Source organism: Lagenorhynchus albirostris, chromosome 3 (genome assembly GCF_949774975.1).
Source record: "Lagenorhynchus albirostris chromosome 3, mLagAlb1.1, whole genome shotgun sequence".
In the NCBI taxonomy this organism is placed as follows: domain Eukaryota; kingdom Metazoa; phylum Chordata; class Mammalia; order Artiodactyla; family Delphinidae; genus Lagenorhynchus; species Lagenorhynchus albirostris.
Window position 1 is genome coordinate 153,386,001 of NC_083097.1, and position 140,173 is coordinate 153,526,173.

General features: G+C 45.9%; 2 protein-coding genes across 7 annotated transcripts; one reads left to right on the top strand and one right to left on the bottom strand.

The window, feature by feature from the left end:
- Positions 1–25,618: 25,618 nt before the first annotated feature.
- Positions 25,619–26,835, bottom strand: LOC132518616 (nuclear envelope pore membrane protein POM 121-like). The gene is given in 2 exon segments (XM_060146587.1): positions 25,619–26,529; positions 26,532–26,835. Coding segments are annotated over 2 exon segments (1,215 nt in total).
- Positions 26,836–72,954: 46,119 nt separating this feature from the next.
- On the top strand, positions 72,955–111,415 carry FLT4 (fms related receptor tyrosine kinase 4). 6 transcript variants are annotated; one of them, XM_060144380.1, is made up of 30 exons: positions 72,955–73,073; positions 86,939–87,035; positions 87,733–87,977; positions 88,173–88,285; positions 88,410–88,572; positions 88,779–88,918; positions 89,214–89,382; positions 89,671–89,788; positions 92,547–92,701; positions 92,791–92,953; positions 94,416–94,542; positions 95,648–95,756; positions 96,771–97,133; positions 97,412–97,558; positions 97,659–97,790; positions 97,959–98,065; positions 98,353–98,488; positions 98,963–99,067; positions 99,416–99,529; positions 99,728–99,816; positions 99,958–100,108; positions 100,592–100,686; positions 101,079–101,201; positions 102,327–102,438; positions 103,713–103,812; positions 104,172–104,277; positions 104,934–105,085; positions 106,036–106,156; positions 107,230–107,315; positions 109,487–111,415. In XM_060144380.1, the coding sequence occupies exons 1-30, from the start codon at positions 73,007–73,009 to the stop codon at positions 109,683–109,685; spliced, it is 4,104 nt and encodes a 1,367-aa protein (XP_060000363.1). In that variant the 5' UTR covers positions 72,955–73,006; the 3' UTR covers positions 109,686–111,415. The 6 variants fall into 6 exon arrangements, with proteins under 6 accessions (XP_060000363.1, XP_060000364.1, XP_060000366.1 ...); XM_060144381.1 differs by having other exon boundaries at positions 109,490–111,415; XM_060144383.1 differs by having other exon boundaries at positions 107,235–107,315; positions 109,487–109,621.
- Positions 111,416–140,173: the final 28,758 nt, after the last annotated feature.

Here is a 140,173-nt window from a genome sequence, read left to right on the forward strand (position 1 = left end):
CAGCCCGGCTTAGGCTGCCTCGCTCCACAAGTGTGTGTGGTCCGCAGGAAGGCACTTTGAACGTTGAATGCATGGCCCCCGTTACTTTTAGGGGTCTGGGGTGTAAGAGAAATGAAGGAACCGCAGAGGCGTTTTCCACAGACTGCCCTCTCAAACTAAAATTCTCCCCGGTGGCGGTGAGACTCTCTGGAGATCACGGTAGTGACTTGGACTGTAACTAACGCCTCCTTCCAACAGGCCCTAGGCTCTGGAGGCTCCCTGTGCAGTCAAGACTGTTGTATCTGGCAACCAAGGCCATGTTTTGGCCCCAGTTGGCACGCCGGACGTGACGGGCGTACCGAATATAATCCCTTCATGAGCTCCTTGGGTGAGCAAGGGGAATGTTAAGGTGAGCTGGCCTCCACAAAACAGAACCAAGGAGACTGTTGGGGAAAGGCTTTGAGATGGCAACGGTCAGCACGAGCTTGACAACTGCAAGGCCAGAAATCATTTCTCACCCTAGGAAACGTCTCCTTCGCGGCGAATTCTTTCCTGCGCTGGAAGATACCATGACCTCTGCAGCTAGCCAAATGTTGGACTGAGACGTCGTTGCGCTCTTTTGGCTAGTCCTCTACAGCTGCACGCATTTCTCTGTGGCGTATGACAAGCAGGAAGCAGACCCCGTCCACCGCAGCAGAAGACCGTTCCCCCAGCTTAGAAAGCACAGACGAGGGTGAGGGACGAGAAAAAGAGGGGAGCACCAGAAAGGGCTCTCTGCAAACGTGACAGGAAACCCTGCGTTGGACTCTCTCGCTTAGGAGAGTGGTAGGAGCTCTGTCCACAAACCGTTTGCAGAGATGCAGCCCCAGCCAGGTGGCAGGCTGCGTCCAGAGGGGAAGTGGAAGCAGGACGCCTGTGAAGGCTTTGGAATACTGACGTGTGGACGTCGGGCTCAGAGCGCGCAATCGTGGTGAGGCGCTTTGCCCCGGGGACGAGGGCAGGTAAAGCCGTGAGTTGAGAGAAACAGAAGGCTGAACTTTGCAGAGGCTACGCTGAGTGTATCCTCAAAGCAGGCTTCTCCAAGAGCAGAGAAGCCGGCGGCCGTGTCGATCAGCGTGAGCTAGAGCGTTCACGTCAAGAGAGGAGCCCCTTCAAACAGGCTACCAATGCACAGCTTTCGAGGAAGGTACCTCCACGCCAAGAAAGTGATACCTTGAGGGTGATCCGGGCACCGATGTGTTCCCCCGGAAGGTAATTCTACCGCTTGTGACTCCTAAGGGAGCTGAGCCGCACAATGTATGCCCCACAATGGCGAGGCGAAAGCATTTCAGGAGACAGTGACCCACAAAGCTCACAGGCCCAGTAGTGCCACCGACGCCGCTCAGAGAACAAACGGTTCCCAGGCAGTGCGCTCCCTCCTCGAATGGAGAGTGCAGGTTAGTGTGTTCAAGGAACAGTCATGCTCGAGAGCGCTGCAGGAGGGCACTCTCCCAAGTTAATGAGAAGCTGCCCTCTCTCGAGTGGGTAGCGGCCGAATGGCCAGGAAATCGTTTCCCTGTGTGTAAGAGGAGGAAAGAGAAAGGGCATCTCTCCAAAAAGAAAAGGAACCTATTGAGCTCCAAAAGAACGACAGCAGTTTTCAAGGACGGCCCGCTCAGCGCATCGGACCTACCACCATGAATCGCTGTGCCTGGCAAACTTGTAGACGTCCTGCCAAATATTGGGGGGTGGGGGTGTGGGGGGTGGGGGTTCTCAGGAGACCTTCCGGGAGCCTTCGGTTCAGACGCCAAAGGAACGCGAACTCGCTGCCAGCAGCCTGCCTTAGGCTTCCTCGCTCCACGAGTATGCGTTGTCCCCAGGAGGGAGCTTGAACGTTGACAAGCCCCCGTTACTTTCAGGGGTCTGGAATGTAGGCGAAATGAAGGACGCACGAAGGCAATGGCACAATTCATGGCTTAGCCTAGGAAACAAGTCCTAAAGCAGCGCGTTCCTTCCTGGGCTGGAAGACGTCTGTGAACTCTGTGGCAAGGCCACTTTTGGACTGAGACGTCCCTGAGCTCTTTGGACTAGGCCTCTACAGCTGCGCTCATTTCTCCGTGGCGTATGCCAAGCAGTAAGCGAGCCTCGTCCGCCACAGCAGGAGCCTGTTGCCCCGGCTTTAGAAAGTATAGCTAACGGTGAGGGAAAACGAAAGAGATGGGCTACAAGACAGTGCTGTCTGCAAACGTGACAGGAAACCCTGCGTTGGGCTCCCTCGGTTAGGAGAGTGGCAGGAGCTCTGTCCACAAACCGTTTGCAGCGATGCAGCCCCAGCCGGGTAGCAGGCTGCGTTCAGAGGGGATGTGGCAGCAGGACGTCTGTGACGCCTGTGAAGGCTTTGGAATACTGACGTGTGGACACCGGGGTCAGAGCGTGCCCTTGCGGTGAGGCACTTTGCACCGGGGACGAGGGCAGGTAAAGTCGTTAGTTGAGAGAAGCAGGAGGCCGTACTAGTTGCACAGGCTACGCTGAGTGTATCCTCCAAGCAGCTTCTCAAAGAGCAGGGAGGCAGAGGGCATCTCGACCAGCATCACCAAGAGCGTCCTGTCGCGAAGTGTGCCACTTGCAAGCAGGCTACCGACGCGCAGCTTTCGCGGAAGGTACCTCCTCGCCAAGAGGGTGATACCTTGAGCGTGATCTGGGCAGCGATGTGTTCCCTCCCCCCCCCCCCCCCCCCGGAGAGTGATTCTAGCACATATAGGTGCTAAGTGAGCTTAGCGGCACGACGTATGCCCCACAATGGCGAGGCAGGAGCATTTCAAAAGGCAGTGAACAGGCGCCAGTGCTTCCTCTCAGAGAACAAACAGTTCCCATGCCGTGCGTTCCCTCCTCGAAATGAAAGTGCAGTGTAGTGTGTTCAAAGAACAGTCATGATCGAGAGCGCTGCAGGGGTACACTCTCAAAAGTTAATGGGAAGATGCCCTCCCACGAGTGGCTATAGGCCGAACGCCGTGGAGTCCTTTCTCCTGCGTGCCAAAGGAGAGAACAAAAAGGCCATCTTTTCGAAAAGGAAAGGGACCTACGGTGCTCCAAAACAACGACAGTAGTTTGCAAGTACGGCCCTTTCACAGTATGGGACTTAACACCATGACTCGCTGCACCTGGCGTACTTGTAGAGGTGCTGCCGAAGATTTGTGCGGTTTCCAGGAGGGCTACCGGATGCCTTCGTTTCAGAAGCCAAAGGAACATGAACTTGACGCAAGCAGCCCGGCTTAGGCTGCCTCGCTCCACAAGTGTGTGTGGTCCGCAGGAAGGCACTTTGAACGTTGAATGCATGGCCCCCGTTACTTTTAGGGGTCTGGGGTGTAAGAGAAATGAAGGAACCGCAGAGGCGTTTTCCACAGACTGCCCTCTCAAACTAAAATTCTCCCCGGTGGCGGTGAGACTCTCTGGAGATCACGGTAGTGACTTGGACTGTAACTAACGCCTCCTTCCAACAGGCCCTAGGCTCTGGAGGCTCCCTGTGCAGTCAAGACTGTTGTATCTGGCAACCAAGGCCATGTTTTGGCCCCAGTTGGCACGCCGGACGTGACGGGCGTACCGAATATAATCCCTTCATGAGCTCCTTGGGTGAGCAAGGGGAATGTTAAGGTGAGCTGGCCTCCACAAAACAGAACCAAGGAGACTGTTGGGGAAAGGCTTTGAGATGGCAACGGTCAGCACGAGCTTGACAACTGCAAGGCCAGAAATCATTTCTCACCCTAGGAAACGTCTCCTTCGCGGCGAATTCTTTCCTGCGCTGGAAGATACCATGACCTCTGCAGCTAGCCAAATGTTGGACTGAGACGTCGTTGCGCTCTTTTGGCTAGTCCTCTACAGCTGCACGCATTTCTCTGTGGCGTATGACAAGCAGGAAGCAGACCCCGTCCACCGCAGCAGAAGACCGTTCCCCCAGCTTAGAAAGCACAGACGAGGGTGAGGGACGAGAAAAAGAGGGGAGCACCAGAAAGGGCTCTCTGCAAACGTGACAGGAAACCCTGCGTTGGACTCTCTCGCTTAGGAGAGTGGTAGGAGCTCTGTCCACAAACCGTTTGCAGAGATGCAGCCCCAGCCAGGTGGCAGGCTGCGTCCAGAGGGGAAGTGGAAGCAGGACGCCTGTGAAGGCTTTGGAATACTGACGTGTGGACGTCGGGCTCAGAGCGCGCAATCGTGGTGAGGCGCTTTGCCCCGGGGACGAGGGCAGGTAAAGCCGTGAGTTGAGAGAAACAGAAGGCTGAACTTTGCAGAGGCTACGCTGAGTGTATCCTCAAAGCAGGCTTCTCCAAGAGCAGAGAAGCCGGCGGCCGTGTCGATCAGCGTGAGCTAGAGCGTTCACGTCAAGAGAGGAGCCCCTTCAAACAGGCTACCAATGCACAGCTTTCGAGGAAGGTACCTCCACGCCAAGAAAGTGATACCTTGAGGGTGATCCGGGCACCGATGTGTTCCCCCGGAAGGTAATTCTACCGCTTGTGACTCCTAAGGGAGCTGAGCCGCACAATGTATGCCCCACAATGGCGAGGCGAAAGCATTTCAGGAGACAGTGACCCACAAAGCTCACAGGCCCAGTAGTGCCACCGACGCCGCTCAGAGAACAAACGGTTCCCAGGCAGTGCGCTCCCTCCTCGAATGGAGAGTGCAGGTTAGTGTGTTCAAGGAACAGTCATGCTCGAGAGCGCTGCAGGAGGGCACTCTCCCAAGTTAATGAGAAGCTGCCCTCTCTCGAGTGGGTAGCGGCCGAATGGCCAGGAAATCGTTTCCCTGTGTGTAAGAGGAGGAAAGAGAAAGGGCATCTCTCCAAAAAGAAAAGGAACCTATTGAGCTCCAAAAGAACGACAGCAGTTTTCAAGGACGGCCCGCTCAGCGCATCGGACCTACCACCATGAATCGCTGTGCCTGGCAAACTTGTAGACGTCCTGCCAAATATTGGGGGGTGGGGGTGTGGGGGGTGGGGGTTCTCAGGAGACCTTCCGGGAGCCTTCGGTTCAGACGCCAAAGGAACGCGAACTCGCTGCCAGCAGCCTGCCTTAGGCTTCCTCGCTCCACGAGTATGCGTTGTCCCCAGGAGGGAGCTTGAACGTTGACAAGCCCCCGTTACTTTCAGGGGTCTGGAATGTAGGCGAAATGAAGGACGCACGAAGGCAATGGCACAATTCATGGCTTAGCCTAGGAAACAAGTCCTAAAGCAGCGCGTTCCTTCCTGGGCTGGAAGACGTCTGTGAACTCTGTGGCAAGGCCACTTTTGGACTGAGACGTCCCTGAGCTCTTTGGACTAGGCCTCTACAGCTGCGCTCATTTCTCCGTGGCGTATGCCAAGCAGTAAGCGAGCCTCGTCCGCCACAGCAGGAGCCTGTTGCCCCGGCTTTAGAAAGTATAGCTAACGGTGAGGGAAAACGAAAGAGATGGGCTACAAGACAGTGCTGTCTGCAAACGTGACAGGAAACCCTGCGTTGGGCTCCCTCGGTTAGGAGAGTGGCAGGAGCTCTGTCCACAAACCGTTTGCAGCGATGCAGCCCCAGCCGGGTAGCAGGCTGCGTTCAGAGGGGATGTGGCAGCAGGACGTCTGTGACGCCTGTGAAGGCTTTGGAATACTGACGTGTGGACACCGGGGTCAGAGCGTGCCCTTGCGGTGAGGCACTTTGCACCGGGGACGAGGGCAGGTAAAGTCGTTAGTTGAGAGAAGCAGGAGGCCGTACTAGTTGCACAGGCTACGCTGAGTGTATCCTCCAAGCAGCTTCTCAAAGAGCAGGGAGGCAGAGGGCATCTCGACCAGCATCACCAAGAGCGTCCTGTCGCGAAGTGTGCCACTTGCAAGCAGGCTACCGACGCGCAGCTTTCGCGGAAGGTACCTCCTCGCCAAGAGGGTGATACCTTGAGCGTGATCTGGGCAGCGATGTGTTCCCTCCCCCCCCCCCCCCCCGGAGAGTGATTCTAGCACATATAGGTGCTAAGTGAGCTTAGCGGCACGACGTATGCCCCACAATGGCGAGGCAGGAGCATTTCAAAAGGCAGTGAACAGGCGCCAGTGCTTCCTCTCAGAGAACAAACAGTTCCCATGCCGTGCGTTCCCTCCTCGAAATGAAAGTGCAGTGTAGTGTGTTCAAAGAACAGTCATGATCGAGAGCGCTGCAGGGGTACACTCTCAAAAGTTAATGGGAAGATGCCCTCCCACGAGTGGCTATAGGCCGAACGCCGTGGAGTCCTTTCTCCTGCGTGCCAAAGGAGAGAACAAAAAGGCCATCTTTTCGAAAAGGAAAGGGACCTACGGTGCTCCAAAACAACGACAGTAGTTTGCAAGTACGGCCCTTTCACAGTATGGGACTTAACACCATGACTCGCTGCACCTGGCGTACTTGTAGAGGTGCTGCCGAAGATTTGTGCGGTTTCCAGGAGGGCTACCGGATGCCTTCGTTTCAGAAGCCAAAGGAACATGAACTTGACGCAAGCAGCCCGGCTTAGGCTGCCTCGCTCCACAAGTGTGTGTGGTCCGCAGGAAGGCACTTTGAACGTTGAATGCATGGCCCCCGTTACTTTTAGGGGTCTGGGGTGTAAGAGAAATGAAGGAACCGCAGAGGCGTTTTCCACAGACTGCCCTCTCAAACTAAAATTCTCCCCGGTGGCGGTGAGACTCTCTGGAGATCACGGTAGTGACTTGGACTGTAACTAACGCCTCCTTCCAACAGGCCCTAGGCTCTGGAGGCTCCCTGTGCAGTCAAGACTGTTGTATCTGGCAACCAAGGCCATGTTTTGGCCCCAGTTGGCACGCCGGACGTGACGGGCGTACCGAATATAATCCCTTCATGAGCTCCTTGGGTGAGCAAGGGGAATGTTAAGGTGAGCTGGCCTCCACAAAACAGAACCAAGGAGACTGTTGGGGAAAGGCTTTGAGATGGCAACGGTCAGCACGAGCTTGACAACTGCAAGGCCAGAAATCATTTCTCACCCTAGGAAACGTCTCCTTCGCGGCGAATTCTTTCCTGCGCTGGAAGATACCATGACCTCTGCAGCTAGCCAAATGTTGGACTGAGACGTCGTTGCGCTCTTTTGGCTAGTCCTCTACAGCTGCACGCATTTCTCTGTGGCGTATGACAAGCAGGAAGCAGACCCCGTCCACCGCAGCAGAAGACCGTTCCCCCAGCTTAGAAAGCACAGACGAGGGTGAGGGACGAGAAAAAGAGGGGAGCACCAGAAAGGGCTCTCTGCAAACGTGACAGGAAACCCTGCGTTGGACTCTCTCGCTTAGGAGAGTGGTAGGAGCTCTGTCCACAAACCGTTTGCAGAGATGCAGCCCCAGCCAGGTGGCAGGCTGCGTCCAGAGGGGAAGTGGAAGCAGGACGCCTGTGAAGGCTTTGGAATACTGACGTGTGGACGTCGGGCTCAGAGCGCGCAATCGTGGTGAGGCGCTTTGCCCCGGGGACGAGGGCAGGTAAAGCCGTGAGTTGAGAGAAACAGAAGGCTGAACTTTGCAGAGGCTACGCTGAGTGTATCCTCAAAGCAGGCTTCTCCAAGAGCAGAGAAGCCGGCGGCCGTGTCGATCAGCGTGAGCTAGAGCGTTCACGTCAAGAGAGGAGCCCCTTCAAACAGGCTACCAATGCACAGCTTTCGAGGAAGGTACCTCCACGCCAAGAAAGTGATACCTTGAGGGTGATCCGGGCACCGATGTGTTCCCCCGGAAGGTAATTCTACCGCTTGTGACTCCTAAGGGAGCTGAGCCGCACAATGTATGCCCCACAATGGCGAGGCGAAAGCATTTCAGGAGACAGTGACCCACAAAGCTCACAGGCCCAGTAGTGCCACCGACGCCGCTCAGAGAACAAACGGTTCCCAGGCAGTGCGCTCCCTCCTCGAATGGAGAGTGCAGGTTAGTGTGTTCAAGGAACAGTCATGCTCGAGAGCGCTGCAGGAGGGCACTCTCCCAAGTTAATGAGAAGCTGCCCTCTCTCGAGTGGGTAGCGGCCGAATGGCCAGGAAATCGTTTCCCTGTGTGTAAGAGGAGGAAAGAGAAAGGGCATCTCTCCAAAAAGAAAAGGAACCTATTGAGCTCCAAAAGAACGACAGCAGTTTTCAAGGACGGCCCGCTCAGCGCATCGGACCTACCACCATGAATCGCTGTGCCTGGCAAACTTGTAGACGTCCTGCCAAATATTGGGGGGTGGGGGTGTGGGGGGTGGGGGTTCTCAGGAGACCTTCCGGGAGCCTTCGGTTCAGACGCCAAAGGAACGCGAACTCGCTGCCAGCAGCCTGCCTTAGGCTTCCTCGCTCCACGAGTATGCGTTGTCCCCAGGAGGGAGCTTGAACGTTGACAAGCCCCCGTTACTTTCAGGGGTCTGGAATGTAGGCGAAATGAAGGACGCACAAATGCGTTCTCAACAGAGTGCGCTCTGAAACCGAAGGTCTCCCTCGTGGTGGTGTGACTTTCTGCAAATCAAGGTAGTGACTTGGACTGTAAGTAAGGCCTCCTCCAACATCCCATAATTTTCGGGAGACTCCCAGTGCAGTCAAGACTCTTTTATCCAGAAACTAGGCCAGTGTTTTGGCTGCATTATGCTTGCTGCAGGTGATGATCATACTGAATATAAATAGTCCGTTATTGAGATCCTTGGGTAAGTAAGGGTAGTTCTTGAGTGGCCTCCACAAAATAGAACCAAGGAGATTGGTGCGAAAAGGCTTTGAGATGGCAACAGTCAGCACGAGTTGGACAGATGCAATGCCACAATTCATTGTTTATGCTAGGAATAACTCCTAAGCAGCACGTTCTTTCCTGGGATGGAAAACATCTATGAACTCTGTGGCAAGACAACTGTTGGACTCAGACGTCATTGAGCTCTTTTGACTAGTCCTCTACAGCTGCACTCATTTCTCTGTAGCTTATGCCAAGCAGTAAGCAGGCCTCATCCACCGCAGCAGAAGCCTGTTCCCCCAGTTGAGAAAGTAAAGACAATGTTGAGGGAAGAAGAAAGAAATGTGCCACAGATAATGCTCTCTGCAAATGTTACAGGAAACCCTGCGTTGGACTACCTATGATAGAAGAGTGGTAGGAGTTCTGCCCACAAAGCTTTTGGAGAGATGCAGCCTCAGCCACGTAGCACGCTGTGTTCCAAGGGGAAGTGGAAGCAGTACCCCTGTGAAGCCTGTGAATCCTTTGGAATATTGACGTGTGGACATCGGGGTCAGAGCGTGCACTTGTGGTTAGGCACTTTGCACTGGGGACGAGGGCAGGTAAGTCGTTAGTTGAGAGAAGCCGAAGGCTGAACTTTGAACAGACTATAGTGAGTGTATCCTGAAAGCAGCCTTCTCAAAGAGCAGAGAAGCAGAGGCCGTCTCGACCAGCATCACCGTGTCCAGTCACAAAAGGAAGGCCTTGGAAGTAGGCTACCAGTGCTCAGCTTTCGAGTAGGGTATGGCAAGGCAAAGAACGTGTGCCTTGAGGGTAAGCCAGGCAGCGATGTGTTCCGTAGGAAAGGAAATCTAACAAGTGTAATTCCTAAGTGATGTAGGCTGCACAACATATGCCCCACAATGGGGGGGGGGCAAAATCATTTCAGTCGGCCAGTGAACCATCAGATACACAAGCGCTGTATCACCAGCCCTTTCTCTCATAGAAGAAACAGTTCTGATTAATTGCTTTCCCTCCTGGAGTGGGAAATATATTTTAAGTGTGTTTACAGAAGAATTCTATTCAAGAGCGCTGCAATAGTACACTCTCAAAAGGTAATGGAAATCTGCACTCACTTGAGTGTGTAAAGGCCGAACGGGGTGAAGGCTTTTCCCACCGTGAAAAAGAAGAAAACAAAAAGGCCCCTTTCCCAAATAGAAAAGGTGCCTGTGGTACACAAAAGAAGGACAAAATTTTTCAACGATGGCTCTTTCAGTGTAGGGAGCTGAATACCATGACTCGCTGTGCCTGGCAAGGTTCTAGAGGTTCTGGCAAATATTTGTGAGGTTGCCACGAGAGCTGCCAGAAGCCTTGTGTTCAGAAGCAAAAGGACCATGAACTCCTAGCAAGCATCCTGCCTAGGCTTCTTCACTCCTCAAAGTATGCATTGTTCCCCAGGTAGGAGTGTGAACGTTGAAAGGCCCCCTTTACTTGCTCGGGTGTGGAATGTAGTAGAAATGAATGAAGCATATAAGGATTCTCTTTAAATAACGTATGCTCTGTGAAAGACACTGTTAAGAGAATGAAAAGACAAACCATTGACTAGGAAAAAAGTATCTGCAAAACACATAAAAGGCTTGTATCCAAAATACAGGGAGAACTCTTAAAACTCAACAAGAAAGAAAACAACCAATTTAAAAATAGGCTAATACTCTGAACAGACACGTCATCAAAAAAGATATAAAGATGAAAATAAGCATATTATAAGTTAATCCACAGTATATGTCATTAAAGAACTGGAAATGAAAGTAGAAATGAAGTATCACTACGCATTTACTAGAATCACTAAAATCTAAAATACTGGCAACATCAAATGCTGGTGAGTATATGGAGCAATAGGAACTCTTATCCATTGCTGTTAGAAATGCAAAGTGGTGTAGCCCCTTTGAAAGACAATTTGAGAAGTTATTTAACAGCAAAGCATAGTTTTACCATATAATCCAGTAATCAAGATCCTTGGTATTTGCCCAAATGAGTTGAAAACATGTCCACAAAAAACTTTGCATGGGAATGTTAATAGCAGCTTTATTCACAATTGCCAAAACTTGGAAGCAACCAAGATATCCCTCAGGAAGTGAGTGGATAAATAAACTGTGGGACATCCAGAGGATGGAATATTATTCAACACTAAAAAACAATGAGCTATGAAACCATAGAAACATGTAGAGTGGGGGAGTGTCCTTAGGAGTCTGTGCCCTTCTCTCCAGGATCCCCCTTCAGGGTGTTTTCATTCTGGGCAAGCAGAGCTGGGCAGGAGTCTCCTCAGTTACACCTCTTGGAGCTTCCATTGCTCTGCTTCCCATGCTCCCTTCTGCCCTCAGTGCTGACTCCAACCTCCCAGAACCCCCAGTACTGCTCCCTCTAGAGGCTGTGGGCACTGTCTACCTCTGCCCCAGACCCCAACTTGTCTCTTTTCTTGACTTTTCCTCTCCCTGCCACCCACTTCCCAGAGCATGACTCCAGCTACAAAAGGCTGGTCACTCAGACCATCGAAGCTTGCCCCTTCCAGCTGCAACTTCAAGGTGGCCTCTGAGTGGCCATGCCCATGGATGGGGGCAGGCAGCTCTGGCTTTATTTTTCCCCCTGTCCTTTTCACTCTTGCCCTCCTTTTTGTCCTGTTGTCTCCATTTTCTTCCCTAGAAATTTTCCATTTTTATCCATTTCAAGATGTTTTAAAAATGTGTTTATGGAAAGGGGGGATTGAGGTCCCAGAATGGACCTCTTCCCTCCTCATGTCCTTCTAGGAAAGCACTTCCACCTGGGAACTGGGCTTTTGCCCTAGCAGGAAATTCTGCACCTCCTTTGTAAGAGTGAGAGTGGAAGGAGGGGCTCTGAGGGGGCGGGGTGTATGCAAATGAACAGGGAGCCACTTTGCGGGATTTTTTATATTTTATTTTTAATTTTTATTTATCATTTATTTTATTTTGAAATATAGTTGATTAACAATGTTGTGTTAGATTCAGTTATACATATACATGCATCTATTCTTTTTCAAATTCTTTTCCTTTTGTTACAGAATATTGAGCAGAGTTCCCTGTGTTATACAGTATGTCCTTGTTGGTTATCTATTTTAAATATAGTAGTGTGTATATGTCAATCCCAAACTCCCAATTTATCCCTCCCCCTTTGGTAACCATGTTTGTTTTCTAAGTCTGTGAGTCGGGTTCTATTTTGTAAATAAGTTCATATGTATCAATTTTTTTTTTTAGATTCTGCATATGAGCAATATCCTATGATATTTGTCATTCTCTGTCTGACTTACTTCACTTACTATGATGATCTCCTGTTCCATCCAAGTTGTTGCAAATAGCATTATTTCATTTTTTTAATGGCTGAGTAATATTCCATTGTATATATGTACCACATCTTCTTTACCCATTTATCTGTCAAGGGACATTTAGGTTGCTTCCATGTCTTGGCTATTGTAAACAGCATTGCAATGAACATTGGGGTGCATGTATTCTTTTGAACCATGATTTTCTCTGGATATATGCCCAGGAGTGGGATTGTTGGATCATATGGTAGCTCTACTTTTAGTTTTAAGGAACCTTCTGCATAGTGGCTGTACCAATTTATATTCCCACCAACAGCATAAGGAGGGTTCCCTTTTCTCCACACCCTCTCCAGCATATATTGTTTGTAGACTTTTTGATGATGCCCATTTTGATTGGTTTGTGGTGATGTCTCATTACAGTTTTGATTTACATTTCTCTAATAATTAGAAATGTTGAACATCTTTTCATGTGCCTCTTGGCCATCTATGTGTCTTCTTTGGAGAAATGTCTATTTAGGTCTTCTGCCCATTTTTTGATTGGGTTGTTTGGTTTTTTTTCTTTTTTTCTTTTTTTTTACATCTTTATTGGAGTATAATTGCTTTACAATGGTGTGCTAGTTTCTGCTTTATATCAAAGTGAGGGTTGTTTGTTTTTTGATATGAGCTGCATGAGCTGTTTGATCAATGGAACAAGATAGGCAGCCCAGAAATAAAATCAAGAACCTGTGGTCAATTAATCTACAACAAAGGAAGCAAGACTATACAATGGAGAAAATACAGTCTCTTCAATGAATGGTGCTGGGAAAACTGGACAGATATATGTAAAATAATGAAATTAGAACATTATTTAACACCATATACAAAAATGAACTCCAAATCGATTAAAGACCTAAATGTAAGACCTGATACTATAAAACTCTTAGAGGAAAACAGGCAGAACACTTTTTGACATAAATCACAGCAATATCTTTTTTGATCCATCTCCCAGAGTAATGGGAATAAAAGCAAAACTAAACAAATGGGACCTAATTAAACTCAAAATCTTTTGTACAGCAAAGGAAACCATAAAAAAAATGAAAAGACAGCCCACAGAATGGGAGAAAATATTTGCAAACGATGTGACCAACAAAAGATTAATCTCCAAAATTTACAAATGGTTTGCGGGATTGATGCCTCTCCCAGTCCTGCCTAGTCATGCACCAGGGGAACCCAGTGGTCTCCCAGATCAGGGAGGAGGGAGATAGAAGGGACCCCAAGCCCCCAGCCTCCACCCCCTCCTCCTGTTCAGACCCAGGCTTGCGGTGGGGGGATGACTCTGGACTGTAGGGCACCCTGTCAGCTCCTTCAGTTCCTTCTGTCTCCCAGTTCCTCTGTTTTGCACCCCCTTCCATGCCCCTGTTGGGGCCTAAGGCAGACCATCCCAAAATATGCCACAAAGGCATATTGATTATTTTGAATTAAAGTTACTTGAGAAACTGCCTGTGGGTGGTTAAAAAACCACTCCGACACCCCCTTTCCTCCTGAAAGCAGGAGATAAGTCCCTCATGTGAAGGTATCTACCCTGTACCAGGAGGATTAAAAGCATCCTTATTACCACAGTTAAGGAATTCTAGACTATGAAAGATGTATAAACAAAATTTGTTACTTATTCAATAGTCTGCTACCCCAAACACAAGCCCCTTTGTTTTGTTAAAACAAAATTTTTTCACGAATTTTTTGTCTAAAATGATCTGTAAACAAACAGCCTATTTTGGTCCCTTTTGTCCACTCAGAGTGGAGTCCCATTTCTTTGAGACCTCTGTGCTTATGAATTAAAGTGTTTTTTTCTCCTGTTAATCCATCTTGTGGCAATTTAATTGTTATAACTAATCAAAAGAACCCAAAAGGGGTAGGAGGAAAATTTCCCCATCCTGATACTCCCTTTGACTTATTTCTGGCTCATTTTGGCCCCCTTCTTTCTTGAAAAATTCACCCCTTTCTCTCTTGGCTTTCCCATCCCCAGAGAAACAGGTATGCTCCAGTTTTAATGACTAACTCATAGAAGCAGCTCCTGTCCACAGCATCCCCTGACCTGATCCCTCGAGTCAGGTTCATTTTGGACTCCAGAAGGTTGGACCTTGGACTTATGCCTCAGGGCATAAGTCAATAAGAGCTCAGAGTCAGAGACTTTGCTCCAGGGTCACACCAGGAGACTGTTCTTCTCCCTCATCCTGTGATGACTCAACAGCCTCTCTCTGTCTGAAAACCTGTAGGTCCTCACTTCTGGGGGTGGGACCACAAGGACCCTCTGGAGAGGCTAGCATGGGAGGTGGAGCCACCTATTCCCAAGTCCCCTTCCGTATATATGCTGTCTACCAAAGACCTGCTTCAGATCTAGGGACACATAAAAACTGAATGTGAGGGGATAGAAAACGGTATTCCATGCAAACGAAAATCAAAAGAAAACTGGATAGCAATACTCATATCAGACAAAATAGACTTTAAAATAAAGACTGTTACAAGAGATAAGGAAGGGCACTACATAATGATCAAGAGATCAATCCAAGAAGAAGATATAACAATTGTAAATATACATGCACCCAACATAGGAGTCCCTCAATATATAACACAGATTCTAACAGACTTAAAAGGGGAAATCAACAGTAACACTATTTTAACACCCCACTTTAACACCCCACTTACAACAATGGACAAATCATTCAGGCAGAAAATCAATGAGGAAACACAGGCCTTAAATGATACATTACACCAGATGAATTTAACTAATATTTATAGAACATTCCACCCAAAAGCAGCAGAATACATTTTCTTCTTAAGTGCAAATGGAGCGTTCCCCCAGATAGATCACATCTTGGACCACAAATCAAGCCTTGGTAAATTAAAGAAAATTGAAATCATATCTAGCATCTTTTCCAACTACAAAACTATGAGATTAGAAATCAACTACAAGAAAAAAACTGTGAAAAACACAAACACGTGGAGGCTAAATAGTATGTTACTAAACAAACACAGGATCAGTGAAGAAATCAAAGAGGAAATTTAAAAATACCTAGAGACAAATGAAAATGAAAACATGATGATCCAAAACCTATGGAACAAAGCAGTTCTAAGAGGGAAGTTTATAGCAATACAATCTTATGTCAGGAAACAAGAAAAATCTCAAACAACCTAAAGTCACACCTAAAGCAACTAGAGAAAGAGGAACAAACAAAACCCAAAGTTAGTAGGAAGAAAGAAATCATAAAGATCAGAGCAGAAATAAATGAAATACAGATGAAGAAAACAATAGAAAAGATCAATGAAACTAAAAGCTAGTCCTTTGAAAAGATAAAAAATTGATAAACCTTTCACCAAACTCATCAAGAAGAAAAGGAAGAGGGCTCAAATCAATAAAATTAGAAATGAAAAAGGAGGAGTTACAATGGACACCACAGAAATACAAAGGATTACAGGAGACTACTACAAGCAACTATTTGCCAATGAATAGGCAACCTAGAAGAAATGGACAAATTCTCAGAAAGGTACAATCAACAGTGAACCAGGAAGAAACAGAAAATATGAACAGTAAAATCACACATACTAAAGTCAAAACTGTGATTTTAAAACTTCCAACAAAAAAAAGTCCAGGACTAGATGGCTTCACAGGCGAATTCTATCAAATACTTAGAGAAGAGCTAACACCTATATTTCCGAAACTCTTGCAAAAAATTTCAGAGGAAGGAATACTCCTAAGTTCGTTCTATGAGGCCATCATCACCCTGATTCCAAAACCAGAAAAAGATACCACAGAAAAAGAAAATTACAAGCCAATATCACTGACCAACATAGTTGCAAAACCCCTCAAAACATACTAGCAAACTGAATACAACAATACATTAAAAGGTTCATACACCCTGCAAGTGAGATGTATCCCAGGGGATACAAGGATTTTTCAATATCCACAAATCAATCAGTGTGATACACCACTTTAACAAACTGAAGATTAAAAAACCATATGATCATCTCAATAGATGTAGAAAAAAGCTTTTCAAAAATACATCATCCATTTATGATAAAAACTCTCCAGGAAGTGGGCATAGAGGGAACCTATCTCAACATAATAAAGCTTATATATGACAAACACACAGGTAACATCATTCTCAACAGTGAAAAACTGAAAGCATTTCCTCTAGGATCAGGAAAAGACAAAGATGTCCACTCTCGCCACTTTTATTCAACATAGTTTTGGAAGTTCTAGCCATGGCAATCAGAGAAGAAAAAGAAATAAAAGGAATCCAAATTGTAAAAGAAGAATTGAAACTATCACTGTTTGAAGATGACATGACACTATACATAGAAAATCCTAAAGATGCTACCAGTAAACAACTAGAGCTCATCAATGAATTTGGTAAAGTCGCAGGATACAAAACTAATTCACAGAAATGACTTGCATTCCTATACACTAACAACGAAAAGTCTGAAAGGGAAATTAGGGTAACAATCCCATTTTCCATCACATCAAAAAGAATAAAATACCTAGAAGTAAACCTACCTAATGAGGCAAAAGACCTGTACTCTGAAAACTATAAGATGCTGATGAAAGCAATCAAAGATGACACAAACAGATGGAAAGATATACCATGTTCTTGGATTGGAAGAATCAATACAGTGAAAATGACTATACTACCCAAAGCAACCTACAGATTCAATGCAATTCCTATCAAATTACCAATGGCATTTTTCACAGAACTGGAGCAAAAATTTTCACAATTTTTATGGAAACACAAAAGACCCCAAATAGCAAAAGCCATCTTGAGAAAGAAAAACGGAATTGGAGGAATCAGGCTCCCTGACTTCAGACTATACTACAAAACTACAGTAATCAAAACAGTATAGTGCTGACACAAAAACAGAGATATAGATAAATGGAACAAGATAGAAAGTCCAGAGATAAACCCATGCACTTATGGTCACCTAATCTATGACAAAGGAGGAAAGAATATACAATGGAGAAAAGACAATGGAGAAAAGACAGTCTCTTCAATAAGCTGTGCTGGGAAAACTGGACAGCTACATTAGAACACTCTCTAACACCATACACAAAAATAAACTCAAAATGGATTAAAGACCTAAATGTTAAGACCAGATACTCTAAAACTCTTAGAAAAGGCATAAAATAGGCAGAACACTCTCTGACATAAATTACAGCAATATATTTTAAAATCTACCTCCTAGAGTAATGTAAATAAAAACAGAAATAAAACATGGGACCTAATTATACTTAAAAGCTTTTGCACAGCAAAGGAAAACATAAACAAAACAAAAACACAACCCTCAGAATGGTAGAATATATTTGCAAATGAAGCAAATGACAAGAGTTTAATCTCCAAAATATACAAACTGCTCATGTAGCTCAATATCAAAAAAACAAACCCAATCAAAAAAATGGGCAGAAGATCTAAATAGACATTTCTCCAAAGAAGACATACAGATGACCAACAAACACATGAAAAGATGCTCAACATCACTAATTATTAGAGAAATGCAAGTCAAAACTACAATGAGGTATCACCTTACACTGGTCAGAATGGCCATTCATCAAAAATTCTACAAACAATAAATGCTGAAGAGGATGTGGAGAAAAGGGATCCCTCTTGCACTGTTGGTGGGAATGTAAATTGGAACAAGCATTATGAAGAACAGTATGGAGGCTCTTCAAATAACTAAATATAGAACTACCATATGATCCAGCAATCCTACTCCTGGGCGTATATCTGGAGAAAACCATAATTCAAAAAGATACATGCACTCCAATGTTCATTGCAGCACTAGTTACAATAGCCAGGACATGGAAGCAACATAAATATCCATCAACCAAGGAGTGGATAAAGAAGATGTGGTACATATATACAATGGAATTATTAGCCATAAATCGAATGAAATTAATGCCATTTGCAGTAAACTTGGATGGACCCAGAGATTATCATACTAAATGAAGTAAGTCAGACAGAAAAAGACAAATATATGTGTAATCTAATAACAAATGATACAAGTGAACTTATTTACAAAATAGAAACAGACTCACAGATCTCGAAATCAAACTTATGGTTACCAAAGGGGGAGAATGATAAATTAGGAGATTGGGATTAACATATACAGACTACTATATATAAAATAGATAACAAATAAGGACCTACAGTGTAGCACAGGGAACTATATTCAATACTCTGTAATAATCTATATGGGAAAATAATCTGAAAAAGAAGGGATATGTGTATTTGTATAACTGATTCACTTTGCTATACACCTGAAACCAACACATCATTGTAAAGCAACTATACTCCAATAAAAATTTCAAAAAATAGTGAGTACATTGCAGCTTAATTCCATATGGATTAGGGCCTCAGAGTCAGCATTAGAGTTTATAGGGTCTGGGGAATAGGATTCTGGTGAGGACCCTAATGTTAGGGCTGGAGTTAAGGTTGGAGTAATGCCTCAAGGTTAGGACATTTTAGATTTAAGAATTAGGGTTAGTGTTTGGGTTGGTACCTTAGGGTTAGGTGACTATCAGGATTAGGATCTTAAAAGGAATGATCCCTATCAGCTCTAAGAGCAGAGCTCTTAGACATGTTGTTAAGGAAGAAAAGAAATGCACAAAAGTGCATATTTTATAATCCCATTTTTGTAAAACGAATGGTACCAAATTTTTCTGTGTGCCATTTATGTTTATACATGTACATTCATAGGAGAATATCATTAACATTGGATAAAGGCAGGGAGTGGAGGGAAAAAGACTTTTAACTTTTAACTGCATTTTCAAAGAAGGGGTACCCACCTCTTTTGACCCCACTGATTTAATAGGGAAAGAATCATGGGTCCCCAAGCTTCCATCTTCTGCCTGGCTCCTGTCCACCTTTCCATATCCAGTCACTTGTCCAGTCACTTCATTTACAAGATGATGAATACAAATGATATCCACATCCTTAGGAGAGAGGCAGACCCTGCCTTTTATGGCCACAAGAGGCAAAATAGAATACAAAACACAAAATTCAAATATCTCTGATAATAAACCTAAGGCCTCTGAGAGAAGAGTCTCACATACAGAAGTCAGGGTATCATCTTTGCAGCAGACCATGCTGAAGTGGAAGCAGTGGATGTCCCTACCCCAGGTCAGCACTTGTCTCATCCAGGAGGCTGCCACTCCATAAGCCCATGGTCTCTTAAGTTATGCTAGACACTTCCCTTGCACTTAAGCCTGTGAAATTTGGCACGTGTCCCCTGAATCACCTATCATATCTTGAGGCTCTGAGCCAGCCTGCTGTGTATCTGTCTGACCACTTCTAGGGGAAGGAAAAGGAGTCTTGACCATAGCCAACCTTCTTAGTACCCTGGTGCTGCCATACCCTGATGCTCAGCATCGGCTGTAGGAAACAAATGCTAGGCTTCAACCCTAAGCAGCAAGGGTCATATTTTGACTGTCCAGTGTCTATAATTCCACAATCAGTGACTCTCTCCCAGGACAGTCTGCTGTGGGAATTCCTCCTCCTCCATATCCATGAAGGGGCCTATAGGAAATGGTTAGGGTGGGATCACTTTTCTCTCCACCTAACACTAGGTTCTCTTTCCCTGTCCCAATCTAGAACAGTGTAGTCTGCCTCTGGCATGGGCCTCACAGAGCCCTCTGCTCCAGTGTTGGTGTCACATCTTGTCTCAGCCTTCTCGTCCTCATTTAGGACTTATCTCTGATTCAGGTCTCAGGCCCCTATCCTCTTAAACAGTTGAAGCTCTGCCCCAGCTCTCACTATTCTAGAATAGGAAACTAAATTGGATTTTATAAAGCTGGTGATGGAGAAGATGAGTGGCTGGAAGTGGGATGGGAAGACAGGTGAAATCTGAGGGGAAAAGAAGCAAGAGAGAAGGAGGAGTGTGTGTGCGAGACAGTGGATTGGCATTTGTCCTTGACCTGGTCTCACGTATCTGACTTGAGCACTTATGTAGAGAGGGAGGTCAGAGGTTGAAGTTGATGGTGCCACCGACAAGGGGTTTTATGATGCTCTGGACACAAAAACGCTTCAGTGGCATGACACAGAGAGTGTTCCAGAAGGAGGAAGGGGTGCTTCCCCCAAGCTTGCATGGAAACTGGAACTGCTTGTGGCTCCTTGGGAAATGAAGGGTTGAGGAGCGTCGTGAGCCAGCACCTTAGCTGAAACATGAGCATTCTCATGACAGTCAAGTGAAGCAGGAGGATTCTCTAAGGGGGGACAGATGTAGTCAACAGAGGGGGGAACTAGTCATAATAAGAGATAAAATGTACCAAACACTTAAGTATATGTCACACATGACAGTTCACACTTTTTAGACGATTATCTTATTTATGTATAAAAATAAACCTACATGGAATGTGATATTGCACTACAAGAACAGAGTACAGCCTAGGTGCTCGTGTTTGAGGGTCAGCTCCTATGCAGATGAGTCATGATGTCACCATTCTCAAGTTATTTGATTGCTCAGGGTCTTAGCTCCATCATCTGTAAAAGAAAAAAATAGTTGTGATTACATGAAGAAGAATAAAAGGGACCATAAATGCAAAGCACTTGACATCATAGAGGACTTATATAAACACAGTTTAACTCTCACTTATGATTATCTCCATTTTATCTGTAAGTAAACAGAGGATCAATACCTCACCCAAGACACATACTGGAGTGTACAAGTCCACATTTGAATGACTGACCCTGAAACAAGAACAGAAAATCTTATCCTTGAAAATGCATTTCCCAACAGACGCAAAACTTACAGTGCTTAATATCAAAGTGGTGAGGTGATTTATGTATCAGTCCAAAAACTTTGTACCTATCCATATTATCTTTCAAAAGTAAGTGCCAGAGACCTTCAAGATGGTGGAGGAGTAAGACAGGGAGATCACCTTCCTCCCCACAAATACATCAGAAATACATCTACACGTGGAACTCCTACAGAACACTTATTGAACGCTGGCAGAAGACCTCAGACTTCCCAAAAGGGAACAGATGCCCTCAGGCGACCTACACTCAGAGGCAGGGCCAAATCCAAAGCTGAACCCCAGGAGCTGTGCAAACAAAGAAGAGAAAGGGAAATTTCTCCCAGCAGCCTTGTGGATTAAATCTCCACAATCATCTTGATATACCCTGCATCTGTGGAATACCTGAATAGACAATGAATCATCCCAAAATTGAGGCGGTGGACTTTTGGAGCAATTGTAGACTTGGCGTTTGCTGTATGCGACTGACTAGTTTCTGGTTTTATGTTTACCTTTGTTTAGTATTTAGAGTTTATTATCACTGGTAGATTTATTGATTTGGTTGCTCTCTTCCTTTTTTTAATATGTTTATGTGTATATTTTTTCCTTTTTCTCTTTTTGTGAGTGTGTATCTGTATGCTTCTTTGTGTGATTTTGTCTGTATAGCTTTGTTGTAACATTTGTCCTAGGGTTCTGTCTGTCCGTTTTTTGGGTTTTTTTCTAGTATAGTTTTTAGCACTTGTTATCATTGTTGAATTTATTTTCTGGTTTGGTTGCTCTCTTCTTTCTATTTTTTAATTACTTTTTTATTTTTAGTTTTAAACAATTTTTAAAACTTTATTTCTTTTCAATTAATTAATTAATTATTCTCTCCCTTTTCTTCTGAGCCGTGTGGTTGACAGGGTCTTGGTGCTCCAGCTGGGTGTCAGGTCTGTGCCTCTGAGGTGGGAGCACCAAGTTCAGGATATTGGTCCACCAGAGACCTCCTAGCCCCACATAATATCAAATGGTGAAAGCAATTAGGAATTGAGGAAAGTATATCACCTCCTACCTTAACGATATCAGAACTATAAGAAAATACCACAAACAATTTCATGCCAACAAATTATATGACTTAGATGAAGTAGGCAAAGTCCCCAGAAAGCCACAAATTATTGAAACTAACTCAAGTAGAATTAGAAAACCTTACACCTATAACAAGAGACCTATAACAAGAGACTGAATTAGTAAATGAAAATTTTCCCATAAATAAAAACCCAGAGCCAAATGGCTTCACTGGTGAATCCTCCCAAATATTTTAAGAATAAATTGTACCAATCCTTCTACAAATTCTTCCATAAGTAGAGGAGGGAAGGAAGCTTTCCCAACTCATTCTGCATGGGCAGTATTAACCTGATACCAAAACCAGACAAAGGCATCACAAGAAAACAAAATTTCAGACCAGCATCGCTCATGAATACAGACACAAAAATACTCAAAAAATGTAAGCAAACTTTATTCCACAAAGAGTGTTTTACTTTGCAAATCAAAATCAACCAGGTTGTTGGAGGAACCCAAAATGGAATGCAGACTATGACAAATGAATCTAAGTGTGGTACAAATTGATTACATAACCTTGCTGCAGGGTTGCTGAAAGGAGTTAAACCAAGTAATTTTTAAAAGCAGTGTTTTCGTGGATGCTGCAAGGCTAAATACAGAAAGAATTGTACACAAACACTTCAGTAAATTGCTCACAGGGTTGGAAATTGTGAAACTACGTGCATTTTTAATTGGACAAATAAGTAAATATACTGTAGATAATTAAACCAGGTTTCTCTGGAGAAACTGTTGAAGAAGTTACACATAAGCCAAGGGGAACATTTCTAAAATGAACCCTGGTTCTACACTATATTAGAGTCTGAGGTATCAGTATGAACTCATTTACACACACACACACAGATGCATACACACCCACAGAAGCATAGAGAAATACAGAAATATATGTAAGTGTGTGTAAATGGGAACATATATTTCCAGTTCTGTCCGCTGAGAGGACCTAGAAAAAAAAATACTCCCTAGTAGCCATGAGCACACCAAAATGCCCAGATTTTGTTTTCTAAATTTCTTCTCCAATAAAAGGAACCAAAGCTCCTTGGAAAAGTGGTAGACTCCAGAACTGGGGCAGGTAAAATACAAGATAACCCTGGAGCATCTTGTGGGCTAGACAGTAAATAAATCCTTGGGAAAAGCGGGGAGGAAGATGCAGCCATGTTAAAAAGACTCAGTATCTGATCTGAAAGAACTTATAATGGTCAAATCTGGAACAATTTGAGCAACAAAATTAACAGTGATAATAATAGATACAGCCCAAATAAAAAAATAAATATTGATGAGTCCATACAGATATAAATGACTGAATAAATAAATAAATGCAGAGAATTCTTCCTTAGAGAAGAATTCTAATTAAATGTAGAAGAACAAGAGAGGCAGAAAATCACCATTAGAACACCACAATGATAATTGCTGCAGGCAAGATCCACTGGTGATGGCAAAATTAGTGGTGAAAGTTTAAGGATAAACAGGAGTTTTGTGTAGCATCGAAGTATGACTCACTTAACTATGTATTAAATAGGGAGAAATAGTAATTACTCAGTGGAGAATGCTGGCGGATTCCACCTTAATCAGGTGATCAAGATTAATATTTCCCATATGCTGAGAAGGATACATCACCTATGTGGGATTTTTTTCTTAAAAATCCATAAGCTCAATGTACTCATGAGAAAACAGCAGACAAATCCAAATTGAAGAAAGTTCTACAAAATACCTAACTGGTACTCTTCAAATGTATATAGGTCACAAAAGATATTAAGATAGAAAAATGGTCACACTTTGGAGTAGACTAAGGAGACATGACAACTAAATGAAATGTGGGATTCTGGACTGATACAGACACAGGGAGAAAATTTTACTGGAAAAATGGGGAAATCCAATTAAAGTCTGAAGTTTAGCTAATAACATTGTAACAGTGTTAATTACCTGGTTTCAATAACTGTTCTTTAAGATGTTAACTTTAGGAGAAGCTAGATGAAGACTAGTTGGGGATCTCTGTACTATCCTGCAAGTCTAAAATTATATCATATTTAAAATTTTTTAAAAGACTAAAGTTGTCACATCATTCCCTAACATACACTAGGCATGATCCAGCCCATAGTGAGGTCAGGTAGGCAGGTGACAAGCAGAGAGAGAAAAGGCAAGTGCCTTTCCAAAACACAGAAATCAGGACTCAGCATCTAGAGGTGTAAAGTGGTTCCAGATTTCCCAGCTGGGCCACAGAAAACCTGAAAAGTTAAAAGTCTGGCCACTCATACAAGCCATTTCTTCCTCCACTGTGAATTCAAAAAGCAAAGATAGGAATATTTGACAAATTAGCAAAAAGTCACATATGTATTCAACATATATTATTATATGTAATGTAATGTAATATTATATATGAATGGATAAAGAAGATGTACATATATACAATGGAATATTACTCAGCCATAAAAAGGAATGAAATTGCATCATTTGTAGAGATGTAGATAGACCTAGAGACTGTCATGCAGAGTGAAGTAAGTCAGAAAGAGAAAAACAAATATCATATATTAAAGCATACATGTGGAATCTAGAAAAATGGTACCGATGAAGCTGCTTGCAAGGCAGAAACAGAGACACAGATGTAGAGAACAAAGGTATGGACACCAAGGGGGAGGGTGAGTGGGATGAATTGGGAGACTGGGATTGACACATACACTAATATGTATAAAATAGATAAAAACAGATAACTAATGAAAAAATAGACAACTAATGTATAGCACAGGGAACTCTACTTAATGCTCTTTGGTGACCTAAATGTGAAGGAAATCCAAAAAAGAGGGGATATATGTATACATATAGCTGATTCACTTCCCTGTACAGCAGAAACTAACACAACATTGTAAAGCAACTATACTCCAATAAATAAATAAATAAAAATAAAAAGCAATAAATATGTGAGAAAAATAATAAATGTTATATTATAATTCTAATAAAATAAAATATGCAAAATCAAAAATATATATATTCTATACATAACGTATTAAACATGTATATGTGTTATAAAATGTAATATGCACTGTTATACGTATTATATATGAATATGTAATATATACATGCAATATTACAAATATTATATATTGATATTATACATTATAATCACATACTAATTATACACATATATACATATATGTTATACATATATACATAGTATATTATACATATGTAATATACGTATATATACTGTGTATTCTTATGTTACATTATATAATATATAGTATACACATAATATATATTACATTATATATAACTATATATAAATATATATGACATATAAATATGTGACTATATGTATGTGACATATATGACTTTGTTCATCAACTGAGTGTTCATGTGGTACCAAATGTTCAGAGAGAGAGAGAGAATATATAGATTCTAAGAAAGATGGACCAGGGCCCAATTAAGAAAATGGAGAAGGTGGGAAGAGGCAACTATAGCAGCAGTGGTATAGTTGGTATACTATATTATAGCAGTGGTATATTGCTCCTGCCTGGAGGAACACTGGTCCAAAGTGTCCCTCTTTTGTTGCAAGGATCCTGACCACCGGGGAACCACTGAGGGGCCAAGCAGCAAAGTACTGGGGAACAGACCCTGGTGGGCCAGGGAAAAGGAACAAAATTTTTTTAAGCCAGGTGGAGCAAGACAAACAGGGAAAACCAGGACAAACAGCCCATAGAAGTGGTTGCTCCAGCCAGCTACGGGAAGACCACTGGGCCTGGGGAGCTCTACATCTTCCAGAAGCTCCTCAGTTGTGAATTAGTTCTGGGGGCTGGCAGAGTGGAAACAAGAAGGCTGAGGGGCTCTGCAGTCTGAGATAGCTTCTGTCTTACCCTTCCAAGACCTTGTTGATCCACTGGATAGCAGCTCTCTTCTCCATGTCAAAGTCTTCAGCAATGACTCGATAACCTAGCTGGGGTGGTGGGGGCAAAATCAGTGGGCCATTTCGTCTCGAGGGCATCAGCAGAGGAATCTTGCGTTTCTGTTTCCGGTGTCTGGAGCTATCAGATGGCTGTGAGCAATATAAGTTTTGTTTCTGCTCTAAGGGGCCATCCACAACCTTTTCACGCTTGGTCTTCTTCTGTGGTTCCACTGAGGCTGAAGGGCTAGACTGACAGCCTTCCTCACTGGCTTTCTTTGAAAGCACACGAGGATGCAATGAGGCTGGGCCCAGGAGCCCCGCTGCACCTGGACCACTCTTCTGCAGCTGTGGGAAACCTCTAGTGGAGCTGTATGAACTGGAGATGGCATTTCGTTTGCTGCATGAGCTCAGAAAGTAGGTCTGGGATTTCCCAATCAGGATATCTTCAAAGCTCTTGGAACAGAAGTCTCTCTTCAGAGGCCCAGGCCCGGGCACAAAGGAAGAGAGGACCCCATTGGCCATCGGCCCTCTAAACACAGACTGCGCATTCCCACCGGGGTTCGAGCCACTTCTCTGTTCGTCCTGACTCTCGGGAGCTGAGTGTCCTTTCTTTTGCTTCATTAGCCCTTTCCTGCTCTCAGCCAGGGCTGTCAGGTCCTTCTCTTCCTTGGCTCTCAGTTGACTGCTTTCTTCGAGGGCCCTCACCAGGATCTCCTTTCCACAAAAGTTTGGGAGGTGAACAGACAGTGAAGACCACATACAGATGATTATCTGCTTCAGAGCCAAAAGGAGTGTCAGTTTGCCCTTAGCAGGTGCCATCTTCAGGATCACTGAGGTACAGAACATCTTGGAGCTGTAAGCAGACAGCAGTGGCTTCTACTCCAGGGCACCGAGGAAAAGACCCCCAGAAATAAACACCAGGCTTGCTGGATTAGATATTGCCACTGATGGGCTATGATAAACAGCCGACGGTGCCAACGACGACAGGGTGAAGCCACAGGATCCTCGTATGACAGCCTGCGAGCCAGGTCCAGGGTTGGGACCGCCGAGTGAAACCGGAAAGGGAGGGGAAAACGGCGGGCGGATTGCGCAGGCCCGAGGAGCTCGGTTCTCTCCGGCTGGTCCCTGCTTCGCAGAGCAGGCGACTGCTGGCGTCGGCAAGGCCGGCTCAGGTAACCGCCCATGAAGCACAATACTGAACGGTCGGGTCCTTCAAATGGAGTCAGTGGCTCAGAGAGGTTTCCATTAGCTACTGACTGTCGGGCGTGCCGCCTGTGACGCGTTGTTGGAACGAGTGAGTGAATAAAGGGGGCGCGAGACCTGCGAGAGGCCTCGCCTGCTTCCGGACCGCTGCTGCGGGCCTCCGGTGTTGGCAAGTGGAGGACCGGCTGCCTGGGGTGCAGCCGCCCTTCCCTCGGCCAGTCCCCAGCTTCTTCGCGGGAAAGTGACTGGCAGTGTTCCCCCAACCCGAACAGCTCCGGGCTTAGCAGCGCTCACTCTATGCTGGAGCTCTGGGGTCAGCACCGGATGCCCCAGGTGAAAGCCGTTCAGAACCTGTGATGCCGAGATCCTGCGGGATGGCATAGCCACCCAGGCGTCTAGGGGGAAGGAGGACCACAGGAGGGAACCCACGGGATGCGGGAAGCCAGAGTGGATGTGCTGTCCCCCATCTTCCTCTCCTTCCCAGAGAACCTTACTTTCCAGGTGCCCCTTCTTGGCTCCCCGTCCCCTTCCCTGGGAAGTAAGGTTTCCAAGACAGTTTATAATGACCAGAAGTCAAAACTTACAGGTAGAGAACTGGTATCTTTTTAGGCAGCTCTATGTCCAGGAGCTATGTTATCTGGGACCTAAAACTTGAATTCCTGTTTTGAAGGTCGTGCTTTACCTTCATCCTAATCTCTGTTTTCTGCCTCTTAGCAGATCCTGTAGGCCTTTGTGTCATTCCTTTTCAGTAAGTTTGTGTCTATGGGATGGGAGAAGTGACCTGGCAATTTAAATTTGAACTCAGAATTTGGCTCCCTATAAGTATTCTGACTGAAGTTAATATTTTTAGTTGAATGGTGAATACATTAGAATATTCAGACTATATAAAAATCTTTGAGGTTTTAGTAATTACCCCCACTTCTTCGGTTTTGTTTTTTTTGTTTGTTTGTTTTGAAATCTTTTTGCCTTATTTTGAATTGTTATCACTTAGTGAATGACCCGTGACCTTTTACCAGGCCAGGTCATTTTTCAAAGGAGTTATTCCAGTCATTGCTGCTCTCAGCAGGCAGAGGAGGGAAGTATGATTTTGTGTAACCAACATCTAAAGGGCTATACTTAAATATTCTAGTGGGTTCTAAAATTCAGGAGTTTGACTTTCATTTTTATGCAAAAAATTTTAACAAGACTGACTTAATCTCCCAGTGTTTTATCTGCCTGCTGTGCTTCAAAGCCCTTTTTAAAATGAAATAAAAGAAAAATTTATGATGGGTGGATATTCTACCACAATATGAATGGAATTGTTCCAGGTATTTGAAGGTTCTCAGTTAAAGAATAAATCCTAATTATAGACACATTAAAATTTGTTATCTGAGTATCGTCTTAAGGAATTTTTTCAACCATTAATTTTTAAAACAACTTTATTGAGATATAATTTATGTACTATAAAATTCACCTGTATTAATATTACACTTCAAGAATCTTTAGTAACTTTAGTAATCTTTAGTAATCTTTAGTAACTTTGTTACCAATATCTAATTTTATAACATTTCTATTAACCCAAAAAGAAAACTCATGCCTATTTGCAGTCACTTCCCATTCTTACTCACAGGCCTGGGCAACCACTAATGTACTTTTTGTCTCTATAAATTTGCCTCTTCTGGACACCTTTCATATAAACAGACTCTTACAATATATGGTCTCTTGTGCCTCGTTTCACTTAGCATGTTTTTGAGGTTCATCTGTATAGCAGCTTGTATTAGTAGTTCTTTGTTGTTGTTGTTGTTAAACAACAGAAATATATTTTCTCACAATTCTGAGATCAAGTTGTCAGCAGAGTTGATTTCTCCTGAAGCCTCTCTCCTTGGTTTGTAGATGGCCTGTGTCTTTTCTCCCTGTATCTTCATATGGTCTTTCTTTTCTCTGTGTGTGCATGTCCTGATCTCTTCTTTTAAGGACACAAGTCGAATTGGGTTTGGGTCCACTCCCAATAACCTCATTCAACCTTAATTGCCTCTTTAAAAACTCTGTATCCAAATACAGTCACATTCTGAGGTACTAGGGCTTAGGACTTCAACATATGTATTTTGCAAGGATACAATTTAACCTATAACACTCCACCCTCTCAGCCTCCAAATTTCAAGTCCTCAGATGTGAAATATATGTCCCATTCCAACAGCCACAAAAGTCAACAGCCATTCCAACAACAACTCTAAGTCTTAAATTTCATCTAAATAGCATCTAAATCAGATATGAGTGAGACTAGTGGTATGATTCATCCTGAGGCAAAATTCCTCTACAATAGTGAACCTATGAAACAAAACAAGTTATGGGCTTCCAAAATACAATGGTGGAACAGGTATTGGATAGATATTCCCATTCCAAAAGGAAGAATTGGAAAGAAGAAGGCTGACAAGTCCTAAGCAAGCCCAAAACCTAGCAGGGCAAATTCCGTTACATTTTTAATTTATTCAAAGATTTAGTTTATTATATCAACATCAGTACTAGAACTCACAACTTTTACTCTCCAGTCTGCAATATTTCTACAGCACACATTTGCGTGCTGACATTTTTTGTGTGACATTAACATATGTGGCTAATTTTAAGAAACTTCTGTGGAAAGTTCCATCAGATTTTAAGGAAATCCACGTTGGCTGAATTTTCTGTCCAACAAGGGTGGTGGCTCTGCCCTCTTCTCCCAGAATTTTATCCCCAAACCCTCTGGAACCAATGAGGAAATAGTCCTGCTGCCTGGGCCTGTGCGTTCGGGACCCATGGTGGTAGTAGCAGCTCTGCTGACCCCTGACCCACCCTTAGAGTCATTCCTCCCTGTACTCGAAGGATGATGCATGTTTGCATCCAGATATCTCTATCATCTAATTTTCTGCTTGTAGAACCCCAGAAGTCTGACAGCCTTCCTTCATTTCATCCCACCTCTGTCCTCTTCAGTCCAAGCTGACTGTGCTTCTGCTGTGATTGGATCCATGTCACACACCCATAATCTCTTTAGTAAAGACTGTCCAGCCACATCTTTGGTGTTCTTTCCTGAACACACTTTCTCATTTTTTTGCAATATGAATAGGCTGAGAATTTTTGGCCTTCAAGTTCTGGTTCCTTTTTGCATAATAATTTCTTTTTCAGTTGTCTCCCTCTCACCTTAGTATAAGCAGCAAGGAGAAACCCAGTCACAGCTTCAACATTTTGCTTAGAAGTATCCTCCGTTAAATATCCAAGTTCGTTACTGACAACTTTTACTTTCTACAAAACACTAGAACACAATTTGGTCAAGTTCTCTGCCACTTTGTAACAAGGACTGCTTTTCCTCCAGTTTCCAATAACATTCCTCATATCCATCTGAGACTTCCCCAGAAGCACCTTTAACATTCATATTTGTGTCAATATTCTGTTCATGATGAAATATATATAAACAGATATATATAGCATATATATATATATATATATAAGCAGATATAGTGATAGGCGCTTTCTGTACAGTTCTCTCTTTCTGAGCTCTCAGAAGAATCACCTTGAATGACCATATTTAGTCTCTTCAAGACAATCTAGGCTTTTCTAACATGCATCTCAAAACTCTTCTCATTACCTAGTTCCAAAGCCACTTCCACATTCTTAGGTATTTGTTACAGCAATACCCAACTTCCTGGTACCAAAATCTGTTGGAGCTGCCATAACAAAGTACCTCAGAATGGGTGGCTTAAACAACAGAAATTTATTTTCTTACAATTCTGGAAGCTAGATGTCTGAGATCAAGGTGTCAGACAGGGTTGATTTCTTCTGAGGTCTCTTTCTTTGGCTTCTCCCTGTGTCTTCATGTGGTCCTTTGTCTTTATTACTTGTTTTGGCTGAAAAATATTCCATTGTATGTGTATATCACACTTGTTAATCCATTCATCAGTTGATGGACATCTGAGTTGTTTCCATTTTTGGGCTATTGTAAACAATGCTGCTGTGAACATTTGCATACAAGTCTTTGTGGGGACACATTTTTTTTGGAGAGGATTGTCAGATGATGTAGTAAATCTATGTTTAACATTTGAAGAAACTTCCAAACTGTTTTTTCAAAGTGGCTGCTGCATTTTAAATTCCCACCAGCAAGGCATCAAAGTTTCCATTTTGCTGCTTTCTCACCAGCAGTTGTTACCGTCTGTCTCCATCTGTAGCCATTTCAGTGGGAGAGAAGTGGTATTTTATTGTAGTTTTAATATCCATTTCCCTAATAACTAATGATATTAAGCATCTTTTCATAATATTGGCCATTCATATTTCTTCTTTGGCAAAATGTCTATTCAAATATTTTGCACATCTTTAATTGGATCATTTTCCAAGTTTCAGTTCTCTATGAATTCTGGATACAAGTCCCTGATCAGATAAATAAGTTGCAAATATTTTCTACCAATCTGTGGCTTATCTTTTCACTTTATTGATGGTCTCTTTTTGAAACACAGAATTTTTAAATTTTGATGAAGTCCAATTTATCATTTTATCACCTGTGCTTTTGGTGTTATATCTAAGAAATCTTTGCCCAACTCAAGATGTGATATTGTGATTTATAGTAAGAAATATATATTTGGTTTTTGTCTCTATTTCTGACACAGAGTTCTTGATAAGAGCATCTTTTTTTCCAATGAGGTGACTGGGTGGACTCATGGATGGTTCCTGGATGGGGACTAGTCACCAGAAAGACCAAACCATAATTAGAAGTTTGGGATTTCCAGCCCCACCGCCAGTTCTCCAGAGAGGAGAAAGGGGCTAGAAATGGACTTAATAGTTGATCATGCCTATGTGAGGCAGCCTCCGTAAAATCCCAATAGCCTGGGGTTCAGATAGGTTCCAGGTTGGTGAATACATCCATGTACCAGGAGGGTGATGTACCACGACTCCACAGGGACAGAAGCTCCTGAGTTTGGGACACTTCCATACCTCACCTGATATATCTCTTCAGCTGGCAGATCATCTGTATCCTTTATCATATCCTTTATTGTATAATAACCAGTAAACATAAATACAGTTGACCTTTGGAAAACACAGGTTTGAACTGTGTGGGTCCACTTATATGAAGATTTTTTTAAAGTAAACACTACTACAGTACTACAAGATCTGCAGTTGGTGTATGTGAAACCATAGATACAAAGGGCCAATTGTAAAGTTATACTCAGATTTTCAACTGTGCAGGGGTCACCACCCCCAGCTCCCACATTGCTCACTGTTTAACTGTGTTTCCCTGACTTCTGTGAGATGTTCTAGCAAATTAGTGAATCCAAGAGGTAGGAGGTCATGGTAACCTCTGATCTGCAGCCAAGTGGGATAGTTGTGGGGAAACTTGGGACCTATTACTTGTGATTGGCACCTGAATGGGGGGCAGTCTTGTGGGACTGAGCCCATAATCTATGGGATCTGAGATGATATCTTCAGGTACACAGTGTCAGAACTGAGTTAAATTGTAGGACACTCAGCTGGTGTCACAGAATTTCTTAGTGTGGGGAAAACCCTCACACACCTGGTGTCAGAAGTGCTGTGAGTGTAATAGTAGTGTGACAGTAAAGAAGAAACACACAAGAGGCCGGGTGAGGTTTTTCTTACACACAGGTCTCAAAGATTTATTCCTATATTTTTCTTCTAGGAACTTTATAGTTTTAGCTCTTACATGTAGGAATATGATCTACTTTGAGTTAATTTTTGTGTATTGTGTGAAGTAATGGTCCAAATTCATTCTTTTGTGTGTGGCTATCCCGTGGTACTAGCATCATTTATTGAAAAGACTGTCTTTTCCCCCATTGAATTGTGTTGGCACATTTGTCCAAAACTAATTAACCATAAATGTAAGGGTTTATTTCTGGAATCTCAATTCTGTTCCATTGGACTATGTGTCTTATGCCACTATCACTCTGCCTTAATTACCATGGCTTTGTAGTAAGTTTAAAAATTGGGAAATATATGTTCTTCAACTTTATTATTTTTTTAAGATTGTTTTAGCCATTCTTGGTTCCTTGCATTACCATGTGAATTTTAACATTAGTTTGTCAATTTGAAAAAAAAAAAAAAAAAGACCAGCTGGGATTTTGATAGGGATTGCATGGATTTGTAGAATCAACTTGGGAAATACTGCCATCTTAACAATATTAAGTCTTCCATCCATAGACATAAGATATCTTTCAATTTATTTGGGTCTTCCTTGGCTTTCGGTACCAATGTTTTGTGGTCTTCCGTGTACAAGTCTTGCACATCTTTCATTAAATGTGTTCCTATGTGTTTTATTCTTTTTGTGGATAAGTGAATGAAATTGTTTTTCTTACTTTCATTTTCAGACTGTTCATTGCTGTTTTATAGAAATGCAATTAATTTTGGTATATACATCTATCCTGCAACATTCTTGAACTCCTTTTTAAGTTGTAGAAGCACACACACGTGTGTGCGTGCATGCATGTGTCTCTTAGGGTTTTTCTATATATAGGAACTTGTTCTATGTGAATAAAGACTGTTTTACTTATTTTCCAATCTGGATTTTTTTTTCCTTCTCTAGTCTCACTGGATAAAACCTCCAGCGCAATGTTGAATAGAAGCAATGAGAGTAGACTTCCTTCTCGTGTTCCTGATTTTAGGTCGAAAGTGTCTAGTATTTCACCACTAAGACCACCACGTATAATGTCACCTGTGGGTATTTTGTAAATACTCCTTATCAGGTTCAGGAAATTCCCTTCTATTCCTAGTTTATGAAGGGTTTTATTATGAGAGGGTGGTGGATTTTGTGAAACATTTTTATGCATCTGTTGTGATGATCATTTGCCCTTTATTCTATTATTATTGTGAATTATGTTCACTGAGTTTCAGATATTAAACCAACTTTGCATTCCTGGGGTAAATCCTACTTGGTCATGGCATATAATTATATATTTTGCCAGATTTGTTTTGCTTTTATTTTGTTTTTTTGTTTGTCTGTTTTTGTTTTTGTTTGCGGTACACAGGCCTCTCACTGTTGTGGCCTCTCCCGCTGGGGAGCACAGGCTCTGGACGCGCAGGCTCAGCGGCCATGGCTCATGGGCCCAGCCACTCTGTGGCATGTGGGATCTTCCCAGACTGGGGCACGAACCCGTGTCCCCTGCATCGGCAGGTGGACTCTCAACCACTGCGCCATGAGGGAAGCCCTGCTTTTATTTTGTTGTTTTGGGTGATATGAAGAATATTGGTCTGTAGTTTTCCTTTCTTGTGATTTGTTTATCTGAGTGGTATCAGGATAATCCTGGCCTCATAGAATGAGTTGAAAAGTGTTCCCTCCTGCTCTATTTTCTGGAATAATTTTTTTAACTTTTTCTTTTCAAATAATTATACATTCACAGCAAAAATATATATACATACAGGAATATTCCATGTACCAGTTTCCCCAAATGGTGATGTGCACATGTGTGTGTGTGTATCTCTATGAGATTTTATCACACGTGTAGATTCACGTAACCAACACAACCAAGATTCAGAACTCTACCATCACCACAAGGCCTTCTAATGCTACTCTTTTTTTTTTTTTTTTGTGGTACTCGGGCCTCTCACTGTTGTGGCCTCTCCCACTGCGGAGCACAAGCTCCGGATGCACAGGCTCTGTGGCCATGGCTCATGGGCCCAGCCGCTCCGTGGCATGTAGGATCTTCCCAGACCAGGGCACGACCCCGTGTCCCCTGCATCGGCAGGCGGACTCTCAACCACTGCGCCACCAGGGAAGCCCTAATGCTACTCTTAATAACCACATCTACACTCACTGCTTTGAGAAGATTTTTAGTTATTATCAGTATTTCTTACAAGAAGATTTAGGTTTTCTGTTTCTTCTGGATTCAGTTCTGGTAACTTGTGTCTTTTATTCTAAGAATTTTCCATTTCATCTTAGTAGTCTAATCTGTTGGCATGAAGTTGTTTATACCACTCCCTTAAAATCCTTTTGATTTCTGTAAGGGTGGTGGTGATAGTCCCTCTTTCATTTCTGACTTTATCAATTTGTGTCTTCTCTCATTTTTCTTGATTAACATGGCTAAAGGTTTGTCCGTTTTTTAAAATGTTATCAAACTTTTGGTTTTATTAATTTTCCCTATGTTTTTCTGTTTCCTATTTAACTTACTCCCACTACCATCCTTATTAGTTCCTTCTTTCTGCTTACTTTGGTTTAGTTTCCTCTTCTTTTTCTAGTTTCTTAAGGTGGAAAGTTAGGTTATTGATTTGAGATTTCTAATATATGTGTTTTAAGCGGTACATTTTCCTCTAAATATGACTTTATCTGCATTTCATAAATTTGGTTTCTTGTGTTTTTTATTTAATTCAGCTCAATTTCTTATTTGTCAATTTCCTTTGTGATTTATTCTACTCATTGGTCATTTGAAAGTGTGTTAATTTCCACATATATGTGGATTTCTCAAATTTCCTTATGCTGTTGACATCTATACATTAATTAATTTATTAAATTTATGAGAATTGTTTTATTGTATGGCATATGGTTTATCCTGGAGATTATCCCATGTATACTTGAGAAGAATTTGCATTCTGGTGTTGTTGGATGGAATATTTAATAGATGTCAGTTAGGTGTAGTTAACAGATAGTGTTGTTCAAATCTTCTACATTCTTGCTTATTTTCTAAGCAAATTTTCTAGTTGTCTTATTGATTATTGGGATTGGTATTGGAGTTCCAACTATTATTGTTGAATTGCTTGCCTCCCTTCAGTTTGGTCAGTTTTGCTTCATGTATTTCAGGGTTCTGTTGTGTTCATATATGTTTATAATTGTTATATTTCTTGATTGTGACTTTAATTGTAATAAATTTTCACGGTCTCTAGAAACATTTTTTGTCTTAACATTGATTTAACCTGATATTAATATAGGCTTTCCTGATTTCTTTTTGTTACTGTTTGCATGATATATCTTTTTCTATAATCTTACTGCTAATCTATTTGTATATTTGAATCAAAAGTGTCTCCTTTAGAACCCTCTAGCATGGTTATTGGGAATGTAAATTGATATAGCCACTATGGAAAACAGTATGGAGGTTCCTTAAAAAACTAAAAATAGAACTACCACAGGACCCAGCAATCCCACTACTGGGCATATACCCTGAGAAAAACATAATTCAAAAAGAGTCACGTACCACAGTGTTCATTGCAGCTCTATTTACAATAGCCAGGATATCGGAGCAACCTAAGTGTCCATCGACAGATGAACGAATAAAGATGTGGCACAGATATACAACAGAATATTACTCAGCCATAAAAAGAAATGAAATTGAGTTATTTGTAGTGAGGTGGATGGACCTAGAGTCTGTCATACAGAGTGCAGTAAGTCAGAAAGAGAAAAACAAATACCATATGTTAACACATATATATGGAATCTAAAAAAAAAAAAAACGGTTCTGAAGAACCTAGGGGCAGGATAGGAATAAAGATGCAGATGTAGAGAATGGACTTGAGGATACGGGGAGGGGGAACGGTAAGCTGGGATGAAGTGAGAGAGTGGCGTGGACATACATACACTACCAAATATAAAACAGATAGCTAGTGGAAAGCAGCCACGTAGCACAGGAAGATTAGTTCGGTGCTTTGTGACCACCTAGAGGCGTGGGATAGGGAGGGTAGGAGGGAGACGCAAGAGGGAGGGGATATGGGGATATATGTATACATACAGCTGATCCACTTTGTTATACAGCAGAAACTAACACAACATTGTAAAGCAATTATACTCCAATAAAGGTGTTTTAAAAAAAGTAACAAACTGACAAAACTTTAATTACAATGACTAAGAAAAAAGAGAGAAGACTCAAATTATTACAATCACAAATGAAAGTGGAGACATTAAATGACCTTACACATATAAATAAAAAGGATTCCAACAAATTCTGTGAACAATTATATGCCAACAACTTAGATACATGGATGAGCTGGAAACATTCTTAGAAACAGAAAAACTACTTAAATTGACTCAAGAAGAAATAGAAAACCTGAACAGACTTTTAAAAAAGCAGAGTTTGAGTCAGTAATCAAAAACTTCCCAATAAAAAAGCCCAGGACCAGATGTTTTCAATGATGAAAACTACCAAACATTTAAGGAAGAATTAACACTAATTATTTTCAAACTCTTCCAAAAAATAGACAAGGAAAGGCTTCCTAACTCATTCTATGAGGCCTGCATAACCCTGATAGCACAACAAGATAAAACCACTGAAAGACAAACCGCAGAACAGTATGCCTTATTAATATAGATACAAAATTCTCTACAAACTTTTAAGAACCATATCCAGAAGCTTATAAAATAATTACACATCATGACCAACTGGGAATTATCCTAGGAATGCAAGGGTGATTCAACATCCAAAAATCAATGTAATACAACACATTAATAAAGTGAAGGAAAAAATACTTGATCATTTCAATGGATAAAGGAAAAGCATTAGACAAAATCTAAGAAACTTTCATGACAAAAATATGCAACAAACTAGGAATAAAAGGGAACTTCCTCAATATGATAAAGGTCATCTATAAAACCTCAGCTAAAATCATACTTAATGATGAAAGACTGGAGGGAGATCAAGATGGCAGAGTTAAGAGGACAGAGAGCTCACCTCTCCACTGCCCCAGCCCCAAACACATCAAAAATACATCTACATGTGGAAGAGTCCTCACTGAAAACTGGCAGAAGGACATCTGTACAACCAAGCTGTAAGAGAGATACACATGTAATCGGGTTGGAAGGAAAACATAGCAATTGGATTGGGACCTGTGCCCCTGGGATGGGACTCAGAGGAAAAGGGAAATTGCATGAGCAGACATGTGCCCTGGGGAGTGAGCAGGTCAAGCCACAGACTGGGTGTCCCATTCCTGGCATCCTAGATGGAGGAGACAAGTCCCCTTCACTGGTTGGAAGACCACTGCAATAAATAAAAGGGTGGAATAAGCCTGGACTCTGCTCATGAGGAGTGCAGGCATGCTGGCTGGCCCCCAAGGCAAGGCAAAGAGATATTCACAACAGAACGGCTTCACAACAGAACAGGGGTAGCAGAGGCAGGGTGCAGTGTTTAGCTATGAGAGACAAAGGGGGTTTGCACCTGAGACTGTGTCTGAATAGAGCCATAGATACCTACAAAGGCAGTGCATCAAACCTGTCTGTGCCCAGACCCAACTTGCTTTAGCACTCCCCTCCTCTGGGGCAAAAGTTCCAGTGCAAGGAGAGGGAAAAAAACACACACTTAAAGGGAACAGAGCCAGCTCAAGACTGACCCTTAGGGCTTCTGCTCCAGCAACTTGGGCTCAGACCCCTGACAGGGTGCTGGTGGCCACCGAGCAGAGAGGAAGTCCCACATCACACCGGGCTCCAGCTCTAGCAACTCCATCTCCAGCCTCACCCCCTACCATGGTGATAGTTGCCCACACACCCTGAGGAAAGATGTGACAGCCATCCACGTCAAAGCCAACCCTCCCACTAAAGGTATTAGGGACACACAGTTTGCATAGGGATGCTCCCACATAAGAATATCGCTTCAAGACTGAAACTGGTAACTGATTCATGCAATTCAGAAAATAAAAAGGCAGAGGAAATACTCTCAATTAAAAGATCAAGAGAAACCCTGAAAAAAATGATGAAATAAACAATTTACCAGATAAAGAATTCAAAACATTGGCAATAAAGATGTTAACAGAATTAGGGGAAAGAATTGATCTAAACACAAAACATTTTTTTTTTTTGTGGTACATGGGCCTCTCACTGTTGTGGCATCTCACTGTTGTGGCCTCTCCCGTTGCGGAGCACAGGCTCCGGATGTGCAGGCTCAGCGGCCATGGCTCAGGGGCCCAGCCTCTCTGCGGCATGTGGGACCTTCCCGGACCGGGGCACGAACCCGTGTCCCCTGCATCGGCAGGCGGACTCTCAACCACTGCACCACCAAGGAAGCCCTAAACACAAAACATTTTAACAAGGAACTAGAAAATATTAAAAAAAAACCCAATTAGAAATTAATAATCCAATAGCTAAAATAAAAACACACTAGAAGTAATGAATAGCAGATTATGTGATACAGAAGAATGCATAAGTGATCTGGAAGAAAGAATAATGGAAATCACACAATCAGAACAGCAGACAGAAAAACAAATTTTTTTAAATGAAAGTAAGAGATTACTGTAATAACATTAAGCATTCCAACATTTGTATTATAGGGGTTCAAGAAGGAAAAGTGAGAGAGAAGGGGTCAAAAATCGATTTGAAGAAATTTTGGCTAAAAACTTCCCAAAACTAATGAAGGAAATAGATATCTAGGTACAGGAAGGACAGAGGGTCCCAAATAAGGTGACCCCAAACAGATCCACAACAAGACATGCCGTAATTAAAATGGAAAAGGTTAAAGAGAGAATTCTAAAGGCAACAAGAGAAAAAGAGTCATATACAAGGGAACACCCATAAGGCAATCAGCTGATTTCTCTGCAGAAACTTTGCAGCTAGAAGGGAATAGCATGACATATTCAAAGTGCTGAAAGGGAAAAATCTGTAACCTAGGATGCTCTACCCAGCAAGATTATCGTTTAGAATAGAAGGAGAGATAAAGAACCTCTCAGACAAGCAAACACTAAAAGAGTTCATCAATACTAAACCTACCCTTAAAGAAATGCTGAAGAATATAATCTAAATATAGAAGAAGAAAGAATCTACACGAAAAGGAAAATCACACTAATAAAGGCAAATATACAGTAAAGATTGAAGGTCAACAACTTAAATAAGCCAGTACATTGAATAAAAGACAAAGAAGTGTAAAAGCAACTATAACTACAATAAACAGTTAAGGGATAAGCATTAAGATGTAAACCATGACATTGAAACCACAAAATGTGTGTGAGGGGAGTAAAAAAATGTAGATATTTTAGAATGTGTTTGAAAGTAAATGACTACCAGTTTAAGGCAAGTAGATACAGCTACTAAGTAAATATATGTCAATATATATGAACCCCATGGTAACCAGAAATCAAAAACCTATAACAGGGACACAAAAACCAAAAAGAAAGAAACACAAGCACACTATTAAAGAAAGTAATCAAACCACAAGGGAAGAAACAAAAAAAGAAGAAATGAAAGGAGAAGAACTACAAAAACAACTGGGAAAAAAGTAATAAAATGGCAATAAGTACATACTTATCAATAATTACTTTAAATGTCAGTGGACTAAATGCTTCAATCAAAAGACCTAGGGAGGTTGATTGGATTAAAAAAAAAAACTAGATGCTTCAATATGCTGTCCATAAGAGACTCACTTAAAGGCTAAAGACACACACAGACTGAAAGTGGGGGGGATGGGAAAAGATATTTCATACAAAGGTAAATGACAAGAAAATGGGATGGCAATACTCCTATCAGATAAAATAGGCTTTTAAACAAAGTCTATAAAGAAAAACAAAGGCATTATATAATGATAAAGGGATCAGTATAAAAAGAGGACATTACAATGTTGAACCAATACAGGAGCACCTAAATATATAAAGCAAATATTAACAGACATAAAGGGAAAAATGGACAATAATATAATACTAGTAGGGGACTTTAAAACCCCACTTATGGTGGTGCAGTTGTTAAGAATCCGCCTGCCAATGCAGGGAACATGGGTTCTATCTCTGGTCCAGGAAGATCCCACATGCCATGGGGCAACTAAGCCTGTGTGCCACAACTACTGAGCCTGTGCTCTAAAGTCCGTGAGCCACAACTACTGAGCCCATGTGCCACAACCACTGAAGCCCATGGCGCCTAGAGTCCATGCTCCGCAACAAGAGAAACCATCACAAGGAGAAGCCTGTGCACTACAACAAAGAGTAGCTCCCACTTGCCACAACTAGAGAAAGCCCATGCACAGCAACAAAGACCCAACACAGCCAAAAAACCAACCAACCAAACAAACAAAAACACCACTTACATCAATGGACAGATCATCCAGACAGACAATCAATGAGACAACAGTGGTTTTAAATGACACAATAGACAAGTTGGGCTTAACAGATATCTATAGGACATTGCATACAAAACCAGCAGAATACAAATACTTTTCAACTGTACGTGGAACTTTCTCCAGGATAGAGCACATGCTAGGACATAAAACAAGCCTCAACACATTTAAGAAGACAGAAATTATATCAAACATTTTTTTGACCACAATTGTATGAAACTGGAAGTCAGTTACAAAAAGAAAAATGGAAAGAGAACAAACACATGGAAGCTAAACCATATGGTACTAAAAAAAAAGTGGGTCAACAAAAATATTGAAGAGAAAATGAGAAAATACCTCAATACAAATGAAAACAGAAACACAACACTCCAAAATCTATGGGATGCAACAAAAACAGTTCTAAAATGGAAGTTTATAAGCAATATGGGCCATCCTCAGGAAATAAGAAAAATCTCAAATAAACAACCTAACCTACCACCTAAAAGAATCAGAAAAAGAAGAACAAAGTCAGCAGAAGGAAGGAAATAATCAAGATCAGAGAGGAAATAAATAAAATCAAGATTTAAAAACAATAGAAAAGGTCACTGAAATCAAGAGGTGGTTTTCTGAAGATAAACAAAATTGATAAACTCTTAGCCAGTCTCACCAAGAAAAAAAGAGAGAGGACCCAAATAAAATAAGAAACGAAAGAGAAGAAACAACAACTAATACCACAGAGATACAAAAAATCATAAGAGAATACTATGAACAGCTATATGCCAACAAACTGGACAACCTAGAAGAAAAGGACAAGTTTCTAGAAACATACAACCTGCCAAGACTGAATCAAGAAGATACAGACAATTTGAACAGACTGATCACTAGCAGTGAAATTGAATTTGTAATTTAAAAAAAACAGCTATCAGAATCAAAAGTCCAGGACCAGATGGCTTCACAGAAGAATTCTATCAAACATATAAAGAAGAATTAATACCTCTCTTACTCAACGTATTTCCAAACATTGAAGAGGATTCAACACTCCCAACTCATTCTATGAGGCCACAGTTACTCTAATACCAAAACCAGACAAAGACACTACAAAAAAAGAGAAAATTACAGGCCTATATCTTTGATGAATATAGATGCAAAAATCCTCAACAAAATATTAGCCAGCAGAAATCAACAACATATAAAAATCATCAAATATCTTGATCAATTTGGATTTATCTCTGGGTCACAAAGATGGTTCAACATTGGCAAATCAAAATGTGATAAAACATATCAACAAAAGGAAAGATAAAAATCACATCATCTCAATAGATGCAGAAAAAGCATTTGACAGAATTCAACACCAATTTATGATAAAAAAGAAAACTCATCAAAGTGGGTATAGAGGGAACATATCTCAAAATAATAAAGATAATTTATGACAAAACTACAACTAATTTAAAACTCAAAGGAAAGCTTTTCCTCTAAATCCAGGAACAAGACAAGGGTGCCCACTCTAGCCACTTCTTTTCAACATAATATTGGAAGTCCTAGCTGCAGCAATAAGAGAAGAAAAGGAAATAAAAGGCATCCAAATTGGAAGGGAAGAAGTAAAACTGTCACTATTTGCAGATGACACAATAGTATATATAGAAAACCCTAAAGCTGCCACCAAAAAAACTATCAGAATTAAATAATAAATTCAGAGGGCTTCCCTGGTGGCACAGTGGTTGGGAGTCCGCCTGCCGATGCAGGGGACGTGGGTTCGTGCCCCGCTCTGGGAGGATCCCACATGCCACGGAGCGGCTGGGCCCGTGGGCCATGGCCGCTGGGCCTGCGTGTCCAGAGCCTGTGCTCCGCAACGGGAGAGGCCGCAGCAGTGAGAGGCCTGCGTACCACAAAGAAAAAAAAACAAAAAACAGAAAAGTTGCAGGATAGGAGATTAATATACAGAAATTTGTTGCTTTTCTATACACTAAATGAACTATCAGAAAGAGAAAGCAAGAAAAAATCCCATTTACAATTGCATCAAAAAGAATAAAATACACAGGACTAAACTTAAACCAGGAGACAAAAGTCTTATACTCTGAAAACTATAAAACACTGATGAAGAAAACTGAAGATGATACAAAGAAATGGAAAGATAGCTCATGCTCCTGGATTGGAAGAATTAATATTGTTAAAATGACCATACTACTCCAAGCAATTTACAGATTTAATGCAATCCCTATCAAAATACAATTTTGATAAATCCAAGCAATTTACAGATTTAATGCAATCCCTATCAAAATACCCATGACATGTTTCACAGAACTAGAACAAATAACCCTAAAATTCATATGGAACCACAAAAGACTCCAAATTGCCAAATCAATCTTGAGAAAAATGAAAAAAATTGGAGGTATCACCCTCCCAGACTTCAGACTAGACTACTAGACTAGATTACTGTAAATCAAAACAGCATGGTATGGCACAAAAACAGACACATAGATCAATGGAACAGAATAGAGAGCCTATAAATAAACCCACACACCTATGGTCAATTAATCTATGACAAAGGAGACAAGAATATACAATGGAGAAAAGACAGTCTTTTTGACAAGGGGTGCTGGGAAAACTGGACAGCTCCATGTAAAACAATGAAATTAGAACATTTCCTCACACCATACACAAAAATAATCTCCAAATGGATTAAAGACCTAAATATAAGACCTGAAACTATAAGACTTCTAGAAGAGAACATAGGCAAAACACTCTGATATTTTGATATGGAAGCAACCCTAGTGCCCATTAGCAGACAAATGGATAAAGAAGATGTGGTATGGAATGGAATATTCCTCAGCCATAAAAATTAATGAAATTCTGTCATTTGCAGCAACACGGATGGAGCTAGAGAATATTATGCTTAGTGAAATAAGTCAGAGAAAGGCAAATACTGTATGATATCACTTATATGTGGAATCTAAAAATAAAACAAACAAATGTATACGCAAAACAGAAACAGACTCACAGGTATAGAAAACAAACTAACGGTTTCCAAAAAGGAGAGGGAAGTGGGGGAGGAGAGGAAGTTAGGGGTATGAGATTAAGAGAAATGACAATGTGTAAAATAGATAAGTAACAAGGATATATTGTATATCACAGGGAATTATAGCCATTATCTTGTAATAACTTTTAATGAAGTATAAATCTGTAAAAATTCTGAATTACTATGTTGTATGCCTGAAACTAATGTTGTAAATCAACTATATTTCAATTAAAAATGATGATGAAAGACTGAAAGTTTCCCCCTAGTGTCAAGAACATGATAAGACTGCCACTCTCACCACTGCTATCCAACATAGTACTGGAAGTTCTAGCCAGAGCAGTTCGGTCAAAAAGACAAATAAAATGCATTCAAGTTAACAAGGAAGAACTGAAATTATTTCTATTCAAAGGTGACAGGGTCCTATTTATACAAAATCTTAGAGAATCAACACAAACACACGAAGATATTGATGCGAATAAGTGAGTTTAGCACAGCTGCAGGGTACAAGATCAAGACACAAAAATCAGCTGTATTTCTATACACTAATAATGAACAACCCAAAAATGAAATTTAGAAAACAATTCAATTTACAATAGCATCAAAAAGAATACATAGGAAAAATTTTAGCTAAGGAGGTGTAAGTTTTGTACAATTAAAACTGAAAAAAAAATGCTAAAGAAGCTAAAGACCTAAGTAAATAAAAAGATGCCTGCTGTTCATGATATGGAAGACTTAATATTGTTAATATGCCAGTACTCTTCAAAGCAATCCTCATAGTCTGTGAAATCACTACCAAAATCCCATGGCAGCTTTTTAAAAAAGTAATGGAAGAGGGCTTCCTTGGTGGCGCAGTGGTTGAGAGTCCGCCTGCCGATGCAGGAGACGCGGGTTCGTGCCCCGGTCCGGGAAGGTCCCACATGCCCCGGAGCGGCTGGGCCCGTGAGCCATGGCCGCTGAGCCTGCGCGTCCGGAGCCTGTGCTCCGCAGCGGGAGAGGCCACAACAGTGAGAGCCCCGCGTACCGCAAAAAAAAAAAAAATTAATGGAAGAGCCAATCCTAAATTCATACTGAACTGCAAGGGCACTTAAATAGCCAAATAATCTTGAAAAAGAAAAACAAAGTTGGAAGACTTGTACCTCCTGATTTCAAAACTTACTACAAGGACTGCAGCGTCCTCCCGGTGGCCCTCGCGCCCGCCGCCGTCCGCGCATGCCCGGCCCCCGCCGGCTCGGAGGCCGCGGCGCTCGGGCTTCCCCAACCAGCGTCCGGGCCCCGCCCCTCCCGCCGGCGGCGGCGGGCGGCGGCGGCGGCGGGCGGCGGCGGCGGCGGGCGGCGGCGGCCGCCGCCGTGTTGTTTTGGCGGCGGTGGCGGCTGCTGCGGAGCCCGCCGAGTCCCAGCGCCTCACCTGCGCCCGCTGCGGCGGGCCCACCGACCGCCTCGCCACAGCTTTTACTTAGTGTCTGTCTGTAGATAAAGTGACCATCATGGACTTCAGAAAGATGCCATTTTATAGAACTACCATACGACCCAGCAATTCCATTACCGGTCATATACCCTGAGAAAACCATAATTCAAAGAGTTACGTACCACGATGTTCATTGCAGCTCTATTTACAATAGCCAGGACATGGAAGCAACCTAAGTGTCCATCAACAGGTGAATGGATAAAGAAGATGTGGCACATATATACAATGGAATATTACTCAGCCATAAAAAGAAACGAAATTGAGTTATTTGTAGTGAGGTGGATGGACCTAGAGTCTGTCATACGGAGTGAAGTAAGTCAGAAAGAGAAAAACAGATACCGTATGCTAACACATAATATATATATGGAATCTAAGGAAGAGAAAAAAAAAAGGTCATGAAGAACCTAGGGGCAAGACGGGAATAAAGACACAGACCTACTAGAAAATGGACTTGAGGATATGGGGAGGGGGAAGGGTAAGCTGTGACAAAGTGAGAGAGTGGCATGGACATATATACACTACCAAACGTAAAATAGATAGTGGGAAGCAGCTGCATAGCACAGGGAGATCAGCTCGGTGCTTTGTGACCATCTGGAGGGGTGGGATAGGGAGGGTAGGAGGGAGACGCAAGAGGGAGGGGATATGGGGATATATGTATAGTATAGCTGATTCACTTTGTTATACAGCAGCAACTAACACACCATTGTAGAGCAATTATACTCCAATAAAGGTGTTAAAAACAAACAAACAAACAAAAAACTTACTACAAAACAACAGTAATCAACACAGTGTGGTACTGGCATAATAATAGATACAGAGATATGTGAAATAGAATTGAGAGTCCAGAAATAAACTCATATGTTTGTAGTCAATTGATTTTCAACCTGGGTGCCCAAAAGAATTCAATGGGGAAAAATAGTCTCTTAAATTAATGGTACCAAGACAACTAGATATTCAACATGTGAAAGAATTAAATTGGATTCCTGTCTCACATGATAAATAAAAATTAACTCAAGGTGGATCAAAGATCTAAATGTGAGAGCTAAGACTCTAAAATTCATAGAATAAAAGGGGTCATTCTTTGTGACTTTGGATTTAACTATGGTTTCTTAGAAATGACATCTAAAGCATAAGCAACAAAGAAAATACAAACTGAACTTCATCAAAATTAAAAATTTTGTGCTTCAAAGTACATTATCAAGAGAGTGAAAAGACAATCCTCAGAATGAGAAGAAATATTTGCAAATCATATATCTGATAAGGTTCTTGTATCCAAAATATATAAAGAACTCCTACAAGTCAATAACAAAAAGACAAACTACTCAATTAATAAATGGGCAAGGGATTTGAATAGGCATTTTTCCAAAGAAGATATACAAATGACCAACAAGCACATGAAAAGATGTTCAATGTGATTAATCATTTGGGAAATGCGGATCAAAATCACGAGACACTATGCACTAGGATGACTATAATCAACAAAACAAAAAATAACATACGTTGGCCAAGACCTGGAGAAATTAGAGCCCTCGTGCATTGCTGGTGGGAATGTAAAACAGTGCAGCTGCTGTGGAAAATAGTTTGATGTACCTAAACAAATTAAGCTAGAATTACTAGGTGACCCAGCAATTCCACTCTTAAGTATGTACACAGGGGAATTGAAAACAAGTAATGAAACACATACAAGTGCACACTTGTTCAGAGCAGCACTATTCTCAATAGCCAAAGGCGAACACAAATCCATCAATGGATGAATAGGTAAACAATATGTGCTCTATCTATACAATAAAATATTACTTAGTCACAAAAAGGAATAAAGTACTGATACATGCTACAACATGGATGAACCTCAAAACAATATGTTAAGTGAAAGAAGCCAGACCAAAAGGTCACAAATTGCATGGTTTTTATCTGTATGAATATCTAAAGTAAGCAAATTACAGAGATTAAAAGCAGATTTGTAATTGCCAAGGGATGAGGAGAGGGCGGAAGGAGATGACTGCTTCATAAGCAGAGCATCTCCTTTTGGGGAGATGAAAATGTTATGGAACTAGATAGTGGTGATGACTGCACAACATTATATGGTACTAAATCCCACTGAATAGTACACTTTAAAATGGTTAGAACAGTCAATTTTGTTGAGTGAATTCTACCTCATTAAAAAAGAAACTAATTACTGATATACACAATAAGTTAGATGAAACTCAAGAGCATTATTCTAAGTAAAAGAAGCCACTCCAAGTATTACCTACCTACTGTGTGATTGCATTTATACGATATTCTGAAAAAGGCAAATTAGATTGGTGGTTGCCAGGGGTTGGGGCTAGGGAACAGAATGAAAGATTTGGGGAACTGATGGAATTGTTGTGTGTCATGATTCTGGTAATTGATACACCCATGTATGCATTTGAAAAACTTATAAAACTATATATCACAGAATTTATTACAGGTAAATTTTAAAATAATTTAAAATGGATATGGTATTACTCATGTCTTTTATTTTCTGGATTCTGATGCTTTGATATCTGAGGTCTTGTTAACCCTGGAGGGACTGTCCCTCCCAGGGTTAGCCAATTCCTAGAGATAATAAACACCACACCTGAGAGCATTTCTTTCATATTCAAATGACCCAATCCACCTCCTTTATAGGCTCTCACACTCTGGTCCACTTGCCCTAATCACCCAGAGCTGGTACTGTACAACTAGGGGAACCCCTATGCTCCAGAGCTCACTGAAATTATTCAAACTAGCCAATCCTAAATCTGCTTATCCTGCTTTACCGATTTCTTTCTGCAAAAACTACAATAAAGGCTCGTGTCCACAGTTTCTCCCCCTCTTTCTGCCTCATCCCTGATGCCCGTGCTTCCCTTTGTAGCCCCCATGGTGTGGCAGTGTGTTCCCTCTTCCTGGGATCTTTTCAATAGCAGTCATCTCATCATAGGTAAATAATAATAAAACCTATATTAACACAGACACACAAAATTTATTTGAAATCGCCAAGAGACTTCACAAAGAGAAAAATAAAGAGGTGCAATTTGCTCTGTCAGATATCAGGATATATTCTGAAGCCATAATAATTAGGATAGTTTGGTACTGGCACAGGGATAGATGAATAGACCAGTGGAATAGAACAGAGGGCCCGGAAATAGACCTAGCTCATATGCAACAATTCCATCAGTTCCCCAATATATAGTAGATGATAGATCTTGACAGTTCTGAGGGTCTGAAGGGACTACTCAATCTATATGTTTTAAGTATTTGGCATTTTAGGCAAAGAAATATCTAAGTCTTAATTTCACGAGTGGATAAAATACTAATTGAAATTGAAGATTCACTTCTTTATAGGACTTCTATGTTTTTCTTCAAATATAAAGGGAAGCTTGGCTTGTTTCATCCACTGCTTTACAAGGGCTGAGTCCTCTAAAACTGAACATACACAAGCCAAAGCAGAAGCCCCCCTGCAGTGGATGCTGTGCTAGGTTGGAGGGAGAACTGAATCACCTCTTAAGGCCCTTCCAACTTAAGGTTCCCACTAAGTAGCCCTAATTGATTGTTCATGTGTGTCTTCAAGAGCTCCTTATACAGAAGCTAATGAGTGAGTGAGTGGAAAATCCACAGAAGATGGAGACATGGAGATCTCCTGGCGTGCCACGCAGTGCTCCTCCCATGTGTGGCCCTTCCATCCCCCAGGAGATGGCCTCTGCTGGAGACCATGGATGACAGAGGCATCTCCCAACCACTGATTCAAGTCACTGCTCCATGACACAGTTTCCCAATACAAAAAGCAAAGATTAACATAGTACTTACCTCACAGGGTTGTGGTGAAGCCAGTAGATTATATAGTGTATATTATATACACGAGGAACTCCTGTTGATTCTTCCCTGTATCATGAGTGCCTGTCACCTGGTAGGAATGCAAGAAATAACAGTTGAATGAATAAGTAAATTATTAAATAAATGCATGGAGTGCTTAGCATTGAGGCTGGCCACAGTCAGTACCTGATAAATGTAATGACCATTACTGGATCTGTCACATGCTCTAATGAGGGGTTTTCTTCTTTGGACACCCCAGCACAGGTGGAAAGAGGAAAAACAGATCCTCTTGACACACTGTCTACACAGCTCTTCTCAAAGTTTAAGTCTCCTCGTGCACTCTTCTTTTCTAAAGGTATAAAGTATGTAAATTTGATATTTCATACTAAAAATCATTCATAAATCCTCACCTTGTGAACAATTTTTGAGGGTAATGTGAATCCCTCTAAGTTAAAAAAATTAATTGGGGTTATGATCTTCAAAGATCACCAGTATTCAGCACATTGTCCCAGAGCACAATATGGCCACACGGTGGCACCATTTAGGCAGTAACCAAATTGTTGCCATAGTTGTTTAGAATCTTGTAAGCCAGACTGTTGGTTGTATCCCTGCATCTCACGATCTGTAAGTGGTTTCTGTGACTATGCAGTTGTAAAATTCTTATCACAGTGTAAGCTTGGTATCCATTAGTGGCAGCGCTCGTGCCAGAGGTGAGAAACACAATCAGCGCTTGAAATTACATGTGGTAAAATGTTATGAAGCAGACAAAACTTCTACCACAGTAAGCCATGCTATAATCCAAGAAAGAGAGTCTGTAAGGTATAAGAGACAATGTGGAGAAGAGGAAAGACAGTACTAAAGTAGAAATGCATGACAATAGCCTCAGATAAGTGAGCACCAAGAGCACACACATACCCAAGTCTAAGGGAAAAATTAGTCTTGAAAAATGTATATTTTTGTTATGCAGGGTCTTCAAAAGCACATTACTTCAAACAAAATGGAACCACTTGAAAACCTGATTGTATTCCAATTGGTCACCCAAAGCCAGGTAGAAAGAATCAAATCTAGTTTCCCACAACAGACCATTAGCTATCTGAAGATGGGGTACTGTGGGCCAATCTTGGGGGAAATGAAGTCACAGGCATGCCCTCTGCAGTGGGAGGGCATGGGGACCAACAGGCAGGGTGGCCTGTGAGGGTGGGGTCAGGGTTGCTGGTATGTGCGGGGGCTCTACTACGGGGGTCTTCCTCTTCCTCCACTCAGATGGGCCCAAGGCCTGGAGCAGCAGCACCCTGACTATGTGGCAGTGGTAGGTCCTTATCATTCATCCTCCCCACCTGTCTCCCTCCCTCCCTTCCTTCCTTTTTCTTACTTAAAGGGGATCACACTATACATTTTTCTCTGCCATTTGCTTTTTATCACCAAACAATATCTCATGGGCTTCTCAGCGCATATAAAGCAATCTCCTCCATTTAATGGCTGCCTGGTATTCCATGCCATGCAGCTATATTAATTTATTTAACAAAAATCTCTTCTTGGGGCTCCTATCTTGAAAATGTGGAGGTTTTGCCATACACAGATTGTAACTCAGAGGCACAGAAATATGTTTTTTTACCCATAATTGGATGAAATTATTCTCAAGCACCAATCCTCATTTCCACAGACGTTGTAAACAAACCTGTGCCTACGCGTTTGTTAAACCATTTCTAGACTGACTCTCAGATCCTCCCCCAAGCTAACTCAATCTCCTTTTAGTAAATGCTTGGTCTGTCAAGGTTTCCCTCACTCTCCATCGTCTCCCCTCCTCCCTGAAGGTGATCTAAGTTTGAATGTCATAGAGGCTCCCTGAAGTTCATGCTTCAGCAGCAGGCTTAAAATCTCCTGTCTTGGACCACTGGTATGTGGCTGGCCAGTCCAGTTCTCCGCTGTGGCTTCCAACTGTGACCACAGCTCCTCCAGGCCATACCTGCTGGGTATGTGCTATGGTAACCAGTTCCGGGACCTCTGTTTTGCCCTCCTGGCATGCACCGTACAAAGCTATCTCTGGGAGGCTACCTTGGGCCTGTTATTGCAGGCATCTCCCTTGGGCCTCGCTTGTCTACTCTGCACAGGCTGGGGTGTCCAGCACTGTGCTGGACATGGGCATCTCTGTGGTGTCCACATTATTCCTGGGCCAGCCCCAAGCAAACAAGGCACTGCCTCTGTGCCCTGAGATATCCCCCCAATAATCATCTCGTGACCCCTTCCTGGGGTATGGCCCAAGTATTGGGGACATCAAGTCCCTCTGAGGACCCAGGACTCAGGAGACTCCTACTCCAGTCCCTCCTCTTCCTCCTGTCTACCTATGACACACAGACCTTCCCAGGACAGTGAAACTACCCTGTAATGGTGGATACATGTCATTATATATTTGTCTAAGCCCATAGAATGTACACCACCACAAGTGAACCCTAAAGTAAGCTATGGACTTTGTGTGATAATAATGTGTCAATGTATGTTCATCCATTGTAAGAAATGTGCCACTCTGGTGGGTAATACTGATTATAGGGAAGGCTATGCAGTGCAGGAGCTGGAGGTATAAGGGAAATCTCTGTACCTTCCACTCAATTTTGCTGTGATCCTAAAATTCCTCTTCAAAAGTCGATTTTTTAAAAAATTAATCCATAAAAAGAAAGAAGAAATAAATCAACAGTAAAAAGATTAAACAAATAGAAAACAAATAGCAAGATGGTGGACATAAACCTAAATATATTAGTTATTATATTAAATGTAAATGAACTAAAGTCAAGGATTGTCAGTCTAGTTTTTTGTTTTTTGTTTTTTGTTTTTGTTTTTGTTTTTTTTGGTACGCGGGCCCTCACTGTTGTGGCCTCTACCATTGCGGAGAACAGGCTCCGGACGCGCAAGCTCAGCGGCCATGGCTCATGGGCCCAGCCACTCCGCGGCATGTGGGATCTTCCCGGACTGGGGCACGAATCCGTGTCCCCTGCATCGGCAGGCGGACTCTCAACCACAGTGCCACCAGTCTAGTTTTTTTTAAGCTAACTATATGATTACCAAAGACATTTTATCTTTTACTTTTTTCACATCTTTATTGGAGTATAAATGCTTTACAATATTGTGTAAGTTTCTGCTGTACAACAAGATGAATCAGCTATATGTATATATATATCCCCATATCCTCTCCCTCTTGAGCCTCCCTCCCACCCTCCCTATCCCACCCCTCTAGGTCGTCACAAAGCATCAAGCTGATTTCCCTGTGCTATGCAGCAGCTTCCCACTAGCCATCCATTTTACATTTGGTAGTGTATATACGTCAATACTATTCTCTCACTTCATCCCAGCTTCCCCTTCCCCCCAAGCCCTCAAGTCTGTTCTCTACGTCTGCATCTTTATTCCTGCCCTGCCACTAGGTTCATCAGTACTGCTTTTTAAAATTCCATATATACGTGTTAACATACGGTATTTGGTTTTCTCTTTCTGACTTAACTTCACTCTGTATGACAGATTCTAGGTCCATCCACCTCACTACAAATAACTCAATTTCGTTCCTTTTTATGGCTAATATTCCGTTGTATATATGTGCCATATCTTCTTTATCCAATCATCTGTTGATGGATATTTAGGTTGTGTCCATGTCCTGGCTATTGTAAATAGTGCTGCAATGAACATTGTGATACATGCCTCTTTTTGAATTATGGTTTTCTCAGGGTATATGCCGAGTAGTGGAATTGCTGGGTCATATGATAGTTCAATTTTTAGTTTTTTAAGGAACCTCCATATAGTGGCTATATCAATTTACATTTCCACCAACAGTGCAGGAAAGTTCCCTTTTCTCCACACTCTCTCCAACATTTATTGTTTGTAGATTTTTTGATGACGGCCATTCTGACTGGTGCAGGTGATACCTCATTGTGGTTTTGATTTGCATTTCTCTAATGATTAGTGATGATGCGCATCTTTTCCTGCATTTGTTGGCCATCTGTATGTCTTCTTTGGAGAAATGTCTATTTAGGTCTTCTGCCCATTTTTGGACTGTGTTGTTTGTGATATTGAGCTGCATGAGCTGCTTGTATATTTTGGAGATTAATCCTTTGTCAGTTGCTTCATTTGCAAATATTTTCTCCCATTCTGAGGGTTATCTTTTCATCTTGTTTATGGTTTCCCTTGCTGTACAAAAGCTTTTAAGTTTCATTAGGCTCCATTTGTTTATTTTGTTTTTATTTCCCTTACTCTAGGAGGTGGGTCAAAAAGAATCTTGCTGTGATTTATGTCATAGAGTGTTCTACCTATGTTTTCCTCTAAGAGTTTTATAGTGTCTGGTCTTACATTTAGGTCTTTAATCCATTTTGAGTTTATTTACCAAAGACATTTTAAATATAAGGGAATAGCTACAGTCAATTGTGTTATAATGCTTGCTGTAAATATTTGACTTTGATCCAACACAATTGATATATTAGGGAAAAATTTGAGTATAACATGAATTTTGCATTTGCCCATGTATGATTTCATCTGCAAGAAACAAAAGTGAATGCAGAAAAGTATACCCAGTTTCAGCTGATTCAATCATGTAGAAGTGCACAAAAAGCACAAATGCACATACCTCCATTGCCCACCAGCTGTGTTATGTGTATGTGTTATGAACTACAGCCATCCACATTTGGTATAACAACTCTCCATCCCATCTTATTTCAGATAAACTTCCTTCAACCACTTCCAGAAGCAACCTTAAAATTTTGTTCATGGTAAAATGCCATATTTATTATACTGTTACTTAACCATTTATTTCTTAACCATTCAATGTGTGTAAAACTGTGCTATTAATTCACATATCATACAGTTCATCCATTTAAAGTATATAATTCAATGGCATTTGTATATTCAGACAATTATACAACCATCACTACAGCCAATTTTAGAATATTTTCATCACTTTGAAAAGAAACCATGTAGTCTTTAGCTATCACTCTCCTACGCTCCCAACCCCCAGCCGTAAGCAACCTCTACTGTACTTTCTGCTGTTATATATTTGTCTACTCTGGACATTTTGTATACAAAGAGTTATATAATATGTGGTCTTTTGTGATTAGCTTTTTTCATAGAATAATGTTTCAAGGTTCATCCATGTTGCAGCATGTATCAGTACTTCATTCCATTTTAGAGCAGAATAACATTCCATTGTATGGATATACCACATTTCACTTATCCATTCATCAGTTGAATATTTGAGTTGTTTCCATCTTTGGGCTTTTCTGAATAATACTGCTCTGAACATTTGTTTACACAGTTTTGTGTGGACATATATTTTCATTTCTTTTGGATATACATCTAAGAGTAAAATTGTTGGGTCATATGGTAACTCTATGTTTAACTTTTTGAGGCACTGCCCAACTGTTTCCAAAGTGGCTGCACCATTTAATGTTCCCACTAGCAGGGTATAAGGATTCCAACTTGTCCACTTTCTCACCAAAACTTATTTTCCATTGTTTTGATTATGGCCATCTTAATAGGCATGACTTTGATTTGCATTACCTTGATGGCTAGTTATGTTCAGCACCTTTTCATGTTCTTAATGGCCTTTTGTAGCTCTTTTTTGGAATAGTGTCTATTCAGATCCTTTGCCATGTTTAATTAAATTATATGTCTTTTTATTATTGAGTTATGAGGTCTTTATAGATTCTAGATACAAGTCCCTTATCAGATAGATATATGATTTGCAAATATTTCCTCCCATTCAGTGGTTTGTCTTTTCACTTTCTTGGTAGTGTCTTTTGATGCACAAAATTTCTTAATTTTAATGAAGCCCAATTTGTCCATGTTTTTCTTCTATTGCTTATGCTTTTGGTGTTATAACTAAGAATCCATTGCCAAATCTAAGATTTATCCCTATGTTTTCTTCTAAGAGTTTTATAGTTTTGGTTGTTATATTTTAGTCTTGGTACGTTTTGAGTTAATTTTTGTATATGATGTGAGGTAAAGGTTCATTCTTTTGCATGTGGCTATCCAGTTATCTGAGCACCATTTGCTGAAGGGATTACTCCTCCCTGCATTGAATGTCTTGACTACCTTATCAAAAATCCACTGACCATGGATAAATGTTTATTTCTGACTCTCAATTCTATACCATTGATCCTTATATCTACCTTATGCCAGTGCCACACTGTCTGGATTACTGTTGCTTTGTAGTAAGTTTTGAAAACAAAGTTGTGAGTAGTCCAACTTTGTTCTCTTTCAAAATTGTTTGGCAATTTTGGGTACCCTGGGTTTTCATGTAAACTTTAATGTCAGCCTGTCCATATATTCAAAAGGGCCATTTGAATTTTGACAAGGATTACATTACAGTTTGCGGAGTACTGTCATTTTAACAATTTAAGCCTTCCAATCCCAGAACATGAAATATCTTTCTTTCCACTTATCTAGATCTTCTTTAAAGTTTCAACAATGTCTTGTAGTTTTCAGAGTATAAGTTTTCCACTTCTTTTGTTAAATTTATCCCTAAGTATTTTGTTTATTTTAATGCTATTGTAAATATAATTGTTTTCTTAATTTCATTTTCAATTGGTTATTGGTAGTTGATTTTTGTAGAGTGAACTTATAATCCCTTGTACCTTATAACCTTGCTGAACTTGCTTTTGGTTCTAATACTTTTTTTTTAGAAGAGTACTTAGGCTTTTCTATGTACAAGGTCATATCATCTGTGAATAAAGAAAATTTACATCTTCCTTTACAATCTGGATGCCTGTTATTTCATTTTTGCCTAATTTCCCTGGCTAGAACCTCCAGTACAATGTTGAATAAAAGTGGCAAGAGCAGACATCTTTCTCTTATTTCTGATTTAAGGGAGAAATTATCCAGCATTTCACCATTAAGAACAATGTTAGTTGAGGGATTTTCATAGATGCTGTTTATTAGGTTGTGGAAGTTCACATCTATTCCTATTTTTTTAGTGTTTTTATTATGAAAAGGTGTTGTATTTTGTCAAATGTGCATTCTGCATCTATTAAGGTGATATTGTGGATTTTGATTTTTAGTCTCTTTATATGTATACTACAACAATTGATTTTCAGATGTTACACTTTGCATTGCTAGAATTAATATCTCTTGTCATGGTATATAGTTATTTTAATACATTGATGGAGATGATTTGCTAGTATTTTGTTGAGTATTTTTGCATCTATATTTGTAAAAGACATTGGGGTATAGTTTTCTTTCTTTGTGATGTTTTTGTTGTTTGGGTACCAGGATAATAATGGCCCAATAAAATGAGTTGGTAAGTGTTCCTTCCTCTTCTATATTCAGAAGAGTTTCTGAACTATTGGTATTAATTCTTCTTTAAATGTTTAATTGAACTTACTAGTGAAGCCATCTGGGCTTGAGTTTTTTCTTTGTGGGTAGTTTTTTATTCCTCATTCAATCTCTTTACTTATTATAGGTTCTGAAGTCAGTTTTGATAGTTTGTGTCTTTCTGAGAAATTTTCCATTTCATCTCAATTATCTAATGGCATACAATTATTCATAATATTCCTTCATAATCCTTTTTCTTGTAAGTTCAGTGGTTATGGCCCATCTTTCATTTCTGATTCTACTAATTTGCATTATCTCCTTTTTTCTTAGTCTAGCTAAAAGTTTGTCAATATTGCTGATCTTTTCAAAGAATCAACTTTGGTTTCATTAATTTTCTGTTGTTTTTCTAGTCTTAATTTTATTAATTTCCACCATAATCTTTATTATTTCTTTTCATCTTCTTGCTTTAGGCTTAGTGTATTCTTATTCTAGTGTCTTAGGGTAGAAGGTTAGGTTACAGGTGAGATCTTTCTTCTTTTCTAATATGGGCATTAACAGCTATAAATTTCTTTCTAAGCATTCCCTTAGCTGCACCCCATAAGGTTTGGTGTGTTGTGTCTTCACTTTCAATCATTTCAAATTAGTTTCTAATTTCCCTTTTGATTTCTTCTCTGACCCATTGGGTATTTAGGAATGTGTTGTTTAATTTCCACGTTTGTGAGCTTCCCAAATTTCTCTCTGTGATTGATTTTTAATTTCATTTTATTGTGGTTAGAGAACATACTTTGTATAATTTAAATCATTAAAAATTTTATTAGCATATCATCTCTTCTAAAGACTCTTACATCTGATCTTGAGAAGAATGCATGATTCTGCTGTTGTTGGGTAGAGTGTTCTATATGTTTTATGGGTCTAGTAGGTTTATAGTGTTGTTCAGGTCTTTTATTTCCTTGTCGATCTTGTGCTTACTGGTTCTACTCATTATTGAAAGTAAGTTATTAAAATCGTTAACTTTGCCATTAATAGTCCCTTTATTGCTGCCAGTTTTTTATTTATATATTTTGATGTTCTGATGTTAAGGGCATCTATGTCTGTGATTGCTATATCTTCCTGATGGATTGATTCTTTTTTTAAAAATTAATTAATTAATTAATTAGGCTGTGTTGGGTCTTCATTGCTGTGGCTTTCTCTAGTTGTGGCGAGTGGGGGTTACTCTTCATTGTGGTGTGCAGGCTTCACATTGCAGCGGCTTCTCTTGTTGCAGAGCATGGGCTTTAGGTACGCGGGCTCAGTAGTTGTGGTGCCCAGGCTTAGTTGCTCGGCAGCATGTGGGATCCTCCCAGACCAGGGCTCGAACCTGTGTCCTCTGCATTGGCAGGAGGACTCTGAACCACTACACCACCAGGGAAGTGCCTGGATTGATTCTTTAATCATTTTACAATGTTCCTCTTTATCTCTGGAGACATTATTTATTGATATTTTAAAGTCTGTTTTGTCTATTAGCATAGCCAGTTCAGCTTTCTTATGGCTGCTATTTACATGATATATCTTTTTCTATCCTTTACTTTTAATCTATTTGTATCTTTGAATTTAAAGCATGTCTCCTATAGATAGCATACAAGTGAATCTTATCTTTTTATATAGCCTGACAATCTCTGCTTTTGGCTGGATCATTTAATCCATTCACAATTAACATTATTATTTATACAATTGGATCATGTCTGCCATCTATTTTTTTCTATATGTCTCATGTCTTTTTTGTTCTTTTATTCGTCCTCTACTTTCTCTTACATTACGTGACTATGTTACATTATGTAATATTTAAGTTACATGCTTATATATGTTACATAATTATGTAACATTTTAAGTTCTTTAATGATTTTTTACACTATATTTTTATTTCCTTAGTGATTGCTCTTGGGCTTACATATACATCTTAGTCAATCAGAATCTATTCAGATATATAGCAACTTAATTCCAATGAGATATAGAAATGTTACTATTATATAGCTCTATTCCTTTTCCCCTTTTTTATGGTATTATTTTTATACACAATTTCATCTATAAATATTAAAAATCTAACAATATATTGTATAATTATTACCTTATATAATTTTATGTCTTTTAAACAAGCTGAGAAAAGAAAGGAGATCAAAGATATAGTTAATAGGGCTTCCCTGGTGGCACAGTGGTTGAGAATCTGCCTGCTAATGCAGGGGACACAGGTTCGAGCCCTGGTCTGGGAGGATCCCACATGCCGCAGAGCAACTAGGCCCATGAGCCACAACTACTGAGCCTGCGCGTCTGGAGCCCATGCTGCGCAACAAGGGAGGCCGCGATAGCGAGAGACCCGTGCACCACGATGAAGAGTGGCCCCCGCTTGCCACAACTAGAGAAAGCCCTCGCACAGAAACGAAGACCCAACACAGCAAAAATAAATAATAAAATTAATTAATAAACTCCTATCCCAACATCTTCTAAAAATAATAATAATAAAAAGATACAGTTAATAGCTTTTGTCATATTAGCCTTCTAATTTACCACTTCTGGTTCTCTTATTTGTTCCTGTGGCTTCAAGTTAACATCTGCAGTCATTTCCTTAGCCCAACACAGATTTGTTCCCATACTCCTCCTGTGAGCTATTGTTTCTATATGCTAAAGGAACAAAACACAAATATATACACATTATTTTATACAAGTTTTTTAGTTCTGCTAGGAGTAGAAAGAAAAGGAAATATGCATTTATACTATCTTCAATATAATTACCTTTACCGGTGTTCTTTGTTTTTTCATGTGGGATTAAATTACTGTCTGAGATTACTTGCTTCCAGCCTGAGGAAATTCCTTTGGTATTTCTTGTAAGATGGGTTTTCAGGAAACAAATTCTCTCAGTTTTGTTTATATGAGAATGTCTTTGTTATGTCTTCATTTTTGAAACATAACATTCTTGGGTATATGATTCTTGGTTGACAATTTTTTTTTTAATTGAACACTTTGACTATGTTATCCAAATGTCTTCTGGCATCCATTGTTTCTGCTGAGAAGTAAAGAAATCTTACTGAGGTTACCTTGTAAGTGATGATTTATTTTTCTCTTCTTGATTTAAAGATTTTCTCTTTGTCTTTGGCTTTCAGCATTTTTCCTATGATGTGTCTGCTTGTGAATCTCTTTGTGTTTATCCTACTAACAATTCATTGAGCTTCTCAAATGTATAAAGTTTTTCCTCAAATCTGGGAAATTTTCAGCCATTTTTTCTTCAAATATTTTTTCTGCTTTCACTATCTCCTATCCTTCCAGCACTCTCATTACACATATGTTGATGAACTTAATGTGGTCCCACATTTCTATGGGCTCTATTCATTTTTATTCTTTTTTATCTCTATTCTTCAGCTGATATAATTTCTGTTGATCTATCTTCAAGCTCACTAATTTTTCTTCTGATAGTTCAGATCTGCTGTTGAGCCTACTATGGTGAATTTTTCATTTCAGTTATTATACTTTGCTCTAGAATTTCCATTGATTCTTTTTAATCATTTCTACCTCTTATTGATATTTTCTATTTGATGAGATATTGTCAACATACCTCCTTTACTTTAAGCATGGTTTTCTTTAGTTCTCTGAAGATATTTATAATGGCTACTATGAAGTATATGTCTGTTAAATCAGACATCTGTCCTTTCTCCAAGCAGTTTCTGTTGCCTGCATTTTTCTCCATGTAATGGTCAGATTTTCCTGGGTTTTTTTTTCCATTTCATGAAATATTTTTTGTTGGAAACCAGACATTTTAGGTAATATATTATAGCAATTCTGGGTACTGATCTCTGTCCTCCGTGTCCCCAGGACTTGTTGTCATTACTTGCTGTTTATTTGTTTAGTGACTCACAATTATTTTAGTGAAAATTTCTCCCCTTCAGTGTGAAGACTTGGAGGGTGCAGCCTTAGGCATGTGCAGACTCACCCTGGGAAGATAATGATTTTAGCCTCTTTGTCTCTCTCCCTGCCCATACCCAGATGTTGAGCTACACTAATTGCTGACTGATTGCTCTGTTGTTTTTAATAATGCCCTGGGGTTTAAATTGCTGCACAGTCTGATCAAATTAAATTTGGGCTCCTGAACAGGGATAGATTTTGAAGTCGGTGTTTGAGATTTGTTCTGACAACAAAGAACCTAAGGAGAGCTATTCTTAGTGGTCTCATTTCCTGGTTGTCTCTGTTAAACTAGGCACCCTATGGCTTAGCTTATCGTTCTAATAAATCTAGCAGTGTCCCCTTTTATTGTTTTTCACCACAAGCTCTATTATTTTTTAGCATAATGCTAAACAGTCTTTAGGCTTGAATAATCCTACTTTCTGTTGCAAATAAGCTCAGTTCCTTTTGGACAAGCTTCAAAGTATTCTGTTTGACACCTACCTCTCCCTCTGAGAAAAATCTTTGAGCCTCAGCTCTAGAGCTGGGAGTGGGGACAGTGGCATGCTTTTCTCTGAGAAAAACATCTGCTTTAAGAAGAGGGTACTCCGTGGAAGAGGAGGGCAAGCTGCAGCCTCTGGTCTTGGTTTGCTTCTCCTGGTATGGAATCTGCACTTCACATGCTAGCTGGGGTGAGGGCCATTAGGGCCATTGTAATCTCAGTGGACCACACTCAAGGTAGAGCCCCTCTTGTACAAGTAGAGACTAAACAGAATATGGGAGCCCCCACCTCTTGACCACATTCACCAGGAACTTAGCTTCTACAATGGACAGCCAAGGGCAAGAAGAGAAATGTTGATGCCCTGCCCCTCCCGGGCCTCCAACTGGGGGATGAGGAAGAGGATGCCATGTGTTCTTGGCTGCACTGTCTGGAGTGGAGTTTCCACTGGGGGAAGGGAGCTGGGGGAAGGGAGGGAGGGAGCAGGTTGTGCTTCAGTTGCCATAGACTCTCACTGTTTTTACCAAATTTTAGCAGGTTTTCTTGAATAAATATTTCTTCCTTTTCTGTATGCTTCAGGCCATTTCTAAAGAATTTAAATGTTTGTTTTAAAATAATTTTCAATAGTGTCCATAGAGCTCCTCATACTGCCATAACAGTGGAATCTGTGCTACCATTTTTACTAGGTTCCTATCTTTTGTATGTATCCCTGATGAAGTTTTTGAGTGTTATGCCCCTGTCCCATTTCCCCCATACACTCTATGGTTTCAATTGTGGAATTTTTGTATGGAATGATGAATTTTAAGAACCCATATGTTGAATTAAAACAGAGTTGATTGTGGGTTGGAAGTAAAAGATAAACCACACAAATTAAAACCAACAGAAAGCAGGTGTGGCTATAACAATGTCAGACAAATTATACTTAGTTAAGATGTATTTCAAGAGTTAAAAGTTACAAATATTATACACAGCTAAAAGGGTAAATTCAATAAGAAGATATAAACAATCTTAAATTTGTATGTCTCTAATAATATTCTTTCAAAATACGTAAAATTGACGATAGGTGCTACCAAGTCACATTGTAAAGGGCATGGATAGAGAAGTAGAGGATGGTGACCACCCTTGCCATCTATCACATTAATAGAAGAGAAAAAAAATAATAAAAAATACTTGATTAATCCATTAAAAAGCAAAAAAACTTCATTAACTCATAGAAAACAAATACATAAACATGTAATAATATAAATTGAAATTATGTAAAGCAAAAATTAACAAAACTAAAAGGAAAATTGACAAATCCTAATTATACTTAGAATTTTAGCATACCTCTTTCAGTAATTGAAAAGAACAAGAAAACAAATAGAAAGTTAAGGAGATAGAAGATTTGGACAGCATGATTAAACAACTTGATCTAGGAACGTGTATAGTGTCATGCTACACAAACAACCTTTTCAAGGTTGGTAAGTTTACCAAGATACACCACATACTGAGCCTAAAGGCAAGTTTCAACAAATTTCATAGTATTGAACTCAGTGAGAATATATTCTCTGATCACATAAAATTAAACTAGAAATAAAAAGTCCCCAAGTATTTGTAAATTAAACAACATACTTCTACATAACCCATAGTTCAATGAAGAAATAACACTGGAAATTAGAAAATTGTATGATCTGATTTACAATAAAATAAAGGAAAACTACAAGACATTATAGATATAAATAAAAGAAAAACTAGATAAATGCATGGGCATACCATATTCATAAGTGAAAACTGTTAAGATGACAATTCCTCAAAATTCCTCAATGTAATTCCAATCAAAGTTCTAGCATATTTTTCATTTTTTAAAATTGACAAGGTGATTCTATAGTTAATACAGAAATGCAAAAAGCCAATAAAAAGTAAGACACTCTGGGAAAAAAAGCATGTATTTCAAGGACCAACACTACTACATATTAAAAGTTATTATAAAACCACAGTAATTACAACTGTGTGGTACTGGGCAAGACAGGTAAGCAGACAAATGAAACATAACAGTCCAGAAACAGATTAATCCATATAAGGTGACATGGTTTATAATAAATGTGCATCTGCAATGCAGTGAGAAAAGGCTGGTTATTTCCAAAAAATAATCTAAATCAACTAAATAGCAATACAAAAAACTCTTGATACCAATCTTACACCATACACAAATCAATTCTAGATGAGTTGTCAATATAAATGTAAAAAAAGAAAACTAACACATTGAGGAAAAAAGTTGAAGAAAATACCTTTATGAGTTTGGAGTAAGCAGAAAATTTTTAGAATAGAACACACAAAAGTGCACAACAGAAAAAATTTTAAAATGTACTACATTAAAAATAACTTCCATATGCCAATAAAAATTAATTTAATAATAACTTCCATTTACCAAAGGTAATGTTAAAGTAATGCAAAGGCAAATCACTGAGTAGATGATATTTGCAATGTAAATGCTTAACAAAGCATTTGTATCCAGAATACATAAAGAAGTTCTACAGATTAAAAACAAAAAGACAACTACATAAGAAAATATTCCAAAGAACTGAACAGAAACTTCAAAACAGAGAGTATCCAAATAACCAATATACACATAAATGCAAATTCAGCTAAAATGAGAAGACTTCCAATTCCACCATGACAAATTATCCCTCTGACTATAAACAATTAGAAAACCATACAAAATGTATCAAACAATGCTTTTCAAATATTGGACAACAAACCAGGTGAGTTCTACAAATAGTCCAACTGTCTGACTGGATGAGTCATGCAAAATTTTCAACTTTCTAGATCATGGCACAAGGAGAAGAAACCCAAATAAAGCACAGTAGACCTGCTGAGTTAAGACAACATACCTTAGAATTAGGGAGGCCAAGGCAGCTTGAATTTGTGGTACAGGGTTCAGGACAAGATTAAGTTATGCATAAGAAGTACTCCTTAAATCTGTAAATGAGTCACCTCAAGTTTTTTGCTGAGTGTTAAGCTGCCTTTGCCTTTGCATAGGCAAAAATCCAAGAGGCTGGGAAGAGGGCTATGGGCCAAGCATTTCCAAGAACACACAAAGGGCTGGAAGCAACAGCCAGAAGAGACCTTTTTGAACACTTGAGACATTCAGTAGAAACCAGAAAATAATAAAGCCTTAGTAAGAGAATACTACATCTCCATAACAAAGCTTAAAAATAAGTGTCAAAAGAAACAAGATGATCTACAAATAACTTGACTGTCTACCAGAACAAATATTAATACCCTCAGAAGGAACATAACAAGCCCAGACATTCATAAGTATAATATATAAAATGTAAAACATCCAATAAAAATTACTAGACATGCAAAGAAGCAGAAAAATATGACACAAAACCAAGAGAAAAACAGTCAACAGAATACAAACTCTTAAATGAGAGCAATGATGGAATTAGCAGACAGTGGCTTTAAAAGTTATAAATAGAGAGGAAACAAGATGGCAGAGTAGAAAGATGTGCTCTCACTCCCTCTTGCGAGAACACCTGAATCACAACTAGCTGCTGGACAATCATCGACAGGAAGACACTGGAACTCACCAAAAAAGATACCCCAGGGCTTCCCTGGTGGTGCAGTGGTTGAGAGTCTGCCTGCTGGTGCAGGGGACACAGGTTCCTGCCCCGGTCCGGGAAGATCCCACGTGCCGCGGAGCGGCTGGGCCCGTGGGCCATGGATGCTGAGCCTGCGCGTCTGGAGCCTGTGCTCTGCAACAGGAGAGGCCACAACAGTGAGAGGCCCGCATACCACAAACAACAACAAAAAAAAACCGATACCCGACATCCAAAGACAAAGAAGCCACAATGAGATGGTAGGAGGGGTGCAATCACAGTAAAATCAAATCCCATAACTGCTGGGTGGGTGACTCAAAAACTGGAGAACAATTATACCGCAGAAGTCCACCCACTAAAGTGAAGGTTCTGAGCCCCACGTCAGGCTTCCCAACCTGGGGGACTGGCAATGGGAGGAGGAATTCCTAGAGAATCAGACTTTGAAGCCTAGTGGGAATTGATTTCCCCCAGGACTTTGACAGGACTGGGGGAAACAGAGACTCCACGCTTGGAGGGCACACACAAAGTAGTGTGCACATCGGGACCCAGGGGAAGAAGCAGTGACCCCAGGGGAGACTGAACCAGACCTACCTGCTAGTGTTGGAGGGTCTCCTGCGGAGGCGGGGGGCGGGGGGGCTGTGGCTCACCGTGGGGACAAGGACACTGGCAGCAGAAGTTCTGGGAAGTACTCCTTGGCGTGAGCCCTCCCAGAGTCTGTCATTAGCCCCACCAAAGAGCCCAGGCAGGCTCCAGTGTTGGGTTGCCTCAGGCAAAACAACCAACAGGGAGGGAACCCAGCCCCACCCATCAACAGTCAAGTGGATTAAAGTTTTACTGAGCTCTGTCCACCAGAGCAACAGTCAGCTCTACCCACCACCAGTCCCTCCCATCAGGAAACTTACACAAGCCTCTTAGATAGCCTCATCCACCAGAGGGCACATACACAGCAGAAGCAAGAAGAACTACAATCCTGCAGCCTGGGGAACAAAAACCACATTCACAGAAAGACAGACAAGATGAAAAGGCAGAGGGCTATGTACCAGATGAAGGAACAAGATAAAACCCCAGAAAAACTACTAAATGAAGTGGAGATAGACAACCTTCCAGAAAAAGAATTCAGAAGAATGATAGTGAAGATGATCCAGGACCTCGGAAAAAGAATGGAGACAAAGATCGAGAAGATGTTAGAAATGATTAACAAAGACCTAGAAGAATTAAAGAACAAACAAACAGAGATGAACAATACAATAACTGAAATGAAAACTATACTAGAAGGAATCAATAGCATAATAACTGAGGCAGAAGGACGGATAAGTGACCTAGAAGACAGAATGGTGAAATTCACTGCTGCGGAGAAGAATAAAGAAAAAAGAATGAAAAGAAATGAAGACAGCGTAAGAGACCTCTGGGACAATATTAAACTCAATAACATTTGCATTATAGGGGTCCCAGAGGAGAAGAGAGAGAGAAAGGACCAGAGAAAATATTTGAAGAGATTATGGTCGAAAACTTCCCTAACATGGGAAAGGAAATAGCCACCCGACTCCAGGAAGCGCAGCGAGTCACATACAGAATAAACCAAGGAGAAACACGCCGAGACACATAGTAATCCAACTGGCAAAAATTAATGACAAAGAAAAATTATTGAAAGCAACAAGGGAAAAACGAAAAATAACATACAAGGGAACTCCCATAAGGTTAACAGCTGATTTCTCAGCAGAAACTCTACAAGCCAGAAGGGAGTGGCATGATATACTTAAAGTGATGAAAAGGAAGAACTTACAACCAAGATTACTCTACCCAGCAAGGATCTCATTCAGATTTGATGGGGAAATCAAAAGTTTTACAGACAAGCAAAAGCTAAGAGAATTCAGCACCACCAAACCAGCTCTACAACAAATGCTAAAGGAACTAGAACAAATCATCTCAAAATTTGTATGGAGACACAAAAGACCCCGAATAGCCAATGTAGTCTTGAGGGGAAAAAACGGAGCTGGAGGAATCAGACTCCCTGACTTCAGACTATACTATAAAGCTACAGTAATCAAGAAAATATGGTACTGGCGCAAAAACAGAAACATAGATCAATGGAACAAGATAGAAAGCTCAGAGATTAACTCATGCACCTATGGTCGACTAATCTATGACAAAGGAGGCAAAGATATACAATGGAGAAAAGACAGTCTCTTCAATGTGGTGCTGGGAAAACTGGACAGCTACATGTAAAAGAATGAAATTAGAACACTCCCTAACACCATACACAAAAATAAATTCAAAATTGATTCTAGACCTAATGTAAGACTATAAAACTGTTAGAGGAAAACATAGGAAGAACACTCTTTGTCATAAATCACAGCAAGATCTTTTAGACCCACCTCTAGAGTAATGGAAATAAAAATAAAAATAAACAAACGGGACCTAATGAAACTTCAAAGCTTTTCCACAGCAAAGGAAACCATAAACAAGATGAAAAGACAACCCTCAGAATGGGAGAAAATCTATCTATCTATATATATATATTTTTTTGCGGTACCTGGGCCTCTCACTGTTGTGGCCGGAGCACAGGCTCCGGACGTGCAGGCCCAGCGTCCATGGCCCACGGGCCCAGCCGCTCTGCAGCATGTGGGATCCTCCCGGATGAGGGCACGAACCTGTGTCCCCTGCACTGGCGGGCGGACTCTCAACCACTGCGCCACCAGGGAAGCCCGAGAAAATATTTTTAAATGAATCAACAGATAAAGGATTAATCTCCAAAATATATAAACAGCTCATGCAGCTCAATATTAAAGAAACAAACAAACAAATCCAAAAATGGGCAGAAGACCTAAATAGACATTTCTCTAAGGAAGACATACAGATGGCCAAGAAGCAAATGAAAAGCTGCTCAACATCACTAATCATTAGAGAAATGCAAATCAAAACTACAATGAGGTATCACCTCACACCAGTTAGAATGGGCATCATCAGAAAATCTACAAACAACAAATGCTGGAGAGGGTGTGTAGAAAAGGGAACCCTCTTGCACTGTTGGTGGGAATGTCAATTGATACAGCCACTATGGAGAACAATATGGAGGTTCCTTAAAAAACTAAAAATAGAATTACCATATGATCCAGCAATCCCACTACTGGGCATATACCCAGAGAAAACCATAATTCAAAAAGACACATACACCCCAATGTTCATTGCAGCACAATTTACAATAGCCAGGTTATGGAAGCAACCTAAATGCCCATCGACAGACAAATGGATAAAGAAGGTGTGGTACATATATACAATGGAATATTTCTCAGCCATAAAAAGGAACGAAATTGAGTCATTTGTTGAGACGTGGTTGGACCTAGAGTCTGTCATACATAGTGAAGTAAGTCAGAAAGAGAAAAACAAATATCGTATATTAATGCATGTATGTGGAACCCAGAAAAATGGTACAGATGAACCAGTTTGCAGGGCAGAAGTTGAGACACAGATGTAGAGAACAAACGTATGGACACCAAGGGGGGGAAAACTGTGGTGGGGTGGAGATGGTGGTGTGCTGAATTGGGCGATTGGGATTGACATGTATACCCTGATGTGTATAAAATTGATGACTAATAAGAACCTGCAGTATGAAAAAACAAACAAACAAACAAACAACTAATACTAAAGTATCTTTGGGTTATTTGTATGGAAATATGTTAATATAAATGTTTCAGACATTACATGAAATTTCTAAAAATCTTACTTGTTCTGATATAATGTTATAAGTCTTAATTCTAGTTATTATGTTAAAATGCATATCTCAGAAATAACTAAATTTCCTTGACAAGGAAAGATATATTGACCATTACATTATTATGAACTTTCATGAATTCTTTAACCATGGTCATTTTTAAGTCTTTTGGCATTTACAGACAGTTCTGGGTGTATTCTGATGCTTTTGCAAAAATGTTCCTATAAAAGGGACAAGGAATTCATGGAAAAGACTCTTGACAAGTACAGGTGTCTGTTAACTGACTATACTGCTGAACTGCATGAATAAGCATTTTCAGAACTCTAATGGAAAACTGATGAATTCATAAAAGTGCTAACAAAAGATCAAGATGAAAAAGAAATTAATTACATGGGACTGAGTGAACTGATGAGGATGATTACAATTTCTGTGACTTTCTGGGTTTTTTTGTTTTTGTTTTTGCGGTACGTGGGCCTCTCACTTTTGTGGCCTCTCCCGTTGCGGAGCACAGGCTCTGGACGCGCAGGCTCAGCGACCATGGCTCACAGGCCTAGCCGCTCTGCGGCATATGGGATCTTCCTGGACCGGGGCACGAACCTGTGTCCCCTGCATCAGCAGGCAGACACTCAACCACTGCGCCACCAGGGAAGCCCTGTGACTTTCTGTTTGAAAAAAAAAAAAATCCCACAAGGACTCATGAGGCAAAAAATATACAAATCAATTTTCACTGCAAAGTAAAGGAGCTGTTACAGTGGAGGATTACTGGACTGAATGTCAATATTATGACATAGTGTGAGCGTGTTTCATGATTGGTAATTGCAATCATTGTTGCTTTTGTTGTGGTCATCCATTTACAATGCTTGGTGTCAGTTTATTTATCTCTTGTAAAAATAAAACACAGTGTGTGTGTGTGAAAAAATAAATATACAAAATAAATTAATTTAAAAAAAGTTATAAATATGTTGAAGAATTTTAAAAGAAAAACAAACAAACACAATGAGCATGGAATTCGAAGATATATAAAAATATCAATTGGAATTCTGGAGCTAATAATTATAATATCAGAAATGAAAAATTTGTTGGAAGGGTTAAATAGAAAATTAGCAGAAGGAAAAAACAGGGATCTTGAAAAACAACAATAGAAACTATCCAACTGAAACACTCTAGAAAAAAAAGGCTAAAGGAAAAACACACAACCCCAATTTTTAAGGTGGGCAAAAGACTTGAATAGACATTTCTCCAAAGATGTACAAATGGCCAGTAAGTACAAGAAAAGATGCTCAGCATCACTAACCATGAGGGAACTGCAAATCACAATGACAAGAAGATAACTATCTCACACCCGTTAAGGATGGATACTATCAGGGGAAAAAAAAAGAAATAATAAGTATAGACGAGGATGCAGAGAAATTGGAAGCCTTGTACACTGTTGGTAGGTGTGTAAAATGGTGCAGCTGCTATGGAAACAGTATGAGGGTTCCTTTAAAAATTAAAAATAGAATTATCATAGGATCTAGCAATTCCTTTAGGAATTTAAAACAGGGACTCAAAGATATATATATATATATATATATATATATATAAAATATATATCTTTGATATATATGTTCCAGTGATCCCACTCCTGGGCATATATCTGGACAAAACTATAATCCAAAAAGATACATGCACCCCAATGTTCGTAACAGCACTATTTACAACAGCCAAGACATGGAAGCAACCTAAGTATGCATCAGCAGGTGAATGGTAGCAACAGGTAAAGAAGATGTGGTATATATATACAGTGAAATATTACTCAGCCATAAAAAAGAACAAACTAATTCCATTTTCAGCAACATGGATGAACCTAGAGATTATCATACTAAGTGAAGTAAGTCAGGCCGAGAAAGACAAATATCATATGATATTGCTTATAAAGGGAATCTAAAAAAATGACGCAAATGAACTTATTTACAAAACAGAAATAGACTCACAGACATAGAAAACAATATTAAGGTTACCAAGGGGAAAGGGGGGAGGGATAAATTAGGAGTTTAGGATTAAAATATACACACTACTATATATAAAATAAATAGCCAACAAGGACCTACTGTACAACACAGGGAACTATACTCAATATCTTGTAGTAACCTATAATGGAAAAGAATCTAAAAAAGAAAAAAAAAATATAGATCACTTTGCTGTACACCTGAAACTAACACAACATGGTAAATCAACTGTATTTCAATAAAAAAATTTTTAAATAAAAATTGAAAAAAATTCTAAATTTTCTGTTTAGTGTATTTTACCACAATTAAAAAAAATAAAATGGTTAGAAAATAATGAAGAGACTCTCAGGAAACTATGGGATAATATCAAGTTATTAACATTCATAATATTCATATCATCAAAGTCCCAGAATATAGAAGAAGAAATACTTTTCAGACATACCAAAGCTGAAAGAATTCATCACTAGCAAACCCAGAGTAAAAGAAATGTTAAAAGAAGTCCTCCAGGCAGAAGGAAATTGATACCTGATGATACCTGATGAAAATATGAGATCATAAATAATAAATATATAATACTTTTCTTTTTATTTAAATGTCTTTAAAAGATAAGTGACTAGCTTATACAAAAGTAATGACACTATATTGTGGGGTTTATGATACGTACAAATAAAATGAATGACAACAATAGCATAAGGGCTGAGAGGGAAGAATGGAGGTAAACTGTTGTAAGGTTTTTATATTATACATGAAGTGGTATATCTATCAGTTTAAGGTAGACCACTATGAGTTAAAGATGTATACCATAAACCCTAAAGTCAGAAAACAAAGAGATGCACAGCAATGATAACCAGAACAATAATAATGAGAAGTGGCAAAAGACTCATATCCAGAATATATAAAGAACTACAAATAAATAAGAAAAAGGTAGTACTAAGAAGCAAAAGACTTGAAATCCAAATGGACCATTATAAAAATGTGCTCAAACTCAACATTAATTAAGGAAAAGCTAGCGAAAATCATAAAGAGATGCCACTACAAACCAACTAGAATGGCTAAATTTAAAAATTAAAACTGACAGTAAGTGTCAGCAAAGATGTGGAGCACAGGGAGCTAGTTATACTGCTGTGGAGTGCAAAATGATACAAATAATGAAAAAGATAGTTGGTACCATCTACAAAGTTGAAGATACATATACTACGACCTAATAGTGTCACTCCTAGACACATAACTTAGAGAAGAGGGCACATGTACACCAAAAAACATATAAAAGCATGTTTGTAGCAGCAAAAGTTGGAAACTGGTAACAACTCAAACTTCCATCAACAGTAGATGGACAAGTGAACTATGCTGTATCACGCAGAAGACTATGCAGCAATGAAAATGAGTGAAGTATAGGTTTTCATAGCAGTACACATTAATCTCACAAAAGATGCTGAGCAAAAGAATATATGTGTGATGAATCCATTTAAGTAAGGTTAAAAAACAAGTAAAACATATTTGGGCAATAAAATGATAAAGAAAAGCAGGGAAAAGATAAAGCCAGGATTTGGGGGTTAGGGAGGGCTTCTGGAAAGCTAGTGCCATTCTATATACCTTGATCTGGAGGGTTGAAACATAGGTGTTTGCTTTAAAATTTACATTTATAATACATTGATATATACTTTCGGTATATTAAAACTAGACAAAAATTGAAAGAAAATCAATATATGGTTGAGAAAAAAAATCTAACTTCGTTTATTTGGTTGCCTACTTTCCCCAACATTACTTATTAAACCATCTATATGTGATTACAACTTAATATATTCCATTCTTACTTGCACTTGAGATTTGGTAACTGTTGTTATCAACAATAGTTTTTGGCAAGGATGAATGGACTTTTGCGAGGGGTGGGTAAAGGGGAGGGATAGTAAAAGTGTAAATAAAAAAGCAGGAGTGGGAGATAGTCATCCTCATGGGATTTGTTTTTAAATAGGAAAATTCTAGAGACAGAACCGAAAAGAGAGAGGAAGTCTGTGAGAGGTTTGCCAAGTCAGAGAGCAAAGTGTCACCTGATAAAAGGACTTATGAATGAGCTCAGAGCAAAACTATTTGGAGGAAATCTAAAGAGGACATGCCTGCAGGATGGAGGTTGGTTATACTGGGTGCCTGGCTCAAGGGTACAGCCTCCATCTACACCACGTAGACGGTAACATAAAGTTTGCTGAATGTTCTCAAATATTTGATATATTGCTATTTTAAAATATGTTTATTGCTCATTTTTCTTACTTTAAACATAGTATTTATTTTTTAACATCTTTATTGGAGTATAATTGCCCTACAGTGGTGTGTTAGTTTCTGCTTTATAACAAAGTGAATCAGCTATACATATACATATGTCCCCATATCTCTTCCCTCTTGCGTCTCCCTCCGTCCCACCCTCCCCATCCCACCCCTCCAGGTGGTCACAAAGCACGGCGCTGATCTCCCTGTGCTATGCGGCTGCGAGTGGCATGGACATATATACACTACCAAACGTAAAATAGATAGCTAGTGGTAAACATAGCATTTATTGATGGAAGAAAATCACAGAAAAATACGTAGTGCCACATCTTGTCCAACCTTGACAGCGGGATTCATTCCCTTTTTAGCGCACAATTTAGGACTGGTCGGAGCAGCCCCAGGGCCGGCATGAAGGGCTGCGGTTGATTTGGAAGTGGGGCACGGACCAGCCTTCCCTCCACAGTGCAAAGCCAGCAACCCTCCTGTCTAGGCGGGATTCTCCCTAGGCTGCAGGGCGGGACTGAGAGGTGCGAGGGCTGCTTTAGATGCCAGGCCCTTTCCCGGGAGCCCCGCCCAGGCCCCGCCCAGGCCCGGCCGCAGCCCCGCCCCGGCCCCGCCCGCGCCTTGCCCCGCGCCCACACTCAGAGCCCGAGCCGCGGTCGCTCATCTGACCCGAGCCACAGCGGCCGGAGATGCAGCGGGGTGCCGCGCTGTGCCTGCGCCTGTGGCTCTGCCTCGGACTGCTCGACAGCGAGCGTGGTGAGCCCTCCGCCTGCCCCAGTGTACAGCTGGCCACGAGGGGGGACATTTTCCCTGGGCAAATGGTGGGACCTCACCGATGGGAGACGGGCGGGGGACAGGGCCCGCGGGACCCTCCGGCACGAGACAGGGTCGGGAGCCGGGGATTCAGACACCGGAAGGAGCACGGCGAGTCGGGCCGGGCTTGCCGGGATGAGGAAAGGGCGGGGACGGGGCGCGGGGCTGCACCGCAGCTTAGAGGTGGTGCTCAGTCCCCGACTGCGCTCCACAGTCTGTGGCTCAGCTCCCTTGGACCTGGGCCCCTTCGCGCTGCACCCTCAGCCTGGATCCTTCGCTTGCTTACACGCTTTCCCGCGAAGTCCAGGCACCGTACTGTTCTGTCCTCGAACCCGAGAGCACTGGGGATTGTACCCCCGCGCAGAGGCTGCAATCCCCGCCGAGTCGTAGACCTGGGTGCGCACTTCCCGACACCTCTAGTCTGCGCTCGAGATTGGTCCTCCAGAGGGAACTCTGGTTGGTGTCTACCTTCCCCAGGCCAAGGACTGCGGGGGCAGGGGCTCGGGATCGTGGGAGATAGGCGCTGTGTGGCGGATTGGGCGCAGGTGCCTCTTGGAACTTGAGGAGAATCTTGAGTCGGCAACTCGTAAGTGATCAGCATGGCAGAAGAGGCAGAAGGCCGGCCCTCGCCGTGTTTGAGGGGTAGGACCCCGGAAGGCCAATCTAAGGATCTTGGATCATAAGGCAGGGGCCGACAAGGACGGGTCTTAAACACAGGAGAGGCAAGGTCTGGTTTGTGATGGGAACATGACTGGAGGTTGCTGCTGAGGGATTGGAGGGAAGAGAGTGTGGGGGATGACGGAGGGAGCAGAGGGGTATGGTTGTTCGGAGATGTCAGGATAAAGCAGCAGGAATAAGGGGAGGATGAGCTGGAAGCCCATGCAAGATCTGGTGACCGTGGAAATCAGAGGGTGGAGGAGGGGTAATGGGTCCCCAGTGGTTGAGGGAGGAGTCCTGGGAGGTCTGAAGGGAAAGATGGGGACCTCGCTATTTTTAAACACCATGGGCATTGAATAGTGGCTTTACATGCTTCATTTCTTTTAATCCTCACAAGGGAGTTTTAGACCCGTTTTACAGATGGGAACACTTAGACGAAGGACACTTATAACTTCCCCCAAAGTCCCCGGGAAGCCAGTAGTAAGGGAAATTGTCAACCCAGGTCTTTGGAATAACAGAGCTCTGTTCTCTGTGCCTATATGGGCTGAAGAGCTGAGGATAGTGGAGGTGAAGAAGGCGTGGGTGAACCTAGGGGGAGGAGGAGGGAGGAAGACATCTATCTGGCCTCCAAGTCAGGGCAGGTCTGAGCAGAGGGGCTGCCACTTGGCCCTTCCTCGCTTCCCTGCACCCTGCCCAGGACCAGGCTCTCACAGGTGCTCAGCACGTGTTAAGTGACTGAATGAGTGTGGGGAAAGAGTTGAATGGCGCCATGGCTGGGCTTTGGGGCAGAGGAGTGGGAGATCCCACCTTGAGGTGACATCCAGCAAGCACTGGGTGTAGTGTCCAAGGCTCAGGAGAGAGGCTGGGCTGGAGAGCTGGAGAGGAAGCAGACCAAAGGGTCTAGGATGGGAACCTCTCCCCCAAGGAGGGGACCAGAGAGGGAGAGGCTTCCAGGGAGACGGGAAACATTCGGCATGCAGGGTTTGAGGAAAACCAGGAGAGGCTTGTGTCTTGGTGCTCCTGAGTGGAGCAGAGTGGAAGGTGGAGGAGGGAGCGGGGATGAGGTCAGTCTTGCAGTGAGTGCAGGTGATTCTTACCAAAGTTGGGCAATGAAGGGGAAGAGAGAGAATGAAGCTAAGGGGCCCTTGGAAGGGGGGTGGACTAGGTCATGGCTCGTGGGGAGATGTCCCATGGAAAACAGACCATTGCCGCTGTCCCTGAGCCTTGCATTTGCACCACCCATTTCTGGGCTGAGGAGGGCCCTAAGAGCTGCCAGCCTGATGGGGGATACTGGAGCAGAAGCATAAACACTCCAGTGCAGCCAAGTGTCAGTGCAGCCAGAGTAGGAGGCCAAGTGCTGGCAGGTGAGCAGCCTGGCCGTGAAGCTGACTTCAAAGGTGTGATGTTGGTCCCAGAACGAGACTCTTGTCCTAACTCTACCCCTAAATTCCTTGCTATATCACCTGGGCTCCTCTCTTCCTTTCCTTGTGCGTCAGTTTCCCCATGCATAGGAGTGCAAGAAGCTGGCAAGCACTGAGGGGCTGTGCTTGGGGTTGGGCTTTTTGCCCCAGTAGTGTCCCTGTAGAGAAGGTAGGTGGCAGAGGTCACCTCCAACAGACTTTGTCTCTTGGAGCTTAGTCTAGAGTGAGGCTATTTGTGCCTCTGAACAGTGGGCAGTCAGCTCAGGGACATGGTGGGGAAGGAGGCAACTGCTGGGAAGCTTGGTTGGCCCAGCCTGAGGCTGCTGGCTCCTGCCATGGGCTGAGGCACACATGACCATCCCAGCTCTTCGCTGTCCCTGCTCCTCAGCCCTGAGCCAGACCCAGGTGTGGGGGTGGGGGTTGTGGATGCAAGTCAGTGCAGGCAGAATGTGGGGGCTGGGCCCATCTTACTTGGTGCCTGTGGATCAGTGGCTCAGTGCTCTGGGGACTCAAGTGTAGGTGCTGCTCACATCCCCAGCATGCCGGAGGCACCAGGTCAGTGTGGCTGAAGGCTCTCTGCCTCCCCAGAGCCCAGTGCCCACATGGCCAGGCACCAGACTGGGCATGAGGTATAACAAGGGGACTGTCTGGCCAGCTCCTTGCTGTGCCATCCCCACCCTGACCCCCAGGCAGTGGCACCCCAACCTGGGGAAGGGGACTGCAGTTCTGTGCAAGTTGAAAGGTATAGTGTCTGCTCTAGGCAGTCTAGGGAGGATTGGACCAAGCACATCCTGCAGGGGTTTCCTGAGCGCCAGACTAGCAGGAACACAAACATGGTATCGTAGCCCAGGGGCGAAAGTGCTCAGTGACCCAGTGGGGCCCAGCTGGTGGCTGTGGGCTGCTTCTAGCTTGGGGCTTCCTGGAGGGGTCTGCAGACTCCAGGGAAAGGGATTCCAGGTAGGGCAAAGACCCCCTCAAAGGCCCAGAGGCAGAAGAGTCAGATGGTGATCAGATGAAGCTAGACTCCTAGGGGCGGAGAGATGAGATGGAGGAGACAGGCAAGTGGAGGTGGCAGGAGCCAGCAGCACACCTGGAAAGGGGAGGTCTGAGCAGGGAGTCACCTGGTCAGATTCCCCTGAAGGCATCACCGGAGGGGTAAAACCAGATGCAAGCCCGCAGCAAGGAGGCTGTGGGTGAACCCAGGAGATAAGCCAGGGAAGGAGGTAGCAGGGGATGGTGGAGAGAAAGGGACAAGTGCCAGTCTCTGGCTTAAGCAACAGAACAGGTCATGAAATTGTTTACCAGATGGGGACCCTGAGAAGAGGAGGAAATGTGGGGAAAGATGAGACACTCCACTAGGGAGGCAGGGCCTCAAGTCGAAGGCAGGGAGGAGGAAAGTTGGGAGCACTTGAGTGTGATGAGGCAGAGGGGAGTCGGGGAACCCAGGGAAATTAAGTGGGGTCTCAGCCATTAGGGGAAGTTCTTCTCCATGTCTAGCTTACACCCCTCCTGCTGCCGCTTGGGTGTCCCCCCACCGCCCCGCCATTGTAGATTTCTCTCCACTAGGGCCTAGCCTGTGCCCCACAGCCCTGAGATACCCTCAGAGAGGGGGGATGCATAGGGAGAGGGGTCCGGAGAGCCTCTCACACTCCTTGCACCGACCTCTGAGCAAGACACAGCCGACGTGTCCAGCTGGAGCCAGGGATTCCTGAGTTTCGATCCTTTTCAGACACTGGCTTCCTCTGGGATCTCGGTTTTCCGGTCACGCCAAAGGGAGAAGCCTGGGAGCAGGAAGATGCGGGCTTTGGCGCTGGCTGCCGCTGAGGCTGGGTGTGGCTGACAGCAGGCACGCTGCTGCCTGGCTCTGGTGCCCCAGGCCACCCCCATCCCCGAGGCCTGGCTGGGGTGTGGGTGGCCCAGTGAGCAGGCACAGGTTTCAGGGTGGCAAGTGGGGGAGCCCCGCCACGTGGCCAGCGAGGTCAGCATGGGTTCATGGGAAAGGACTTGTCAGCCACAGGAGAGGACATCCTGCCTGCATTTCCCTCTTCCTGCAGCAGGAGCCCATGGCCCAGATTTAGCAGCGCTGGGGGGCCACCTCTGAGCCAGCTGGGCTGTCTGATAACACCACCCGTCCCGCTGCCACAGAGCAGAGCACTGATCCCAGAAAGGCCAGGGCAACTGCCTGGCACAGTTGGCTGCACCCACAGCTGTGCTGCACTGGGAGCTCCACATCTACCAGGGTGCCCTTCCTCCCCATCTCACCCCCAGAGGGTACTCAGGCAGCCCACGGTCCCACTCAGCCTCTCCAACACTCCCTGCTTCCCAAAATTGCCTCTAGGCTGCTTCAGCAGGACCACTCTAAAACAAAGATCTGAGCCTTCCTCGGGCCACCCGCCCCCGCCGGCCCCTCTTGGGCTGATAGTACAGGCCCTCCTGCTAGGGTCCCAAGGGCAGCCGTATGTAGCCTGACATCCACCTAGCCTGCACCCATCACATACCCCAGCCTCAGCACATGACCTTTCTCCTGCTCCAGATACATGCAGAAGGCTACTGAGAATTCCAGGCAGAAGGTGATGCCGCTCCAAGTGGGAGGGGTCTACTAGGGCGGGAGGGGGGCTTCATTCCCACTCCCTGTGTGCCCCAGGAGCACAGAATCTAGGCTTTCAGGTAGGTTCAGGGGAAGCTCTTATCCTTATCCAACCTAAAGCACCATCCTCAAAGCTATTCTGAATTCTACCAAATGGAGTTTCGTTTGTATGAAGCAGCACTTATGTGCACACATACACGCACACACACTTGGAGTGTCTACCAGTGAAATGGTTAATCAAATTTCTTCGCACTAGCGTGTGTGAAGATTTTAACCTTGTGACATAGGCTATTGTGCCCATTTTAAAGATTAGAAAATTAAGGCCAGAGGAATGAAATGGCTCATTAGATGCTAGAGCAGCTTTGAGGGAAGTGACAAGTGTCTGGTGCCTGGTGCCAGATGGCATAGCGGCTGAGGGGCAAGAAGGGGCAGGCATGGCAGGTGTTGTCCACATTCTCCAGGGAAAGCACTAGAGAGGTGGGCATGTGGGGTCCTAAATTTCTGACCACCTCATGGACATTTTCACCTTGATGTCCTGTACAGCTTTCAAAAGCAGCATGCCACTAGACACATTGCTTTCCCCCAGGCCTACCCCTGGCAGATGTGCCTACTTCAGGGCAGGACATCTGCACCTCCATCCCTCGCCTCCACACCTGCCCACACACTGTGTGCTGTTGCTTTGTTCCCTGGATCCTCAAAGCCAGTCAAGAACAATCCAGGGTCAAGTCCATGCTGGGGATGCCACCCTGGAAAGGCTCTCATCCTTGCACTGAGGAACTGTCAAGTGCAGTGAGTCAAGCCGCTGCATGAAGCTGTGGAAACATGCAGAGAAGCCCCCAGGAGGGGACCTAAAATTGCGACCCTGGGGCTAGAGCAGGCACCAGGCAGGTGACGAGAGTGACTGGTGAGTCCCTTGAGAAGATCAGATTCCATCCCTAAGTAGCGGAGAGGCAGGAAATTGTTTTAGGCAGAAGAGTGATTTGTGTTCTAGAAGACTCCTTTGACCACTGGGAAAGGCCTGGACCAGTGGGGAGACACTGGTGTGGTGAGCCAGAAGAGGGATTTTGAGGCTGGCCAGGCAGTGGGGTGCCAAAGAAGGGGACTGGAAAAGGCAGCCCCAGAATGTCTAGGGGTGGCACTCGGGCTGGAAGGCATCTACTGCTAAGCGTCTGAGCTCTGCGAGTGCAAAGCACTTTGCCAAGTGGCAGGGAGAGGAGAGGGGCAGGCCTGGTGCTTCCAGCCACGCTGCTGTTGGTGCTGGTTCTGAGGAAGTATAGAGTAAATAGCAGCTTCCCATAATCCTGTCCCCCAAAGATAACCTCTGACTAGCAAGTTAACCTCTGTGCCTTCGTTTTCTCATCCGCAAAATGGTAAGAATAGTACCCAGGGGGGCAATAGAGGGGTGTGGTATGCACAAGTGCATAGGCTGTGCTGGCATACAGAAAATGTTTGCTCTTGTTGTCTGTTGTTGTAACAGGGTATATTGAGGTAAGCAGAATTTGGGGGTCAAAGTATATGAGCATTTTTTTTTTATTACTGTGAGTGCCTGTTTGTCCACATCCTTGCCAACACTGGGAATCCTCTATACTTTTAACACTTGCTCATCTGGGTCGGGGATACTTCTGTGCCCTTTGGCTCATTGTTCTCCTCAGTGGGTGGTGTGGTATGAGGGCTGGGGGCGCCTGGCAGGAGACATCTGGGAAGCAGAGTCCTCTGGGGCTGGAGCTCAGGAGAGCTGCCAGGGAGGGTGGGGGGCTCAGAGGTAGGCTTGAAGCCCTGGGGTTGTGCCACCTCCAGGAGGAAGGAGCGCACCTTGAGCAGCTCCAGTTAAATGAGCCACCAAGAGCCTAAGGCTGGGCCTGTAACCCGGGGCCTTTCTCTGGGGCCTCATTCCTCCACACCATGCTCCATCTGTTCCACCTACCTGACAGTCCAAGGTTACCTGCACTCTGGTCTTTGCACATGTCCCTCTGCCCTCTGTGCCCTCCTCTTGGGCCAGCAAGCTCCTGTTCAGTCTACAAAGCCTATTTCAACTCACAGGAGCACTCCCTCCCACTGGCAAGGCTTTCTCTGACCGTCCCCCACCTTGGCACTTTGACCAAAGCACAGAGTCACAGTGAGATGCAACTGCTGTGACATACAAAACAGTGGACAGACAGTGACAGTGAAGGTCTCAGTGTGCCTGAGCCAGCAACAGTTTATCCTTACAATGGTTCTTAGTGTGGTATTATGGTGGTCTGTGGCCCCCAATAATCTTGGGGACAATTCTCATTTCATAAGTTTGGAGCAGGGGAAGTGACTTGCCTGAGGTCATAGTCAGAATGACATTGTAGGGTGTGCAGCTGGGCTCACGGGGCTTCGGGCACTCTCTCTCCGTACAGCCCCTCCCATCTCAGCCCTGCAGGGTGGGAGGTAGGAGGACTGATGGACTATTGACCTCACCCTTGACCTCTGGAGGCACAGAGGCTGCCATCCAGGTGGTGGTGGGGGGACTCCAAGACAGAACACCCCTGAGCCTTCTTCCAAGGTCTATGCACAAGCCTGGCCCCAAGAATGAAGGGAGAGGGCCTTAGAGCCGGCTCTCCAACTCGGCCCACCCCTGGGACTGATGCATGGAGACCCCAACCTGGCCTCACCTGCCCCCAGTGCTTTCCCCTCAGCTTGCCTTCAATCTGCAGCCATGGGCCTGGCCCTGGCTGCCTCTGTCCTCCAGGGCACAGATGCTAAGGAGAGTGTGGACCAGACTAGCAGGACTGCAGTACAGCACCTGTCACCCACCAGGTGACCATGACATTTCCTTGAAATAAGGAATTGCAAATGCAAAAACCACTACTGCTACACTCTGCCAGAGTATGTAGGGGCACCCCTGAGCTTACACACCATCCTGACATCATCCCTGGGTTGGTTGTGCTGAACCTGATGACAGAGCCATGGGCCAATGACATCCTGGCCCCCAGGAGCCACACAAAGGTACAAACCTTCCCCATGTGGTGGGTGAGGGCCTGGTGTGCTCAGCAGGTGGATACTGGGTGTGGCTGGTGTCTTGACTGTGTGGCAGAAGAATTGGGAGGTGAAGCTGGTTAGAAGGGGGGGCCTGTTGGGCAGGGCATCACCCTGGAGGCTGGGCCAAGGGCATTCACAGCTCCAGAGGGCCACAAGGAGCCAGTGAAGGTGTCCGCTGGGCTGAGCAACAAATTGGAGGCCAGGAAGGAGACTGCTAGGGAGCAGAGAGGTAGGGAGACTGGCACTCGGGGTGGCAGTGGGAGAGAAGGAGATGGAGAGATGTGAGGGCTGAGTCCCAGGCAGGGATGGGCCTGGACTTGGTCAGACTTGGGCTCCTGCACAGCTGCTGGTTATCACTGATGTGGAGCCTGGAGCCTCAGTTTCCTCATTGCTGACTGGACTCGTGATCCCTCCCTCCCTCCCAGGCTACGTGAGGATCAAATGAGGCAGTGACTGCTGGGCTGTGGTTCAGTGCCTAACCCACAGGACTTCCCACCCCTCCTGCCTGCCCCTCACCCAGGATCCTGGTGTGCTGCTTCCACAGCCAGCGCCTGTGGCTGACCCCAGGGTCCCACTGCCCAAGGCTGCTGACAGCACAGAGAAGAGGAGGTATGCTCTCTGGCCTCCCTGACCTCGGCCTGGCGCCTGCCCGGATTGCTCTGCTCAGGCTAGGGGGCCAGGGCTGCTGGCCAGGGGAAGGAAGAAGCCAGTTCCTGGGTCAGGAACAGGAAGGCAGGGGGAGTGCGGCAGAAGCCAGGATGACAGTGCTTCCTGCTTCGGGAAGGGAAGGACAGCGGGGACAGACAACAGCCAGGCAGGAAGGATGCGCCTTCTTTGGGGTTTCAGGTGGGGGCTGGGCAGCACGGAGCCTCTGGGCATGGCAAACTAGGCCTGAATCTGCCCCAGCTGCTGAGCAGCCTGTACAGATGGCCACCAGGGAGCCTGGCCTTTAAAACCAGAAACATCTTTTCCAAAGGAACAACAAGGTTTGACAAAGCTCCAACCCAAAGAAAGACCTCAGAGGTTTGTTAGGCCAACCAGTCAGCCATTCATCCCTCCTTCCATCCACCCATTCTTCCATCCATCCATCCATTCATCCATCTATCCATCTGCCTGTCCATCCATCTATCTGTCCATCTGTCCTTCCATCTAGCCATTCTTTCTTTTTTCCACCTTTCCATCCTTCCATCCATCCATCCGTCTGTCCATTCAGCTAACCATCTTTCCTTCCATATTTCCACCCATCCATCCATCCACTCAACCTTCCATTCACCCACTCATCCATCCATCCATCCATTCGTCCATCTGTCCATTCGTTTATTCATTCAACAAGGATCTATGGAGCCTTGACTCTCTGTCAGTGCTAGGCATGGAGTGGGGTAGAAAAGAGGACTGTTTGGGTCCCCACAGCCTGGAGGCCATGGTGGCTGGAGGACAAGAATAGGACGTGAGAGTGGACCAAGAGGGTGTGGAGGGGGGGCGGGGGCCAGGCCACGGTCAGAAGTTTGGATTTTCTTTAAAGTGTAGTGGAAAGTCACTGACGAAATTTAAGCAGGAACATGATTTGTCTCCTTTGCGTTAACTATCACTGTCAACTGTGTGAAGGATTGGAGGAGGGCAAGAGTGGGCCAGGGGCTACTGTGGGGGTGAGTGCAGTTGGTTAGGCTCCAGCAGGAGAGTGGGGGCTGGCTCTGGGATGCTTTGGTGGTGGGTGAATGGGCCAGGGTGGGAGAGGTGGGCATCCACAGGAGCTCCCATCTGGGGAGATGGGAGCTATCAAGGAGATAGCTTTGGCAGGGGTGGAGAGGATGTGAGTCTGCAGTTCAGCAACAGAAATGTGGAACTCAAGGTGTCTGTGGGATGGCCAAGTGAAGTGGCAGCTGGATACTTAAGGCTGGAGTTGAGCAAAGGGGTCTGGGCTAGAGGTAGAGATTTCGCAAGTATATGGACGCTTAGGAGAGAGACTGGTACAGAAGAGAAAGTGAGGAGCTGCAGCACTTGGTGTTGGACAGAGGGGACAGAGGACGAGGGGAGAGTGAGCTCACAGAAGCTAGCAGAAGAGGGAACAGCTCTGCTCTCTGCCCTGGAGGGCCTCCCACAGCAGCATGGAAGTCACAGGATACCTTGACCAGTGGCTCCATGAAGCAGGGGAGGGGGCTGCACCCTGTGGGAAGATGAGCAAATGTGAGAGCAAAGAGTCAGCGAGCAGAGTTTTTGCTAGGAATGGGAATAGAAAAGAGGAAGGAAATATAGGATCAAGGAATTGAGTTTTTGTTTGTTTATAAGATGCAGGATGATTCCACAGAGAAAAATTGGTAATCAGGAAAGAAAGAAATTATCTACAGTGGTCAGATCTGGGGGGTTGGGATCCCTAGCTCAATGGAGGGCTTTGCCTTGGGAGCAGGAATGTCAGAGAGTTTCCAGGGCCTAGGGCAAGGGTGTGGGATTTAGATGTGGGAAGATGAGGTGTCTCCATCTGATGGCTCTACTTCATTAGTGCTGAGAGTGAGAGAGAAGGGAACACCCTGAACTGCAGCCCAGGGGTCATTTAGGGTCTGCCAAAAGGAAAAGAAAGGGGAGGCAGCAGCATGGGGCTCTGGCTTTGTGCTGCAAGCCGAGCCACTGAGGGACATGGGTGCCGCAGGGTTGCGGTGGAGAGCAGGGGCAAGGGAGCATTCAGAATGATGGGCCATGGGACATGCAGTGCCAAAAGAGAGGTGAGGCCAGGAGGAGGTAGCAATGCAGAGGGGTCCTTGGCCTCAGAGTTTTGATGAGGTTGAAGAACTTAGCAGTGGTGGGACAGTGGCACCTGGCAGGAGGCAGAGGAGGCAAGGAGAGAAGTGCAAGAAGATAGGCACTCAGTGATGGCACAGCTTCTGGTGGGGACCAAGTCCAGGGTATGCCCAGGAAGTGAGGGGCTGAAGGGAGGAGGGAGGACAATGGAGATGAGGACTGCAAAGGCCAGGGTGCTGGTGACTCACCCGTGTGGATGTCGAAGTTATGAGGAATGGCCTGAGTTGGGGCGGAGGGGCCTGAAGAGCTCGGAGCAGAGAATGAGGGGAAGTGACCAGGACAGCAGCTGATGACAGCTTTAGTGGGGAGTGGCTGGTGCTGCTGGAAAAGGGGAAGTGACTGCAAGGAGTTCTCTGATGTGTGCAATGGGAGCAATAATCACCCCAGGGGCAGTGGTGTCCTCAGAAAGCCAGGTTTCAGTTAAGGCAGGAAGGATGGAGGAGGACAGTGATGTCTGCAGTGAAGACTACTGATCACACAGGGTCCAGTGGAAGTGACTGAAGAAAGAGAAGCACTGGGGAAATTCAGGGCACGTGGCAACAAAGGAAAGGCTCTCTCAGATGGGTGAAATGGTTGGCAAACACTATGGATCTTCCCGTTTAGCACACTGATGGAGATGCTTCCTTTGGTGGTATGGTGGCCTCTAGGGAGGAAACTCCTATAGGCTCCATCCCCCATCCATCCACTCAACCCACCCACCGTCCCACATATCCATCCATTTATTCACCTGATCATCCATCTTCCATCCTACCATCCTTCTATCCATACCCTCAATCTTTGGTGTGCACCTCTTTTGTATTAAGGTTAGAAAGATGAATAACATACAGCCTCTGTTCGGATGTGACAAGAAAACCACAGTTCAGTCCAATAAGTGTTCTAACACCATGAGCCTAGGAGGCCAACACTGCCTGAGTAACAGTGACTGCCCCATAGAGAAGGGACTCATGAACTAGACCCTAAAGAGGGAGCTCCACAGGAGGGAAGGAAGTACAAATGTCCAGGGCAAAAAAAATTAGCAGACAGAGACTTCAAGATATGAAAAACCTGGCACTTTGGGACAATGGTGAGAGGTCTGTTCCTCTCAGATGTGTCAGGAGTTGAAGCTGGAGAGAAGGGGAGTAGGCAGAAGGGAGAGGGCTGGGGTCCCCCACTTTATCTTAGAAGCAAAGAGGAGTTGCACGAGGAAGCTGGGCTGACAAATGCCATAGCTCTGTTGCCAGGGTGCCAGGTGTGTGCCCTGGAGGAGCACCCCAGAGAAGGGGACCCTTGCTTGGCCTCCCCAGGGGCCCCAGGGCAATGCTGCAGGCCTCACCATGCAGGCATACATAACCCAGGGCAGGTGGGTCCTGGCCGCTGCACCTCTCCTCTGGTGCCCACATGCCAGCCTCAGGCCTGACTCCTGACTGGTCCACAGGGACAGCCAGTTCTTTCATCCCCTCACAAGTCCAAACCCAAGTCCATCATTCCCCTCTCCCCCCACTTATGTAGCTCAGAGGCCAGTTTGCCTGGCATGGCTTTATTCACTTTCCACTGCCTGGAAAATCCTACTTCTCTTTCAAAGCCCATCTTAGTGGTGTCCGCCTCGGATTCCTTCCTGGCCCCTCAACACCAGAGCAGAGCCTACCCACTGTGGGGCTCCTACACCCCAGCAGCCCTGGGGGTACATGGTGGGGAGATGTGATGCGGGGGCTGGTACCACCCTGGGGAGGAGTGGACCTGGTGGCAGAGCCCAGGGCTACTTTCCCATCTCGGGGCCCCAGGGTGGGGCCACTGTCCTGAGTGCCAGGAGTGGGTGCACTGGATTCGAGTTAAGGAGAGACTTCAGTGTTCACAGCATCCGGCTTGATGAAGGGCTGCCTTCTTAGGGCTGTGGTGTAGTCCAGCTGGAGGGTATCAGTTTCCCTGGCTGTACTAGATACTAGTGGGATTAGATGCTGGATGAGGGCCTTCTGCCTCTGACCTACGGTGGTGGGGTACCTAGAAAAGTTTGGCCAGCAGGAGGCACAGAGGGAGAGGCCAGCCAGGCCCTGGCAGCCAACTTGTCCAGGTGATGCTGAAATGAGACCTTGGGGTACAGAGTGTGCCGTCCTGGTGCCTCTTCCTAGGGCAGCTTGGGGTCAGGGTGGTGTAGAACCAAGTATGGTGGGGATTCCCCCAGCCTCTGCCTCCCACAATTAGCTGCCAGGGCAAGACCCCAAGCCTCAGGGAGCTGGGCTGGAAAGGGCAGAGGAGCTGAACCTGTAGGACTGGGGGCTGGGGCAGGATAGTGGGCTGTGCCCCCCAGGAGGACAGGGACTTGGGGGAGGGACAGGACGCAGCCCTGGGCCTCCGGCCACACAGTCCTCTCTTCCTGTTGTCTCAGGATGGTCCTGGCAGGATGCATCTGCTAGAGTTCCAGGTCCAGACCTCCCCTGGGGCCTGCTCCCACCCTCCCCCAGGATCACACACACACACACAAATTCACATGCGTGCACACGCAGACATGTCAATGACACACACACAAAGTCACACACACAAAGTCACACACAACACTCACATATCAGTCCTATAAACACAGATCTATGCACACACAGAGACAACACATACGCGTGCATGTGCACACACACATGCAAACACTACACACACTATCCTGCTGGGAGGAGGATGGGGAGTAAGGAGCTGCGTGGGCAGCAGGGCCAAGGTCCTGGAGGGCCACAGGACGGTGTTTAACCAGGCGAGGCAGTTACCTGTTTGGGGATTAGCCCTTTTGGAGGAATGGGGGGCTGAGGCAGGGAGAGCAGGGAGAGGAGAGCTGGGGCAGCCAGAGGGCGCCTTGGGGGTGAAGAGAAACTGATGGAACCAAGGACATGTGAGCTGGACTCCATGGGACATGGGAGAGGGCGAGGTCACAGGCAGAATTCCAGGGAGAAACCGAGGCCTGAGTTCTGTGCATGTTTGGCAGTCTGCACTGTGCAGGTCTCCCTCACAAACAGTAGCTGTGCATCTGGGGGGAGGAGCCTTCAGGCAGAAATGTGGGGGTCACAATGCCGAGGAGATGTGCTCCAGGCCTCACCCAATGTAGGATGAGGCCTGTGGTCTCCCCTATTGACTTCATGTTGACAGCTCTGCTCATGCGGGGCTAGAGGTTCAGTCCAGGGCTCAATCAGGGCTCACTTGGGGCTGGGCCCAGTCTGCAGCCAGGGGGCAACCTGAGGTGGAGGTTACCAGTTGTCTTGGGGCCTTATAGGTACTGCTCAGGGCTGAGAGCCTAGGCAGCCCCTGCCCGGGGAGGGGCCCATCAGCACCGGATGGATGTCATCATGTGAACTCATGACCCAGTCCCATGCTAACCCTATCTCCCACCCCAGGCCTGGCGAGTGGCTACTCCATGACCCCCCCAACCCTGAACATCACGGAGGAGACACACGTCATCGACTCCAGTGACAGCCTGTCCATCTCCTGCAGGTATTCAGCCCTCAGCCAGGAGGGCAGGGGACTGGGTCCCTCCTACCTGGCAGGCCAAGGAGACTACAGAAGGCCAAGCAGATGGTGGCGGAGCACCCAGAAGGCAGCCTCTCCCCAGGGCAGAGGCCTCGAGGCTTAGGGTTGCTTCCAAGTAGCTTGAGTTGTAGGTGCCTGGAGGCATAGACCATCCCCTGCTCTGCAGACACAGGCACCCTGCACCCACCCCCATTTCACCCATACCCACCCCTCTTAATTTCATATGGACCACAGATCAGTCACCCTGCATCCACCCTTGGGTCACCCCACACTGACCCCAGGCCACCCCATGCCCATGCTCAGGTCATCCTGCATGGACCCCAGGTTGCCTGCACCCACCCTCAGCCACCCTTCACTGGCCCCAGGCCCACCCACACAGACCCCAGACCTGTTATCTTCCCTGCAGCCCCAGCTATAATCTGAGGCTCAGGCTTCTCTGCAGGACAGCCTGCCACATGCAGGCCCAGGAGCCAGGCAGAGGCCCCAAGGGTCTCAGGGAGCACCCTGCCCCAGGTTCATGGTATGTGCCCAAACGCTGGTCTGCCCTGACCTCTGGGTGAGATAAGCTATGGGCCAGGCTTGGCTCCTGAGGAGGTTCCACAGGGACTGTCCCCCAGGGCTGCAGCCTGGGCCCCTCTTGATGTCCTGCATCCTCTGCCAGGGGGCAGCACCCCCTGGAGTGGGCCTGGCCAGGGGCTCAGGATGCACCAGTCACAGGGGAGAAGGACGGCGAGGACATGGGGATCGTGCGAGACTGTGAGGGCACAGATGCCCGGCCCTACTGCAAGGTTCTGCTGCTGCAGCAGGCCCACGCCAATGACACGGGCAGCTACCGCTGCTACTACAAGTATATCAAGGCTCGCATTGAGGGCACCACTGCAGCCAGCACCTACGTATTTGTGAGAGGTGAGAGGGGTCCAGCACTCACCCATGCGGCCACTCAGGAGCCACAGGCAGGGTCCTGGGTCCTGGAGGGGTGGCTGGCACCTGCACCCCCACCCCCAGCCTTTGAACCCCATGGGGCTGCCCTGCAGCCTCAGACCTGGGCAGAGACCCCCTGAGCCCCGCCTTCCCCTCCCACAACATGCCCCCTCTCCTCAGACTTGGAGCAGCCATTCATCAACAAGCCGGACACACTGCTGGTCAACAGGAAGGACTCCATGTGGGTGCCCTGCCTGGTGTCCATCCCCGGCCTCAACGTCACGCTGCGCTCGGTACAACCCCACGCCAACACCCACCCTGGATCTGGCCCTCCAGTCCTGTCCCTGGGAAAACTGCTGCTTCTCTGGCCAAGAGGAAGGGGGCAGCTGGGCGCTGACAGCCACCATGTCTCTACAGCAAAGCTCAGCACTGTGGCCTGATGGGCAGGAAGTGGTGTGGGACGACCGCCGGGGCATGCGTGTGCCCACTCCCCTGCTGCGCGATGCCCTGTACCTGCAGTGTGAGACCACTTGGGGTGGCCAGGCCTTCCTATCCAACCCCTTCCTCGTGCATATCACAGGTAGGGGCTGCCTAGGGCTGTAGGGCCCTCACCCAGCAACCACTCCCCATGTCTTGGGAGGAGAACTGCAGGAAGAGGACAGGGACCCCCCATTTCACAGTAATGAAGCTGTAGGTGCCATGGTTTGGCTGGTCTCAGTGGGTGCCCTGTACTCTGTGCACGTTGTCCTATGAGGGACATGGGGGTTACTGTGTGTGTGTCACCAGGAAATGAGCTCTATGACATCCAGCTGTTCCCCAAGAAATCACTGGAGCTGCTGGTTGGGGAAAAGCTGGTCCTGAACTGCACTGTGTGGGCTGAGTTCAATTCGGGTGTCACCTTCGACTGGGACTATCCAGGGAAGCAGGTGAGGTCAGCAGCCCTGCCAGGGGCTGTGACTGAATCATCCCCAGGAATCCCCATCACTACCCACACTCACCCTGGTCAGGCACACACTTACCTCTGTGTAGAAGAGGTGCAGGCTCAGTCCTGCCCCAGGAGCCCCTGTCTGATACAGAAGTTTTCCTATCCTGAGGAAAACTCTGGGTCTGGGTCCAAGGCTTCTGGAGCTATTGCTGGCTGGGCTGGGGTATGTGCCTATGGGGGTTAGTTCTCTCAGAGCCAGCCTGCTCTGACCCTATGCTTCCCCTGGTCCTGGGCAGGCAGAGCGGGGTAAGTGGGTGCCGGAGCGGCGATCCCAGCAGACTCACACAGAGCTCTCCAGCATCCTCACCATCCACAACGTCAGCCAGCACGACTTGGGCCCATATGTGTGTCTGGCCAACAATGGCATCCAGCAATTCCAGGAGAGCACTGAGGTCATTGTGCATGGTACGGCCTGTCAGGTCATTGTGCCCAGCATGGCCTGGGCTAGGTCAGTTGTCAAGCCTGGGGAACAAGGGTTCTTGTGCAGTGTGGGCCCAGGGTCATAGGTCATGGTGCACCTGAGCAGTGTGGCGTCCAGCCAGAGGGAAGGGAGGGCCGTGAGTGGACGGACTGCCTGGTTCCCACACCACAGAAAGCAGGGCATCTGGCCACTGGGGGTGGCTGTGAATCCCTGGGTGGTGGTGGGTCAGCGATGCTGGACCCAGCTTTACCCTGATGCCTCCCGTCTGGCAGAAAAGCCCTTCATCAGCGTCGAGTGGCTCAAGGGTCCCATCCTGGAGGCCACGGCAGGAGACGAGCTGGTGAAACTGCCCGTGAAGCTGGCAGCATACCCCCCGCCGGAGTTCCAATGGTACCTCCCTCGCTCCTGCCCCTCACTACCCACCAGGTCCAATGCAGAAAAGAACCACAGGGAGGGAAGGGCAGCATTCTCCCCACCACGGCCTACTCCTTGAGACTTGGATGGGGAACTGTCCCCACTATCAGAGCCTGCACCCTGGGCAGGGAACCCTTATGAAGATTCTAAGGAATATGCACATAATGCGATATTTTGGCTAGAGGAAAGGTTGGCCTGAATTGCCGCTAAACTGTGAAAGAGTGTAAATACCGGTCTCCTGTTATGTGTGGGTGTGTGTGGGCACAGCATAGGGCTTTATCTAACTGTTTCCTGCACCCGCTCAGCCTCTCTGAGGGCCCCTGCTGGAGGGTGTCATAGAGGGATGACTTCAGGTTTCCTAGGCCCCTCTCCAAACAGGTTGCCACACCCAGGATCCTTCTAACCAGAATTTTGGAGATGTCACAGGGGTTTCACAAATTATTATGGTGCTGGGCCCTGGGCTGATGTGTGTGGCAGTGGGCTAGAACTTCCGGAAGGCCTTCAGGCTCCAGATCCCCAGTTCTGGTGTGTGACCTGAGAGTATGGTCTCCCTTGCAGGGTATGCCAAGTGTCAGTGAGGGGTCCCTCACTGGTGGCTTCACCCTCACCGGGCACTCCCAGAGAGCTCCCAGAGAGCTCAGGAAGGCATAGCACCCCACCATGCACCCTTCGGCCATCTGAGCAGTCCACTTGGCCTGACCCTGGGAGGTCACACTCTAGCCTGACCCTTATCGTACACATGAGGAAAACAGGCCAGGAAAGGGGAATGGCATTCCTGCCCAAGCCCTGAGCCTCCTGGGAGGAGTCTGCTCCATTCTTTCACAGTTGGCCAGAGGAGCCTTGCCTTCCCAGCCAGGAGCACCTCCCACCAGGCAGGATGACATTTGCTGAAAGCCTGGAGCTGGGCAAGCAGAAGCCCAGACATTCTCAGCCAGCATCCCACTTCATTGGCCATAGGCTGGAAACAGGCTTCTCCTGGGAGAGCCCCCAGATGCCCTGGGCCTGCGCCTTCTGTGGCACTACCTCTGAGGCCACAGGCTTTGGGGTCCATCAGGGGCATCTGGTGCAGGACCGGGACCCTTGAGACAGGGTCCAGAAGGGCGCTGATGCAGTCTGGAGCCTCCCTCACAGGTGCAGTCTCTTGGAGACGCCTAGGGCACAGTACCCTGCCCTTCAAGGCCAGTAGTACTGACCCTGTCTAGGAGGGTGGCCAGCTCTGTTGCATCAGAGATCTGGCCCAGGCCTGATCCTCTGGCAGCTGACTGCCTCTCACCATTCCCACCACATCTGGCCTTTCTTTTCTCACTTGGCCAATACCTTCCTCCAAGAAGTGCTCAGCTGGGCCCACTGTTCACAGAGACACCTGCCCCAGGGCACTAACGGTGACCATAGCTCCACAGGGGCCAACTCTTCCAGGTAATCGTGTGATGATTATGAGTAAGTGAATGGATGGATATCTAGTGGACAGAGTGACAGGCTGGTCCTGGTTCCCAAAGCAGCCTCTGTGTGGCCGGCATCGGGCTGACCCTAAAGGCCATATCTTGGGTAGGCCTGACGACACCTGCAAGAAGGTTCATTTGGTTTCCCTGGTTTTCAGATGAGGACACAGGGGCTTGGGTCAGTGAAGCAGTTCACCTAGGATCACAAATGGGGCAGGTGGCAACCAGGATTCTGCACCAGAGACCAGCAGGCCTCACAGCCTTGGTCCTGCTCTGCCCTGTTGTGTGACTCTTGGCAAGTCACGTCTCTTCTGACTGGACTGTGGTGTTGCAGCTGAGGGTCAGACCCCCGCATCCCCCTCACTGTTACTCTCTGCCCTGAGGGCTGTGCTTCTCCTAGTGATTCTCTGGCTTAGTAAACCAGGGTAAGGCACCTGCCTAAGGGAGGGCAGCTTCCAGGCAGAGTCCAGAGCTTGGGTTGCAGGAGCACTGCCTACAGTACTGGGGAGGAGTCTCCTTTGGGATGTGAGTTTATTTATTCATTCACATGTGCGTCGAGCACCTACTTGTGCTGGGCGCTGCTCTACGTGTAGGGGATATGGCAGTGAGGGGACAGTCCCTGTACAGCTCAGTAGGGGAGACGGACAGTTAACAGACATACGTGTGAACACTAGCATGCAGATGGGCAGGCACAGGCCCGAGGGCCAGCTCCCGGTTCACACAGCTTCTCTGACGAGTGGGTGATATGAATATAGGAGAGAGGGAGACTTGCAGGTGTCTAGCATCCAAGCAAGGCAGGACAGTGAGTTGCATAGCCCTGGGGAGGGGGCAGGGCAACAAGAAGTCCCCATATCTGGAGAGCTCCAAAAAGGGCAGAGCCAGGGTCAGGGCTCCTGGACCCCCATGTGGTAAGGAGCTGTGCCCCTTGGGGACTGCACCTCCACCCCTTCACAGCACACACTGGTGAAGCCTATGAGAGACAGACAAGGCCCCCTGGGGACTGCAGTTGTCCCTGAGCCTATAGGTGTTGTGAGACCCGGTAGGTTGAGCCTGGAGACCATCCCCATAGCCTTTAGGCCATCTGTTCCCCAGTCCAGAGTCAGCTGCCGCAGCCCACACCCCTACTACTCTTCCCAGCAGCCTGGTCTGGTGCAGGAGGGGCCTCTTGCTCCTGGCCACTCCTGCCTCCTGACAGTATATCTCAGTTGTAGGGGCTGGGGTGCTTCATGGAAGGAGTGCCAGGACAGGGCCAGGGTGGGGTCCGCAAAGCCCCCTGAACTCCCTTCCTGGTCCAGGTACAAGGACAGAAAGGCAGTGTCGGGGCGCCATAGTCCACACGTTCTGGTGCTCAAGGAGGTGACGGAAGCCAGTGCGGGCATCTACACCCTCGCCCTGTGGAACTCCGCGGCCGGCCTGAGGCGCAACATCAGCCTGGAGCTGGTGGTAAATGGTATGTGTGGGCAGGACAGGAGAGGAGATGGTGGATAGGCGGGTGTGGTGGGGGAGGCTGACTGATTGGCTGTCTGCCTGTGTCCCCAGTGCCTCCCCACATCCACGAGAAGGAAGCCTCCTCCCCCAGCATCTACTCCCGCCATAGTCGCCAGGCCCTCACCTGTACTGCCTATGGAGTGCCCCCTCCTCTCAGCATCCAGTGGCACTGGCGGCCGTGGACGCCCTGCAAGACCTTCACTCAGCGCAGCCTGTGAGTGTGGCTCCACCCTGTCTCCCCTTACTTCCCAGCCCAATCTCCAACCTCAGTCATAACCCCCACTTACTGTCCACAGCCCTCCCCAGACCCCTGCTCTAAACCCGAACCCTATCGCGATTCAGGGATTGTAGCTAATCCCTGACCTCACCTCGCCTGAGCAAGGCTCACTTATATCAGTCAGGCCGGGCTGGACACTGGGGATGGTCCAGCCCACCCACCTCCCTTGAAAGCAAAGCCCTCCTGACACACAATTACATATCTGGAGAGGACCTCTGGGCACCAGGGAGGACACCTCTCACGAAACAGGCAGACCTAGGCTAGTTTTGTGAGACTTGTACCAAGCCCCAAGGCACACTAAGTATGTCCAATGCTCATCAGCTCATCTGTGCAGCGCTCACCATGACCCCTTAGAGAGGAGAAAAGTAAGGTCAGAGAAGGGATGTACCTTTCCTAAGGTCATGGCAAAATAAGCAGCAGATCTTGCCCCACTGCTGGGCCACACTGCCCTACCTGACTGGGCGCCAACAGGACAGTCTGGGAGAACAGAGAAAACTTGGACAAACAAGGACCTGGAATGGAGGGGCCAAGGTGGTCAGTGGTCTGGAAGGCACTAGAGAACCAGTGAATGGTGTTGAGCAGGGGAGTAACTAGTCACATTTGCCTTTTAGCAAGAGATCCTAATGGGCAGGGTGCAGGGTCACGGGCTGGGAGCTGGGAACCCAAGGGAGACAGGGTGGCTTATACCGGCAAAGGGGCTGTGGCCCTGGCATGATCAGTTAGGAAGGTTCAGTCAGGGTGGCCAGTCCACAACATTCAAGGCTCATAAGAGATTCTTCTAGACCACGAGGTTGCAGGTCCCTGGCACCTCCAAATGTGCTTCCCTCTTAAGCTCTACCGTTATGCTCTGCATGATTACAGAACCCTGGGGCCAACTCTGCTCCATTAGGGACAGACAAGAGCCTCCCTTGGGCCACCCCTTCCCCCCAGACTCCCATCCCAGCAGGAGACCAAAGGTGCTGGGATGCACAGCCAGCCCAGGGAGGGGCTGCAGCTCTAGAAGGGGTAGGGAGGGAGAGGGCTTCCTGTAACAGGATTGGTGACTTTGCTGCCCTAGGAGATCTGGGTGGACTTTGCAGGAAGGGACACATGCAGGTAGAAGCAGGAGGCACAGCAGACTAGAGGATAACCGCAGAGCCACGGGCTTGTGGTGCTCTGCAGGCGCAGGTCCTGGCTTACTGGGGAAGGCTGTGTCTGGCAGCTCATGCAGGATGGGTCGCCAGGCCCTGAACAGTGTCCCAGAAACAAAGCCTCCCCACCTCACTTCAGCCCAAGGGCCAGCCTTACCCACCATGATGTGAGATGAATCCGAGTAGGAGAAAAGCTTGACCCTACCCCCAGTGTGGGCCCTCTCTGCCTGTATCCCTGACCTGCCCTTGCCCCTTCTTGTCTTTTGCAGCCAGCGGCGGCAGCAGCGAGACCAAATGCCACAGTGCCAGGACTGGAGGGAGGTGACCATGCAGGATGCTGTGAACCCCATTGAGAGCTTGGACACCTGGACTGAGTTTGTGGAGGGCAAAAATAAGGTATGGGCCAACCAGGCCACTGAGTGGCTGGGGGAGAAGAAGAAAGGAGGCGGGGTGGGGCCCTCTCCTGGCCTTCTAGGTTTCCACTGGGCTTGCAGAACTCTTGCGATAGTAGCTGAGAGTCAGTAACCTTTCTGCAGTGTCTCTGGGCATCAGTTTCCCTGCCTGCATGTAGACTGTGGGGGCCAAACCTCCAACTGCTTCCCAGACAGGGAAGCTGAGATTCAAGGCCATGGGCCCAAGCCACCCAGGGCTAGGAGGGTTGGGGCTGGGGGCCGGCTCCATCCTTACCAAAGGCTGCTGAGCTGCTGGCTCAGGCTGGGGGCAATGCCTAGAAAAGGCCAGGCAGGGGAAGGACTGAACAAAGGCACCCACTTCCTACAGTCACTTCCTGTTTTCCTACACACCTCCAGAGCCTCTTCCTGTTCCAGGCTGGCCAGGAAGTGCCCGGCTTGGGGTTGGGGGGTGGGGTCTTTGGATGGTAGGCAGGGCCTATGGCCCTCTCTCCTCCTCTGCTTCCAAGCTTCCTACTCCTCCAGGCCAGAGTCCTTCTGGAGCCCTGGAACCCAGCCCCTCCCCTTGCCACTACCCAGGGCACTTGTGGGCACATCACAAAAGCCCTGGGGCATTCATGGGCACATCACAAGGATCTCACACAGTGACCAGCTTCTCCCCTTGGACCACAGGCTGACCCTTGATGTGACCAGAGCATGAATCCTAACTCTGGCTTGGACCATCCCAGTGCTACCAGGCCCCTGTCCCCTCCTCGATATGGCCATAGCCTGAGCCCATCCACAGCCAGAGGTCTCTCTGGTCCTGCCTAATGCTGCCCTCTGACCTCAGCCACAGTTGAGGCCAACTGTCCATAGTGCTGTTCATTGGGTTTTCTGGGGAGCCACCTCTTGCTGCTGCCCAAGGGTCTCACCACCTTTTCCCTGCCTCACCATTCCTGGTACTGTCTCTGAGCTTTGGTCATCTCCAGCTCAGAGCCTCAGTTTTCCCCATTACTCTGGTGGGCACAGCAACCTCCATGCAGAAAAGGAGGTTGGGGTAGGGGAACTCATGCAGAAAAGGGATCCTTATGCCTGACACATGTCCTGTCCAGACGGTGAGCAAGCTGGTGATCCAGGACGCCAATGTGTCTGCCATGTACAAGTGCGTGGTCTTCAACAAAGTGGGCCAGGATGAGCGGCTCATCTACTTCTACGTGACCAGTGAGTGACTTGGGCAGGCCTGGATGGAGGTCAGGAGCCAGGTGGGCACAGGAGGAGAACAGGCCTGGGAGAAGATGATATGCCTAGATTGGGGCCCATTGAGTTCTGGTGACCTTGAGGCACCCAGGAGAGATATCCAGTGTCCACTGGGCCCCTGGGTCTGGGCAGGAGGGATAGAGTTGGAGGTCATAGGCATATGGACTGGGGTGGTAATCCACTAGGATGGATTGGCACCGTCTGCCCCCAGACCTGGAGTGCCTCCCCTACGGGTGCCCTCTTGTTCCCCACAGCTCCGCCTAACTCCACTTCCCTCCCACCCTCTTCCTAAGCCCTGGATCCTGCACAGCAGCTGGTTCCTATGTGCATTTTGCCCTGGGGGGAAGGTCCATAGTTTCCTCAGATTTTCAAACTTGTTAGTGACCTCAGAAAAGCTAAAAAGATCATGGAAGGACAGTCACTGGGCCCAGAGGTGTAGACGAGGGCATGTGGAAGAAAGATGGATCCAAAGAGAACACTTTGAGGGGAGAGGAGCCCGTAGGAGCTTGACAATGAATGGCCAGAGGGACAAAAGGAAATTGGGAGGCATTGCCAAAAGCTAATGAAACCAGATTGTTTCAAGGAGAGGACAGTGGTGGGGAGTGTGGTCAGCAGTGAGGGAGAATGGGGACTTAGGCCCCTGCTGAGCCTGGTAGCAAGGAACTCAATGATGATCTGGGATCCTGGGAGAGGTAGGGGCAGCAGCCAGTTGGGGCTTGTCTAGGAAAAAGCTAGAAGGAGGCAAGGCCAGAGGAGACCCTGGTGGAAATGACTTCAGAGAGCTGGTCTCTTGCAAGTGAGAGGGAAAAGAGGGCTCCAGGGTGGTGTCCCTGCCCCAGATACATGTGATGTACACCCTTAGTTGAGAGCTGAGTGAGTCCAAAGGCCAATGAAAAAGGAAGAGAGAGCCCCTGGGCAGGGGGGTAAGTGAGCCAACACTGTGACACAGCTTCATAGTAGTTCCTCCTCCCTCCCCAGCCATCCCCGATGGCTTCAGCATAGAATCGGAGCCATCAGAAGATCCTCTAGAGGGACAGGCCGTGCGCCTGAGCTGCCGGGCTGACAATTACACTTATCAGCATTTGCGCTGGTACCGCCTCAACCTGTCCACGTTGCATGACGCTCACGGGAACCCACTGCTGCTCGACTGCAAGAACGTGCACCTATTCGCCACGCCGCTGGCCGCCAGTCTGGAGGAGGCGGCGCCCGGGGTGCGCCACGCCACGCTCAGCCTGGCCATCCCCAGCGTGGCACCAGAACATGAAGGCGACTACGTGTGCGAGGTGCAGGACCGGCGCAGCCACGACAAGCACTGCCACAAGAAGTACCTGTCAGTGCAGGGTGAGGCAGGCAGGGCCTGAGGGCAGGGCAGGGCGGCGCTTCCCAAGGAGCCTTCACCCCCAGCCCAGCATGCGCCTTGGGGGTCCATTCCCGAGCCCGAGCCTGCAAGAGCGTCACCCTCCCCAGCCCTTCTGCGGAGGTGCGCAGCCCGGCCCACCCCCGAACTCAAATCCTGACCCTTCAGCTTCGAGAGTTCCCAGCCCTGGAGGGCCCTTTCCTGGAGGGCCCTCCCGCTTTCTGAAGCTCCAATTAGCTCCGTCTCCACCCCCCCCCCCCAGCCCTGGAAGTACCGCGGCTCACGCAGAACTTGACTGACCTCCTGGTGAATGTGAGCGATTCCTTGGAGATGAGGTGCCCGGTGGCCGGGGCGCACATGCCCAGCATCGTGTGGTACAAAGATGAGAGGCTGCTGGAGGAAGAGTCCGGTAGGGGGATGGACGTGGGTAAAGGAGGGAGGGGGTCCGGAAGCTGGTGAGGCCAGGCCCCAGACCTACCTGAACTCGAACCTGCACCAACTCGCTGCAGGAATCGACCTGGCGGACTCGAACCAGAGGCTGAGCATCCAGCGCGTACGCGAGGAGGATGCTGGGCGCTATCTGTGCAGTGTGTGCAACGCCAAGGGCTGCGTCAACTCCTCTGCCAGCGTGGCCGTGGAAGGTCCGGCCTCCCCTTCACGCCCCTCCACCCACCCTCCGCCTGCCCTTGGCGCCATCTTCTCGTGGCCACCTCACTGCTAGTTGTGCCCACCAGAAGGGGCACTTCCCGCAAGGTGCACCCTCTCCCTCCTCACAACACGCACACACTAGCCTCTTTCTGCCCACTCAGGCTCCGAGGATAAAGGCAACATGGAGATCGTGATCCTTATTGGCACCGGGGTCATCGCCGTCTTCTTCTGGGTCCTCCTCCTCCTCATCTTCTGTAACATGAGGAGGGTGAGCACTCCTCCCCCAGCTGAGTCTCTCCCCAGCTCCTCATGTGGTCTCTCTCCACCCTGGCTAGCCCTTAAGTTAAGGAATATTGTTCCACGTGGAAGCCTTGTATCCTGGGAGGCCTCCCTGTCCCCTCCATGCTGGGCTCTTACAGGACCAGAGGTTGTCTGTCCATCTGTCCCCTCCTATATTGAAAGTCCCTAAGGAGCTCCCATCTGTCCCAGACAAAGTTTTACCCAAGCCAGGGTGGTATGGCCAAGTCAATGAGCTGTCCCCATCCGCACCCCCAGCCAACCCATGCAGACATCAAGACCGGCTACTTGTCCATCATCATGGACCCTGGGGAAGTGCCTTTGGAGGAGCAGTGTGAATACGTGTCCTATGATGCCAGTCAGTGGGAGTTCCCCAGGGAACGGCTGCACCTCGGTGAGACCCCGCACCCAGCCTACTTCACCCACCCTGTACTGCTGGGCAGAGACAGCTTCAGCTGCTATGGGGCTGGGCAGGCTAGAGCCTTGAAATCCCTCCATTCTCAGAACTCATGCCAGAAAGTCCCACCTAGCCCCCACCTGGCCCGACCTGTCCATCTAGGCATGCATCCCCAGAACAATGATTGGGGCTCTCAATTCCCAGGCCCCCAAGGTCACTTCCTGCTGCTCTAAGCAGGGTGGGCCCATCACACCTGCTGGGAGAGGATGCAGGCCTTCCTGTCTGCCTCTCCTCTCCCTCTCTTCCCACTCCCACTCCCCATGCACTTCCTGTTTGGCAGAGGGGAGCCCAACTTTCCTCTGCCTCCTGGGCCTTCCTTCCTGGCCCTCCACAGGGGTTGTCCCTTCTGCCCAATCCTCTCCACCCTCACCCCCATACAGCTCACCTGGAACCGGCTCCCTGCCCCCACAGGGAGAGTCCTCGGCCATGGGGCCTTTGGGAAGGTGGTGGAAGCCTCGGCCTTTGGCATCAACAAGGGCAGCAGCTGTGACACTGTGGCCGTGAAAATGCTGAAAGGTGTGGGGTCAGCTGGTAGAAGGGGTGGCTGAGCTGGTGAGGATCAGCAGCTCTGGGTGGGCTGGTGGGTCTGTGGTACAGGAGGGGAAACTGAGGTTCAGAACAGATTCTTACCCTAGGTTCTACAGGGAGTCCATGGGAATTAGAGCTGAGCCTGGGGTTCATCTCTGAGTAATACTTACCAGTTCCACCTAAACCCTTTGCCTCAGAGAGGCAGGTGGGATGTGCTGCGCCCACACCAGCAAGAGCACTGGCCATGCCTCAGCTAAGCTAGTGGTGCAGAAAGAGGGTCGTGCAGGGGCTGGGTGGTGGGCTGGGCACCACGCGAAGCCCCCATGTTCCCTCCAGAGGGCGCCACAGCCAGCGAGCACCGTGCCCTGATGTCAGAGCTCAAAATCCTAATCCACATCGGTAACCACCTCAACGTGGTCAACCTCCTGGGGGCGTGCACCAAGCCCAACGGTAAAGAGCTCGGGTGCCCTGGCGGGAGGGTGAGTCCCCCAGGGTGCTCTGTCTTTGTAGGTGCAAAGGGCCAGCTGGGCTGGGAATGGGCGGGGATGAGGAGGGGCGCAGGAGGGCTTTGGGGCAGGGCCGTGGCTGTGGTGCTTGCCCTCCAGCGTACCCTCAGTCAACAAGCTCCTGGCTCCTGCCCTGCCCCAGGCCCCCTCATGGTGATCGTGGAGTTTTGCAAGTACGGCAACCTCTCCAACTTCTTGCGTGCCAAGCGGGAGGCCTTCAACCCCTACGCGGTAGGTAGGCGCCCCACCAGGGGCCAGAGCTCTGCTGGTGAGCAAGCAAGGCTCTTAGATAGGCTGGGGAGAAGGTGTGGGGAGTGATTTTGCAGTAGATGGCCAGCCTCCTCCCCCTCGGACCTGCTTCGTGCATCGCAGGAGAAGTCCCTTGAGCAGCGAAGGCGCTTCTGCTCCATGGTGGAGGGTGCCAAGGCTGACTGGAGGAGGCCAGGGAGCAGCGACAGGGCCCTCCTCACAAGGCTCCTGATGGGCAAGGGTGGGGCAGGACGAGCCCCTCCGGTCCAAGAAGGTAAGAGTCTGGCTTCCCCTTGCCTGAGTTGGCTGGCACACTCATACCTCATGATCAGGGACCCTGGGATAAGCCAGCCTGGGGCCCTCCTGGAGAGAATTAAGTGGGAGAGCATGTAATGCACTCTGCCTTAGGAAGGGAGGACACCTCAGGAACAGTTTTCACAGAGACTTTTGATGTTTGATTTGGACATCTAGACATGAACAGGAGTTTGCCCTGCAAACATGGTGGGGAGCAGTCCAGGCAGAAGTAGCAGGAACAGAGGTCTAGTGTGGCAACAGTATTCATTGCTCTGGAAAGTGGTTAGTGGGTGTCACAGAGAGAATGGAAGCTGAGGGGCAGGAGAGGGGGCCAACATGCTTGTTAAGCCTGGCCAGGAGGGATGCAGCCAGGTTCAGTGAACAAATGCTCCCTTTGGGGCTGGGTGGAAGATGGGAGTCATGGATAAGGACCCTCCTGAGCCAACCTTGCTTCTTTGTGCAGCTGAGGACCTGTGGCTGAGCCCACTGACCATGGAAGACCTTGTCTGCTACAGCTTCCAGGTGGCCCGAGGGATGGAGTTCCTGGCCTCTCGCAAGGTGACTGCCCCAGCAGGCTCTTCAGAGGGGAGAAAGGCCAAAACTCACCAGCATGTCAAGCTTGGTCCCAGCTCACCCCACAGCACAGCTATGATCAAGGCGCATCTCTCCCACTTCACAGAGTTATAAACTGAGCCCAAAGGGTGGAATTGACTTCCCAAGGTCTCCAGCTAGTCAGAGGCAGAGCTAGATATAGAATCAGTCTGTCCCGCTGCATAGCCTCTTCTGCTGTCCACACGGTTCCACAAGCTCTCTCCATGGCAAGTCCTGGGGGCACACAGAAATCTGTTCTCAAAGAGCAGGGCTCAGGTGGGGCACCCTGGAGCTCTAGGTGTGGGTGTGGCCCCAGGGGCCTGCACTGATCACTGCATTGCACCTCACTGCACCCCTAGTGCATCCACAGAGACCTGGCTGCTCGGAACATCTTGCTGTCAGAAAGTGATGTGGTGAAGATCTGTGACTTCGGCCTGGCCCGGGACATCTACAAAGACCCTGACTACGTGCGCAAGGGCAGTGTGAGTGCAGACCACAGAGGAAGGATGGGGGTTGGGGGCCATGGAGCAGGGTGGTGGACTCACTGCCATCCACATGCAAGGTCTGAGGGCCTGCGCCTACGGGGATTCTGGTGACCTTGCTGAGGCACCTGGAGCAGGTGAGTGGAGACAGGAGCTGACAAACAGGGACCACAGCGCTCCAACTGGAGCTTGTGTTTGGCCCCGTACCTTGGTCCATTAGGTGGGCACTGACTCCCCATGCCTGCCCACGAGGGGCTGGACATGCAGAGGTGGACCCTACATGGTGTCTGTCTTGGAGGTGGACAGACCTGGTGTAGCAGGGTCACAGCAAAGTACATGGGTGCTAGGTGCAACTTGTGTCTCATTGGTGGTGCTCAGAGGCAGGCATCTGAGCATCCATCGCTGATTAGAGTCTTGCCCCAGGGGAGGAAAGAAGAGGCTTAGAGGGAGGTCAACAGGCAAAATGGGTCCAGGCTATGAGAGGCCCACCGTGAAGGCTTTTGTCCTTCATTCTAACTGGCAGGGGTGTGGAGGTAAGAGTCAGGTGTGCCGTCCAGAAGCACCCCCCTCTGCAGGCTGTGAGGAGAGGGGAGTGGGGGTGCTGGGGTGGAGGCAGAGGCAATTCTGGAAGGGCCATGGCCCTCAGGGCTCCCAGGTAGAAGCCATAGGAGGAAAAGCACATCAGAAGCCACAGGTCAGGAATGATGTCATGCTTCCAGCTTGGGGACCAAGTGAGTGGAGAAAGGTGGAGCTGGTGAGGGTGTGCAGGGATACAGGTGTTCCTCAGGATGCTGGGCCGAAGGGTCTAGAGCTGGAGGAGGGCTGCAAGTTTTCCCTGGGAGAGCACAGAGGAAGAGAGGGGCCCAAATGGACCCAGGAGAACAGTAGCAGGGCAGAAGCCTTCAAGGGAGGAATGAAGGCTTCTGCATCCTACCTGCAGGATGGGGGAGGGGCAAATTGCAAGAGCCATCTGAATACACACAAGGTGGATGTAACCAAAAAGACTTTCTTGGGATGTGACTCCACAGAGTCCTGGGGAGACTGGGGGCAGGAGGAGAGCTGCCCAAGGGTTTGGCCTCTTCCCTCTCTTCCCTCCCCCACTGGGGACACATGTTCCTCCCACAGGCCCGACTGCCCCTGAAGTGGATGGCCCCCGAGAGCATCTTCGACAAGGTGTACACCACACAGAGCGATGTGTGGTCCTTTGGGGTGCTGCTCTGGGAGATCTTCTCCCTGGGTGAGTGCAGGGCAGGGTGCAGGGTAGGGGGGAGGCAGGATCACAGGTTCCAGGTCACTCCACCAGCCCCTCTGCACAGGGGGCTGTGCAAACCTGGAGCGAGCAGCCCAGGTCATTCTGAGGCAGGTGGTTGGAGAGCCCCCTGCCTCTCCCCTTCACCTCCAGCCTATGCCAGGGCAGAACCCTGTGTTCACTCAGCAGCCCCTGGGGTCAACACAGGTCACAGAGGGTAACACCATACGAGTTCCCCCAGATCTCTCCCTCCCTGGCTGAGCCCCTTCCTCACCTGCCATTAGGGATGCTGCTCCTGCTTTTGCAGGACTGGGAGCAGCTGGGAGGAGACAGGGTGCTCACTCAATGACCACACCTGCAAGAACCTCACATGGGAACCTGGGCCCTGCTGGGACCAAGGTGAAGCCCCCCCGCACCAGGGTAGGGGTGAGGCAGTAAACAAGTGGGAAAGTGAAAACACTGAATGGCAGCCGTGACTGATGCTGTTACTAAAAATAAAAGAGCATGGAAGAGTGCAGGAAGGACAGCACTGTGTGTGAGCCAGAGGGGCCAGGAGGGCCCAGGCTGATGAAGGTGGGTGGAGTAGAGGCAGGTGGGCCTGGGAGGATAGCAGTCCAGGGTGAGGGGTTAGCCATGGCCATGGTCCCCGCGTGTTGGAGGTGGACATGGTATAAGCAGGTGGCATCGGGAGATGCAGTGAGAGCTAGGAGAGGTGGCTCATGCAGCCTCTGCAGGCCTGCTGGGCTGAGGACCTGAAATTTAAGTCTACTGGGAGCCATGCAGGGTTTTGGGGGAGGGATAGAGCAGTCTGACTCTTGTCTTAAAAGGGTTGTTCCACTGCTGTATGGCTTGCAGGAGCTGTTTTTCCTGTGGTCAGGAGAGGCAAGGAGGGAGCTAGGCAGGGTTAGGTCCTGTTTGCTGGTACAGCCACAGGACTTAAGGAAGAATTAGAGAAAGCTTCTCCTAAGAGGGGTCATTGTGACAAGACAGCTCAACTGGCTTGTCGAAGCTCTACTGACCCTGATGATCCCAGGATGGGACATGTTTTCGCTAATGTGCCTGTAATAAGCGGTGATGCTCATGGCAGCTCTAGCAAGCGGGTGCCACCGTCCTCTTAACCAGATGAAGAACTAGCAGTGGGGGAGGGGAGCAGCAGGCCAAGCCCTCTGCCATGGAGGACCAGGACAGAGGCGATTTGGGGTCTGGGCTGAACAGTAGTAGCCTGCTCCCCACACACCCACCCATCCTGTTCCTGCCCTCAGGGGCCTCCCCATACCCTGGGGTGCAGATCAATGAGGAGTTCTGCCAACGGCTGAAAGAAGGCACCCGGATGAGGGCCCCAGAGCTGGCCACTCCTGCCATGTGAGTCTCTTGGGAAGCCGTGAGGCACTGGGGGGCCAGAGGGGTGGGTGGGCATTAGGAAAGGGGAAGAGGGGTTGTGTACGGGCACGGGAAGGGCGGTATGCAGGCAAGGGTGGGAGGTGGGAGGTTGTTCAGTCACAGGGGTGGGGGTGGAGGCCTGCAGACACAGTCTCTCACTCCACCACTGGTCCATTGACAACTCTCCTCCCTGCAGGCAGGAGGGACAGCCCTACCTAGTCCCTGGGGAGGGAGGGAGGCAGAGCAGGTGTGAGGGATCGTTAGGCAGGGGGCTTGGGGTTTGCTGGGGTAGGGTGAGGGGTGCACTCAGAACACAATCCAGCATCCGGCTGTACCCGCAGACGCCGCATCATGCTGAGCTGCTGGGCCGGAGACCCCAAAGAGAGGCCTGCATTCTCAGATCTGGTGGAGATCCTGGGGGACCTGCTTCAGGGCAGGGGTCATCAGGTGAGCCCCCACTCTCCCTGTCCTGCTACAGCAACCTCTGGCTCCAACCCAGGGACCATCACATGGATGGTCAGAGCCCAACTTTGCCCATGAAGAGCCCCAGGCTGGTCCTCAGGGAGCCTACAAGGAGCCCTGTCTCCCAGCAGAATAGTGATGTGTTCCTCTACCTCCCTCTCTGTCCCTCTGCCCCCTTCACCTGCCTTTGACTTGTATCTCCCCCCACAGGGGTGGGGAACAAAGGCAGCTCAGGGCTGGCTCAGGGCAGCTCAGGGCTGGCTCAGGGCAGCTCAGGGCCTCAGCAAGTGCCCTGGGACCTGGAGGAGGGAGCAGGGAGCTGCTGCTGCCCCAGCCTCAGGGGCTGGAGACTGGCACTTGGGTCCACTTCTGCCCAGGAAGAGGGTGGGAAGCACTAGTGCTGGTTCTTGAGGCTGTGGAGCAGCTGGGGCTCTGGAGTGAGGATGCTCTTGTTGTGCCTACCTCCTCCTTTGATGGGGCACCTGGGAGGGCTGTGGAGAGAATTTGCCTGCTCCTTTAGTCCTTGGTGCCCTTGAGCACAGCACTTGAAGGGTGAGGAACTCCAGCAGTCCTGAGTGCAGGCGTGGGGCTAAGGGGGCACAGGGGCCTCTGACCCTGGCCATTTGTGCCATTCCTGCCAGGAAGAGGAGGACTGCGTGGTTTCCTGTGGCTCTCAGAGCTCAGAGGAGGGAAGCTTCTTGCAGGCGTCCACCACGGCCCTGCATGTCATGGAGACTGATGCTGACATGGAGGACAGCCCACCAAGCCTGTACCGGCACAGCCTGGCTGCCAGGTTAGCCACCCTCTCCAGGTCCAGGGGTCCCCCAGGCAAGGGGGACATAGTATGTTTTATCCTCATCAGTCATCAGGAAAAGTGAACTACAAGGACTTGAGAGGCCATTGTATACCAGCTCAACAAAGTGACATTAAATGACAGTGCCAGTGTCGGTGACGCCCTGGTGGACCTGGTCAGTCTCGGGGCCCCCGCAAGGCCATGCAGCCTTGCGACTTTGCTTTTCTCCACACCTCCTCAGTTCTTCCCTCTGCCATCCTCTGCTTGCCCGCACTCTTAGCCCCTGAGAGGCCCTCCCACTGACAATTTCAAGGAAGTGCCCATCTCAGGCACAATGCCCTGGCCAGCTCCACACTGCAGGGAAAGAAAGTGGAGCTGGTGGGGAGAGGGGCGAGTCTCAAGAGCCACTGGTAGGGACCCTGGGAACAGGGCAGGTCACTCATTAACCTGTATTTAGGATTTAGAATGCAGCCTAAGTTCCCAGAGTTTGGGGTCAGAAGTCTCTTGCCAGTGTATGTCTACAGTCCAAGAAAGTCGTGTATCCACATTCCCATTGACATTGCTGGGAGAAGGACTCTGAGACTCCCCACCCCATCTTCCCCAGCATAGAGAAAAGCCAGGCCTGGAGGACAGGAACACCCAGCTCGTTCTTGCCAGGCTCCTTCCACCAGCTCCCGAACAGGCACTCGAATGTTCACACACATACACGCACGTGCAGGTCAGGCAGTAGCTTGCAGCACCGGGACTGACTGCCTTGTACAGGGTGGCCCATCCTGGGGTGAAGTCCTCCTCCAGTCTCTCTCAAGTTCCATGTCACACATAAGCTGGGTGCCCTCCACTCGCCTTCCACACCCTCCCCACTGGAGAGGGGTGCAGAATGAGAGGTGGAAAGAGCTTTCAGGAAGGGTGCTGGAGTGCGTTTCTCAGCACTTAACGTTTTCTCCCCACAGATATTATAATTGTGTGTCCTTTCCGGGATGCCTTGCCAGGGGGACTCAGACCCAGGGTCCCTTCAGGATGAAAACGTTCGAAGAATTTCCCATGACCCTGACAACCTACAAGGCCTCAGTGGTAAGTGGGGTGGGTGCACCTGTGCACCCCAGGTCAGGCCCACTGGGCTCTTTCCACAGGGAGTCAGATGTCAGGAAGTCCTGAGGCCAGCAGCAGAAACCAGCTTGAAAATGTCAAGTCCAGGTTGTGCCTCAGGCATGGTGGGGTCTGGGCACCCATGCAGTGCCACCATGTCTCTGCTGCTTTCACCTGTACTTTCACCTCCCTCACAGAGGGGCTCACCTCCCTAGCACCCCCTTTCTCTCCCAGCAAGGTAGAAACCCCAGTAGGAACCCAGTGGAAAGATGACTCCTTCTAGATGGTTCTCCTGGGATCGGCCTGAGTCAGGACCCCCCTTTGTTGGTCATCAAGCCGCATGGCCAGAGAGGAGGAGATTGTGTCACTAGAGGAAGAGGCTGGGGTAAGGGGCATGGAAAACCACCTGTGTTGTCAGATGCGGTCAAGCAGAGTAGACCTCTTACAGCTCCGTGAGGCTGAAGGCACAGACAGCCTCCCAGCCTCCCTCCAGATGGGGTTGGTGAGTGAGCGCAGGCCCAGGGGAGGCTGGGTGCAGAGGCGGCAGTGGGTGCCCTGGACCAGAGCCATGCAGACCTGGGCTCCCATTCCCAGGGCCAGATGAAAGTGCTGGGGGACCCCCATCTTTGACAAGAGTGCAGTTCCCCTCCACGGAAATCAAAATGAAAACCACGCCAAGTCAGGTTAAAGGTGACCTAGGCCCCCTAAACCTGGAATGTGTCTAAGGATCATTCTTCTATACTATGAGCTGCCAGATCCTTTCGATACTTCCTTGTTTCTCCCCAGGCTCCTGCTCTGCCTGTGCCTTAAGCATGTGTATAGCCACCTTTTATGTCTCCCAGTGGGGTGTTCCAGTTTTGCCACCCTCCTGAGTAGTGAGGCATGGCCCCGCCAGGCCTCAGTTTCTCCCTCTGTGGTGGGGGCACGTGACCCTAACCTACAGGCCCTGGTGATGGAACGGATGCCTGTTTCCCACACACTTGGCGCAGGATGAGTGTCCGGTTGGCAGCGGGGCAGGTCCTTGGGGCCCACAGCCTTAGCTTGTTTTCTCTGCACAGGATAGCCAGACGGACAGTGGGATGGTGCTGGCCTCCGAGGAATTTGAGCGGCTGGAGAGCAGGCACAGACAAGAAAGTGGGCTCAGGTAGGGCTTCTGGAGCCTCCTCTACTGGAAGGGGCCAGGGAAGGGAGGCCAGGCCGGCATGTGCCTGTCACTCTCTTACCTGAATCCTTTCATGGCTCCATAGTGCTTTTCTGTGTGTTCAAGGCAGGCCACTCTGGGACTTGAGGCCTGTGTCCACCAGCCTTACCAAAGGCCCCCTCTCCCTGATCACTGTCCTGACCCAGTACGCCTGGTGCTGGTCCCCAAACCTCCCTGCCATTCGACAGATGCTCAGACAATATCTCTTTGTGAAACCAGGAAAGATCCACCATGCCCAATGCGTGTAACACCCTTCCCCCAGCCAGGGGAGGCCACAGATCATGTGACCTAGAGCTGGCTGGTGTCCTACCTTGATAAGAATATGGTTACAGAGAAATCCTCCTGTGTGCTTGCATGGGGGGGGGGATGACCTGCATAAAACAGTGACCTCCATTTGCCCAAGAAAATAGCCCCCGTCTCTAAAAAAACAAACAAATGAAAAAACTGAATATTTAAACTTTTAAGGGTATATATAAAGTAGTTAAACGTCTACTTATCCACTTTACTAGTTGACTTGCTCATAGCTGTTTAAATGACAGGACCTACCTGTCTATACCTACCTACCTATATAAAGCTGTGCTCTTTTCTTCAGATCCTTGTGTTCAGACCGTTCACTTCCACCTTTGACACCTGTGTCTGTCAGGGTGTCAGGGTGAAAAAATAAGCACTATCCATATAAGAATAAAAAAGAAAATTAGAATTAAAAGTTTTCAGTAGCTGTAAACACTCCAAAAAAAAAAAGCATGGAAAAACTGTGATACAACACATCAACATGAATTAATTTATAATTAAATAAGCAGCTGCACAATGAATCATAAATTCAAAAATTCAGAATGGAAATGGATGAACAGTGTGAAGATATCAAATGGGAGCTGACTAAATTCATGGAAGAAATTGAAATAAAACACAAATCCTCTCAAAAATGAAGAGCAGAGTGCCCAAGGGACAATTAGATATGATCAGACTTACAGTGGAGGGCACATTTGATAGACACGAAAAGAAGTCAAGAAATTAAAACTGAAATAAGTAAAGAGGTAAAAAAGTGTCAGAAGGAACGTGAAAAATTTAGAAGTTGAATAGAAAAGATCCAAAATATGTACAATGGGTGTCTCTGAGGAAGAAGAATGCCAACAGTGAAACAGAACTAATATTTTAAATATGTAATTCAAGATAACTCTTAAATAAAAGGAGACCTGAATCTACATATTGGAAGGGTACCTGGGAAAACTGGCCCAAGAAGAGTAAACTCTGAGGCATATCCTAGTTGAACTATTAGACTTTAGAGATAAACATTCTGGGAATTCAGGCAAAAAGGCCAAGTCACTTAAAAAAAGAGAGAGAGAGAGAGAGATTGGCATCAGGTTTTTCAATAGCACCATGCAAAGCAAAAACAGAAGCAAAAGCAAAGAAACAAATTTTCAAAAATCTCAAAGAAAATGAGTGCTAAGGAGGGAGAATCATAGGGCCATCAGTGAGGCAGGTGGGGACTGGAAGCAGCAAGGCCTCCTGGGCCAGGGGGAGAAGCTTGGATTTTATTCTGAGGGTGATGGGAAGCCACTGAAGGGTGTATCAAGAGGAGGACACCATCTAACTTGAAGGATCTCTGAAGACTGGCCTATAGGGTGGCATGAGTGAGAGAAGAGAGATGTGCTAGGGCAGCCCAGAGCATGCAGTGATGGCAGCTCACTCTAAAGTAGGGGAAGAGCATGGATTGAGGGGCGTGGATGCATTTTGGAATAGACAGGACAGGACTTCTGGGTGGGCTGGATATAAGGGATGAGGGAAAGGGAGGAAGAAAGGATGACATCCAGGTGCTTGAGTCATTGAATCAGCGTTGGTGTCATTTACAGAGATGGGCAAGACTGGGAGAGAAGCAGGTTTGGGGGGATGAAGTTTGGCTTTCTCCATTGTCCCACACCCAGGCTTGGGACAAAGAAAGCTCTGGTGTTTGCCAACAGTCACATCGGTTTGTTTTTGTATTTAAGTCAAGTCTGTGTGTGCTTCCATTGGCTTTTCTTATTGCTCCGGTTGTGTCTGGTGATTCCTATAAGACCCAACATGGTTTCAATCACTCTTCTCTTCTTTTCTTACTGACATCACCTTCCCTGTCTCAGCAGCTGTAAAGGACCAGGCAGGAATATGGATGTGACCATGGCACACCCTGACCCCCCAGGGAGGCGGCAGAGGCCAGACCCAGGGACCCAGGGCCAGGTGTTCTACAACAGCGAGTACGGGGAGCTGGCAGGGCCACCAGAGGAGAGCGATGGCATCCCATCTGCCCAAGTGCCCTTCTTCACAGACAGCAGCTACTAAAGCAGCTTCGGGCAAGGTCCACTGGACCCTGGGCTCCAACAGTTGATGGGGACCATGCCTGGCCAGCGAGCAGAAGGCTGGAGGCCCAGGCCAGGAACTCATCTCATTCAGTCTGGGGAAGAGCAAAACCCAGGCTTCAGGGCTCTCTTGAACTCCATCACCATGCCTGCCCAGGAGCACCCTGCTGATCCCTGGGGCCCTTCTCCCCTTCAGATTCAGATTCCACTTAGCTCAACATCCACAGGGGCCAGCCCTGGGTCAGGCACTCTCATGGGAAATATCTCTTTGGGTGCTTCCTCTTAGCATGGTGGGTGGTGTGATCCCTGATTTCTGATGAGGAATATGAGGGTCTGAGAATCACATAGTAATCAAGGTTCAGCTGTGGTCTCCCAGCACCCACCCAAAATGCTGCCCCCTCCATGCAGCCTCTCTTCCCGTGGGAATGGCTTTCTTCACTTGCCACTCCAAGGCTCAGGAGAAGATGCATATGGCTCAAAGATGCATTCCACCTCAAAGCAACAAATGAGAAATTTGTGGGGGGAATGGGGGTGTCCTCTCCTGAGCCTGGCCAAACAGCTCAGAGTAGCCATCTCTGCAGTGCCGAGCCAGTTACAGCAAGCCTTCTTCTCCTGCGTGTTGAGAAGTACTATTCAACATTGTTTTCTTCCTTAGAACTTCAGAGACTATTTGAGCTGCTGTGAAGAATTTACTTTTTAAAACTTCAGTCTGAAGGGATCCCAGGGAAGGTTTTTCTGAATCTGGATGATCCTTGCCTCTGACACCCAGTCAAGTGCTGTCATAACAGACCCCACTGTGGCCACCTCTTTCTGGATAAAGTCCCCAGCCTCACCTGCCTACCCCAGAACTGTAAGAATCACCCGATGGTCTAGAGCTGCCCCATTTGAGAATCACCTGGTTCTTCCCTCTGGGACCTAGATCTGCCACCCAAGGCACCGTCCAAGCTGTGAACATCCTTATGAGAGGCAAACACTGTGGGTTCCACCAAGGAAGGCTTTGGGGCTGGCCCAGAGGACCCACCGGCATAGCTCTGTACCAGGAGGCAATCAGTGGATGTCCCTGTGGCCCCAGGAAGGCCCTGTCTTCTGCCCCCTGATCTGTACCTGACATCAGTGCCCTGGGGAGTGAGTCAGGCAGGTCGAGCCTCTACTCTCACAGAACAGAGGACCATCTGGAGGCTGGAGCCATTCTGCCCAGGGCCCACCCCCCCAGCCCAGTTCACACTCCCTAGCTACCCACACCCCTAGCAGGAGAAAGACCCTCATCCCAGTTAGCACCACAATGTTTGACACCCCACCCCCACCCCATGAGACGCTTGCAGGACAGGCGGCCGTGCAGCGAGCAGGGGCTTGCCCGGCAGGAACCCCCCCACGTTGTGTATTGTTCCTTTAAGATATGGTGAATGCAGGTATGACTGTCCCCAGCGGACCTCCTCTGATGTCATCTGCCTGTGAGATTTGGGTCTCAGGTTTACCTGGTGGAAGTCCAGAGGCTGTTTTCAATCAGAGGAGCAACTCATGATTTGCGTGCAGGGGCCCAGGCCTGAGACCCCTCTCACATGTGTACCACCTGTTTGTGTCACTTATTCTCCTGTCACATAACTGCACACACAAAAATGTACTGGGAAGAAAATCTAGCCCCACCCCCCTTGTAGAACATATGCTCTGAAACTATAAAATATTTAACAAAAGATAATAATAAATTTGATGCCAGTCCTGAGTTACAGTGAATCGGTTCGCAGCTAAATCCCAGGTCTCTGTGATCAGCCTTCCTCCTGCTGATCATCAGCCCCACAAGGTCACAGGACTGGCCACGCAAAGGAAAGGGCAGCAGAGGCAGCTCAGCCCCCCTTCTCTGCCCAGTAGGCTGTGGAGTCTCCCAAAGCCACCAGCAGAGGGTGCTGGAAGCACCAGGACGCGGGGTTCCACTCAGAGCTGGGAAGCGCCCAGCTTGGCTCCCGAGAGAGCCAGGAACGCATTCCCCTAATGTTTACTTTATGAATAAAGTGACAGTGCTTTGTCCCCACCTACTAGAACCAAATGCTGCCTCAGGCCCTAAGCACCGGTGGCCCATGGGCCTGAGAGCACAGCCCAGGCTGGGTCCCTGCCATCAGCTCCCCAAGTCTCACCCTCCACCCCAGAAAGAGCCTATGACCACCTCCATCACAGACCACAGACGGGGACAGGAAAAGAGGGGTTCAGCGTGCACCCAGGGTCACCTCCATGACTGAGTGCACTCCTGGACTCCAATATCAGGGGATTCTGAGCTAGGACCCTTACTTCAATCCCGACCCAGAGAGATGAGCTCCAGCCCGGAGAGTGTGGCAGGGCCCTGCCCTGGGATGTTTGTATGCCTTCCCTTCACAAGTGAGTGGCTGGCATAGAGGTGGCTTTAGATTGGGGTGTGACACTGGCCCTCTGGACACGGCCTCAGCAGGCTTCCCAAAAGAGCTAGCCCAGGAGTAGTCCCAGGGACTCAGGGAGGAAAACGGGCCATGTCACATGGACCCAGCTGTCAGCACAGCACAGCGGGCACCTCACCCAAGTGAGCAGACAGAAGCCCAGCAAAGGTCAGGAGCCAGAGGCCACTTTGTGGCCAGGCCCTGTGCCTACCCTGTTCAGGCCTCTCTCACTCCTCGGGCACCTGCTGTGTTGCCTATACCCCGTGGCTGCAATGCCCACTGTCCCGGCCTCGTTTTCAACTTTCATGGGCGAAGTCCCTCCCGACAAAGGCAGCTTTTGGCAGTAGCGGGTTTGCTGTTATTTTTACCCCTATAATAATTTTAAATGTGAATACGGAAAAGACCCCCACTGAGTTTGGACATTTTAACTTTACAATATCATTGGTTGAATTTAACCACTTTCCCTTGGCAAATGTCTCAACCCAGGTGTCAGCCATCCGGATGCCTGCCTGTTCACCCAGCCCAAAGTGCACCCACATGTTGTGGGAACCAGTGCCCTCAGTTCCAGTTCTGCCCTTCTGGGCTACTCTGGTCCTGCCTGGGCTGGATACTCAGGGCTGCACTGAATGTCCCCACCTGCCCTCACTCCCCAGAGCACCAGAGACTTCAGGTGTGAATAGGAACTCGGCCAGCAAGGGCACCATCCAGGAGCATCTTACCAGGCAGCAGTGTATTCCCACCTCAGGGTCCCTCAGCCCCTCCCACATCCCAGGAAGCTTCTCTTCTCTCCTCCTCTCAGGCCCCAGCCCTTCACAGGATGCCCACCCACCCCCTTGTCCCACCTCCCCTCCTCCCCAGTCTCACACTCCTATTCATTTCTACCAGAGAGCCATGAGTTACCTCCTTTAGAAGGAATCAGGCCAAGGGAACACTTGAGTGTCCCTTGATTCTGTCCTAATGTCACCACTGCTCCTTGGCATCGGGCCCTGCTCTGAGCCACGCATTGTCCTAGGCCCTGGGACATGGCAGAGTCCCTGTCCACAGTTCCCATTGTAAGTAGTGACATGTGGGTGGAGCTCTGCACAGGAGAAAGATTGGTGTGGAAGGCCTTGGGTCAGAAGGAAGGAGGGACCTGGGGGGATGGGTGGAGGTAAAGAGGAGAGGTTGGCAAGACCCTATCCTATGGGTCCTGGGAGCCCAAAATTAGGAGTTGGTTTCTTGTTTTAAGGTGAAGTTTAGAGAAAGTGGTGATGAGCTCTGACTTACATTTATGCTCTGAGAAACACACCTCTTGAAGGAGCAGAACAGGACTTCCTGGGAGCTGGGTGAGGCCTGGGTGGGGAGAGTCTGGGCTGTGAGGGGCAGAAGAGGACAGCTTTGGAAGACGCCAGAAGGGCAGAGGAATTCTGTTCTTAGTTGGGTCCTTATCCAGGTTAGATACGTGCAAAAATCCCTTTTCCTAAATGGTCTTCTACAAGAGCCAGTCCTAAGACCCGCTCCACCCACATTGCCTGAGGCCCAGGGTGTTCTCAGTCCAGGAGGAGGGTCTAGGCGCCTAAGTACCAAGTGAAGAGCCCAGAGGATGAGCAGAGGATGGGGACACAGAGCCTGACCCACACCCAAGGAAGGGTCTTCCTGGCTTCCTCAGGACTGGGAAGTCCAAATGGAAGAAGAAATAGTTCAAAAGAGAGGAGAGAGCCAGCACTGGAAGCACCCAGGATCTTCTGGATGAGGTGGTAGTGCTGATGTCCTGGGGGAAGACAGAGGGACACCCAGAGTGGGTAGGTCAGGATTCCAGCCCTGTCAAGCTGGGCTACAGAGTCCCTGACCTTGATGTTCACTGTCAGTAGGTGGAACCCAGGAAACAGCTTCCAGCACAGACACTGGCCTCCCCCACCCCCATGGTGGATCCTCCAGGCCACTTGTCCCTAGGAGGCCTGGGCCAACTCTTGAGGCTGGGCACCTCAGCCCAGATAATCAGCTACAGAGAGTGTCCAAGGTGCTGGCCAGTGCCCATGTCATGGGGTCCACCCCACCAGATGTCCACATGCAAGTTCAGAGAGGGAACTTCAGCATCACCAAGAAGGAGGCCTGCCCTGTGGACCCCTGAGCAAGACCTGGGTGCCATGAGACTCCAGGTAGAGAGCCTGGGCCAGGCTGTGCTCTGAAGGCTGTTCACTGCTGAGAGTGGAGAATGTGGCACCCTGAGGCTGGGTGGCCCTGGGCCAGCCACTGCCCCTTAGGGCCTTAGTTTCTCATTTGTGACTTGCCACCTTGATGATGAGATAACAATTGAAATGCCCCTAGGAGTGACCACACTAAGGAGGAAGCCCTGCCCTCACCAAGTCATGTCCTTCAAAAGCAACATTAAAAGTCAACTGGGAAAGACACTGTCTGCAGTGGTATCCAACCCCAACACCTCCTCTCCATGGACTCACCCACCTACCCATCCCCCAGATACCCACTGCTCAATCCACCCACCCATCCATCCACCGACCTGTCCATCCATCCACCCACCCATGCATCCATCCATGTATCCATCCATACATCCATCCATTTCCCCACCCATCCATTCATCTGTGGCTGAATAAACGGGAACTCAACCCACCCACAAATGCCCCTTTCAGGAATCCCAGAGACCTTTTGGGGCTTCAGCCAGGGAGGATGGGGACAGAGTGATTCTCAGCTAATCAGTGAGGGCTTCAGTGAGGAGAACAGACAGGGGAGGTGGAAAGCCTGTTTTTAGAAGGATTAGGGTCAACCTGTTGTTAAAAGAAGAAAATGTATCCCTTGTATGAGACCAAACTGGGGAGTTCAAGAAGTCAGTGAGCAGCCTCTGAGGATCTGCTGGAGCAACTGGCTGCAGGTACCACTGCAGGGCAAGTGAGTCGTTCCTGTCCTGGACCGCCGTGGAGTGGGTGCACCTCTGTCTCTTCAAAGCCAGATAGAAACCTCTTTACTTCCCAGCTGGAGCCATAGGCGGCAAAGTTTGTCATAAGCCAAATGTGGGGGGCAGGAGGGATAATGGAGGGGCTGAGGGAGGAACACAGAGAGGTTGGGGAGAGAGAATTGAGGGCTTTGGAAGGTGGTGGGGCAGCATCTTTGAAGGCCTGGGTCACCCTCCATGAGACACGGGGACCAGTTAGGCAGGTCAGAATGGCTCCCAGGGTGATATCTCTGGGCTGCTCTGGGCTACTGCCAGAAGTCCATCAGAGCTGGTTTGCATGCAGCAAGACAGCCAGGTGTGGACCACCTGGAAGGAGGCTGCTCCCTCTCCCAGAATGGAAGGCCTGGCCCCCTTGGGCACAGATAGGTATCATGGTTTCCTCCATGGCCTGGAGAGATGGGAGTAACAGAAGGGATTGCTATTAAACCCTTGGGTTTTAACCTGTTGAATCAGCTTCAAAGAGTCCTCACTTTGGGATGGCAGGGAACATTTCTGTCTGTGGGTTGGGCTTTGATCTGCAGTCTGGGCTGGGACATCCCCTGGGGTTTGATCCACAAGCTCCCATTCCTCACCTGGCAGGCAGCTGCTCCCAGTCCCAGTGTGTGGAGGCAGCACAAGGTGCTGGTCAGTGGGGGACCTTCCAGTCCTGAGGGGCAGTAGAAGGCATGGGAAGAGAGCCAGGTGTGCAGACACACCTGGAACTGGCCTGGGGACCCCTGGCAGGTCACTGACTTTCTCTGAGCTGCCTTTCTTCTGACTCGTAAGGGTGATACCATTCCATTTAAGGAATGACTGCTGGCTACACCTTCAGTCCATGGATTGTAGGGCCTCACTCTAGCCCAGGCTGAAACAGGTGGACTGGACTTAATTATACAGGACACAACTTGGCCACGGCCACTGCAGTCAGCACAGCCACTTAGAGCAGTGCAACCTGGAGGAACCTCATGGGAGATCTCTGGGGATAGTGGCTTGTCCCCCAAGCCTGAAACAGTGTCTGAGGTTTGGTACTGCTGGCTGCCAGCTTGTCACCCCAGGGGAGACACCTATCTGAAAAACCAGAATTTCAGTCTTTGCTTAAGCCATCACTTTCACCAATGCCGGGAACCCACACAGCAAAACCATGTGGATGGCAGCTGACCCTGTCCACCCTACCCACAGCAGGGTTTTGCGGGGAGGAGTGCCGTGGACAGGAAAGAGGAAGAAGGAAGTAGTTGAGGGAGCCCGATCAGTATTGACCCAAGGGAAGCTGCCCATGGAGACAGGAATAGACATGTTGGTAACACAGTTCAGAGCCCCAGGGCCCAGATGACTGAGCTATGAGGAAGAGAAAGGAGCCCACAGTGGGTTATTGGGATAGATTCATGGCATGACCATGGGCAGGACACCACAGCTCTGAGCCCCGCAACCCTCCTGCTCTGGCCCTGCCCCCAGCCTTCTTATCTTCAGCCATTCCAACTTGTATAAGAGAAAGCCCCAAAGCCTTGCTGGGATGGCCTCATCTGGGCTCCCAGGAGAGCCCTGGATATGTCGACCTGAGTCATGGTGACTGCTCAGAACAGGAGAGGGAGGGGTCTCCTGGTTGGTTGGTGTGGCAGTCCTGGCCCAGGAGGACTTCTCTGGGAGGGGACAGGGTGGCCATATGGGCAGGGGGAGTCTCTGAGACCAGGCTATGGCAAAGGGGCCCCAGGATCCTGGGAAGCCCCTGAGGACTGCCCATCCATGCCCAGCCTCCGTGGGAAAGGAGCACAGAGGAATGAGGAAGGGCACCATGAGGGCTGTTTCCAGGCTTGTGTGTGCACTGGCTTCAGATATTGACAGAGGAGAAGTTTATACTTGAGGAATATCACAGGTACAAGGAGAGTACACCATAGTGAGTTATTGTAAAAAAAAAAAAGTGGGCATTAAAGACCCTCCAACGATGTGCACTAACCAAGGCACCAGCTGCCCACTGGTGTGAAAGGCGCAGCTGGGTCCGCTGACCCAGAGTGTCCATACTCCTCACTGAGAGGTGGAATTGGTGCCCACAGTCCTTTCCATTTTTCTTAATAATTTACTTAGCCAGGTTCTCAGACAGGGCTCAGAAACACAGATGCTGGTCTGGCAGAAAGAGAATGAGAAGAGAATAAGAGAGCTCCTGGGACCTCACGGGAAGTGGGTGCCTTGCAAGGTGGCCCCAGCCCAATGTGAAGGGGCTGCTGGCCTTGCTGCCTGTGGCACAGCACAGCAACAACTGCCAGACACCCTCCCTAGGTGTTTGCTGAAGTCAGAGCCACAGGGGAGGCCCAGGCAGATGCTGCTGGCTTCTGCTCGCCTCTGCACCCTCGCCCTGGGCCAAGTGGGCTCCAACATCCCTCTGGGCACCCTCTACTGACCTGGAGGGGAGGAAGTCATGCAGATCTTGGAGGATGTGGTGGCTTGAGAAGTACCCTCAAACTATCCAGCTCTTAATTCCTGAACCTTTGAATGTTACCTTATATGGAAAGATAGTCTTAGCAGATGCGCTGAAGTTAATTAGCTTGAGATGAGGAGATTATCCTGGATTATCCAGTGAACCCTGAATGCAATCACACGAAATCTTATAAGAGGGAGGCAGAGATTTCACACACACCCATACAAAAGGAGGAGGCAATGTGACCATGAGGCAGAGATTGGAGTGGTGTGGCCACAAGCCAAGGAATGCTGGCAGCCACCAGAAGCTGGGAGAGGCCCATAGAGCCTCTGTGACAATGTGCTAGGTGTTCTCCAGTTACTTCTACTCAGGGTTGATGGCTTCTCTGTGAGATACATGAGGCCCAGAGCTGAGGACCAGCGATGTACTTAGGGCCATGGAAAGGTTTTCATTTTAATTTCTCTTTAAATCAAAAAAATGTCAGAGTAATGAATACATGTACATAAAATAATGGATCCAGCCTGGATTATATTTTTTTAATTGAAGCACAGTTGATTTACAATGCTGTGCTAATTACTGCTGTATAGCAAAGTGATTCAGTTATACATATATACACATTATTTTTCAAATATTCTTTTCCATTATGGTTTATCATAGGATATTGAATACAGTTCTCTGAGGTATACAGTAGAAACTTGTTGCTTATCCACTCTATATATAAAAGCTGACATCTGCTAACCCCAACCTCCCACTCCATCCCTCCCCCAATCCCCTTCCCCTTGGCAACCACAAGTCTGTTCTCTATGTCTGTGATTCTGTTTCTATTTCATAGACAGGTTCATTTATGTCATATTTTAGATTCCACATATAAGTGATATCATATGGTATCTGTCTTTTTCTTTCTGACCTCACTTAGTATGATAATCTCTAGGTCTATCCATGTTGCTGTAAATGGCATTATTTCACTCTTTTTTATGGCTGAGTAGTATTCCATTGTATGTATGTACCACATCTTCTTTATCCATTCATCTGTAGATGGACATTTATGTTGTTTCCATGTCTTGGTTATTGTGAGTAGTGCTGCTATGAACATAGGGGTTCATATATCTTTTTGAATTATAGTTTTGCCCAGATATATGCCCAGGAGTGGGATTGCTGGATCATATGGCAATTCTATTTTTAGTTTTCTGAGGAAACTTCATACTGTTTTCCACAATCATCCTGGATTATATTCATCTTTATGCTAACACAGTCATAAACTGTATTTTTTAAACAGTTTTTATGGAGGAAGACACCCACTTACTAAGGCAAAAGTGCCCGGGGCCCACAAAAGGCACAATGCAGGCCTTCCTCCTCTTATAAGTAATTGTCACGGGGGCTTCCCTGGTGGTGCAGTAGTTAAGAATCCACCTGCCAATGCAGGGGACACAAGTTCAAGCCCTGGTCCTGGAAGATCCCACATGCCATGGAGCAACTAAGCCAGTGCACCACAACTACTGAACCTGTGCTCTAGAGCCCGTGAGCCACAACTACTGAAGCCTGTGTGCCACAACTACTGAAGCCCACGCACCTAGAGCTCCTGTTGCTCTGCAACAAAAGAGGCAACCGCAATGAGAAGCCCATGCATCGCAATGAAGAGTAGCCCCCAATCGCCACAACTAGAGAAAGCCCACGTGCAGCAGCGAAGACCCAACACAGCCAAAAATAAATAAAAATAAATGAATTTAAAAAAATTGTCATGGACGTTCCCATAGGGTATTTTTGTTGGCATGTCTGCTTATATTTGTAGGACTAATTTCTTGAATTAGATTTGCACAGAGGGAGAGTAATGAGGTCCGAATTTGAAGAGTCTAGATCCCTGAGGTCTCTTCAAATCTCAAGAGGGATTTCTATTGTCTGCAGGCCTTTGTAAACACTGGCAATTTTTTCCCCTAAAGTCTTCTCTTGTCTTCTATCAATAAATCATTGAAAATTTCAGGACAACTTTAGTCATTACTTGTTTGGGAAAACGTGGGTCTTGCTTTATCTGTGCTTGATTTGACAGTGGTCATTAGAAGTGAAAAGCTTTGCTCCCATCAGTGTGAGGAGAGCAGGAGAATGGAGCTGCTAGGGAGACACCAGAGACATTTTCAAATTTAATTCTTGTCATTTCCCATTAAGCATAGTAAATTCAACACATGTATTCACTTTACTCTCTCCCAAATTTCTACAGAAAATGGACTTAACAATAATTGTTTTAAGTTGTAAATCCACAAGGGCAAAGAAAATTGGAGATAAAACAGTGACAAAACATGCCAACAAATTCTTGAAAGATAAAAAGTGGATAGAGGTCTCTTCAACTGAACTGATTATACACATGCAAAAGAATGAAGTTGGACACATACGGACGTGTGCTCACTCTCTCTTGCGAGAACACCAGAATCACAACTAACTGCTGAATGATAATTGACAGGAAGACACTGGAACTCACCAAAAAAGATACCCCACCTCCAAAGACAATGGAGAAGCTGCAATGAGATGATATGAGGGGCACAATGAGAATAAAATCAAATCCCATAACTACTGGGTGGGTGCCTCACAAACTGGAGAACAATTATACCACTGAAGTCCACCCACTGGAGTGAAGGTTCTGAGTCCCACATCAGGCTTCCCAACCTGGGGGTCCAGCACAGGAGGAGGAATTCCCAGAGAATCAGACTTTGAAGGCTAGCCAGATTTGATTGCAGGACTTCAACAGGACTGGGGGAAACAGAGACTCCATTCCTGGAGGGCAAACACAAAGTAGTGTGCACATCGGGAGCCAGGGTGAAGGAGCAGTGACCCTGTAGGAGACTGAACCAGACCTACCAGCTAGTGTTGGAGGGTCTTCTGCAGAGGTGGGGGGTGGCTGTGGCTCACCCTGGGGACAAGGACACTGGCAGCAGAAGTTCTGGGAAGTACTCCTTGACATGAGCCCTCCCAGAGTCTGCCATTAGCCCTACCAAAGAGCCTGTAGGCTCCAGTGCTGGGTCGCTTCAGGCAAAACAACCAACAGTAAGGGAACTCAGCCCCACTCATCAGCAAACAAGTGGATTAAAGTTTTACTGAGCTCTGTCCACCAGAGCACCACCCAGCTCTACCCACCACCAGTCCCTCCCATCAGGAACCCGGCACAAGCCTCTTAGAGAGCCTCATCCACCAGAGGGCAGACAACAGAAGCAAGAACTATAATCCTGCAGCGAGTGCAGTGAAAACCACATTCACAGAAAGATAGACAAAGTGAAAAGACAGAAGACTATGTACCAGATGAAGGAACAAGATAAAACACCAGAAAAACAATTAAATGAAGTGGAGATGGGCAAACTTCCAGAAAAAGAATTCAGAGTGATGATAGTGAAGATAATCCAGGATGTCGGAAAAAGAATGGAGGCAAAAATCGAGAAGATGCAAGAAATGTTTAACAAAGATCTAGAAGAATCAAAGAACAAACACCTAGAAGAACTAAAGAACAAACAGAGATGAACAATACAATAACTAAAATGAAAAATACACTAGAAGGAATCAATAGAAGAATAACTGAGGCAGAAGAACGGATAAGTGACCTGGAGGACAGAATGGTGGAATTCACTGCAACAGAACAGAATAAAGAAAAAAGAATGAAAAGAAATGAAGACAACCTAAGAGACCTCTGGAACAACATTAAGTGCATCAACATTCACATTAGAGGGGTCCCATAAGGAGAAGAGAGAGAGAAAGGACCGAGAAAATATTTGAAGAAGAGATTATAGTTGAAAACTTCCCAAATATGGGAAAGGAAATAGCCACCCAAGTCCAGGAAGTGCAGAGAGTCCCAGGCAGGATAAACTCAAGGAGAAGCCAAGACACACAGTAATCAAATTGACAAAAATTAAAGACAAAGAAAAATTATTAAAAGCAACAAGGGAAAAATGACAACATACAAGGGCATTCCCATAAGGTGAAGAGCTGATTTCTCAGCAGAAACTCTACAAGCCAGAAGGGAGTGACAGGATATATTTAAAGTGATGAAAGGGAAGAACCTACAACCAACATTACTCTACCCGGCAAGGATCTCATTCAGATTTGATGGAGAAATCAAAAGCTTTACAGACAAGCAAAATCTAAGAGGATTCAGCAACATCAAACCAGTTCTAAAACAAATGCTAAAGAAACTTCTCTAAACAAAAAATGGAGCTGGAGGAATCAGGCTCCCTGACTTCAGACTATACTACAAAGCTACAGTAATCAAGACAGTATGGTACTGGCACAAAAACAGAAAGATAGATCAATGGAACAGGATAGAAAGACCAGAGATAAACCCACGCACATATGGTCACCTTATCTTTGATAAAGGAGGCAGGAATGTACAGTGGAGAAAGGACAGCCTCTTCAATAAGTGGTGTTGGGAAAACTGGACAGGGACATGTAAAAGTATGAGATTAGATCACTCCCTAACACCATACACAAAAATAAGCTCAAAATGGATTAAAGACCTAAATGTAAGGCCAGAAACTATCAAACTCTTAGAGGAAAACATAGGCAGAACACTCTATGACATAAATCACAGCAAGATTCTTTTTGACCCACCTCCTAGAAAAATGGAAATAAAACCAAAAATAAACAAATGGGACCTAGTGAAACTTCAAAGCTTTTGCACAGCAAAGGAAACCATAAACAAGACTAAAAGACAACCCTCAGAATGGGAGAAAATATTTGCAAATGAAGCAACTGACAAAGGATTAATCTCCAAAATTTATAAGCAGCTCATGCAGTTCAATAACAAAAAAACAAACAACCCAATCCAAAAATGGGCAGAAGACCTAAATAGACATTTCTCCAAAGAAGATGTACAGACTGCCAACAAACAGATGAAAGAATGCTCAACATCATTAATCATTAGAGAAATGCAAATCAAAACTACACCAGTCAGAATGGCCATCATCAAAAAATCTAGAAACAATAAATGCTGGAGAGGGTGTGGAGAAAAGGGAACCCTCTTGCACTGTTGGTGGGAATGTAAATTGATACAGCCACTGTGGAGAACAGTATGGAGGTTCCGTAAAAAACTACAAATAGAACTATCTTATGACCCAGCAATCCCACTACTGGGCATATGCCCTTAGAAAACCATAATTCAAAAAGAGTCATGTACCAAAATGTTCATTGCAGCTCTATTTATAATAGCCCGGAGATGGAAACAACCTAAATGTCCATCATCGGATGAATGGATAAAGAAGATGTGGCACATATATACAATGGAATATTACTCAGCCATAAAAAGAAACGAAATTGAGCTATTTGTAATGAGGTGGGTAGACCTAGAGTCTGTCCTACAGAGTGAAGTAAGTCAGAAAGAGAAAGACAAATACCGTATGCTAACACATATATATGGAATTTAAGGAAAAAAATGTCATGAAGAACCTAGGGGAAACACAGGAATAAAGACACAGACCTACTAGAGAATGGACTTGAGGATATGGGGAGGGGGAAGGGTAAGCTGTGACAAAGCGAGAGAGAGGCATGGACATATATACAGTACCAAACGTAAGGTAGATAACTAGTGGGAAGCAGCCGCATAGCACAGGGAGATCAGCTCGGTGCTTTGTGACCGCCTGGAGGGGTGGGATAGGGAGGCTGGGAGGGAGGGAGACGCTAGAGGGAAGAGATATGGGAACATATGTATATGTATAACTGATTCACTTTGTTATAAAGCAGAAACTAGCACCCCAGTGTAAGGCAATTATATTCCAATAAAGATGTAAAAAAATAAAAAAATAAAAAATAAAAACACTCTTTTAGAAGTAAAAAAAAAACAAAAAAAAGAAACTTCTCTAAGTGGGAAACACAAGAGAAGAAAAGGACCTACAAAAACAAACCCAGGGCTTCCCTGGTGGCACAGTGGTTAAGAATCCACCTGCCAATGCAGGAGACACGGGTTCGAGCCCTGGTCCAGGAAGATTCCACATGCCACAGAGCAACTAAGCCCATGCACCACAACTACTGAGCCTGTGCTCTGGAGCCCCAGCTACACCTCCTGAGCCACTTGATACAACTACTGAAACTCATGTGCCTAGAGCCCATGCTCCACAACAAGAGAAGCCACTGCAATGAGTAGCCCATGCACTGCAACGAAGAGTAGCCCCTACTCGCCACAACTAGAGAAAGCCCGTGCAGCAATGAAGACCCAATGCAGCCAAAAATGAATAAATAAAATAAATAAATTTATTTAAAATAATAACCAAAACAATTAAGAAAATGGTAATAGGAACATACATATCGATAATTACCTTAAGTGTGAATGGATTAAATGCTCCAACCAAAAGACACAGGCTCGCTGAATGGATACAAAAACAAGACCCACTGTCTACAAGAGACCCACTTCAGACCTAGGGACACATACAGATTGAAAGTGAGGGGATGGAAAAAGATTTTCCATGCAAATGGAAATCAAAAGAAAGCTGGAGTAGTAATACTCATATCAGATAAAATAGACTTTAAAATAAATAATGTTACAAGAGCAATCCAAGAAGAAGATATAACAATTATAAATATATATACACCAACATAGGACCACCTCAATACATAAGGCAAATCCTAACAACTATAAAACATGAAATTGACAGTAAGACAATAATAGTGGGGGACTTTAAAACCTCACTTACACCAATGGACAGATAATCCAGACAGAAAATTAATAAATAAACACAATCTTTAAATGACACAATAGACCAGATATATTTAATTGATATTTATAGGACATTCCACCTGTAAACAGCAGACTACACTTTCTTCTCAAGTGCACATGTAACATTCTCCAGAATAGATCACATCTTGTGTCACAAATCAAGCCTCGGTAAATTTAAGAAAATTGAAATCATATCAACATCTTTTCCAACCACAACGCTACGAGATTAGAAATCAATAACAGGGAAAAAACCATAAAGGACACAAACACGTGGAAGCTAAACAATGCATTACTAAATAACCAAGAGATCATTGACGAAATCAAGGAGGACATCAAAAACTACCTAGAGACAAATGACAACAAAAACACGATGACCCAAAACATATGGGATGCAGCAAAAGCAGTTCTAAGAGGGAAGTTCATAACAATACAATCCTTCCTCAAGAAAGAAGAAAAATCTCAAATAAACAATCTAAACTTGCACCTAAAGGAGTTAGAGAAAGAAGAGCAAGCAAAACCAAAAGTTAGTAGAAGGAAAGAAATCATAAAGATCAGAGCAGAAATAAATAAAAGAGAAACAAAGAAAACAATAACAAAGATCAATAAAACTAAAAGCTTGTTCTTTGAGAAGATAAACAAAACTGACAAACTTTTAGCCAGACTCATCAAGAAAAGAGGGAGAGGATTCAAATCAATAAAATTAGAAATGAAAAAGGAGAAGTTATAATGGACACCGCAGAAAAACAAAGCATCCTAAGAGACTACTACAAGCAACTCTATGCCAATAAAATGGACAACCTGGAAGAAATGGACAAATTCTTAGAAAAGTATAACCTTCCAAGACTGAACCAGGAAGAAACAAAAATATGAACAGACCAATCACAAGTAATGAAATTGAAACTGCAATTGAAAATCTTCCAACAAAGTCCAGGACCAGATGGTTTCACAGGAGAATTCTATCAAACACTTCAAGAACTAACATCATCCTTCTCAAACTCTTGCAAAAATTGCAGAGGAAGGAACACTCCCAAACTCATTCTACAAGGTCACCATCACCCTGATACCAAAACCAGACAAAGATAATACAAAAAAACCCCAAAAAACAAAATTACAGACCAATATCTCTGATGAATATAGGTGCAAAAATCCTCCACAAAATACTAGCAAACAGAATCCACCAACACAGTAAAAGGATCATACACCATAATCAAGTGGGATTTATCCCAGTGATGCAAGAATTCTACAGTATACACAAATCAATCAATGTGATACACCATACTAACAAACTGAAGAATAAAAACCATATGATCACCTCAATAGAGGCAGAAAAAGCTTTTGACAAAATTCAACACCAATTTATGATAAAAACTCTCCAGAAAGTGGCCATAGAGGGAACCTACCTCAACATAATAAAGGCCATATACAACAAACCCACAGCAAAATTTTCATTTTCATTGGTGAAAAATTGAAAGCATTTCCTCTAAGATCAGGAACAAGACAAGGATGTCCACTCTCGCCACTATTATTCAACATAGTCATGGAAGTCCTAGCCATGGAAATCAGAGAAGAAAAAGAAATAAAAGGAACACAAATTGAAAAAAAGTAAAACTGTCACTGTTTGCAGATGACATGATACTCTACATAGAGAATCCTAAAGATGCTACAGAAAACTACTAGAGCTAATCAATGAATTTGATAAAGTTGCAGGATACAAAATTAATGCACAGAAATCTCCTGCATTCCTATACACTAACAACAAAAGATCAGAAAGAGAAATTAAGGAAACAATCCAATCACCATTGCAAAAAAAAAGAATAAAATACCTAGAAATAAACCTACCTAAGGAGGTAAAAGACCTGTACTCAGAAAACTATCAGACACTGATGAAAGAAATCAAAGATGACACAAACAGATGGAGAGATATACCATGTCCTTGGATTGGAAGAATCAATATTGAGAAAATGACTATACTACCCAAAGCAATCTACAGATTCAATACAATCCCTAACAAATTACCAATGGCATTTTCCACAGCATGAGAAAAAAAAAATTTACAATTTGTATGGAAACACAAAAGACCCCAAATAGCCAAAGCAATCTTGAGATAGAAAAACGGAGCTGGAGGAATCAGGCTCCCTGACTTCAGACTATACTACAAAGCTACAGTATTCCAAGACATCATGGTACTGGCAGGAAAACAGAAATACAGATCAATGGAACAGGATAGGAAGCCCAGCGATAAACACATGCACCTATGGTCACCTAATCTATGAAAAAGGAGGCAAGAATATACAGTGGAGAAAAGGCAGTCTCTTCGATAAGTGGTGCTGGGAAAACTGGACAGCTACATGTAAAAGAATGAAATTAGAACACTCCCCAGCACCATACATAAAGATAAACTCAAAATGGATTAAAGACCTAAATGTAAGGCCAGACACTATAAAACTCTTAGAGGAAAACATAGGAAGAACACTCTTTGACATAAATCACAGCAAGACCTTTTTTGACCCATCTCCTAGAGTAATGGAAATAAAAATAAACAAATAGGACCTAATGAAACTTAAAATCTTTTGCACAGCAAAGGAAACTATAAACAAGATGAAAAGACAACCCTCAGAATGGGGGAAAATATTTGCAAATGAATCAATGGGTAAAGGATTAATCTCCAAAATATATAAACATTTCATTCAGCTCAATATTAAAAAAACTAACAACCCAATCAAAAAATGGGCAGAAGACCTAAATAGACATTTCTTCAAAGAAGACATACAGATGGCCAAGAGGCACATGAAAAGCTGCTCAACATCACTAATCATTAGAGAAATGCAAATCAAAACTACAGTAAGGTATCACCCCAGACCCGTTAGAATGGGCATCATCAGAAAATCCACAAACAACATGCTGGAGAGGTTGTGGAGAAAAGGGAACCCTCTTGCATTGTTGGTGGGAATGTACATTCATACAGCCACTATGGAGCACATTATGGAGGTTCCTTAAAAACCTAAAAATAGAATTACCATATGACCCAGCAATCCCACTACTGATCATATAGCCAGAGAAAACCATAATTCAAAAAGACACATGCACCCCAATGTTCATTGCAGCACTATTTACAATAGCCAGATCACAGAATAACCTAAAGGCCCATCGACAGACAAATGGATAAAGAAGATCTGGTACAGACATACAATGCAATATTACTGAGACATAAAATGGAATGAAATTGGGTCATCTGTAGAGATGTGGAAGGACCTAGAGACTGTCATACAGAGTGAAGTAAGTCAGAAAGAGAAAAACAAATATCGTATATTAATGCATATATGTGGAATCTAGAAAAATGGTGCAGATGAACTGGTTTGCAAGGCAGAAATAGAGACACAGATGTAGAGAACAAATGTATGGACACCAATGTGGGGAAGGGGTGGTGGTGTTGGTGCTGGTGGTGGGATGAACTGGGATATTGGGATTGACATATATACACTAATATGTATAAAATAAATAATAAGAACCTGCTTATAAAAATAAAATAAAATTAAATTAAAAAAAATTAACTCAATAATGATCAGTGATGAGACATCCCTGGCGGTCCAGTGGTTAAGGCTTCCAATGCCGGGGGCACAGTTTCGATCCCTGGTCAGGGCAGTTCTGCATGCTGTGCAGCTCGGCCCAATAAAGAAAAAATTAAAATTGATCAGTGACCAATCAAAATTGATCAATATAAAGAACTCTAAGACTCACAACAACAACAAAAAACAAACAATCCAATTAAAAATGTGCAAAGGACTTAAACAGAAATTTATCCAAAGAAGATAAAGAAATGGCCAATAAGAACATGAAAAGATGATGTTTGCCACCAGTCATTAGGGATATGCAAATTAAAACTATAATAAAATACCATTTCATAGACATTAGGATGGCTACAATAGAAAAAAAAAACAAGAAATAACAAGTGTTGGTGAGGGTGTGGAAAAATTGGAAGCCTCATACATTGCTATATTTATATAGCCGTCCAGGTCCTCTGGAAAACAGTCCAGGCCCTCTGGAAAAGCAGTTAGGAAGTTCCTCAGTAAGTTAAACATAGAATAACCATTTGACCCAGCTATTCCACTCCTGGGTATATATCCCGATGAAGTGAAAACAGGTACTCAAATAAATACTTGTACATACATGTTTATAGCAGCACTATTCACAATAGCCAAAAGGTGGAAACAGCTCGCATCAATGGATAAGTGGGTAAACAAATTGCAGTATATTCTTACAATAGAATGTTATTCAGCCATAAAAAGAAATGAAACACTGACATATGCTACAGCATAAATAAACCTCCAAAATACTATGCTAAGTGAGAGAAGCTGGCCAATACAAAAAATGTCGTATTATGTATGAGTCCATTTATATGAGATATCCAGAATAAGCAAATTCATAGAGACAGACATAACCAACTGCAAGTCGCCAGGGGCCGGGGAGGAGGCAGGATTAGGGAGGGGCTGCTTAGTGGGTATGAGGTTTCCTTTTGGGGTGATGAGATGTTCTGGAGCTCGATAAAGGTTATGGTTGCACAACATTGTGCTGCTGAATGGTTTGCTTTGAAATGGTTATTTTTATGTTATGTGAATCTCATCTCAACAATAATTTCTTAAAAACTTTATTAGATGAACAAAAGAACAATCATTTCCTGAGGGTTGGAAGGTGGAGGGATTAGCAGCCCACAGTCTGCACAGGGACTGCCCCGTGCAGGGCTCAGGGAGGCCATGCAAGGGCTGGAAAAGGACTGGCCAGTTGACGGTCCTATGAGGGGGGAGGAGCTGAAGGCCCATGTCCCCTTCCCACCCCACACAGCCAGCTGACCTCCAATGTCCCATCCTGGTTGGAGCCTGTGGTTGACTCTCCGGGGAAGTGGAGGGTAATGGGACTCATACCACCCAGGAGAGAACAAAGGGAATTCCCAGGACGGGACAGCCATGAGAACCCCTTCACCGGAATGGAGCAGGACAGAAGTCTTGACAAAGGCATCTCCATAAACAAATCTACATCCCATAGAGGACCCTGGTGATGAAGCTTTCCACTGGAGAGTTTGGGAAGAATCAGCAATTAGCAGCAGGGAAAACTCCACAAATAAAACATGAGGAACTTGTGTTTAATATCAGAAAAAAAATTACAAAAAATGTTTTTAATGTAACCTCATTAAATACTTTAATTGCCCTTCTCTTCTCAGATGTAACATATATTTGCTTGCCCTGGCACCAAGAAGCAAAGATGAGAGCCAGTTAGGCACACAGTGATGGTGGTGTGGCTCTGGTGAAGAAGGTCATGGAGGTTTAGATCCCAGCACACCCTGGCTCTGTAATTCCAGGTCAACTCTTCAACCATCTTCCCTGGCTGAGCCCCGGCCCTCATTAATTTATTTGATCCAGAAGGTCAGATAAAGCACTAGAAAAAGTCATCTGCCCCTAGTGAAGCCGCTTTTAGGATTGGGGTGCCATTAGATGGGTTTTGGCCAAGAATACAAGGAATTCTGTCTTGCTTCAGCTGTCCATTTGGGACCCCCAAGGAAGCAATGGCAAAGAAAAGCAAAACGCCAGTGTATTTTGGGTCCTGAACTCATAGGTCTGGTATGCTGGATTGGAGCCCAGAGCCTAGACTGCAGGTCTAAGGAGCTGCTTCCCTGGTCTTGTAGCTGCGAGAGAGAAGAGCCAAGGCACAGAGAAGGTCAACACTGGATGAACAACATGCACCAGGAAAAAGAGGAAGAGCAGTGGGCTGACTACTGAGGGGACCCACCATCAAACCATCCAAGGCAGGGAGCTGGCTGGCAGGAGCCATCTTTTGGGGGAGGCAGTGGCTGGGGTGGGGGCAGGAAGCAGAGGGGCCGAGATCTCTTTCCCCTGTAGGAAGACTTGGTCCATCTTTTTCTTTCTTCTGTAACCCACTCTTTCTCACAGCTAAGGGTGTGACCTACTGGGCCTGGGGCGGTGTCAGGACCTACTGATCCTGGCCATTAGGGACATGGCTGTGGCTCCTGGTATCCTAAAGAAAGCTGCTTAGATGCAGCCCGAGAGCCGTGAAATGGGTCAGTGATTACGTCGACTCTGAGGACCCACTAACACCGAATTCTGCCATGTTCCAGTTCTGATTGGGAATCATGCTCAGCTGTGTTGTCCAAGCTCTATAGACAGGGTTGCTCTTTGACAACCAGACGACAAAGGGGTCTGTCTGAAGCCGACAATGCCGCGACCTGCAGTGTGCCATTTGTAGGAGTGTAGTCCTTTCTGCAATCCCCACAACAGAATGTCAACTGAAGAAAGTCCTGACTGAAATCCCCACGGCAAATGGCGGTCTGACCTCAGCCCTCCTCGGTCTTTCCATGTGGCCCTCCTGGGCCAGAGACCCCCCTGTACCCACCACTGCTGGCCCACAGTGGGTCTGGGGCACTTCAGCTGTGGGTGGACCTCAGCAGTCGGGGGCCCCTGGGAAAAACTGACACTTCTCCCCAACCCCAAGCTGGCATGAACCATACCTGCTCTTGCAAGTCCCATGTCCCCAAGTCTCAAAGGGACAAGAGGGCATATAAGAACTTTCCGGCACCAGCCAGCACCACCCTCCCAACACACACACACACACACACACACACACACACACACATATACAGTGAGGAAATTTTACTGACAATTCTCAGCTGCCCCAGCCACTTCTCCTTAGGGCAAATATTCTCCATCCCAAGCAGAGGTGGTGCTCCTGGGAGGGGACATAGAGCAGGGGACTCCACGTCCCTGTCTTGGGCTGAGAAAATGGCAGGAGATTCATGTTGATATGGGGAAGAGGAAGGTGGGGAAAGACAGAATCTCCTCAGTTTGAAACTGGGAGAAACCTCTCAGCTGTGTCCACATTTTCCTTACCCGCCTTGTGCTATCGTCCTCACTTACCCCAGAACCAGTCTCCGCTTTGGGAAGCCCTCAGGACTTGGTTCATGGCGCCTCGCCATGGGCCCCTGACAGTGGTTCTGCTTGTCCCCCTCTTCCACTCCAGCCGGTCCTGACCCTTCTGCCTCCGCACCTGGGGCACCAGGCTCCTCATGCTGGTCCGTCTAGTGCCCTGGAGGAACCAGGACATTCCTCAGCTTACCACCTCCCAGGGCTCCCCATCCCTCTGCGCACGAAGTCTTGCTCATCCCTAAGGTCTTCAAGCCCTGTGGGGTCTGCCCCACCTGAGCCCTCAGGCCTCCTCTCATGCCCCTGCCCACCCCAGTTTCTTTTCTTTACCCAACAACACCAGGCTCTCCCACCCTTAAGCTGGTGCAAGCACGGGCCCTAGTATGGGAACATTCGTCTGCTCTCTGCTTCATTCTTTAAGGCACAGCCCAGATGTCCCTTCCTCTGGGAAGCCTGCCCTTGCTTGCACAGAGTTCACCTTCTCTCCTTCCACTCTTTTTTTTTTTTTTTTTTGCGGTACGCGGGCCTCTCACTGTGTCCTCTCCCGTTGTGAAGCACAGGCTCCAGACGCGCAGGCTTAGTGGCCATGGCTCATGGACCTAGCCACTCCGCGGCATGTGGGATCTTCCCGGACCGGGGCACAAACCCGTGTCCCCTACATTGGCAGGCGGACTCTCAACCACTGCGCCACCAGGGAAGCCCTCCTTCCACTCTTAAGCCACCTCCTATGTCCTTCTGTCCAGCCACCTCCTTGCTGGGCACCAGCTCTCTGCTTATACAGCTGCCTCTCCCAATCGGCCAGGCCGGCCTGGATGCAGCACAGGCCAGCTGTCAATGAGGGAGGGAGTGGGTGGCCAGGGATGCTGGTTAGGCTGTAAAGGCGCCCTGGGCACCTCCTGTAGGGGACACGCCTTCAGCAGGCCTCCTTGGGGCCCCAGGTCCAGGGGGGCAGTTCATCTTGTGGATTTAAAAAACTATTCACAGCCTAATGTTTCATTCAGTGGAAATTTTTAGGACTTAAGCCCAGGAGGCAGCATCTCAAGTAACACTGAGAAAACTGCTCTGAGGAGGCGAGGGGGGAAACCTGGTTATATAGAAGTTTTGCAACAAAGGGCAGGTGGTCTGACCATCAAGAGTTTATTGTAAATTAAAGAAAACCAGATATCCCAAGTTGAGGAATTTAGCGCTTTTCTATATATGGGAAGATGCAAGAGTCTGAGCTCACTGAAATCATTCCTTTGATATGTGCCTCAGCTATCTGGGGCCAGTATCCTGTATTTTCACATCCTGAGTTTCCTCAGGGCTCACTGTAGGAGTGGCTGCAGTCTGATGGCTGCTAGATGGCAGGTATTCTTTCCTTCCTGATTTTCCTCAGGGCTCACCAGCTCACATTCCTGGTGGCTGCATTTGCTGATGACTATGACATCTTTTGTTTAATGATATGGCAGGAAATATTCCATTTCTCAATCTCTACTTGTGTTTGCAGCTACTGCTTTCTTCGTGAACTTCATAGCCAAGCCTGTGGCCCCACCTTCGGCTGCCCTCTCCCCTGCCGTGGAGACCAGGGCTGGGGCTGCGGCCAACCACTTTCTCAAAGACTTCAACCCTCTGAAGTTCATCCTGGCCAGCCTCCACTGGAAACCCAGTGGAGCATCTCGTGGAGGGCTCCAGGAAGTGTGTGGCTGAGCTGGACCCTGAGGCCATGGGGGCCCTGAAGGCTCTGTGGTAATGTGGGCACCCTCCCCGTGCCAGCAGCCCCCGCCAGCCATCCTCCAGCAGAGTGGAAGTACTTCACTCCTCAAAATCCTACAAGAGGCATCTGGGTCCTATGTCAAGGAAACCTCATTTCCCACCCCCAGGAGAAGCTAGCTGTTCCTGGGCAGGAATCAGGATGATGGTCATATCTGAACGGCAGCGGGGGCTGTGGAGGCCCGGAGGGGTAAGGTACTGGACGTACCTATCACAGGGATGCTGCCCATGCCTGTCCCAGCACAAAGTATGTGTCATGACCCACCTGGGAACCCTCCCTAGAGTTGCAGCTGTACCTTCCTCCCTGAGGTGCTTCAGGTGTCTACGGCCTCTCCTCACTCTCCCAGTGGCAGTGGCTGGAGGGGGAGCACACTCAAGCTTGGCTTCTCCTTTTCAGGGTGCCCTGACATTCTCTGGCTGAGCTGAGGCTGGACTATCCCAGCCTGTGGACAAGATGCTGCCACCTACAGGCTGGGGACCTGGTGCCCAGCCCTGAGCATTCGTACCCTTCCCCTATTCTCTCAATACACATGGATAAGAGCAGCTTTGGGGTTGATGTCTTCTCACCTTTATGCTAATTCCCGTTCCTCTCCCTGCTGTGAACAATAGTGAAGGAAGAGGGGCCTCAGCCTTGGGCTAAGGCTGTGTTGGTCCCTACACCTCAGGAGGTACACCATGCCCTCAGATTATGTGTGTGAGAGAGAGAGAGAGAGAGAGAGAGAGAGAGAGAGAGTGTGTGTGTGTGTGTGTGTGTGTGTGTGAGAGAGAGAGAGAATTATAATTGACATGTGGTAGGTGGCATAGAGCCAATTAAGAAAGGTGACAGGGATCAGGCAAGCATCTGTATTAAACTGGATTTGAAAATTAACGAGGAAACTTTTTCCCTGTTAGGCTCATTATTTTTTAAATTAATTAATTTGTTTTTATTGGAGTATAATTGTGTACAATGTTGCATTAGTCTCTGCTGTACAGTTAAGTGAATCAGCATTACATATACATATATCCCCTCCCTTTTGGGCCTCCATCCCACCCCACCCCACCCTGATCTCACCCCACCCCACCCAGATCCCACTCATCTAGGTTGTCACAGAGCACCAAGCTGAGCTACCTGTGCTTTATAGCAGGTTCCCACTAGCTATCTATTTTACACATGGTAGTGTATTTATGTCAAACCTAATCTCCCAATTCATCTCACCCTCCTCTTCCCCACTGTGTCCACAAGTCCATTCTCTGCATCTGCATCTGTATTCCTGCCCTGCAAACAGGTTCATCTCTTTTGTTTCTAGATTCCACATATATGCATTAATATACGATACATGTTTTTCTCTTTCTGACTTACTTCACTATGTATGACAGACTCTAGGTCCAACCACATCTCTAAAAATGACCCAGTTTTGTTCCTTTTTAAGGCTGAGTAATATTCCATTGTATATATGTACAACATCTTTATCCGTTCGTCTGTTGATGGGCCTTTAGGTTATTCTGTGATCTGGCTATTGTAAATAGTGCTGCAGTGAACATTGCGGTGCATGTGACTTTTTGAATTACGGTTTTCTCTGGCTATATGCTCAGTAGTGGGATTGCTGGGTCATATGGTAATTCTATTTTTAGGTTTTTAAGGAACCTCCATAATGTGCTCCATAGTGGCTGTATCAATGTACATTCCCACCAACAGTGCAAGAGGGTTCCCTTTTCTCCACAACCTCTCCAGCATTTGTTGTTTGTGGATTTTCTGATGATGCCCATTCTAACGGGTGTGAGGTGATACCTCATTGTAGTTTTGATTTGCATTTCTCTAATGATTAGGTGATGTTGAGCAGCTTTTCATGTGCCTCTTGGCCATCTGTATGTCTTCTTTGAAGAAATGTCTATTTAGATCTTCTGCCCATTTTTGGATTGGGCTGTTTGTTTTTTTAATATTGAGCTGAATGAAATGTTTATATATTTTGGAGATTAATCCTTTGTCCATTGCTTCATTTGCAAATATTTTCTCCCATTCTAAGGGTTGTCTTTTCATCTTGTTTATAGCTTCCTTTGCTGTGCAAATGCTTTTAAGTTTCATTAGGTCCCAATTGTTTATTTTTATTTCCATTACTCTAGGAGATGGGTCAAAAAAGGTCTTGCTGTGATTTATGTCAAAGAGTGTTCTTCCTATGTTTTCCTCTAAGAGTTTTATAGTGTCTGGCCTTACATTTAGGTCTTTAATCCATTTTGAGTTTATCTTTGTGTATGGTGTTGGGGAGTGTTCTAATTTCATTCTTTTACATGTAGCTGTCCAGTTTTCCCAGCACCACTTATCAAAGAGACTGCCTTTTCTCCACTGTATATTCTTGCCTCCTTTTTCATAGATTAGGTGACCATAGGTGCGTGTGTTTTATCTCTGGGATTCCTATCCTGTTCCATTGATCTATATTTCTGTTTTCATGACATACCATGCTGTCTTGATTACTGTAGCTTTGTAGTATAGTCTGAAGTCAGGGAGCCTGATTCCTCCAGCTCCATTTTTCTATCTCAGGATTGCTTTGGCTATTCGTGGTCTTTTGTGTTTCCATACAAATTGTAAAAATTTTTGTTCTCATTCTGTGGAAAGTGCCATTGGTAGTTTGATAGGGATTGCATTGAATCTGTAGATTGCTTTGGGTAGTATAGTCATTTTCACAATATTGATTCTTCCAATCCAAGAACATGGTATAGCTCTCCATCTGTTTGTGTCATCTTTGATTTCTTTCATTAGTGTCTTATAGTTTTCTGAGTACAGGTCTTTTGCCTCCTTAGGTAGGTTTATTCCTAGGTATTTTATTCTTTTTGTTGCAATGGTAAATGGGAGTGTTTCCTTAATTTCTCTTTCTGATCTTTTGTTTTAGTGTATAGGAATGCAAGAGATTTCTGTGCATCAATTTTGTATCCTGCAACTTTACCAAATTCATTGATTAGTTCTAGTAGTTTTCTGGTAGCATCTTTAGGATTTTCTATGTATAGTGTCATGTCATCTGCAAACAGTGACAGTTTAACTTCTTCTTTTCCAATTTTTATTTCTTTTTCTCCTCTGACTGCCATAGCTAGGACTTCCAATATATGTTGAATAAAAGGGGCAAGAGTGGATATCCTTGTCTTGTTCCTGATCTTAGAGGAAATGCTTTCAGTTTTTCACCATTGTGAATGATGTTTACTGTGGGTTCATCGTATATGGTCTTTCTTATATTGAGATAGGTTCCCTCATTGACCACTTTCTGGAGAGTTTTTAACATAGATGGGTGTTGGATTTTGTCAAAAGTTTATCTGCATCTATCAAGATGATCATAATGGTTTTTATTCTTCAATTTGTTAATATGGTTTATCATATTGATTGATTTGTGTGTATTTAAAAATCCTTGCATCCCTGGGATAAATCCCACTTGATCATGGTGTATGATTCTTTTAATGTGTTGTTGGATTTTGTTTGCTAGTATTTTATTGAGCATTTTTCCATCTATGTTCATCAGTGATACTGGTCTGTAATTTTCTTTTTTTTTTGTAGTATCTTTGTCTGGTTTTTGTATCAGGGTAATTGTGGACTCATATAATGAGCTTGGGAGTGTTCCTTCAGCTGCAATTTTTTGGAAGAGTTTGAGAAGGATGGGTGTTAGCCCTTCTCTAAATGTTTGATAGAATTTGCCTGTGAAGCCATCTGGTCTTGGACTTCCGTTTGTTGGAAGATTTTCGATGGCAGTTTCAAGTTCATTACTTGTGATGTTTCCTCATATTTTGTATTTCTTCCTGCTTCAGTCTTGGAAGATTATGCCTTTCTAAGAATTTGTCCATTTCTTCCAGGTTGTCCATTTTATTGGCATGTAGTTGCTTTTAGTAGTCTCTTATGATCCTTTGTATTTCTGCAGTGTCCTTTATAATTTCTCCTTTTTCATTTCAAATTTTATTGATTTGAATCCTCTCGCCTTTTTTCTTGATGTGTCTGGCTAAAGGTTTATCAATTTTGTTTATCTTCTCAAAGAACCAGCTTTTAGTTTCATTGATTTTTTGCAATTGTTTTGTTCATTTCTATTTCATTTATTTCTGCTTTGATTTTTTTTTTTTTTTTTTTTGCGGTACATGGGCCTCTTACTGTTGTGGCCTCTCCCATTGCAGAGCACAGGCTCCGGACACACAGGCTCAGTGGCCATGGCTCACAGGCTTAGCCACTCCATGGCATGTGGGATCTTCCCAGACCGGGGCATGAACTCGTGTCCCCTGTATCGACAGGCAGACTCTCAACCACTGCACCACCAGGGAAGCCTTCTGCTTTGATTTTTATGTTTTCTTTCCTTCTACTAACTTTGGGTTTTGTTTGTTCTTCTTTCTCTAGTTGCTTTAAGTGTAAGCTTAGTTTATTTGAGATTTTTCTTGTTTCTTAAGGTAGGATTAAATTGCTATAAACTTCCCTCTTAGAACTGCTTTTGCTGCACCCCATGTTTTGGGTTGTTGTGTTTTTGTTGTCATTTGTTTCTATGTATTTTTTTGATTTCCTCTTTGATTTCTTCAGTGATCTCTTGGTTATTTAGTAGCATATTGTTTAGCCTCCATGTGTTTATGTTTTTTTACAGTTTTTTTCCCTGTAATTGATTTCTATTCTCATAGTGTTTGTTTTTGTCAGAAAAGATGTTTGATATGATTTCAATTTTCTTAAATTTCCTAAGGCTTGATTGTGACCCAGGATGTAATCTATCCTAGAGAACGTTTCGTGTCCACTTGAGAAGAAATTGTATTCTAATGCTTTTGGAATGGAATGTCCTATAAATATCAATTAAGTCCATCTGGTCTAATGTGTCTTTTAAGGCTTGTATTTCCTTATTAATTTTCTGTCTGAATGATCTATCCATTGGTGTAAAGTGGAGTGTTAAAGTCTCCCACTATTATTGTGTTACTGTTGATTTCCCCTTTTATGGCTGTCAGCATTTGCCTTATGTATTGAGGCTCTCCTCTGTTGGGTGCATAAATATTTACAATTGTTATGTTTTTCTTGGACTGATCCCTTGACCATTATGTAGCGTCCTTTCTTGTCTCTTGTAATGGTTATTTTAAAGTCTGTTTTGTCTGATATGAGTATTGCTAGTCCAACTTTCTTTTGATTCCCATTTGCATGGAAAATCTTTTTCCATCCCCTCACTTTCAGTCTATATGTGTTCCTAAGTCTGAAGTGGACAGAATATATACAAGTCATGTTTTTGTATCTATTCAGCTAGTCTGTGTCTTTTGGTTGGAGGGTTTAAGGTAACTATCAATATGTATGTTACTATTACCATTTTCTTAATTGTTTTGGGCTTGTTTTTGTACGTCTTTTTCATCTCTTGTGTTTCCCACCTAGAGAAGTTCCTTTAGCATTTGTTTTAAAGCTGGTTTTGTGGTGTTGAATTCTCTTAGCTTTTGCTTGTCTGTAATGCTTTTGATTTCTCCATCGAATCAGAATGAGATCCTTGCTGGGTAGAGTAATCTTGGTTGTAGCTTTTTCCCTTTCATCCCTTTAAATATGTCCTGCCACTCCCTTCTGGCTTGCAGAGTTTCTGCTGAAAAGTCAGCTGATAACCTTATGGGGATTCCTTTGTATGCTATTTGTGCCTTTTCCCTTGCAGCTTTTAATATTTTTTCTTTGTATTTAATTTTTGTTAGTTTGATTAACATGTGTCCTCAGCACGTTTCTCCTTGGATTTATCCTGTATGGGACTGTCTGTGCTTCCTGGACTTGACTATTTCCTTTCCCATGTTAGGGAAATTTTCGACTATAATCTCTTCAAATATTTTCTCAGGCCCATTCCCTTTCTCTTCTTCTTCTGAGACCCCTATAATTCAAATGTTGGTGCGTTTCACGTTGTCCCAGAGCTGAGACTGTCCTCATTTCTTTTTATTCTTTTTTCTTTATTTTGCTCCACAGTTTTATCCACCATTATATCTTCCAGCTCACTTATTGGTTATTTGGTCTCAGTTGTTCTGCTTTTGTTTCCTTCTAGTGTATTTTTCATTTCAGTTTTTGTGTTGTTCATCACTGTTTATTTGTTCTTTAGTTATTCTAGGTCCTTGTTAAACATTTCTTGTATCTTCTTAAGCAGTGCCTCCATGCTATTTCCGAGATCTTGGATCATCTTTACTATCATTACTCTGAATTCTTTTTTGGGTAGATTGCCTATTTCCTCTTCATTTATTTGACCTTGTGGGATTTTACCTTGCTCCTTCATCTGTAACATATTTCTCTGTTGTCTCATTTTGTCTAACCTATTGTGTTTATGTTCTCCGTTCTGCAGGCTGCTGAGTCATGGTTCCTCTTGCTTCTGTTGTCTCTCCCCTGGTGAGTGAGGTTAGTTCAGGGGTTTGTGTAGGCTTCCTGGTGTGAGGGACTTGTGCCCATGCTCTGATGGGTGGAGCTGAGTCTTTTCCCTCTGATGGGCAGGGCCACGTCAGGTGGTGTGATTTCAGGTGTCAGTGAGCTTAGTACGACTTTAGGCAGCCTGTCTGCTGATGGGTGGGGCTCTGTTCATGTCTTGCTTGTTGTTTGGCCTGAGGCGTCCAGCACTGGAGTTTACAGGCCATTGGGTGGAGTTGGTTCTTGATGTCGAGATGAGGACCTCGAGGAGACCTCACATTGATTAATATTCCCTGGGACCTGAAGTTCTCTGTTAGTCCAGTGGCTTGGACCCGACACTCCCACCACAGATACTCAGGCAGAAAGAAAAAAAGAAACAAACAGAAAAGAGCAGAACAATAACGAAGAATAAAAAATAAAATACAATTAGAAAAATAAAAAATATATTAGGAAAAATAACAACAAAAATGGAACAACAACAGAACAAAACAGCCACAACAGCAAGAAAATAAAGAAAATTTTAAAATAAAAAATTAATTAAAAGATAAGAATAAAAAATAATAAAAACTAAACTAAAAAAAGATAAAAAAATTTAAAACTCCCTGGTGCCTCCTGTATCAGTGTCCTTGCCCCCACAGTGAGCTACAGCCAACCAACCCCTGCCTCCTCAGTAGGCCTCCAAGACCTCTAGGTGGGTTTCTGGATGTGCTGTGTCAGCCCCACCTCTGCATGTGTTTCTCTCACCAGCATCTATTCCTGAAGTTGGACTGGAGCACATGTGCCTGCGCAGGACAGCTGAGATGCAGGCCTCCACAGGCATAACTGCAGGGGCTGGTGCAGCCGGACTAGGACTTGGAGGGGGACAGCTTTCAGCCCGCCAGGACCCACATGGCCAGAGACCCTGTCAGGGGCATCACTCGGGCTGCCAGTTCCCACAAAGCCAGAGGAGGCTTTGGTGGGGGTGGGGCTCAGGCCCAGGACCCACTCTGCCAGAAGAGGCTTTGTCAGGGTGGTGTGTGGGCTCTTGGGACCTGCAAAGCTCACA

Excerpts from the sequence above, each read along its gene's own strand:
- FLT4 (XM_060144379.1), top strand. The coding sequence starts at position 73,007 with ATGCAGCGGGGTGCCGCGCTGTGCCTGCGCCTGTGGCTCTGCCTCGGA. Across the intron at positions 92,702-92,790 it reads CCTGGAGCTGGTGGTAAATG|TGCCTCCCCACATCCACGAG; the intron begins GTATGTGTGGGC and ends CTGTGTCCCCAG. Across the intron at positions 98,489-98,962 it reads CAGGGAACGGCTGCACCTCG|GGAGAGTCCTCGGCCATGGG; the intron begins GTGAGACCCCGC and ends CTGCCCCCACAG.